The following is a 144,179-nucleotide window of genomic DNA, read 5'->3' on the forward strand; positions in this document are numbered from 1 at the left end:
TTTAGATTTTCCAATTTTGTGGAATACAGGTTTTTGAAGTATGACCTGATGATTCTCTGGATTTCCTTGTTTGTCTGTTGTTATGCCTCTTTTTAGTTTCTCATTTTGTTAATTTGGATATTCTCTCTCTGCCTTTTGGTTAGTTTGGATAAGGGTTTGTCTATCTTGTTGATTTTCTCAAAGAACCAACTCTTTGTTTCATTGATTCTTTGTCATGTTCTCTTTGTTTATATCTTATTGATTTCAGCCCTTAGTTTGATTATTTCCTGGTTTCTACTCGACCTTGGTGAGTTTGCTTCTTCTTTTTTTTTTCTATATCTTTCAGGTATGCTGTTAAGTTGCTAGTGTGATATTTCTCAAACTTTTTATGTAGTCATTGAGAGCTATGAACTTTCCTCTTAGTACTGCTTTCATAGTGTCCCATAAGTTTGGGTATGTTGTACATTCATTTTCATTGAATTCTAAGAAGTCTTTAATTTCTTTATTTCTTCCTTGACCCAGTGGTGACTCAGTTGAACATTATTCAGTTTCCATGAGTTTGTAGGCTTCCTGTAATTTATGTTGTTGTTGAATTCTAACTTTAAGCCATGGTGGTCTGATAAAATACAGGAGGTTATTCCAATTTTTTGTATCTGTTGATATTTGCTTTGTGATTGAGTGCAAAAAAACTGGTCAGTTTTAGAGAAAGTTTCATGAAATGCTGAGAAGAAGGTATATTCTTTTGTTTTGGGGTGAAATGTTCTGTAGATGCCTATTAAGTTCATTTGAGTCATAACATCTGTGAGTTCCCTTATTTCTCTGTTAAGTTTCTGTCTGGCAGACCTGTCCATTGGTGAGAGTAGGGTGTTAAAGTCTCCCAGTGCTAGTGTGTGGAGTTTGATGTGTGATTTAAGCTTTGGTAATATTTCTTTTACAAATGTGGGTGCCCTTGTATTTAGGGCATAAATGTTTGGAATTTAGATTTCATGTTGATGGATTTTTTCCTGTGATGAATATATAATGTCCTTCTTAATCTCCTTTGATTAATTTTTGTTTGATGTCTATTTTGTTGGATATTAGGATAACTATACCAGCTTGTTTCTTAGGTCCATTTGATCAGAAAGTCTTTTCCCAACCCTTTACTCTGAGGTAGTGTCTGTCTTTGAAGCTGAGATATGTTTCTTGTATGCAACAGAAGGATGGATCCTGTTTTCATATCCATTCTGTTAGCCTGAGTCTTTTTATAGGCGAATTGAGTCCATTGATATTAATGGATATTAATGACTAGTGAATGTTAACTCATGTTTTTTTGTTGTTGTTGTTGGTAGTGTTATGTGTTTCCCTTCTTTGGTATTTGCTGCTGTGGGGTTATCTATTGCCTGTGTTTTTGTCAGTGCATCTAACTTCCTTATGTTGGATTTTTCCTTCTAGTGCTTTCTGTAGGGCTGGATTTGTGGTTAGGTATTGTTTTAGTCTTGATTTTTCATGGAATTTCTTGTTTGCACCATCTATGATGATTGAGAGTTTTGCTGGGTGTACTAGTCTAGGCATGCATCCATGGTCTCTTTGTGTTTGTGTAACATTTGTCCAAGACTTTCTGGCTTTCAGAGTGTCCATTCAGAAGTCAGGTGTTATTCTGATGGGTCTTCCTTTATATGTTATTTGGCATTTGACCTTTGCAGCTCTTAATATTCTTTCTTTAATCTGTATGTTTAGTGGTTTGATTATTGTGTGGAGATGAGACTTTTGTGAGGGTCCAGTCTATCTTGTTCTGTCAGCTTCTTATATCTTCATAGGCATTTCCTTGTTTAGGTTGGGGAATTTTTCTTCTATGATTTTGTTCAATATATTTTCTGTACCTTTGTGCTGGTATTCTTCTCCTTCTTCTATCCCTATTAGGTTTTTTTTTGCAGCCTCTACAGCTGGGGTCTCACTGTCTTTGATACCTGGGGGAAGGAGTAGAGTAGATGCAGAGTCAATGACACAGACTCCAGGATGTTTGCAAGCAATCTCTCATTTATTAAACAAAGGGCTCAGGTTTAAACATGTGGTTTTTTGGTGGGCTTTGTTCCTAGCTGCTGTGGTGTTTATTGGTCTGCTCTAGGCTGCACATCATCATCTTTTGGTTTAGAGCTTATGAGTCAGGTTTCATCTGACCAGAGTGCTCTCTGCGCATGTCACAGCTCATCGTTTGCTTAAGGCATGGCCCAGTGCTTCGGCCTTACCTGCCTCAAAGTTTCGTCTTCTCATGGTGTCCCAGATTTCCTGGAAACTTTGTGTTATGACTTTGTTGGTTTTAATGTTTTCTTTGACTGACAAATCTATTTCCTCTATCATATCTTCAATGCCAGAGATTCTTTCTTCCATCTCTTGCATTCTGTTGGTTATTCTCACCTTTGTAGTTCCTGTTCGTTTACTCAGATTTCCATTTCCAGCATTCCCTTGGTTTGTGTCTTCTTCATTGCCTCTATTTCAGTTTTCAAGTCTTAAACTGTTTCCTTCACTTGTTTGATTGCTTTTTCTTGGTTTTCTTGACTTTCTTCAAGGGATTTATTGATCTCTTCCAATTTTTTGTTCATCTTTTCTTCAATTTCTTTAAGGGAATTTTTCATTTTCTTTTTAAAGACCTCTATCACTTTCATGAAGTCATTTTTAAGGTCATTTTCTTCCACTTCTTCTACTTTGGGATGTTCAGGTCTTGCTGTAGTAGAACTGCTAGGTTCTGGTGGTGCCATATTGCTCTTACGTTGTTGAATATATTCTTGCACTGGCATCTACCCATCTCTTCCTCCAATCAGTGCAAATGATGTCTGTGTCTCAGGGAGCTACTCTTGATCCAATCAGCACTGGAGGTGCTTGTGTCTCAGGGAGCTGCTGGGGGTCTTGGGGAGGGGATGAATGGTTTTGAGGAACAGAGTCAGACTTGTAGATTACAGGGCTCAATGGGGTGATTGTGGAAAGGTCTGCCCACAGGAGTCTTGCCTATTGGCCTGCAACTGGGGCTACAATGGGTGGGGATATGGGGGCATGCGTTGTGCGGCAGGACCTAAGAACTTGAGGCTAGGATGACTGGCTAGGGAAACAGTAACTCACATATTGGTCCAATCAGAGCTGGCAGAGTCTGTGTCTCAGGGAGCAGCTGCAGTCTGGGGGGATGGGTGTGTTTCGGGGGTATGGAGTGGGGTATGTAGATTACAGGATCAGATGGGAAGTTTGTCAAGCCTGCCTGCAGGAATCTTGTCATCTGGCCTGTGTGGAAGTAACTGTCTTTTTAAATAAGAAACACAGAGCCAGTTGCAGAGATAAAAAGCCCAAGAGGTCAGAGCAATAGCTAAGAGCTAAAAACCTTACCCTTCACTGCCACTGCTGTCCTCCTCAGCCAGAGCCCTACTTCCTGTATGTTTGTCCTTTTTATTGACTTTCTATTCTGCCTTCTCATTGGTTGTAAACCCAACCCCATGACCTCCTCGTCACTGCCCATCTATACAGACCTCCAGATCTTCTCTGGTTGGTATTAAGATTAAAGGTGTGTGTCTCCATGCTGGTGGTATCCTTGAACATACAGAGATCTGCCTGTCATGTGATTGGGATTAAGGGCATGTGCTACCACTGCCAGACTTCTGCTATGGCTTGCTATTAGCTCTGACCCCCAGGCAACTTTATTTATTAACATACAAATAAAATCACATTTCGGTACAAATAAAATATCACCATATTTCCCCTTTTCTATTTTAATAAAAAGAAAAAAGGAAAGTTGTGACTAATATGAGAAAAACTGTATACAAAAGTACAATAACTATAAGCATTAAATACCTAAACAATGTCTAGTCCATTTGTATTTGACAAATTCAGAGAAAATAATTCCATTATCTATCCTATTTTGGTAAGTCCAAAATATACCTAATTCACTTTCTATCCTAATTAATCTTCAACTATAACTAACTAACCTTCAACTATAACTAACTAATCTTCAACTCCCTCAGAGACCCAAGAAGGAAATAATATTACCTAACAAAAATAAAAACAGGAAGTGCATGCAAGCAACTTCCAAATAAAATGTGAGTTGATAGAAACAGCCAGCTGCCTGGACAGTCACCCAAGTTTTCTCCATAGCATTGGGGCATCATCTTCAGCCCATAGGCTTAGCATATCTGACAGACTCATTTGTGAAGTAGGATGTACACAAGGTCAACAGTTCGACCTCACATTGGGTGAGAGCAGTTCATGTACCAGAAACACCTGAATTCCACTAGTGTCATGTCATGATTCAGGATTTTAAATTCTGGAAATTGTTGATTGCTGTGGGATGGTCTGTATGTCAAATGTGTTGATGATTGGTCAGTGATTGAGAATAAAGCTGGGAAGTAGAAGGCTGAGTCAGAGATACTGCCAGCCGCCACCAGGACAAGCAGCATGTGAAGATACCGGTAAGCCACGAGCCATGTGGCAAGGTATAGATTTATAGAAATGGATTAATTTAAGCTGTAAGAACAGTTAGCAAGAAGCCTGCCACAGGCATACAATTTGTAACCAATATAAGTCTCTGTGTTTACTTGGTCGGTCTGAGCGGCTGTGGGACTGGCAGGTGGGAGAGATTTGTCTTGACTGTGGGCCAGCCAGAAAAACTCTAGCTACAGTTGATGTTTTTTTTTTTTTTTTTTTTTTTTTTTTTTTTTTTTTTTTAATTCAGCTGTTCATTCTTCTTGGCTATGTGTGTGTGGCTTCATCTCGGCATCCCATTCTTCTCCATATCCCTCTATTAAATGCCAGTCTACTATTGAGAGGTGTGAGCTTAGTTACTCCTCAAGAACAACTGTTTCAGCTGCTGTTCCATAGCACATTAGAAGCCATCGGCCCACTGCCTGTTCATCTGCCTTCAACGAAAAGGACACTGTACCTTTTCTAGATTGCAAAGGCCACTTCAGGGATGGTGTCATATTGTCCAGGCCTCAGAAGATGCCTGTTGTTAAAGCCACAACCACACTTGTCTTGGCAAGAATCGGTAGTCCTTTGTTTCATGTCCTGTCTGTCCTGTTTGTCAGCAGTTGATTCGAGGATACTTTGTTGTTCAGTGGCTAACTTTTGCCACAATGAAAGTTAACTCCATATGCAGTTTCTTCAATACCCATATTTTCTCTGAAGTAGATTGGTACTGCCAGGAGTGAACATGTCTCATAGTCATAAAAAAAAAGAAAAATTTTCTAAGTTATTAAAACATTTTAAATGCCATACTCTGTCTCTGAATATAGATCTCTGAAGGGTTTGAAGATAACCTGTCTATCTAAAATATATCTGCTTTATCTTGAAACACACCTAATATGACTACAAGTTCTATTATAATGTCTAACTACTAACTTTCATTTCTTTATATCCTAATAGTTGGTAATAATAACATTCGAGGATCAGCAAATTGCATTACATTGTTAAATGAATGGTATAAGTATAATATCTTGAACAAGATTAGAAATATAAGTATGGCATCTTCTAACAACATCAATCTCAATATATATAATTTGTATACAATATAAAAAAATCCAATCCAACATAAAGTATTTAAAACTAGTAATTGTTTTTTTTCTTTTTTTAAACAAGAACCTTAAATCTAATCTCTTTTGCTTAGCCCTTTTCCTAACCCTTAACAAACAACTTATAACCAACCCTCCTAAGCAATGAAAATTATCCCAGACCCAAAACCCATTAAAAGACCAAAAAAACTACCCACTGCATACTACCTCTTTGGGAATGTAGGGGTCGTATTCTTAAAATTGCTTCCTGCTGGGTATGGGCGAAGGTATCTTTATTCTGAAAAGAAAAATTTTAGGTTAATTGTTGAATTCTAAGAAAGGTATCTATATCCTTCATTGTTCAGTTTGAGCATAATGCTAAAATTCAGAGTTTATCTCAAGTCCTTATTCAAGTAGTCTTTGAGACTGGATCATCTCAGCTAGCCCTCTCAAAATTGCTCTGAGCACCTTGTAGTCCAAAGCTGATCTGTAGTTGATGTTTGTCAGCTTAGCGGTATTATTATTGTCCACGTGGAATTGTTGTTGTTGTGAGGCCCCATCTTCTTCCTGGAGACTCCAGTTGATGTTAGGCCTGGCCGTGAATTTCTGCAGAAAACTGATAAGAGTCTCGAACACAAAGACATTTATAGGCAGCTAGTTGAAGCCTTTTTTCTAGAATTAGTTAGTACTCTATAATGACCATTAATACCTTAACAAAGTTTAAAATGTATATATATATATATATATATATATATATATATATATATATATATATATATATCTTGTAAATTTTGATATAAAATTCATACTTTAAGAAAAGTTTAAAGAATCAGAATAGAATCAAAGAATTGAGATTAGTAATAGAATAGTCCCTTAATTAATTTGGCTTTTCTCCTGTCCCATAGCAGAAGATGGCTCTTTTCTTCTGGCATGATACAGGGAGTTTGCATTTTCCTTTTAACAACATGCTTGAGTTTAAAGAAGGAGAGAGCCACTCTCCAACTCCAAAGTAAGCTTTAAATTTTAATTGAACTGGGACTATTAGAAGACCAATAGTGTTAAATTTTTTAGAGAAGAACAGAAACAAACATTTAGGAAGACTTACAAAAATTTTTAGATGATATACCCATAGGCCATTTCACTCTGTTTCCTGGGATAGATGATTTGTCCTTTGTCTTCAGTTGTCTCATTTCTCCAGTGTTCTTCAGATTCCTTAGCCTTCATTCTCCTAAAAGACAAAAACAAAAACCTTTCCCCAAGACTAATTTTGGGGAGTTTCCCTTCCGGCAAGTTATTATCTGATTAAATGAAAAGGCATGTGTTACTGGTATAAGTTAGTTTAAATTGGATGGTCATGCTGGTTAATGAACTATCACCTCCTCTAATTAAGAGGTCTCTCTTGTTCTAATTGAACCTTTATCAATTTTGATGGTATCCACAGCTTATCTTCTCCTATAGAAACAAAAGCAAAACCTTGTCCCCAACGTAACACATATTCTGGTTTCCATTCTGAGGTCAGCACATCCTTGAAGTATATAGGCTGATTTAATTCTGTAGTTTTTTTCTATTATCCAATGTTTCTGTGCAGCTGCTGTTATTAGCACTGAGAAAATTCAAATTTAATAGAGCATTATTCAGTCTATTTCTGGTGGTTTTTGTTACCCCTTTCTGTTTATTTAGCATATCCTTTAGAGTTCTGTTTGATCTTTCTATAACTACTTGACCTGTAGGATTATGTGGTATACCTATAATATGCTTTATATTGTAATAAGCATAAAACTGTTTCATTTTAACAGAGACATATGCTGGAGCATTGTCAGTTTTGATTTGTGCAGGTATACCCATGATGGCCATAACTTCTAGCAAATGAGTGATTACAGAATCAGCTTTTTCAGAACTCAAAGCAGTCACCCATTGAAATCGTGAATAAGTATCAATGGTATGATGTACATATTTCAATTTTCCAAATTCTGCAAAGTGAAACATGTCCATCTGCCAGATTTCATTCCTCTGAGTACCCTTTCAGTTACATCCTACTGGTAATAGCATTTGATTGTAGAAGGAACAAGCAGGACATTTCTTTACTATTTCCTTAGCTTGTTGTCAGGTTATGGAAAAAATCCTTTTTTAAATCTTTACTATTGAAATGATGTTTTTTATGAAATTCTGAGTCCTCCAGCACATTTCCTATCAATAATTCATCAATCTCATCATTACCTTGTGCTAGAGGACCTGGCGGAGCAGTATGAGGTCGGATGTGAGTTATATATAAAGGATGACCTGATTGTATCTTGTAACTGAATAAATAGTGAAGTTAATTCTGAAGCATCAGGGATAAATTCTGCAGTCTCAATATGTAATACCACTCTTTCAGCACACTGAGAGTCAGTTACTATGTTGAGAGATTCTGAAAAATCCATTAATACCAACAGAATAGCATACAATTCTGATTTTTGAACTGAATTATAAGGACTTTGAACCACTTTACTTAAATTTTCTGATTTGTAACCTGCCTTTCCTTGTTTGTTGGCATCTGTATAAAATGTATGAACTCCAGATATGGGTTTTTCCTGTACAATTCGAGGCAAGATCCAATCAGCTCTCTTTATAAGATTAATTCTATCGCTTTTGGGATATTTGCTGTTAATTTCTCCCAAAAAATTACTGCAAGCTCTTTGCTAAGGTTCACTTTCTGTCCATAATTTTTCAATGTCCTCTTTAGTTAAAGGTATGACAATTTCTGCTGAGTCTATTCCTGCTAATTGACGAAGTCTCAATTTTCCTTTCCAAATCAAGTCAGAGATTTTTTTCCACATAAGTTTTTAATTTTTTATTTGGTTTATTTGGTAAAAATATCCATTCCAATATAATATCTTCCCTCTGCATTAATATTCCTGTAGGAGAATGCCTAGAAGGTAAAATAACCAAAATGCAATCCAGCTTTGGATCAATAGAATCCACGTGTCCTTCATGTACTTTCTTTTCTACCAAGGCCAATTCTTTCTCAGCTTCAGGTGATAATTCTCTTGGACTATTTAAGTCCTTGTCACCTTCTAAGGTTTTGAACAAATTATTCCATTCATCATTTTTTAACCCAGACAATAGTTCATAGATAAGAAATGTTTCCAAATAATCTTTGAAAGTCATTAAGAATCTGTAGTCGATCTCTCGTAATTTGTACCTTTTGGGGTCTAATTTTTTGTAGTTCTATTTTATATCCTAAATAATTAATAGAATCCCTCTTTGTATCTTTTCAGGAGCAATTTATAATCCTCAGCAAGGCAAAATTTTCTTTACTTCTTCGAACAGTCTTTCTAAAGTATCTGCATTTGAGTCAGCTAGTAAAATATCATCCATATAATGATAAATTATAGATTTAGGAAATTTTTTACATATCACTTCCAATGGCTGTTGTACAAAATATTGGCACAGAGTTGGGCTATTCAACATTCTCTGTGGGAAGACTCTCCATTGAAGTCTTTTAACCGGTTGAGAATTATTGTAAGTAGGTACTGTGAAAGCGAATTTTTCTCTGTCTTTTTCTTGTAAGGGTACTGAAAAGAAACAGTCTTTTAAATCAATAACTATGAGAGGCCATCCTTTAGGTAACAGAGTACGCAAAGGAATTCCAGATTGTAGAGAGCCCATTGACTGAATTACTTTGTTATTGCTCTAAGGTCTGTTACCATTCTCTATTTACCAGATTTCTTTTTAATAACAAATACAGGAGAATTCCAAGGGCTGGTTGATTCTGCAATATGCTGAGCATTTAACTGTTCTTCTCCCAGCTCTTCTAAAGCCTGAAGTTTCTCTGTTGTTAAAGGCCATTGCTGTACCCATACAGGCTTGTCTGTTAACCATTTTAAAGGTAGAGCTGTTGGTGTCTTTGGAAGATCATCAGTTGTTGTGCCCTGTTCTTGTATAATATGGATGGCTGGTGACCACTCATTAGAATAATATCTTCTAATATTTCTCTCAGAAATGTGCTAGTTTATGATTTGTTTCTGAGGTTAGAGGGATGTTAATATGAGTATTCCATTGTTGCAACAGGTCTCAACCCCACAGGTTCATAGCTATGTTAGCCACATATGGTTTTAATTTTCCTCTCTGTCCTTCTGGACCTATATATTTGAGCCATCTTGCACTCTGTTTCACATGAAATAATGTTCCAATTCCTAACAGTTGAATGTTTACCTCCTGAAGAGGCCAAGTTGGATGCCAAAATTCTGGTGCAATTATGGTAATGTCAGCACCTGTGTCTACCAGACCAGACAACAAAACACCATTTATTCTTATTGTTAATTTTGGTCTTTGTTCATTAATAGAAGTTTGCTAAAAAAAATTCTTTATGTTTTCTCCTGAATTTTCTATTCTCTCTGTTTCATAATCCCCACCAGAATGATTTATTCCAATAGGCATTTGGTAATTTAATTGCTCTGAGTAGGGGTTTCCTCTATGACTGCAGGAAAGGTCTGAACTGGATTTGCTGTGGGGGCCTGCCTGAGGCCCCTCTGGGATTTTCCCCAAGACCGAGGCAAAGGATTACCTTGCCTGTCCCTTGTTGATCTACATTTGTTGGTCCAGTATTTTCCCTTACCACACCTTCTGCATACTCTAGAAGGAAGGGGCATTCTATTGCCATTGTTCCTTGAAGAAACATTGTTTCTAGGCATGCCCTGTTTACAGTCCCTTTTCAAATGTCCTTGCTTTCCACATCCAAAACATCTGACATTCCTCAAACCTCTTGAAATTGCTTCTCCTATCCACATAGCATCTTGGTCATGAGCCTCAACATTAACCGTATCTCTAATTCTTCCAAGGCAGCAGATCTTGCCTTTAATGGCCTGATTATTTTCTTACATGCTGCATTTGCATTCTCAAAAGCCAAAGATTTGATTTTTATCTGACTAGCTTCTGAATTCGGGACCATTCTCTTTACTGCTGAAAGTCTTTGTAAGAAATCTGGGAAAGATTCTTTTGGGCCCTGTATAACCTTTGTAAATGACTCAGTTTCCTTTCCTGGTTCCTCAACTCTGTCCCATGCATTCAAGGCTGCCATTCGACATAGAATTAGAGTTTGGGTATCATATAAACATTGTGTTTGTATTGCAGCATATTGGCCTTCTCCAACAAGCTGATCCTGGCAGACTTGTATACTTTTACCCCTACATTGTTTTGCTATGTTTTTAGCTTCCTCTTTGAACCACATTTGCCACTGCAGCTGTTGTCAGGGTTCCAGAACAGCATGTGCCATCTCCCGCCAGTTGTGTGGTATAATCCTATTATAAGTTGACCAGGAGTTTAACATTTGCTTTACATATGGGGAATGCATGCCATAAGATACTATTGCCTCCTTAAACCTTCATAAATCTAACATTTCAGTTGGAGTCCAAAAATTTTGTGCATTCTCTTGACCAGGTAGCTGCTGTATGGTTACCGGATAAATTAAGGGTGATTGTTTGAAAATAGGCTTTCTTTCTGTAACTGTATAACCCACTCTTGAAACAACTTCACTGTTAATTTCTTCTGTCTGAATCTGAATTTCTCTATAATTCATTTTAACAGGTTTAACATGTTTTTCTAAAACTTTTATCCTGGCACTTAAATTGACTATCTTTTTAAATAGTAAAATAAGGATAAGAAAAGTAATAATGTGCATAATTCAATCAACATTAATCTTCTCATATAGTTATTCCATTGTCAGACTGCCTAAAATTTCAAACAAAGCCCAATTTTCTCCAATGTACACATAAAACCCATTTTTTTAAATGTGGAAAAAAATTTCTCTTTTAAATAGTTTCCTTTAAACTATCTGATATCTTAATTGACTTACCAAGTCTGCGTAGAACAGTAGAAATCTGAGGGAATTTCAAAACAGCTACCTAGTGTGCAAGGTGTGAATCTGAAGAGAGAGAAAGAGAGAGAGAGAGAGACAGAGAGAGAGAGAGAGAGAGAGAGAGAGAGAGAGGGAGGGAGAGAGAGAGAGAGAGAGAGAGAGAGAGAGAGAGAGAGAGAGGGAGAAAGAGAGAGAGCAAGAAAGTGTAGTCACAAGTTCTGGCTAAAAGCTTAAATCCGGCCACATGTTCCCGCTTGAGCCAAGTCAAGCCTTGGCTCGGCTTCCTTAAGTTCTAACCACCTGCATTGGTGTTTCAGCCAAAGGCAGCTCTATTCACAGTTGCATGTAGCTACTGCAATTAGTGGTAGCTCCGTCAGGGCAGGCCTGAGTTGTTTGTAGCACCAGCTTTTTATGCAAGTAATGCCAGCTACAGTAACTGCTTGTAGCTAAGGTCGGTTGGGCCTGAGTCCTAAGCCGAGCTAGGGAGCCAGGCCTGAGCTAGGCAGCAAGCCCCCCCGCCCCCAGGCAGGAAACCAGACCTACCACCAAGCCAAGTGGTTTTTAATGAATTCTTGCCATGTGGGCACCAAATGTAGAAGTAACCATCTTTTTAAACAAGAAACACAGAGCTGATTCCAGAGTTAAAAAGCCCAAGAGGTCAGAGCAATAGCTAAGAGCTGAAAACCTTACCCTTTACTGCCGCTGCTGTCCTCCTCAGCCGGAGCCCTACTTCCTGTGTGTTTGTCCTTTTTATTGACTTTCTATTCTGCCTTCTCATTGGTTGTAAACCCAACTACATGACCTCCTCATCACTGCCCATCTATACAGACCTCCAGGTCTTCTGTGGTTGATATTGAGATTAAAGGTTCTCAGGTAAACTGCTTTAGTTCCTGTTTCCTCACACCTTATATACAGCCTTATATACCTTTCTCTACCCAACCATGTCACTTCCTGGGATTAAAGGCGTGTGTGCTTCTCAGTACTGGGATTAAAGGTGTGTGCCACCACTGCCTGGTTCTGTTTCTAGTGTGACCTTGAACTCATGCAGATCCAGAAAGATCTCTGCCTCCCAAGTGATAGGATTAAGGGTGTGTGCCACCACTCTCTGGCCTCTATGTCTAATCTAGTGGCTAGCTCTGTCCTCTGATCCTCTAGCAAGCTTTATTGGGGTACACAATATATCACCACAGACTATTTTGAATAATTTTATGCTAATAACATTTTAAAATTTTGAGAATATGAGCTGTTTCCTACAATATTACAATTTACCAAAACTATCAAAAGAAAAACATAGAATGAATAGGCTGATATATATTAAAGCAATTGAATCTGTAATTTATAACTTTCCCAAACAATGATTCCAGGCCCAGATGATTCCACTCAAGAATTAGCACCATATTATTCAAATAAAATTAAACAAAGTAAAATAAAATTGAAAAGAATGAAAAACTTCCCAATTCATTTGATCAACTCAAACAATGTAGGAATAAAGGAATGTTAAAAGATTATCTTTCAGAAACCCAGTTGCAAAGATCCCTCCCTCAAATTTACTAAACAGAATTCAATGACATTAAGATGCATAAAATATCATGGAATTTATTTCTCTCTAGGATGAAGGGTTGATTTTATATTCTGAAAGAATTCAATTTCAGAAATTAGCCAAACAGTAATGAACCAAAAATAATTCATAGCAATTCAAAACATAAGAGAAATTTATTCAATAAAATAAAATTCTCTGCTGGTGACACAGCTTATTGTGAAAGGCTCTTGCTGCCACACCTTGGGACTTGAGCTTAATCCCCAGGAGCCACAACAGCAGGACAGAACTGACTCCAGCTAGTTATTCTCTGACCTTAACATATACACACCACTTCTTAAATACATAAATAAATGTAAAAAAAAAAAAACAAGACAAAACAAAAGTCTATATTCATTCATGACAAGTCTCTTAACTTGCCTAGAACTAGGCCTAGTCACTCATGCCTGTATGCATGCGTTCAGAAGGTTGGGGCAGGAGCATTATCAGGCTTGCTTAACCTACATTGTGAGTTCTAGGTCAACCTGGGCTACAGAGGGAGACCCTGTCTCAAGCAAGCAAGCAAACAAACACATGAAAAGCCTCTTTGATAGAAATAAATGGGAGCTGGCAATAATACAAAATTCTACTTCTTAAGAATTTTTGGCAATTTCTTGGTATTAATGACCCCTAAATCTGACTGAGGCAAATGGGTCCATGGTATGTGACCATGCACTGGGGCATAAGTAACCTACCAAGGTTACTACCTGGCCACGTCCCCAAGGAAGAATGAAAATAAAAAAGACAGCATGAAGTTGGGAAGGAGATGAACTGGAGGCACCAGAGGGAGTTTTGGGGAGGTAGTGGTGGATGGATATTGAAATGAAAATTTTAAGGAATAAAAAAGCCACAACATGACCCATAACAGAATAAAAAAGGAATTTTTTATTTTAAAATTTTAATTCATTTTATATTTGTGGGGTAAGGTATTGTCTACAGAGACAGATGAGCCCATAGAGACCAGAGGAGGACTGTTCACAAGGGTCCTCTGCAAGAGCAACACTTGCTTTCGCCAACAGAGTCATCTCTCCAGGCCCCACAAAGTGAGTTTGTAGAAAAAAAAAAATGTCTTCTTTCTCTTCACCGTCTCTTGTAAGCAAACACTCATGTTTATTTTCTCCTTTGCTGAGCCTTTGATCGTACATATGTTCTGCTCAGTCCAATCCAGACAGGTTTCTCCAAAGAAACCCTGTTGGGATATGCTTGGGACCGTCATCAAAACTGAATCCCAGTTTCCAGTTCATTGGACAAAAATTAAACCGGTACAGCAACAGAGTAGAGTATACCAGAGTCTAGCGCTCCTCCTCAGCCAACCTGCCGTTCAACTCATTTACAGCTGTATTAAAGCCGGAACCACCATGCTGTCTTTCCCCACATTCACAGTAAATGCTCCACACATTCCATATAGTTTACCCAGGTGTCATTGGCAACAACACTGGCTGCTGCTTCTGAGAGACACATGTCGGTCACAGCTGCCCAGGTCCTAGGAATTCTTCAGGCGTTTGAGAGGGGACTCCAGGAGAGGGCAGTTAGCAGAAGCCAAGGAGCGGTATACTTCAGCCACTAAGTTGGGATATGAGCCCACCATTGCCTTCCAGCCTGAGGTCTCAGAGACCTCAGAGGCATGAGCTGTAATGAAATCCAGTGCCTGGGTTTTCAGCTGCCCTGCGCTGTGGAAGTCAGCCAGGAAGAGAGTGTGGGCAGCTTTCTCCACAGAGAGGTCCCTGCAGAGGGCATCCTCACACATGACCTTCAAACGCTCCAGGCCATACCTGTCAGCAGCTGCCAGCATAGCAGCTGCCACGCTGTCCAGGTCTGGTGCTGTTCCGGTGTAAATGAAGTCCATCATTGCCTTGAAGACTCGTGGCTCCACGTCATGGATCTCAAGGCGGTTCCTTTTGCTCTCCTCCATGTCATGTTCAAACATGGCTCTGAAAACTGGAGAGCGAGCTGCTAAAATGGCCTTGTGAGCCCGGAATTCCTGGCCACCTACCAACAGGCAGCAGTCTGTGAAGCCGGAATTCTTCCGCAGCTCTCCTAGCTCATCTGCCAGTGTGCACTTGGGAACCTGAATCCCTGCCTTCCTGTTCTGGTCAGAGATGCTAAAGGAGTCCTGGGCCATGCTCACCTTGCAGTGGAGGGTGAACTTGTCATCTGGGAGAAGCCAGTCGGCATGGGACAAGAGGAAATCTCTACGAATGAAGTTTTTGAATCCCCAGCTGTAGTATGGCACAAACACAAAGGCTTTTGGGCTCTTCATACTTCGTGTTTCCTCTCCTTCGGCGGTTTCGATCCAGAACTGGAACTTTGCCCAAACATGATTCTTTGGACAGCTGAGCAACATCAGGTAAACTGACAGGTGAGTTGTCCTTTCTTCATTGATCTCGTCCCGGTCTATTTTCAAACACCATTTCTCATTGGCTCCTATTGAGAAAGTTGGGCTTCTAATGTGTCCCCGCATTCCCTCCAGAATAAAACTGAAGTTGCTGATGGTCCACTTGTAGGAGAAATTCTGGACGCTGATCTGCGTGTAGTCCCATCTCTGGGCTATCCCATCCCCTGACATTTCTTCTGGAGGTAGTTTGAAGGTTAAACTGGATCCAAAATTAAGAACCAGGGATTATTTTCTCTTCACCTCATCCAGAAAGTTGGATGGGTCGGCTGGTCTTCAGTATATGCTGGAATTCTGAGATGTTCTCTAATGCCAGTGAAGGAATGGACTTGCGGCAAGGTGAGGGCAAGCAGGCAAAGATCGACGGCTTCCTTCTTCCATGTCTTCTTATAGGGCTTCCAGCAGAAGGCGTGGCTCAATTTAGGGTGTGTCTTCCAGCCTCAAGATCTGGATTAAAGGCGTGTGTCTTTAGGTCTTGAGATCCTGCTTAAATGTTTGTGTCTTTTTAACCTCCAAAGACTATACTTGAAGTGAATCTACCTACTTAAGAAAAACATGTCTCACAATTGTGCCCTCCATTTTAGGACTGTAGTTAATCCACGTCTAGTTAAGTTGGGAACCAAGAACAACCATGACAAGTTTATTTTGCTTACTGTGCTTCATCTTCCACAAAGTAAGGGGTGGTGACCATTCCTACACAGCTGTGATTTAATCTTCTCGGGGTTTTACACTAATCCCTCCCAGAAACATGATCCAGGAAGAGGTGTTTTCCTTACCTTGTCAGATCTCAGCATTCACAACATGGAGGTCAGGGTGGAAAAATTCATATATGGTGGGCAAGAAGCAGAGCCAGGCAGGAACCTCTGAAAGTAGCTGTCTTCTTTCCTGCCTTTTATTCCATCCAGACTCATAGTCTCCAATATGACTCCATCAACTTTCATTGGTCGTCTTGCCCCTCCCCCTCAGATAATCCTCCTTGGAAACATTCTTCCAGATCCACTTAAGGACCTGCTATGAGAAGGTCCTAAGGGCTTCAGTTTCTCAATACCTCATAGTATTCATCCTTCCCTGGTGAGTTCTGTCCTCTTTAATGTTTGAACATGGATTTAAGCCATTAGAAAGTCTTTATTAGCTCTCTGGCAAGTACCTGGGGTGCTCCAGATTCCAGTGCAGCAACTAGCCTTTCTCAGGGTGAGCTTTTAAGCACAAAAGCCATATTCTGGATTGACACACTTCAGTTAAAAAGAACAGTTAGCCAGAAGTGGCAGGAAAGAAGCCAAAATGTTAGTATATTTTGAGAAAAGTTTGAACATTTAGAGATATTCCCAGAACTATGGACTTTGGTAGATTAAGCCTTTGTTTTAGTTGTGGTAAGGATTGCTGTTTTTTTACACAAGTACTGGGTTTTACACATAGAATGGTGTTTTCATCATGCAGTTACACAGGTGGGTCTGTGTACCATGAGTCTATGATGTAGACAGAAGCCAGAAGAGGCTGTTGGTTCTCTGGATAACTGGAGTTACCGAATGTTATTACGGTGATATTTTATTTGTATGTTAATAAATAAAGCATACCTGGAGATCAAGGGGAAAAGGCCAGCCATTTTTAAGTAAACATAGAAGTCAGGGAGAGGTAGTACACACCCTTAATCTGATCATGCGGCAGGCAGGGTCTCTGTGTGTTCAAGGACACACTAGGGAACAGTCAAGCATGGTAACACACACCTTTAATCCCAGTAACAACCATAGAGACCTGGAGGTCTGTCTAGACTGGCAAAGACAAGGAAGTGAGGTAGGTGGGCTAAAAGCCAATGAGAGGGCAGAACAGCAGGTCAATAAAGGCATGGGTAGACAGGAAGTAACTCACTTTTGGTAGCTGCAGAGCTGGAGGGCTAAGATTGGTGGCTATCACTATTTCCCTGATTTCTAAGTCTTTCACCCTTATATTTGGCTCTGTGTTTTTTATTTAATAAGACCACATAGAAATTTGGCTACAGTTGTCAACTGCTGTGTGAATGCATTGAATTGGATGCCAGTCTTCTGGAAAGGTATCCAGCACCTTTTACTGCTGAACCATTTCTACATCCCATCACAGTTACTTTCTTGAAGATGACGGAGGAGCTCTGAAAGACTAGTTTGTTCTCTAAAGCTTTGGCATTCTGAAATATTTTAGCAAGTATTCAAGAGGTAATCATGATTTCATTCATAGGTCTTTTTAAAAATTAATTAATTCATTTATATTTATTTTACATACCAACCACAGTTTCCTCTTCCTCCTCTTCTCCCGTTCCCTCCTCACAACTCCATTCTACCCACCTCATCCACTCCTCAGAAAGGGTAAGTTCTTCTATGGGAGTCAACAGAGCATGATATATCAAGTTGAGGCAGGACCAAGCTCCTACCCCCTGCATCGAGGTTTACCACCATAGGGAGTAGGTTCCAAAAGTCAGCTCATGTGCTGGAGACAGGTCCTTGTCCCACTGCTAGGAGCCCCACAAACAAACTAAGATACACAACTGTAACCCACATTCAGAGGACCTAGATCAATCCCATGTATGCTCCCTAGAGTTGGTCTAGAGTCCTGAGCTCCCATGAACTAGGGCCAACTGTCTTTGTGGGTTTCCCCCTCCCTCATGATCTCGACTGCCCTTGCTTATATAATCTCTCCTCCTTCTCTTCAGCTGGATTCCCAGAGTGCCAGGCCTTGGACCTCTACATCTGCTTCCATCAGTCATTGGACAAAGGTTCTATGGTGACAATTTGGGTAGTCATCTATCTGACTACAGGAGAAGACCAGTTCAGGCACTCTCTCTACTATAGCCAGGAGTCCTAGCTGGCATCATCTTCATAGATTCCCAGGAGCCTCCCCAGTACCAGACCTCTCTCCAATCCCATTCTGGCTCTCTCTATCAAGACATCTCCCTTGTCACTCGCCTTCTCTGTCCCTCCCCCAACTTGACCATCTGGATCTCCTCCCCTACACCTCCTCCCTCAGTTAACCCAGAAGATCTCACCTATTTCCCTTTCCCACGGTGATCCATGCATGCCTCTTAGGGTCCTCCATGTTATCCCTAGGGCTGTGGATTGTGGCCTGGTTATCCTTTGTTTTACATCTACTCTCCACTAAAGAGTGAGTACATACCCTGTTTGTCCTTCTGAGTCTGTGTCACCTCACGCAAGATGACTTTTTTTTAGTTCCATCCATTTACCTACATATTTCACAATGTCATTGTTTTTGTTTTTTGTTTTTTGTTTTATCACTAATACTCCATTGTGTAAATATACCACATTCCCTTTATTTGTTCTTTGGTTGAGGGGCATCTAGGTTGTTTCCAGGTTCTAACTATTATAAATAATGCTGCTATGAACACAGTTGAGCAAGTGTCCTTGTGGTATGATTGAGCATCCATTCATTATATGCCCAAGAGTGGTATTACTGGATCTTGAGGTAGATTGATTCCCAATTTTCTGATTAACTGCTATACTGATTTCCAAAGTGGCTGTACAAGTTTGCACTCCCACCAACAGTGAAGGGGTGTTCCCCTTGCTCTGCATCCTCTCCAACATAAGCTGTCATCAGGGTTTTTGATCATAGCCATTCTGACAGGTATAAGATGGAATCTCACTGTCATTTTGATTTGAATTTCCCTGATGGCTAAGGATGTTGAGCAGTTCCTTAAGTGTCTTTTGACCATTTGAGATTCTTCTATTGAGAATTCTCTTTTTAGATCTATACCCCATTTTTAAATTGGATTATTTGGTATTTTGATGTCTAGTTTCTTGAGTTCTTTATATATTTTGAAGATTATTCCTCTGTCAGATATGGAGTTGGTAAAAATCTTTTTTCTTTCTGTAGTCTGTCTTCTTGTCTTATTGACAATGTCCTTTGACTTACAGAAGTTTTTCAGTTTCAGGAGGTAACATTCATTAATTGTCAATTTCAGTGTCTATGCTACCAGTATTATATTCAGGAAGTAGTTTCCTATGCCAATGAGTTCAAGGCTACTTCCCACTTTCTCTGCTATCATATTTGGTGTAACTGGATTTATGTTTAGATCTTTGATCCACTTGGAGTTGAGTTTTGTGCATGGCAATAGATATGGATCTATTTGCAATCTTCTACATGTTGACATCCAGTTATGCCATAGGTCTCCATAGGTCTATGGATTTATGTCAGGGTCTTCTATTCAATTCCATTGATTCACATGTCTGTTTTTATGGCAACATCAAGCTGTTTTTATTACTGTAGCTCTATAGTAGAGCTTGCTGTCAGGGATGGTGATGCCGCTGGAAGTTCCTTTATTGTACAAGATTGTTTTAGTTATCATGGGTTTTTGTTTTTCCATATGAAATTGAGTATTGTTCTCTTGAGGTCTGTGAAGAATTGTGTTGGGATTTTGATGGGAATTGCATTGAATCTGTAGATTGCATTGGTAAGATTGCCATTTTTACTATGTTGGTTCTACCTATCCAAGAACACAGGAGATCTTTCCATTTTCTAATATCTTCTTCAATTTCTTTCTTCAAAAACTTAAAGTTCTTGTCATACAACTCTTTCACTTGTTTGGTTAGAGTTACCCCAAGATATTTTATCTTATTAGTGGCTGTTGTAAAGAGTATTGTTTCTCTGATTTCTTTCTCAGCCCATTTATCATTTGTATATAAAAGGGATACTGACTTTTTTTGAGTTAATCTTGTATCCTGCCACGTTACTGAAGGTGTTTATTAGCTGTAGGGTCACTATCATATCATTTGCAAATATCAAAAGTTTAACGTCTTCTTTTCCAATTTGTATCCCCTTTGTTTCCTTTTATTGTCTTATTGCTCTATCTAGACGTTGGAGTATGATGTTGAACAGATAGGAAGGGAGTGGACAGCCTTGTCTTGTTCCTGATTTTAGTGGAATCTCTTTGAGTTTCTCTCCATTTAATTTGATATTGGTTGTTGGCTTGCTATATATTGCTTTTTTAATGTTTAGGTGTGTTCCTTGCATTCCTGATGTCTCCAAGACCTTTATCATGAAGGGGTGTTGGATTTTGTCAAAGGCTTTTTCGGCACCTAATTAGATGATCATGTGGGATTTTTCTTTCACTTTGTTTATATGGTGGATTACATTGACAGATTTTCATTTGTTGAACCATCACTGCATCTATTGGATGAAGCCTGTTTGATCATGGTGGATATTTTTTATGTGTTTTTGGATTCAGTTTGCCAGTATTTTATTGAGTACTTTTGTATCTATGTTCATAAAGGAGATTGGTCTGTGATTCTCTTTCTTAGTGTGTCTTTGTATAGTTTGGGTAACTGTAGCCTCATAAAAAGAGTTTGACAATGTTCCTTCTGTTTTTATTGTGTGGAACAATTTGAGGAGTATTGGTTTTAGCTCTTCTTTCAAATTCTTGTAGAATTCTGCACTGAACCATCTGGCCCTGAGCTTTTTTTACATCAGGAGATGTTTAATGACTGCTTCTATTTCCTTAGGGTTTATAGGTCTGTTTAAACTTCTTATCTGGTCTTGATTTAATTTTGGTATGAGGTACCTAATTTAGAAAGATATTCATTTATTTTAGATTTTCCAATTTTTATGGAGGTTTTTGAAATATGACCTAGTGATTCTCTGGATTTCCTCAGTGTCTGTTGTTATGTCTCCCTTTTCATTTCTGATTTTATTAATTTGGATATTATATCTCTGCCTTTTGGTTAGTTTGGATAAGGGTTTTCCTATCTTGTTAATTTTCTTAAAGAACCAACTCTTCATTTCAGTGATTCTTTGTATTGTTCTCTTTGTTTTTCTATTTTATTGATTTTGGCCTTCAGTATGGTTATTTCCTGTCATGTACTCCTCCTGGGTGAGTTTGCTTCTTTTTTTTCTAGAGCTTTCAGGTGTGCTGTTAAGTTGCTAGTATGAGATTTCTCCAAATTCTTTATAGGCACTTAGTGCTATGAACTTTCCTCTTATCACTGCTTTCATGGTGTCCCATAAGTTTGGGTATATTGTGCATTCATTTTCATTGAATTCTTGGAAGTTTAATTTCTTCCTTGACCCAGTGGTGATTCAGTTGAGCATTACTCTGCTGTGGGATGTATGGCAAATGTGTTGCTGATTAATCAATAAAACACTGATTGGCCGTTGGCTAGGCAGGAAGTATAGGCGGGGCAAGGAGGAGAATAAAGCTGGGAAGTGGAAGGCTGAGTCAGAGAGACACTGCCAGCCGCCACCATGACAAGCTGCATGTGAAGATCCTGGTAAGCCACGAGCCATGTGGCAAGGTATAGATTAATGGAAATGTATTAATTTAAGCTGTAAGAACAGTTAGCAAGAAGCCTGCCACAGCCATACAGTTTGTAACCAATCTAAGTCTCTGTGTTTACTTGGTCGGGTTTGAGCAGCTGTGGGACTGGCAGGTGAGAGAGATTTGTCCTGATTGTGGGCCAGGCAGGAAAACTCAAGCTACATTACTCAGTTTCCATGACTTTGTATGCTTTCTGTAATGTGTGTTGTTGTTGAATTCTAACTTTAAGGCATGGTGATCAGATAAGATACAGGGGATTATTCCAATTTTTTTTTTTATCTGTTGAGATTTGCTTTGTGGCTGAGTATGTGATCAATTTCAGAAAAGGTTCCATGAGGTTCTGAGAAAGTATATTCTTTTTTGTTTGGGTGAAATGTTTTATAGGTGTCTCTTAAGTCCATTTGAGTCATAACATCTGTTAGTTCCTTTATTTCTCTGTTAAGTTTCTGTCTGGCAGACCTGTCCATTGCTGAGAGTGGGGTGTTGAAGTCTCCTACTATTGGTGTGTGAAGTTGGATGTGTGATTTAAGCTTTAGTAAAGTTTCTTTTACAAATGTGAGTGCCCTTGTATTTGGGGCATATGTTCAGAATTGAGACTTCATCTTGATGGATTTTTCCTGTGATGAATATGAAATGTCCTTCTCCTTCTATATTGATTAATCTTAGTTTGAGGTATATTTTGTTAGACATTAGGATAGCTATACCAGCTTGTTTCTTAGGTCCATTTGATTGGAAAATCTTTTCTCAACCCTTTACTCTGAGGTAATGTCTGTCTTTGAAGTTGAGGTGTGTTTCTTGTACGCAGCAGAAGACTGGATCCTGTTTTTGTTGTTGTTGTTGTTGTTGTTGTTTTATCCATTCTGTTAGCCGTGTCTCTTTATAGACAATTGAGTCCACTGATATTAAGATATTAATGACCAGTGATTGTTACTTCCTGTTATTTTTTGGTTTTGATGTTGGTCATGGTAGTGTGTGTATTTCTTTTCTTTGGGATTTACTGTTGTAAGATTATTGCCTTTTTTATTTTTTGTGGGTACAACTAACTTCTTTGGGTTGGAGTTTTTCTTCTAGCACTTTCTGTGTGGCTGGATTAGTGGATAGATATTGTTTAAATCTGGTTTTGTCATGGAATATCTTGTTTTCTCCATCTAAGTGATTGAAAGTTTTGCTGGGTATAGTAGTCTGGGCTGGCATCCGTGTTCTCTTAGTGTCTGCAGAACTTCTGTTCAGGAACTCCTGACTTTCAGAATTTCCATTGAGAAGTCGAGTGTATTCTGATGCGTCTGCCTTTATATGTTACTTGGCCTTTTTCCTTTTGCAGCTTTTACTATTCTTTCTCTATTCTGTTTTTTTTTTATGTTTTAATTAACATGTGGTGAGGAAACATTTTTTGGGGGGTCCAGTCTATTTGGTGTTTTGTAAGCTGCTGTGGGATGTTGTTCTATAAGCTTTGAATATGTGTTGCTCTGATTGGTTGATAAATAAAATGCTGATTGGCCAGTAGCCAGGCAGGAAGTGTAGGCAGGGTGGGCAGAAGAGGAGAATTCTGGGAAGAAGAAGAGCAGAGTCAGGAGTTGCCAGCCAAACATAGAGGAAGCAAGATGACAATGCAGAACTAAGAAAAGGTACCAAGCCATGTGGCTTAACATAGATAAGAACTATGGGTTAATTTAAGTGTAAGAGCTAGTCAGTAAAAAGTCTGAGCTAATGGCCAAGCGATTAAAATTAATATAACCTTCTTAGTGATTATTCTATAAGCAGGCCACAGGACTGCAGGGGCTTGGCGGGACCTGAGAAACCTTCCTACTACAGTAAGCTTCTTGCATCTTCATAGGCATGCTCTTTTTAGGTTGGGAAAATTTTCTTTGATGATTTTGTGGGATATATTTTCCGTGCCTTTGAGCTGTAATTCTTCTCCTTCTTTTATTCCTATTATTCTTAGGTTTTGTCTTTTCATGGTATCATCGATTTTATTGATGTATTATGTTAAGAATTTGTTAGATTCAACTTTTTTTTGACCGATGAATCTATTTCCTCTATTGTGTCTTCAATGCCCGAGAGTCTGTCTTCCATCTCTTGAATTCTGTTGGTTATGCTTACATCTGTAGTTTTTGTTCTTTTACCCAGATTTTCCATTTCCAGAATTTTCTTGGTTTGTATTTTTTTTTTGTTGTCTATTTAATTTTCAAATCTTAACCAGTTTGTTCACCTGTTTGATTGTTTTTTTTCTTGGCTTTCTTTAAGGGATTTATTGATTTGTTTTCCAATTTTTTTGTTTGTCATTTCCTTGATTTCTTTAAGGGATTTTTTTTTCATTTCTTCTTTAAGGATCTCTATCATCTTCATAAAGTTATTTTAAAGTTTATTTTCTTCTGCTTCATCTGCTTTGGGATGTTCAGGTTTTGCTGTTGTAGAAGCACTAGGTTCTGATCATGCCGCTCTTTATGTTGCTGAATTTATTCTTACACTGTCGTTTACCCATCTGGGTTTAGAACAATTATAGGAACAGGTGTTGAATCTTGTGATGTCTTTGTTGGACTTTTGTTTCTTTATTGTCTGTTTCCTTAATGTCTTTTGGTCTAAACGTCCTAGCGTTCTGGTGATTGGCTGGTAGTCAGGTCAAATAGGGTTGTCTCAGCTGAGGTTTGTGTGCCTAGATCCAGCAGATTGCCCAGTTCTTCTGGATGGTGTGGGCTTTATTTGTACCTATGGGGTCTGTTCTTCCAACTGGTGTGGCTTTTGCCTGTGCCTGTTCTTCCAGCTGGGTGGTGCTTGCGCCTATAGTATCTGCTGATGTTGCTGGAGAGGGCTGCTCATGGGGAAGCTCCTCTTCTTCTAATTGGTACAAGTGGTGATTGTGTCTAGGAGCTCTCTTCTTCCAGTTGGTGCAGGGGGTGCTTGTGCTTATTAGAGCTGTGGATTTTGCAGGGGATGGTTGGCCAGGGGGAGGATAATGGGTTCCATGGGTTTGGGGGACAGAGGGGTCTTGTAGGTTACAGGGTCCAACGGGTGGCAGCAGTGGTGGAGAGGCCTGCCCTCAGAACTCTTACCTGCTGGCTCAAAAAAAGAAATTCTAGTTAATGATAACATCTACAATGACTTAAAATACCCAGTGATAAACATAAAGACATAAATGTTCTATTTATTGAAAACTATAAATTACTGAGAGAAATTAATCCTTAATGGAAGCTGGAGAGATGGCTCAGTCATTATGAGTGATTACTGTTATAATTTAAAAGTGGCAAGAAGGAGTTATACCATACAACAGGGCTCATGTTGGAAGTTTATTGGGGGAAGGGCAGAGAAGGGGGCAGAGAAGGGGCAGAGACCTTAACTCTCCCTGGGGATGAGAAAGAAGGAAGAGATAGAGACCAGGAGGTGGATAAGGTCCACCTTTTATAAGAGAAAGTAGTAAATGTGAACAGTGGGTACTCTTAGTGGCTGCAGCTGAGGACGTTTCCTATTAGGACCCTAAGGACAGGCCAGTAAAGATGCCTGAATGCAAACAATTACCTCTCTTGTGAGGGACCAAAGTTCAGTCCCTAGCATCCACTTCTGCTTGCAGTATGGTAGAGGTGTGGTTTTGTGGAGTAGGTATGGCCTTGTAGGAGGGCATGTGTCATGGTACGGGTGGGCTTTGTGGTTTCCTTTGCTCAAGCTAGGCCCAGTGAAATAGACTACTTCCTCTTACCTGTGGATCAAGATGTAGAATTCTAAGCTCCTTCTCCAGCACCATGTTTACCTTACCTACATGCCTCCATGTCTCACCATAATGATAATGAACTAAATCTCTGAAAGTGTAAGCCAGTCAATGAAATGTTTCCCTTTATTAGAGTTGCTGTGGTCAAGGTGTCTCTTCACAGCAATAGAAACCTTAACTAAGACAGATGTTGGTACCAGGGTCTGAGGTATTACGATAGGCTTGACCATGTTTTTATTTTAGAGGAATTTGAACTTTAGCACTTTGGGTTAGGGAAGCGGTGGGATGCTTTAAGCACTGCTTAATGGGCCGGACTAGCATGGAAGGTTTGAACCGCCAGTGGCTGACTCAACAGGTTTCAGAGGGGAAGAACGTTAGTTTGTTGCCTATCATTCTTATGATATTTTGGTGAAGAATGTGGATACTTTTTGCCTTTGTCTGAGGAGTCTGCCTGAGGATGAAGTGAAGAGATTTAGGTTAATTCTATTGGCAGAGAAAATCTCAAAACAGCCTAGTTTAGACCCTGTTTGTGTGTGGTTATTAGTGTTAACTCTAATGAAGATATATAATGAAAAGGAGCAAGCTGATAAAGGAAAGATACAAAGTGTCCAATTTGAGGAGGAAATGGGCACCAGGAAATGAAATGGAGCTAAATCCTGTGTTCAAGAAAATAAACAGATTAAGAAATGGAATGAAGGGAGTGGTGACCTCAGGGCAAGATTCCCTGCAGCTAAGCTTCTAACTTGTGAAATGAATTAAAGAAATCCTTAGAGCCAGGTGTGGTGGTGTGTGGGATGACTCATCCCTAACAGGTTTGTGGGCCATCCGGCCCAAACAAGTAAAAAAGATACTTTCTGAGAGCCAGCCTGGGTCTGCCTGGTAGTCTTAGCAACAGCAGCAGCTGAAACATGATATGAAGATGACCTGGACTAATGAGAGGCAGCCATGTCATGCCAGCAGATGCATCTTCATCAGACCTCCCCCCAGGGTGGGGTGGAGGGTATATAAGGCTTGCCTCTTCCTGAATAAACTGAGCTTGTTGTTTTGACATTCTCCAGGAGTCTGTGTGGTTTGACTCTGCTCCTACTTGGCCCCTGCGCCCAAAGGGAACAACAGCAAAGGACCCTACTACAGTGGTGAGTGCCTTTAATCCGAGCCCTGGGAAGGCAGAGGCTGTCAGATCTCTAAGTTTGAAGCCAGTCTGGTCTACAGAGTGAGTTCCAGAACATCAAAGCTTAGACAGTGAAGGAAACCATGGAAAACAGAAAACTGGTGAAGATGTAATTGAACAAGTGGGCAATGTTTCAGCACCAGCAAGCAGCAAAACTTGTCAGCTTCAGTCACATGGTTTTGGCTTTAGAGTAAAGGCTAGAAGAAAGTGGTTATGGAATCGTCCTCTGAAAGACCAGGCATGTGTCAGAGTTGTCCCTGAATGTAGGCCTAGAGAGACCATTGTGTAAAGTTGTAAAGGAGAAGCCTGGATTGCCTTGGAAACCTCAAGATATTGGAGATGCCTGAGCAGTGAGATACCTGCCAAGAAGAGCTGCTAACAGGGAGTGTAGAACCAGCTCAAAGAAAGACATGTGCTGCAGTCAACAAAGCTGAAAGAAGTTGGAGATCTGAAAAGTGTTTTGACATCAGACATGGTAATGCAGAATTTGTAGTCTGCCCAGCTGTCTTTCAATCTTGCTTTGGTCCAGTATTTTCTCATTCTCCCTGCGTTTTGAGATGGTAATGTACATCGTGTGCCATTATATGTTGGGAGTCTGTGATCTACTTTTTCATTTTGATTTTACAAGAGATTACAGTTGAGACTGTATAAATCTCAGAAGAGACTTCGAAATTTAGACTGTAAAGAGGTTTGAGACTGTTATAGACTATGGGGACTTTTGAGGTTGGACTGAATGCATTTTTTTGCATTTTGATATGGTGACAAGCCTTTGTGGGGCAGAGAGTGGAATGTTGTGATTTGAAAGAAAACGCTACCCAAAGGGAGTGGCACTATTAGGAGGTCTGGTTTTGTGGAGTAGGTGTGGCCTTGTAGGAGGGCATGTGTCATGGTAGGGGTGGGCTTTGACGTTTCCTTTGCTCAAGATAGGCCCCATGAGACAGACTACTTCCTACTACCTGTGGATCAAGATGTAGAACTGTCAGCTCCTTCTCCAGCACCATGTCTGCCTGCATGCATCCATGTCCCACCATAATGATAATGGACTAAACCTCTGAAACTCTAAGGCATGTAATGAAATGTTTTCCTTTATTAGGGTTGCTGTGGTCAAGGTGTCTCTTCACAGCAATAGAAACCCTAAGACAAACAAACACCTGTAGTAACTCCAGCTCCAAGGAAGCTAATATCTTCTTTTGACTTCCACAAACACTGATGTGCACAGGTACATTCTAGTATACACACATCTGTGCATAAATAAAAAATGAAAAAATAAACTTTGAAAAACTATTTTTTTGTTGTTTTGATTTTTGAGACAGGGTATCTCAGTATGTATGTAGTCCTGGCTCTTCTGGAGCTCATGATGTAGACCAGGCTCGCCTTGAACTTACAGATCTATCTGCCTCTGCCTTCCAAGTGCTGAGATTAAAGGTGTGTGCCACCACTGCCTATCAAAAAACTATTTTTTTTAAAAAGAAATTAATCCTAAACAAGTGGATTATTCAAGTTCTTAGAAAAATTACAACAAAGAAATTGAATTTTCTCCAAATTTTCCAATAGCTTCATTATAGTCCTAATACCATTTTTAAAAGTGTTTGTGGGTGTTAACAGCTATTTAAAAATGTGTATGGTAATCAAGTGCAGGAATGGCCTGGTCAGTCTGAATGAAAGCATTAAGTGTGATAATTTATTTAGCAGATACATGCACCTATTATGAAATTACAATAATTGCTACAGTGACAATTGAAGAAATGCAAGCAAACCAGTGAAGAGAGTGGAGAGGTCATGTGCTGAAGGGCAATTCCGCAAGCAGTACTCAAAATGTGACTTTGTCGGCAGATACTGTGGGATTGCAGGGCCACCTAGGAAATGGCTGGATAGTGGGCCCTGACGGAGCAGCAACATGAAGGATGAGTCTCACAACCACAGCATTGGGTGAAGGATAGCAGAAATAAAATAGTATATGTCTTCAGATTATCTCTAACAAGTGGGAGTCCAACTCAAGCTGTGGCAGTGAGAGCCCACTGTGTTAGAGAGGCTGAAGCCTTCTCTGGGCTGCCCAGTGATGGCAACGTACATGTTCACTTTGTGTGAATTCAGAGGTTTACTTCATTTTTTTTGAAGTGTGATATTGCTGCAGAATACTTTCTTAGGGTGGAGACTACTTTTGTTTTGACGTCAGGGAAATTTGCTTTGTAATCCTGGAAATAGTGTTGTCAGACACTCTGAACATTCTTCAAAGGGAAGAACCACTGGCCTCAGTTTAATCTCCTCTAAGGACTGTGGAAGGCCTTTCCAGCTCTCCCCTGCTGAAGCAGGCTGCCTGTAATGTCAGGACATGTATTTTGAATCTATGCAAGAGGTTCTTTCCTGCTGTGCTTAATTTCTGAGTCCAATGCTGTCGAAAAAACAGATGCAATGTGCCACCCCATGCAAAGAGCAAGTGTGGTTTCCATCCGTGCAGTCCCTCCTGTAAATTGGTCCTGCTTTTCCTACTCAGGCAGACGAGCTACACATTTCTAAATGGTTTTATTTTAAGCCGCTAATAGAAAATGAAGTTACTTTCAAAATTAACTAATATTTTGCATATTGGGCCAAAAGTATCCAGGTGAAACAAACAAAAAAATTCCAGTATTTAATTCCAGCTTGTGCTAAAAGGAATATTTATTAAACTGATAATGTTAAAGGCCTTGTGATATTTCAGTTTTGACTCCCATTTTAAACCACCTTGATGATTATAATCATAATTTAAAGGGAAATGTCAAATCTTTTAGAAGTTTCTAATAATTTACATAAATAAAAATGAGAACATTCCATGCATCTGAAAAATACTAATTTGTTCAGAGAACAAGATAAATATCAGGTTTTCCTTTCATTGATTATGTAGCCATCAGAACTGTGACATGACCTACCTCTATAACAAACAAATAAATTGAAGAACAGATTATTAAATAGATAGGCCTTAGGTAATCATGATTAAATTGGGGATGTGACCTGCCTTGTAAAACAGGCCATTAAGGTTTGGAGCAAAGTTTTACATAATTAAGAAGCTCTCAGACAAAAGCTTCTACTTCCTGTTTGCAACAATCAAATGTCGAGTCTACCTCTGACTTTTTGTTACCATAAGAGAAAATACATTTTCTTTATATCATAACTGGCATGTATAAGTCCATAGTTTAGGATGTAGAAAATAAATTACTATTTGAATACTTAAAAGCCTGTGTGGCTTTGGGTAAACTTACCTTTCTTGTCATGATTCTTCCCTCCCCATCTCCATTTTCATAACTTCAGAAACTCAGGTAGAGGATCCGGAGCTTTCTTCCTGCTGCAGCAGCCTGATAAGGGAAGGCAGAAAGCTCAGGACTTCCTTTGGTAAACAGTGATGCGAGAAGCAAGAAAAGAGCATGAGCAGGGGTCAGTTAGGGGATGCTCGCACTACACTGATTCTTACGAAGATGTCTTCTGGTGAAGGAGAACCACCATCCCAGTGTAGAACCCAGTAGCTGATGGGATGCCTCCGGAGGAACAGTACCTGCTGGAGCTGTTGCACACTGAGATTTCCCAAGTCAGCTGGACAGCATACTCCTCTGGGAACCCAGCTGGGCATCCACCCGATGGAAAGCAACAGCATTTCTCCAGTCACACTTTATTTAGCAACTGACTCTAAGGAGGAGTTCTGTTTCACATCTGCATACTTGAGACTCCCTTCGCAGACTATCCTGTTCTCTTTCCCTTGCATTAGCTTTCTCGTTGGTTTTACTTCTCTTTCCAAAATATACCTCTATATTCCCCACAGCGTAAACAGCACTGTTGTCCAGGACAAAGGGCTCCCTTTTCACCTACAGCTCTAATTTCCCTGCATTTTGGTGTTCTGTTTGCAGTGACGTATTAGAAAGCTGTGAAGAATGACGTCAAGCATGTGCCACTTCTAGCTACCAGGGTGTGGGTCTCAGATCCATCACTTCTCTATCACACTCTTTATCAGGCTGTCTCCATTCTGTTTCTTCTCTCTGGTTTTATTCTTGCTACTCATTCTGGAAGCCTGTCAGCATTTCAAAGCCTTTCCCTGTAATTCTACGATTCCAACCCACCCTCTAGGTAGGGTAATCTTTTGATCCTTTTGTCTTTAAAATCCTCACCCGTCTCTGTGTAAGTCCAAACTAACTCATATGGCCCTCCAATTGTGTGGTTTGAATCAGCATCTACTTAACTTTCTAGTGCATCACTTGCTCATGTCTCCCTCCAAGTCCACGGCCTGTGGTTCTCAGCAGCCTCCGGAGCCATCACATCAGCAGTTGTTTGAAGTGAGCTCTTCTTGTGTCTTCCTTGCTTGGCTGTTTAAAATCCCCTTTCCCATTCGAACACGCACATCACCCCCTCTGTGAAGTGACCCATCTCCTCTCCTTTTCTGCTTCCTCACTGTGTCCTTTGGGATTAGGCCCTTTCTGAACCCTCTTGCATCACTCTTATTTTTGCCCGTCCTGATCACACTGTGTAAAGTTACAGTGACATGCTCCGAGGTGACTATTCCAGTGAGTTTGTAAAGCACTGGGAAATATGCATCTTTATTGAAAGTGAACTACTTACGATTTCTCTTTGAATCATTTAACCCCTGAGTTTCATCATTTTAGTCCTTGTCCTCAATGCTGGATTTACTTCCTTATTTGATGTGTTTGTTGGGGAATGTTTCCCACAAGATCACTGACAAAGAAAATATGATAATTATTTCAAGGTATTTCTTGTTTTGAAAATATCTTAATTCCACATTCACAGTAAGCACCATTTTTTTTAGTATAGATTTCTGGTTTGAAAATTGCCAGCTCTCTGAATTCTGGAGGAATATAGCAAGTTTTAAACTAAAAGTTATTTAGTTTGTATTGGTTAGTTCTGATCAACTTGACAAGAACCTAGACATATCTGGGAGGAGGAAATCTCAATTGAATTACCTCCATCATATTATCCTGTGAGCATGCTTGTTGGGCATTTTCTTGATATTAATCAATTGATGTGGGAGGACACAGCTCATGTGGGATGTGCTACTGCAGGGTAGCTGGTACTGGGTGTACAAGAAAGCCAAAGCAAGCCAGGGGGAGCAAGTCAGTAAGCAACATTCCTCCCTGGCTCCTCTTTGAGTTCCAGCCTGCTTCCCTCTGTGATTTGCTGTGATTGAGACATACATGTAAACTAAATAAACCCTTCCCCATGAAGATGACTTTGGCTAGTGTCTTCTCACAACAACAGAAACCTACCTAGGATATACTTAAACATATTAGTGCTGTAAGTCACAATCAGCCCTGAATTATAAAACAAAAAAAAACCTTTAAACTCTAGACTCCTGTAACTAATACAATTTCAAGTGAAACGTAACAGTTCATGGACAGGGATTAAATGGCAAGAACTACAGGAGACCCAATCTATAACTTAGAAGAAAAATGACCATTTAACTGTGGCTATTGTGCTTTTAGTTCAAGCATAATTTTCACTTTAGAGTTAATTACATGGTTTTGTTTTGGCTTGAAAACTATTTCTAAGATTAGCATTTTATTACTTAAAATTGACATATGGCCAAATTGACTCTGCCTATACAAACATGGTTCTGAGCTTAACCAGTTTCTCATAAGTTCTGCCACAATCAGAATAAACAATAGTCTCATCACTGGAGAAATCTTCCATGTACTTTGTCTTCATAGTCACACCTACCTTCTCGGGCCCTAACCTTTGGCAATTACCGATCTCCTCTCTGCTCCATACTTTCAGCTTTTTGGGAAGATTGTAAAAAATGAATCACGTAATAGCATACCACTGAAATTTTCCCCTAAGCATGTCTTTGACATTCATCCATATTGCTATGGTTTTCCAGGGTTCATTGCTTAGTAGTCTTTCACTGTTTGAAGGTAATATCATTTGTTTATCTGTTTATTGTTGGCAGACATTTGAGTTGTTTCCAGATTTGGGCAATTCAGTGTAGACTTACTGTAGACATTAATGTGTGTGGTGTTGTTCTGTTTTTAAGGCATGAGTTCTCAGTTCATCAAGTGAACTCTAGAAGTGGGGCTCTTGGGCCATGCGGACAGTGCCAGTGCGTGCTTGGCCTTAGAGAAGGCTGCTAAGTTCTTCTCACTGCAGAGGGTGGAAGCTCGACTGGTTCTATCAATACATCAGCACTGTATGTTACCAGGTGCTTAACATTTAGACCTTTTATGAAATATATTGATGTGTAAATGTGACTTTAATTTTCACTTCCTTAATAATCTTTAGCATCTTTTTGTTGTTACTTATCATCTAGAGATAATTTGGATGAAGTATCGCTTGAAATATTTTGCTCATTTAAATTTTTTTAATTTAATTTTATTTTTTGATCCTTCTTCAGTTGCATTGTATTTTAGAGTTCTTCAGGAATAGATTCTTGGTTGTATTTTGGGATGTTTGTTCATGGTATGTAGCTTCTTTTTTTACTTTATTGACTTTTTTTTTTTTTTTTAGTTTTTCCGAGACAGGGTTTCTCTGCATAGCTTTGCGCATTTCTTGGATCTCGCTCAGTAGACCAGGCTGGACTTGAACTCACAGAGCTCTGCGTGACTCTGCCTCCCGAGTGCTGGGATTAAAGGCGTGTCCCACCACCGCCCCGGCCGACTTTTTTTTTTTTAACAGAACAAAATTTTTAGTTTTAATGAGGTTTCTTTCATCTCTTTTTCCTTTAATGAATTGAGCTTTTGGATCAGGTTTACTGCTTCCTTTCTCCTGTCAGATCACTCTGGTTGTAATTTTACATTATTTTCTGAAGTTTTTAGCTTGTATCTTATATTTAGATTGTTGATTCACTTTGAAAACAGTGTGAATAACTTGAGGGGTTCGGGGTTCTCTTTTGTTTTGCTTTGTTTTGAAGATAATGGTGTTTCATTGCTCTGTAGTAGTTTTGGATAGATTAGTTTTATTTATTGAATTATCTTTGCACACCCACCTATGTCAATAGTCATATTGTGTAGTCTGTTTCCTGAGTCACTATACCTCTGTAGGTCTCTCCCCCCCCCCGTTCTGTGTGTGTGTGTGTGTGTGTGTGTGTGTGTGTGTGCGTATCCCTTCACCCAAATCAGTGTCTCTATCGCTACAACTTTACAGAAAACCTTAAAATGGAGCTTTGTAATTTTTCCATATTTTCAAAATTTTCTTGATCCTTTGTTTTATCCATTTTATAAAATCAGCTGTGGTTTAAATTAATGTTGAGTTCAGTCTACCATTTGGGGAAAATTTGTGACTTTACTTTAAGTCTTCTAATCCACAAAGATGGTACATTCTGCCATCTATTCCTAAAAATTTTCAGCAACATTTAAAATTATTCAGCATTTGGATTTTTCACATCTTGTCATATTTGTAACAGGTGTATGAGTTTTCTTTTGTGGATGTAACAAAGTGCTCTGTATTTAGTGGCATAAAACAACTCAAATTTATTTTCTTATAATACAATATGTTGGAAATATAGCAGAGATCTCAGATGAAGTCAAGGTGTCAACAAGAATATGATATGTTTTGGGGCTCTATGGGATAATCCATCAATTTCTTTGTTTTCCAGCTCACAGTTGCTCTCCTCTTTTCCTGGTCTCTGGTCTGTCCTTTGTGAGCTGTAAGAGCAACGCTCTCTGTGACTTTCCTGCAGTTCTCTGTCCCTGTCTGTGTTGATTTCTTTTTTAAAAGGTTCTATGATTACTTCTGCCCATTCAGATGATCCAAGACAATATCTGAAATGAATGATAAGTGGTGCTGGTGGAGGTGCTGGTTATCATGCAAAAGGTCATCTTGAGTCATGAGCCATGGCTGCCTAGTAGCAGAGAACTTTATTAGGAGGAAGAGGGGTGGGGGAGGGGTACAAGAGAACCAGGCCTTGGAGAGGAGCATGTGCTGTGAGAGGGAAAGATGGTGGGGAAGAGAGAGAGAGAGCAGAACAGAGAGAGAGAGAGAGAGAGAGAGAGAGAGAGAGAGAGAGAGTGAGTTCTGAGTCATGGCTCTTTAAGGCACAGATGGGCTTAAAGAGCCACGCCACATGTGCACAGATTGTGGGACCACATTGCAATGTATGTGATCACCAACACACCCTGATGACCTAAGATGCAAGACCCTTTGCTTAACTCCTGAACTGCACATGTGTGGTCGTGCAGCTGGAGTAAGGGCAGAATTCTAACAATATCTCTATTTCAACATCAGTTAACAAGCAATCTTAATTGCCCTTTGCCATGTATCAAAAAGTTCTTGTAGGTTCTGGGGTTTAGAATGTTGTGAACATCCTTGCATGACTAGTATTCTGCCTGTCACACTTTGTAGCTTTGAACACATTGTAATAGAATTGTTACTAATTTTAGTTTTCCTCCTGGCTAGTACTTTGAAATATAGAAATTTAATTGATTCTTTCATGCTGACTTTGGATGCTCTGATCTTGCAAAACTTATTAGTACCAAGGGTTTTTTTTATTTACTTGTATATTATTTAAAATAATAAACAATCGTATTGTCAGTGAGAAGGACCAATCTCATTTCTTTATGATCTGTGTGCTTTTTATTTTTTATTTTATTTTTGCCTGGTTATATTGGATGATACCTGTAATGTAATGCAATTTCAATTAAGAGTGAGAAGAGTAAATGTCTTTGCCTCATTTTAGTATTAAGGGAAAGCTAGTCATTATTTCACCTCTAAGTTTGGTATTAATGATGACTTTATTTGTAGATACCTTTTGTTAGGCTAAGGAGGCTATCCTCTGTTCATAAGTGGTTCTACATTGCCAAGAATACATGTCAAACTTATTGTCAAATTCATTTTCAGAATATTTTCTTAAAATTTCCTCTTCATGTTTTAGATTTTATATAAAATTTATATAATTTTTTATATTTTATATTTATATAAAATCTCTATAAAAATTACTTTAGGCACTTTCTTTAACAACTCTTTTCTGTCATTTTGCAGCATTTTTAAAGCTTTCTTCCATATGAAGATGCTGTTATTTCACTGTTTTTCCTAAATGAAAGTTTCACGGGATCTACAGTTTATTATGTACATTTATTTTTTTAACATTTTAAATGCTGCTCTGTTGCTTACTGGTTTTTGTGGATTATTGTGGTGATATTTTATTTGTGCTGAAATGTGGTGATATTTTATTTGTATGTTAATAAATAAAACTTGCCTGGTGATCAGTGGGAAAAAGGCCAGCCATTTTAAGTAAAGAAGAAGTCAGGCAGCACATGCCCTTAATCCCTTAGCAGGCAGGATCTCTGTGTGTTCAAGGCCATACTAGGGAACAGAGCCAAGTATGGTGACACACGCCTTTAATCCCAATACGAACCATAGAGACCTGGAGATCTATACAGACAGACAGAAAGTGAGAGCTGTATAGGAAGAGGAAGTGAGGTAGCTGGGCTAAGATAGCCAATGAGAGGGCAGAACAGCAAGGCAATAAAGGCGTGGATAGACAGGAAGTAACTCACATTTGGGAGATTCAGAGCTAGTGAGGTAAGGTTGGCTGGTGGCTCTGCCTATTTCCCTGATCTAAGGCTTTCACTGCTATATGTTTTTTATTTAATAAGACCATTTAGAAATTTGTCTACAGATTATTATGAGAAACTGGTCATTATTAATGGGTCAGTTTTCTATTGCTACTTTCAAGACTCTTGCTCCTTAGTTTTCAATAAGTTTTCTTTTCTTTCTTTCTTTTTTTTTTTTTTTTTTTTTTATTTTCAAGACAGGGTTTCTTGGTGTAGCTTTGGAGCCTGTCCTGGAACTCACTCTGGACCAAGCTGGCCTTGAACTCACAGAGATCATTGCCTCTGCCTCCCAGTGCTGGGATTAAAGGTGTGTGCCACCACTGCCTAGCTTTCAATCAGTTTTCTTAACTGTGTCTTGAAATATGCATACTTGGTTTTGTTTTGCTGTTTTTAGACAGGATCTCATTCTGTAGACAAGGGTGGCCTTGAACTCATAGTGATACTCTGGCCAAACATTAGAAGTATAGGCATAACTGTTATTTCTAAGAACAGTGGGTTGGCTTTCAACATTGTGCCTGCCAGTATATCTACAAAATGACCCATAAGTACCCACATGAACCCCAATTGTCACCCATAATTTTGATCACCTCTCCTTTCTTGAAAAAAACAGAGGTATTATTTGAAAGCTAGGATTTACATTGTGCTGTAGATTATCCTTCCAAGAACTATTAAATGTTTAAATTAGGTATCACTTGATACCTCATTTAATACTCAAATATCCATTTTGCATATATTTTTGTTTTGAATGTTTTGAGATGTATTTAACATAGCAATAAACATTGTAGAGTTGAGCCACAAGTCTCTGAGTGCTGTGGATATCACTCTGTATAAATAAAATGCTGATTGGCCAGTAGCTAGGCAGGAAGTATAGGCAGGACAAGCAGAGAAGAGAATTCTGGGAAACAGGAAGGCTGGGGGAGAGAGAGACCCTGCCATGACAAGCAACATGTAAAGATGCTGGTAAGCCACGATCCACATGGCAAAGTATAGACTAAGAAAAATGGGCTAAATATAAGAGTAAGAGCTAGACAATGATAGGCCTGAGCCAATGGCCAAGCAGTTTAAATAATGTAAGAGTCTGTATGTTTATTTTATAAGTGGGCTCTGGGACTGGTGGGACTTGGCGGGAGCTGGAGAGAAATTCTCCAGCTACATCTGGGTCTCTAATTTCTGAAACTATTTTTCTATTACTCAGGTTGGGTAATTTCTCCCAATCTGTGTACATGTATGTAGAACTTTCCCTGGTTGCTTCTATCATGCTGTTGAACTTTCCCTGTTTACCTTCATTGTGTTGTTTAGTTCATCTGTGGAAGATTTGATTTCAATTGTTTCAATTTTCACTCTTGTGTTGATTACACATTAAAGAAACCATAGAGGGGCACTGAAATGCATTGATGTCTCATTAAGAAATGAACAATGAAAACAAAAATACTAAAGACTTCCTCTTGGAGTAGTTTATTAAGCATAGACCCAAATTTGAATTTGCGTCTTCTCTCCCTGTGTCTTCCATCTGTCCGTAATTTGTGGTCTGTGGCTTCTTGTGTGTGTGTGTGTATGTGTGTGTGTGTGTGTGTGTATGTGTGTGTGTGTGTGTGTGTGTGTGTGTGTGTGTGTGTTATCTATCCCTGTTGCCTGTCTCTTGTGTCTGTTAATAACAAAGGGCTTTGCTCTGTATTTATTGAACAGCACAGAAAACATGGTATGGGAAAGGAATGAGAAATCTCTTTTTATAGAAATCTTTAACAGAGTTTTACAAGGGAGAAGGTTACTTCACAGACATAGAAGAGCCCTCAAAAACACAATCATATGTAACTGACCCTTGACCTATATTCATGTGTCTTTAGACACTTCTTTCAACCTGTTGGCTGCCTTCAGCAAATAATTACCCCCAACACACACATATACATATATTATGCTGGGTCAGGCATGGAAGGGCATGTAGTTGAAGATTAAAGTGAAGCCTTTAGCTTAGGTTGTGAAAGCTGATTACACGGGCAATCAAAAGCATACTAAGGTTGGCTACCCCAGTAATCAGATCGGAGAATACCCTAACTGTCATCATAGAGCCTTCATCCAGTAACTGATGGAAGCAGATGCAGAGATCCACAGCCAAACACCAGGCCGAGCTCTAGGAGTCCAGTCGAAGAGAGAGAAGAGGGATTCTATGAATAAGGGACATCAAGATCATGATGGGGAAACCTACAGAGACAACTGAACCAAACTAGTGGGAACTCATGAACTTTAGACCAACAGCTGTGGAACCTGCATGGGACTGGACTAGGCCCTCTGCATAATCGAGACAGTTGTGTAGCTTGGTCTGTTTAAGGGGCCCCTGGCAGTGAGATCAGGATCTATCCCTGGTGCATGAGCTGACGTTTTGGAGCTCATTACCTATAGTGGGACACCTTGCACAGTCTTGATGCAGGGGGAGGGGCTTGGACTTGCCTCTACTGAATGTACCAGGCTCTGCTGACTCCCCATGGGAGGCCATACCTTGTCAGAGGAGGGAATGGGGGGTGGGTTGGTGGGGAGGTTGGAGGGGTAGAGGAAGGAAGAGAGGAGGCTCTGTGGTTGGTATATAAAATGAATAAAAAAAACTCCTTAATAAACAAAACAACAACAACAAAAGAGGCAAGTTAAACAGTCTGAGTACACAGTAGGATAACAGATTGATTGACTACATGTTTATAAATGGTCTCAGGGCATATTATTAACTAGGTTCAAGGTTTGGCAAAAGTTCAGTCTCCTCAAAAGTAAGAAATATGTTAAGAAAAAATGAATTACTAGCCATCCTAAGGATTCTATTATTCAAATAGTTCTATTTCATTTATTCAGGTTTTTATCTTCCTGTGTTTTAAGAGCCCTTGACATTGTTTCTAAGAACTTGATTATTATGGTTACTAAAGCACATTGATAATTCCAATATAAGATTTTTTTTTTTTTTTTTGGTGAGGTTACTCTGGCTCATTTCCTTATGAGATGTTTCCGGTTTTTCACCTGCTGAGTATCTTAGCTCATCATCACTATGCTATGGGACTTCGGAGTATTCTGTCACCTAAGCATCATGTTATTTAGATTGTGATTATTTCTCATGACTGTTGTTTTAATAGGCAATTAACTCTGTTAGGTACTGCCTATTAGTTTTGTGTGTGTGTGTGTGTGTGTGTGTGTGTGTGTGTGTGTGTGTGTGTGAGTTCTGGCATTAAAACATTTGCAGTGATATTCTTACATGTGAATGACCTAGTGTTTGGTCTAAAGGTCAGTTCTGCTCTCCAAGGTCTTGCTTTTCAACCTTTCCAACCCTTTCCAATCATAAGAAGCTCATCCTGTCTTTCTGGGCAAAAGATGGAGGTTTGGTTCCAGGATTCTACCATGTTTCCTTCCTGTAGGGAGAAGAAGAGAGAGGGTGGAGAATGGAAGAGAGAGAGAGACAGAATGTACACCATGGCTATTGTCCCTGTGTTCTTAGTGTCATAGGTCCTCTGAAATGGAGGAGCTTTCACTGGTGCCTGAGATATCTTCCAGGTTGTCAGGGCTCTCTCCACTACTGCCATTAAGGGAAGGACAGAAGATAGAGAAAATAATCAGCACAAAATAAAAGCATGAGGTTGTCCTCACTCTTTTCACTCTTGAGATTTTCATTTTTATTTTATGTGTGCAGGTGTTTTTCCTGGGTGTATGTCTGCACACCATGTGCATACAGCACCCAAGGACATGAGAAAAGGGCACCACATCCTCCGGAACTGGAGTTACAGATGGCTGTGAACTGCTATGTGGGTGCTGGGAACTGAACTCTGGTATTCTGGAAGAGCAGTCAGTGCTCTTATTCACTATGCCATCTATCCAGCACCATGCTTTCGATAAGTGTTCATTTTTCAATGTTCATAACCAGAGTAAAGAATTTCTTCAGGATGTTGCCCTTTCTGTCTGTCTGGAGCACAACAGCAGATACCAGGCTATGTTTGCCTTCAGACCTAAGAAGGGAAACATATCTGTTAACATAGCTTGTCTACTGGTTGTATTTTTCATTTTTCTTTTTAAAATGACATTTATTTATTTTGTGTGTATGTATACCTGTATATTCATATCATGATGGACTTACGGAAATTGGATGACAACTTGAAGATTGATCTCTCCCTCTACCATGTGAGTTCCAGGTATCGAACTCAGACTCTCGGGGCTTAGCAGCATATGCCCTTCCCCACTGAACCACCTGCCCATCCCTCTGCTGTGTCCCTTAGGTGTATTAACCCATGCTATACCTTCTTAGCCTGTTTTCAGTAGCTCACAGCCTGTGGGGGTGCTCAGAATTTACTGTACCTAGTGTAAATTCCATGCATTTTTGACAAAAGAACATTTGTGGTGAATTTATTTATCTATTTATTACAGTTCACCTTCCATTTCTTTATTTTTAGCAATAAACTTTACGGTACAGATGTCAGTTTATCAATAGCTTTACATGGCAGTCAGCCCTGAAAATGCACAGATTTACCTAGTAAGTACAAGGCTCTGGGTTCAGTCCCTACTGCTGAAAAAAAAAAAAAAAGCATCTATGTTATGTCATTATGCACATGTTACAGATGTAAATATATCAATTAAGTGATGAAGCAAAACAAATTCCTCACTCCGTGCGATTCCATAGCACGGAGCTTATCTTATCAGGACCTTCATGGAAAGAGCTATGCTGTTTTGAAGTAACCAAAGGCGATTCTTTACGATTTTCATCTTTCAGAACCTTTGTGGTTTTAGAATGAGCTATCCCAACTGTGTTTGGAAGACAATGCATATTGCAAACAGCAGTACACTGTAATCCGCAGCACAGGACTGCTGCTGTTGTTTCAGGGAGTGAAATGAGGATGTGCTTATCAGACTGCCAGAACTTTGAAGAAAGTTAAAAAGCCCGGCAGCATCCCACCCCCTGCCCAAACAGCGTGCTGGTGGACTCAGAAAACAACTTTGCTATTTGAACAGCGGCTTGTATGCCTCTCAGTCACCCATGGCAAGTGCTCATCATTATTTTAAAAGCTAGAGATGCTGGGGGTGGGGGTGGGGGAGAGTAAAATATCTGCTTCAAGCATTTTTTTTCCAAAAATAAAAAGAGAAAAGAAGGGAAGACACAAAAAATAATATTCCAGTGCGTTCTGCACTCTGGAGTTCAACGCTTCACAATCGCCTTAATTGTTCATCAGCCTCACAAAGAAATGCCTTTTATTTTCTCCAGGCACTTAGAGATGACTAAGTGTCACTTAGTCAATTGCCAGAACAAAGAAGTCAATTTATGGATCACATTTTCTCTGTTTCGTTATTCTTAAAAATAATTCACTTTATTGGTTTAGCGTTCTGGAAAGGTGAGGGATTGACAGGCCTGGAGTACAGAAATATCATCCCAAAGATTTAGGTTGCACACACACATTTCCACTTAAAACAAGAGGTGAAAAGGTAACTCTTACCATTTTCTCTAGGTGGAGAACTACTCTGAAAGTGAAGCAGTACTCCGAACTCCCAACTTTATCCAGGCATATTACTCTCACTTAAGGTCACATGCCCATATTTTCTTTCCACACTAGTCCTGCTGATCAGTTAAGCTACTGTTCCATCACACCTTTATAGGTATGTAAAGTAGTAGTTTAGCATTACAGCATAAAAAAAAACTTAAAGAAGAATGTTAGTAGTTTGTCTTTAACTATAAACAATGTCATCATTGGAAAAAGTTAGAAAATATACAAAAATAAGGTAAAATTTAAGTTACCTACAACTTTACAGAACTACAGAACGATATAGTATCTTTTCTTTGGTGTCACCAGGATTTTTATGTATGTGACTGTATTTATCTAAACAAATTATAGCCCCATTAACATTGGATAGCATTATTTGCATACAAGCACTTACAGGGCTCATCAAAGAGATTTCTAAAATGAGTTTTTAATTTTTCAATTATTTTCCACACATGGATATACCTTGTTTACAAAACCAGTGCAATCCTATTGGACAATTAAATTATTTACAATGGTGTGGTTATTGCAATAGCCCTGGAATGAGCCACCCTGAGTTTTCTATGCATCTCTGGTTATTCCTTAGGGATAATTTCTTGTGATGAGCTTATTTTACTTAAAAGTATGAAGGCAAATCACTGTTCCCAAATTTCCTAACCTACTATCCTCTTAAGGGAGGCTTGCCTATTTTGTATTGATTATTGAGTTTGTTTTGTTTTTGTTTTTTGTGTTTTTTTTAAAAGATAGATTGTCATGTAGTCTTTGCAGTCCTGAAATTCATTATACAGACCAGATTAGCCTAAAATTTACAGAGATATGACTGTTCCTGCCTCCCAGGATTGGATGATTACAACATTTTGAATGGTGAAAATCTTAGCTTAAAAATCAATGATCATGGATGCCTTAAAGGCCAGCTGTTTAATTTTTCTATAAGATTCTATACAAATTGATTTCACCATTGAAGAATGTGTTTCTTTATCATTATTAATTTTTGTAATTTTACCTTTCCTTTATATATTAGTAAATCCATTAAATAGCGTCGTTTCTCCAATCGTCCTAATGGAAGCACATTGCTTGAAACAGTGAATTCATATAGACACATGTTTCCTTCTCCTCTACAAAAGTGAACTCACCATAGAGTGTGTGGTGATGCTCATTATCAAAGCAAACATGAACCGTACCTTTCAAACTGAGGACTCTGAGGAATCTGGTGAAACGTGGAGAAATTTGGAGAGAAGAGACACAGCCCTTCTGTTCTCATCCGGAGTGATGTGGAACTAAAACTGCTGCTGAGTGCATTCTCTGGCCACAAGCAGAATCATCTCATTGTATTCCATCTATTCTTCATTTTTAATGCGGGAGGCTTTTCTGTATGCAGAGCGAGCGCTGACGTGGGCACAGCCACAAACTGTGATTAGGAAAGCTGCTTGTTTAGCACTTTCAAAGGGAACCAACATGGCAATCAAACATGGAGCGAACAGATGGAAAACTTATTTTAGGACACACAGCAATAACAGAGAAATTAGAGAGCAATTAAAATAGGAAAAATCAGTTTGGCTAAAATTGAATGCACAGTTATTTCAGCTCAGTTCTTAATTACGTTTCTTCTTAATCCAAGGTTTGAAATCAGAAGAATAAAATGTGAGCATTCTCTCAGCAAGAAAGGCATGACTCAGAGTGACATGTAGTGATGCTAGAAACAGTCTTGAAGACCTGAAGGATTATTCAATACTAGCACTTAGTTTTCCATGATCAAATCACTGGGATTATTACTTAGATTATTGGTAGAGATTAGCTGCAAGCGTAACTTGTTATTTATCCTTGAACCTTAAAAAGTTAGCTACTTTTAAAATTAAAATCTGCTTGACTCTTTAAGTTTAATCATTCTTGTATATGAATTCCTCAGACATCTTTTACCTTCTATATCAGGACAAATTTAGATGGTCTTGGGAAGCGAAGCCCCCATGAGTCATTGCTTCAGGATTTGAGGGGAAGATACCAATGCACAGTATCATCTCAAACACTGAATAAATAATGCACACAAAATATCTGCACAGGAATAGCTCTAACTGTGAATGAAGTGTGGGGTCAGGTAGAGGTATATTTCGATTCCCGAATCCTTGTGCTTGTAGTGCTGAATTATGATGCAGAAGTCTGGAGATGTGCCCTGAGCAGAAGGGGCCAATGGAAGAATGGTGCTTTGCCAGTGTTAGAGTGCCTGAACTCAGTTGTTTCCCCCAAGGCTCATGCGCAAAGAATTCATCAAGGAGGTGTTCCCAGGTAAAACCAAAAAGAAGAGAAGCAAGATAGGCAAGAGGCTGAAGCTGATCTAGTTTAACCATAAGCCCCAGGACAAATGGCTTCACCATCATCCAAAGAGGGTTCTGGAGAATCAGTTTTCCTCTTTTATCCCAGTGTGGGATGTGGGACTGCACCTTCAGGGAAGCTGTGGTTTGCTTAAATCAAGATGTCAACAAATGCCTCAATGGCCTCTTGAAGGACTGATGACATATTAATTACTTCTGATGTTCAGATAATTTTTCTGAATTGAAGTTGTACACATTGAGAAAGTCTAGTCCATTGATATATTTTGTAAACCAAAGAGATGAAAGGAGCCAGTCTTCCATGGACTGAGTCATATGGAGAGGGGGTGCATAAGTAAATCCTGCTGTATTACAATGTTATTTTTTCCAAGGGGCCAAAGAGAACAGCACCAAGGTGAATTTTTGCATTTGTCCATTGGATATTTTAGTTTGGCGGTTTAGTCTGTTTTAAAATAATTTTTTTTTTTAAATTTAGATTTGGGGATGGAGAGATGGCTTAGCAATTAAGAGTATATACTACTCTTGCAGAAAACCTGATTTTAGTTTCCAACAGAGGTCAAGTGGCTCCCAACCACCTGTAATGCCACGTCCCAGTGATCTTTCTGGACTCTGAGGGCACTGCACTCACATGTGTCAGTGCTCTCACAGAGACACACACAGTCACATGAATAGAAATAAAAACAAAATCTTAAATAATGTTTAGATGTACAGAAAAGTGTGAAGACCATACTGAGACTTCCCACACATCCTGCACTTAATTTCCTTGTTACTAAAATTTTATATTACAGTAATTTAGGAGAATTCATCATTCATAAGAATCCTGCATGTTCTCTCTTGCGATGGCTGTTCTTGGTTGTTAACTTGACTACATCTGTAATGAACTACAGTCCATAAGTGGGGGAGCATACTTGTGAGAGATATTTTGCTTGGTTTGGAGAAGGTGAATCCTCTTCTAGTTCAGACGTTTGAAGTAGGAAAGCACATGTCCTTGATCCAGATCTTGAGGCAGGATGACAGATGTCTTTAATTCAAATCTTCAGCTGGGAAGACACTCTTCAGCTGGGAAGACACTCTTCATCTGGGCCACACCTTCTGCTGGAAGCCTATACAAGGACATGGAAGAAGGAAGCTGTCGCTCTTTGCCTGCTTGCTCTTGATTTGCTAGCAAGTCCATTTCTTTACTGGCATTAGAGCTACTTCTTCGGGACTCTAGCATCTACTGAAGACCAGCTGAGATATCCAGCCTTGTGGTCTGAGCAGCTTCTGGATTCTTGGACTTTCCATTTGTATCCTGCCGTGGTGAGATTAGTTGGACCATAGCCTGAAAGTGATTCTGATAAATCCCCTTTCCATGTATGTTCATTCTGTAAGTTCTAGAATAGAACCCTAATAAATACATCTCTCATATGTGGACCCTAGTTTCAAATCTTTAATTTCATATGTCGAACTTGGAGCACTTGTAGAAACCGGGAGACAAGACAGAAACCATTAAAGGGGAAGGAACGTCTAGTAGAACACAGGTGGTATGAGATGTGGAGGGAGAATACTGAGGGTTCAAGTAATAACGGGAGTAGGAATGCAGAGCAGAGGGGAGGGTGGGTAGAGCAAGCTGTGGGGTTGCGGGGGTTAATCAAAGTGAAAGATACAGGAGAAAACCATAGAGAAACCCACCCCTTTGTAATTCCATTAAAAATAAGAGTTAAAAATTAGTTAGATGGGCGATATCCTACATCACGGATAATGCTGTTCCCAGGAGGTATTGTTCATCAGACAGAAATCTCAAAGCCCACCCCTAATGACATACTCCCTCCAGCAAGGCCACAGCTACTAAACCTCCCTAAATAGCACCAACAAACTGAGTATTAAAATGCCAGAGAATATAGGGTACATTTTGTTCAAAGCACTAAAGATATCTTTTATGAGTTGTCAGTCAGAGAGGCCTCAGAAACCCTGAAACAATTTTGGCTATTGTCATTTCTCTTGGTTGCCCATCAGAACTAGATAATAAAAGCCTATTTCTAAAGATAATGCATGCCTTTATTATAAGATATAGAAAAAGAAAGCTGGAAATGCCTTCATTTTGGCTAACTTTCATAGTACTAGAAGGTAATATGAAGTCTACTGTGGCAGATAAGGCATAAATGCTATTATTTAACTTTGACCCTTATGAACTACAATACCACCCTACCAGGAAAGATATTCTCACTGGTACAATGTTGGCATGACCATTATCAGGGTAACTAACTGCTCTTTAACTGGGCTTGAAGCCTGCTCTGCAAAAAGGAATACATTCCCACTACTAGAAACTCAGTTTAAGAAAAAAAAACAAAACTGTGTGTAGGGAATTCATAGACCCTAGATGGGAGATCCACTACTTTTGTTCAGTTGAATCGACATAGCACCAATCTGCCTTATTTATGTCTATACCCATAGACAATATTATTTTCACCACTAATCATAGGAGCTTCTTTTGGCAGTGAATGGTAGTGAATACAGAGACTCATGGCTGCTCAGTTTGGTGAGAATAAATGGCAGTTTTGAGCACAGCCCCAAACTGGACACTAACATTATCTCTTCTAAAGCTCAGAGAACACTATATTGGGGAACTGAAAGCATGTGAGAGCTGGGAGGAAGGAGCGGAATAGGAAATGCTATTTTCAAGGTACGAGAGTCATTGTAAACATATCTCATAACAGGTTCAGTTGCCTGTAGTGAGTATTCACAAGATAACCTGTCATTAGCCAATCATGGATCAGTGTTGGGTCATGAGGACCTACTCCAGCTCCCTGCTGAACTGTTAGCAACTGATGGACAGTCATTGCCTTCGCTGTACCAAATAGTGAGTCCACCAGGCTCCACAGAATAGTTCTAAACCTGAGACCACACAGATGGTATTGTTTTAAATCAGGGGATCATAGAGCAAAACAACAAAAAAGCATGAATCTGGGAAAGAGACCTGTAGGGAAGGAATGGGTTTAACAGGAGCTGGTGTGAGATAAGAGGGCCAGGGTGTGAGGAAACAGAATACACTCTAAGCTTATACAACTAAAAATCTGAATTGGAAAATTATAAAAGATTGCATTTGACATGAATGCATATAGGGAATTTTTGAGATTTTCAGCATGGAAGAAATTGCCTGTGGCATGAATGTAAGACAAGAGAGTATAGGTCAAAACATTAGGAAAATCCAATACACAGTGAGGACACAGAAAAGAAGAGGCTAAAAACTAAATATAGAGAGAATGGTTAAAAATGTTGAAGAAAACAAGGACATCACAGTGTTAAAAAAGCAAATGTGTCAAATGTAAGTAGAGAAGTCAAGGTTATCAAATACTACAGAAAAATCACACAACGCAAGGTCCAGTGGATTTAAAACAGAAAGACCACTCTATACAGGCAACAAAGCAGAAAACTCACCAAATGGTGGGTGAATTTTGTATTTTTAAAGAAGGTACTTTTTTAATATAAATAAAGACAGTGAACTACTTTTCTAAAAATTTCTTATGCTAGTTTTCAATGAAAATAAGACAAAATCACATTTACTTGATTTCAATTACATTTTTGTTTATTTACATTATTGGGCATGTATGTATTTGTGGTGGGGCCCACGTGTCACAAGCAGGAGTGGAGGTCAAAGGAAGTCAATTATTACCGTCCACCATGAGGGTCTTGGAGGTGAACTTAGGTCATCAGGTTTGGAGACAAGTGCCTGTAGTTGCTTGCCACATCCCCACCCCCAAACTGCTTAAGAAAGGAGTGTATGCTCCCACGTTTCACATTTCTAGTTGTTGTATCCTGTCCTAGTCTGTGCTAGGGGACAGATAAAAATGCAAGACTCTATTAACCATTGTTGATTATATCTGAGTAAATGCTTGAAAACATATGATCCTATCAGAGTTTTCCAAGTCCCCTGCATAATTTTATGTCAACACAACACAAATCATTTCAGAAGAGAAACTCTCAATTCAGAGATGTCTTCAGAAGTTTGGTCTGTAGGCAAGTCTGTATAGTGTGTTTTCTTAATTAGTGCTTAGTGTGAAGAGCCTAGTCCATTGTGGGTAGTTTCACTGCTGGATTGGTGGTACTGGGTTCTTTTAAGAAAAGCAGGCTGTGGTATGATTGAGCATCTTTTGGGTATACCGTGTTCATAGCACCATTATTTGTAATAGTCAGAACCTGGAAACAACCTAGATGACCCTCAACCAAAGAATGGATAAGGAAAATGTGGTACATTTACACAATGGAGTATTACTCAGCTGTGAAAAACAATGACATCATGAAATTTGCAGGCAAATGGATGGTACTGGAAAGAATCATTCTGAGTGAGGTAGCCCAGACACAGAAAGACAAACACAGTATGTGTTCATTCTTAAATGATTATTAGATGCAAAGCAAAGGATGACCAGGCTACAACCCACAACCCCAGAGAAGCTAGGTAAAAAGAAGAACCCTAAGAGGAACACACATGGAGGGCCCCAGGAAGGGAAAATAGTTAAGATCTCCTGGGTAAACTGGGAGGAGTGGGTAGAAGAGAAGGGATGGAGGTGGGAACAGGAAGGAATGAGATGGCTGAGTGGAGGGAGGGACTGAGAGGAAGAGAAAAGAAAGAGATATCTTGGTAGAGGGAATAGGGAGTTAGGGAGAAACCTGGTGCCAGGGAAATCCCCAGGAATCCACAAGGATGACACCAACTAAGACTCCTAGCAATAATGGAGAGGGTGCCTGAAACTACCTTCCCCTATAATCAGATTAATGAGTACCATAATTGTCATAGAACCTACATCCCGTAACTGATGGAAGCAGATGCAGTGACCCACAACCAAGCACTGGCCTGAGCTTCTAGATTTCAACTGAAGAGAGATCACAGAAGCCAAGTGAGGTCAAGATCATGATGGGAAAAACCAGAGAGACAGCTGACCCAAGCTGGTGGAAACTCATGGACTCTGGCCTGTCAGCTGGGGAGCATGCATAGGACCGAACTAGGCCCTCTGAATGTGGGTGACAGTTATGTGGCTAGATATGTTTGGGGAGCTCCTGGCAATGGGACCCGGACTTATCCTGGGTGCATGAAATGGCTTTTTGGAACACACTCCCCAGGATGGAATACTTTGCTCAACTTTGACACAGGGGGGAAGGGCTTGGTCCTGCCTCAACTTAGTATGCCAGACTTTGTTGACTCCCCAATGGAGGCCTTACCCTCTCTGAGGAGTGGATGGGGGGAGTGGGATTGGGGGGTGGGGAGTGGGATTGGGGAAGGTGGGGGGCGGGAGGAGAGGGAGGGGAAACTGGGGTTGGTATGTAAAATGAAAATAAAACCTTTTCTTGTAAATAAATAATAAATAAATAGAGAAATAAATAAACCAATGGTATTTTCTCTAGTGAAAAAAAAAAGCAGGCTGAACAAGGCATGGGAGCAAGCCAGTGAGCAGCACCCCTCAAGAGCCTCAGCATCAGCTCCTGCCTCCAGGTTCCTGCCTTGAGTTCCTGTCCTGGCTTCCATGGATGATGGACTACAAGCTGTAAGATGGAATAAACCCTTTCTTCCCCCCAGTTGTTTTTGATTATTGTGTTTTAACACAGCCATGGAAACCCTAAGACAGGCATTTCTTCAGTTAGGATTGGTGAAGTAGAGGGGAATATCTCTATGAATAATAATAAATACATGTAAAGACCATTTTCTATCAGATAGTGTTCGTAACAGTCTGGAAGTCATGTAGGCTACAAGTGACAATTTGTTCCCACCTTTCCCTCTTTCATTTCATTCCCTCTCCCTATCTATGTCATGCGGCATTACACTACCCAGAGCTTTCTTAATTTTTATGGGCACATTTTGGCCACAGAATTTCTGGTTACTATTTGAAAATTTTTGTTTTGCTTTTCATAACTTCCAGTTCTTAACTAATACTTACAAACCATGCTTTTGATTCCAAGAACACAGTAAGCACACTTGTTCTACAGACTGTGCCTGGGAATTCCTTTAACCTGTGGGACTGCTTTTCTGTTGTGGTAATTATCAATGTCTTCTCTCCTTTTCTTCGGCTGTGTTCAGGACATTGCCTTTTACAATTATTTGTAGAAATCATTTGAATCTTAATCCAGTTGTCTACCCTCAAGGGTAATTGTATGTTGTTCTTGCCCAGCATATTTATGCATAGGCAAAACAAGTTTCCTTAAGTGAGTTTCCAACTCTGGACTGTTCCACAACCCAGCTGATTTCCAGCATGACTATGTCATTTCCTTCAGATGTTGGGTCACTTTCTGTCTATCTGAGTGTACACTTCTGAGGTCTGAGGCTGCTCTCTGTCTATCTGAGTATATACTTCTGAGGTCTGAGGCTGGGACACTTCACCTAACACCTGAGTGTACACTTCTGGGGTCTGAGGTTACTCTCTGTCTATCTGAGTGTACACTTCTGGGGTCTGAGGCTGGGACACTTCACCTAACACCTGAGTGTACACTTCTGGGGTCTGAGGTTACTCTCTGTCTATCTGAGTGTACACTTCTGGGGTCTGAGGCTGGGACACTTTACCTAACATCTGAGTGTACACGTCTGAGGTCTGAGGCTGCTCTCTGTCTATCTGAGTGCACACTTCTGGGGTCTGAGGCTGGGACACTTGACCTGACAAGAACTCTGCCTTGTTGAGCTCTCGACTGCAGTTCTGTTGCTCCGGATCAAATGGATTTTTGAGGTATTTTTCACTTTCCTCATCTTCCTTCTAGATCTGAAATCTCTGCAGAAATAGAACCAACAGTGAAAGGCACCATATTTCATCTTCTAAAACATATTGCCTACACGTTATACAGTGCATTTAGTTCTAAGGAGCAGCACAACTAACAGAGACTAGCTCTTCTTATTCACGTGCATCTGCTCTTTGAACAGAACATCAGACAAAATCAACCACATTATTTCTGTAGTTATTTATATCTCACTCTTTTCTTTTCATATAAATAAGAATCATTGATTCTGCACAAGTTAAATTTGTATGGGCTGCAACTCCATTACTATCTGATTTTTCTTTTGAGGGCTTCTTTTTTATAGTTTCTAATGCATATTAATTGTGCACATTAATAGATTTCACAGTGCCATTTCCATACATACATACATTGCTGCCTTGCTCATACTCACCCTCTCTGTGACCCTCCTTTATCCTTCTGTCTCCCTACTTTCTCTCCATCACCCTTATTTTACCCTAGCAGTTTATCTAGTATTTTCAGCGGGGACTTTTTATTTCTATCTCTAGAATCCACATAGGAACAAAAACATGTGCTGCTTCTTTTTTCTGTGTCTGGCTTATTTCTCTTCAAGCTGACCATTTTGAGAGCATGAGTTATTTTTAAATGTCTTTTAAAATTCCAGGTGAACACGTACTTGAGAAATCTTTTTATGCTAGCTGTTAGGCTTATTGCCATTTTGCTGAAAGTATAATCTGCATAGCCAGATTATTTTGTTGCTGTTAGAACTGCTGAAGTTATTTTGAAACCAAATGGCTAATTTTTTAATGTTTTGCCTGTGACTGAAAGTCTTATTTTATGTTGTTGGCAGGAAGATCTCCATAAAACATTTAAAGATTAAAACCAGTAATTTTCAGAGATAATGATAAGGATGAAGGCGTTTATAGTGGTTAAGAGTGTGGAATGTACAGATATAATACCTGAAGTAGAAACCTCAGTCCCTGAGTAGTCTTCTTTGAGCACCTACTCTTTTTTTATAAAGCAAAGACAGTAACTTTGCCTACCATGTGCGACTATGGAGATTACCTGGTGCGTTCAGACATGGAACATGAAAAGTATATTATTACAATATAGTAAATGTATTTCAAGACAAGGGGGATTAAAAGGAAAAATAAAGGGTACTGATAGACAGTACAAATTGCCAAGAACTCTTTTCAAAATGCAAATACTGTAGGAACAAACACTAGAGACATGTAAAGCTAAATCCAACAGATAATTCATATGAGGAGATTAGCAAACACAGATAACCCTCCCCAGATACATTGAACTCCACCTTTTATAAACATTAAATGTATTTTATTTTCTCCTTTAATTCATGTTTTGTTTAAAAATTCTCCTGATTTATTCCAAAGCCAATCTACAGGTCTCTTTGTGACATCACAGGATGAATACTTGCTGCATTAAAAGCAGGCTTTGGAAGGCAAGGCTTCAGAGCTAGAGATCTCTTCATAAACTTCAGAGCTTTCTAACACCCGATGGCAGGTTTACTTCACATGTTTGCAGAGGACACACAAGTTCATATTTGCTAAATAGAATGGTTCTGGCTGTGTGAGAGAAAAACATCTTGTAACAGGATAAATAAAATTCCCTGTTCTTCATTTGGATGAGTTTTAAGAGGAAAAGAGAGAAATAGAGGGAGACAGTCCATCGGGGGGACCTGTGTTCTTTAATAGGAGGACACTCCAGCTGGAGGACCTGTGTTCTTTAATAGAGACATCTAGAGTGTCTGCTGGGAAGCAAGGATATGTCAGCTAGAGAGCATTTCTAGAGCACAGCCTTGTAGGACTTCAGAAAGGTGCTGCCTGGGAGGGCCCTCAGGGAATCCTCACTTCTTCAAGTCAGACACTGAAGGCAGGACTTGAAAGCAGTATTTTTGGAGCTCATGTTAGGATTTGTATATTTGGAATTCCTGATGTTTTAAATCTGTAGGATGTTTTACTAAAGCCCCAGGGTTGCCTCATCACAGGGAAGGACTGAAGACACTGTTCCTACGAGATGGAGGAGGTGAAAAAGGCCCCCAGAGATAGCTGAAGTGAACTGGGTCACTCAGAATCAGGTATTAAATCTGTTTTAACTATCATTTTAGAAATGAGCCAGCTATCTAGTGATCAAAAAATTTTAAAGAAAAATCATAACTGTTGTAAGGATAAGCACTCCTCCCCTCTACCACCTGGAGAGTGTAAAAAGTTTCTTCCTTTGCGTAAAATAGTCAAATACCCAGTTCCTCAGTTGAGCAGACAGGATGCTATTTAAAATTTAAAGAGATAATAGTTATGCAAACTTACAGAATGTAAGCTGAATATTAACTTTGGACAACTGTCTTAAAGGGGATTATGAGAGGGTAGATACAAAGGAGAGTGTACAGTTTTCCCCAGACTGATCAGTGTCTAAAATAATTGTGTGCCTGTTATATGGGTATGCATTTTAGGAAAAGTCTGTAAACTAATTTTTTTTACTTAATGGGTATGAGATTTTGTAAAAAGGACCAGAGAAACAATTGTAGGTCTGAATTATTTGTAAATTTGTGACATCTCATACATTTGAGTACACATGCGCACGCGCGTGCGCGCACACACGCGCGCGCACACACACATACTCACTATTTATACCAGACATGGTAAACCAGGAGAAGAGGTCATTAGCTTACTGACATATTGGATGACCTCCTATGAGCTGGAGTGAGCTCTTCTTAACTTTTGGTGGTGAATATTCAAACAGTTGGAGACTCAAGGGCTTTCTATTTCTATTATCAGAATACTATCAATAGCAGACAGAATGGCATTTGTAATCACAGGAGAGGGAAAAAAAGGTAATCTAGAATCCAGTTTTGTAAGAAGAGGAGAATGAACAAGCGATCTCTATGTAATGTGCAGACGTGAAAAATAGCATAGATCCAAAGATTAAAAAATGTTCAGAGTTAAAAAGAAAAAAAAAAGCCAGGTGATGGTGGTGCACACCTTTAATTCCAGTACTCGGGAGGCAGAGCCAGGTGGATCTCTGTGAGTTTGAGGCCAGCCTGGTCTACAGAGCAAGATCCAAAACTACACAGAGAAACACTGTCTGGAAAAAACAAAAAAAAAAAAAAAAAAGTCAGAATTTCAATGTAACAAAATAGGAACATTAAATATCATAAAAATGAGAAGATTCAGTGTAACGTTTTTATTGTTACACAGGGTTACATAAGCCCATTTTATGCCAGTATATAATGCATTTTGAGCATATTGCCCAATACCCTACTACCCTCTCCCTTCACAGACCTCCTCATCTGTTCCCGTTAGTCCCCTTTGTTCCTCAGACAATTTGTTATCTGCTTTCGTGTCATCAGTACATATAATTTCATGTATCCATAAAAAATCTACCACTCACAAATGAGAGAAAACATGCAATATTCATCTTTTTGATATTGACTTAATTCACTTCAATCGACATATACAGTTACAGTCACTTTATTGCAAATGACATAACTTGATTCTCCTTTATGGTTGTAAAAAATTCATTATGTACAAAACCACATTTTCTTCATTCTTTTCCCTGTTATGGGACACTGATATTGGTTTCATAGCCTAGCTATTGTACATAGTACTACAATAAGTACTGATGCATTGGAAGCAATTAAGCCGGTTTGATATTAAATGCTTTGTTCTGATGAAGATAGAGGTTAAAAATATCAAACAAACAGTTTTACTGAAGAATGGAATGATCTAAGCCTAAACATCCATGGTTATTCTTATGGGCAAAGCTTGCTACAGATCAAACAAGAAAAGTTATTACTTAAGGTCAGTTGAAACCCAAGGAAACAGCTCATTAGTTATTGCAATTGAGGCTTACAGAGTGCTCTCCACACTATAACTTTCTTCTGACTGGATGGGAAGACTACGGTAAATGTTTCCATGGGTTCCTCTGGCTCTGATCTTGTTTTTGAGCTTTGTCCACCAGAAAGAGAGGAGAAGATGGACGTCCAGGGTGTTTCACAAGAATTTTCTTTCTTGCTTCTACTTTGGAGGAAAGCTAAAGGACTGTGATCCTTGATAAACACTACCAGGAAATTTAAATGTTTGAAAGTAAACCAGGAAGCAAATTCAAAAGAACCCAGGGACTTTCTGCTTGGAGCTCTTAATAAAATGGATATTGGTAACAGCTAATATGGTACCTACTGAGGTGTGTGTGTGTGTGTGTGTGTGTGTGTGTGTGTGTGTGTGTGCACATGCGTGTGTATGCATATACTGTGTGTGTATTTTAATTCCCTATAAGTAAATAATCAGTAAAATACTAGTGAAGGTATTTATTGATTTTTCCATTAAAGATATTGATACTATTTATTACATATTTATAATATGTCATAAAAATGTTTGGCATCAGCAGAATTATCAAAAGGACCATTTTAAAATATCAAAACAACTAGTAGTAGCATACCTTCTGAGCAGATTATTATTCATTCTGGATTACTTGTGCAATGCATTCATAAACATGAACCCATCAGACAAAACATACAGGACTCTAAATATTCCATATATTTGTATGTGTGTGCTCTGTGCATGTGCGTGTGTGCATGTGTGTGTGTGTGTGTGTGTGTGTGTGTGTGTGTGTGTGTATGTTGAAAGGTATCATATGAGGGAAGAGGACAGTTTAAGTCAGACGGTGATGTCATCCACGAAACCAGAGCATGTAATACATGAGCCATGAAAGCTGAGGGAGGACTACGTGGAGGGACAGAGGCCAGTGAGAGGGATACTAGGGGACTGGAGAGAGCATTGAAAGAGGAGACCAATAAAAACAAAGAACACTGGTGTATGTCTGTGAAAGGGTCACGTGAAAACTCTTACTTTGTGTGACAACTTAAAATTGAATTAAAAGTATGAGTCAGACTCATTGTATGTTGGAAAGAGTTTCAAAATTTAGGACTACTCCATATTTCCCAGCACTCATTCAAATATTATCATCCTAGACAGACAAAGTAAAAAAGGGATGAAGAGAGAGGCTCTGTTGGAGGAAGAGCCTGGAACACATTGTAAGGGACGTTCTTTGCCTGACTCCAAGGGGCTTGTTACTCTGTGAGAATTTCAACTCAGAACATGTGACACAGTTTCTAATTTTTCCAAGAGAAACAGAAAATTATATGTGTGTCTGTACAATCCTATGCTAAATATTAGTAATTAACATTAATCACAGATAAAATAAGTTTTTATTTAAGAAAACAGACTAAAAATTTCACTTAACCAATTGATTGATGGATATTTGGTTCTCTCTCAATATTCATTCACCATTTTATTGATTACATAAAGCATGATCAGTTGACTTCATAAGAGTTTCTTAGACTTCTAATAGAAATGGGACATATGCTCAACTTTATCTCTTTATTAAATCCTAATAAGAATGTAGTAATATCTCTTTAGGATTTTGTCAAGTTCACACAATAAAAGAAACTGAATAGGTTATGAATCTTGAAATTATGAATCCATAATTCAAGCAGTTAACATGGTCTCAGAAGCACTGATTTGTTTCATCTGGAGTAGGATATTTTGATATTTTTCAGAACTCATGCCCCTGACTAAGCTGCTCTTGTCTTGCACAGATATGAGATAAGAGATCCGAGAGAGCCATGGCCTAGGGCAGTTTGGATTTGGCTTATAAATATTTTAAAATTGTCAGAAATACCCCAGAGTTGTACAAGGGCCAGAGTTTAAGAGATGCAACCCAAGGAAAGGGAAGAAAAATCCCACTAATGATATCAGGAATTGGACAAAGGATGACATTAATGATATCCACTTACATTTCCCTCTGGCATTTCATTGAGGAAAGGATTGCATGCGTGTGTGTGTGTGTGTGTGTGTGTGTGTGTGTGTGTGTGTGTCTTAGGCATATTTTCTTTGAATATTGAAATGTCTTTCTCAAGGAAGCCTTAGCTTTGCTGTAACCTAGAGCATCGGCAAGCTTAATTAGACAATGGGTAGCCTTGATAGAAATGCGTTTAGATTTTAATTTGAATGCCAGAAATTTTTGATGTTTAAAAATTGATCCTTTTCAAAAAGGAACAATTTTGAAGAGATAAGGAAGCTTAATAAATGTCAACTATTTGCATATTAGCTTATCATTGTTTCCTAGAAGTTTTTAATTTAAGATTCTTTAATTAAAACCTTTAAGGAATGACCAATCTATCTTCTGTATTATATATTAAGTCAATTAAAAATGAATTGTGTGATAAGGAAAGGAGATTTACTACTTGTAATCCGTTAATTTTACTGTGCATTTTATAATGGATATATATGGATATAATAATTAACAAAGGAATAACCAGTAGGCAATAATAGAAATACAGTTCCTAAAATTTTACCAAGTTCATTATTAATTCTGGATATGACAGTTTCATTGTTTTAAGACCATTCTGGAACAGAGCAAAAGACAGTCTTAAAGGAACATAAATTCCAATGAACAAATATATTTTATGAAAAATATGTGTCTATGAACATAAATATACACCATGAAAATTATTCTTGTGAAAATCCAATGAGCAACCCTAAAACAAAAGTCATCTGCAGCAGTGAGAGTTGTAATTAGGCAAAAAGAAGTACAACAAAGAAATCTTTTCAAAAAGTCTTCTAGGTTAAGAGTGTCCAGGTTGGGGGCGGTCCTTATAGTGTTCCTAAGTATAGCAACTATAGACGCAGGAGTTGCCTTAAATAGTTTTATCTCAAAAGTATCTGGAAATTCATTAGGTCACTGGGGCGGGGTGGGCGGGGGAGAACAAAGTAATTGTGGCATGACTATTCGAGAATTACTAATCAAATAATAAATGCTCTTTGGTAGGTGGGGACTGCAATGGGAAGCATCACAAACCTTTCTCTGTCCTGCTGGTCAGCTCCCAAATAATGGCATGGAGACTTATATTAATTATGAAAGCTCCACCTTTAGATTAGGCTTGTCTCAATTAGTTCTTATAACTTAAATTAACCCATTTATTTTAATCTACATTCTGTCACGTGGCTCATTACCTCATCTCTCCGTACTGCCAATACTGCTTCCTCCACACCTGGCTGGCGACTCAGCCCTTCCTTCTTCTCAGAGTCCTCTCGGAATCTGGAAGTCCCACTTAACCTTTTTCTGCCTAGCTATTGGCCATTCGGCTCTTTATTAAACCAATCAGAAGGGGTCTTGGCAAAGACACATCTTCACAGTGTAAACAAATATTCTGCAACACATCACCTTCTTATTGCTTAAGTTTCAAAATTATGCACTTGAAAATGACAAGCAAAAAGCTTTTTAGATATATGTCACCATTTTTAGCTACTTCCACTTTAACTCAATAAAGAGAAGTGTAGTGGGTAGCTGTTCCAGATTTGACCTGGAAGCCGTACCCCCAGTGAGACTTCCAGTAACTTCCATGCCTACCTATGGCCTGCCCCTGAGGCGGGGCCTGAGACAGGAGCCCTTAAGACCAAAGATCCAGATGTGCCAGCTCTCTTGGTTCCTGGTAATCCTGGATGTTGGATGGTAGACTGAGTGGAACACTGCTGGACTGCACTTCACCTCTCCCAGATCCTGTAACTTATCCCTTTACTTGTAAGTAAGACCCCCAAATAAACCTCCCTTTTTAACTATGTGGAGTTGCCTTAATACTTCCACCAACAGAGAAGGTGAAGAAGATCCTTGGTATTGTAAATGATTTTTTTTGACAAACTTGCATTGTGTAATTTAGATATTTTAAATATTTTAATATTTATTTTAATTATGTATATACATATGTACCTGTGTGTTGGGGTAGGTATGAATGTGAATGCAGTTGCATGTGGGTGCCAGTGGAGGGTGTCAGACCTCCTGGAGCCAGAATCAGTTGTAGATAGCTGTGAGCACCCTAACATTGGTGTTGGGTGTCAAACTTCAGTCTCTACAAGGGCAGTAAATGTTCTTAAGTGCTGAGCAAATCTTTCTGTAGCCCTGCATATAAATTATATAAAACCAGTCACCTCAATGCATGTAATCAGTTCTCAGACAGCTTTGAAGATTCACATTTTAGGCTGTTTTATTAGCATATATTTGTTTTATAAACAAATTTAATGGATATCATTATTATACTTTTGTCCAGATAGATTATATACTTCGGCCATATTCATTCCATATTACCCTCTTGTCTTTCCCTGCCTCCTCTTGCAAGTTTCTTTTTTTCCCCAAATAGTCCCCCTCCATTTTCATATCATTCATACATTTATACACATATACATGTATATATATATATATATATATATATATATATATATATATGTACACACATACATGTTCATATACATACACTCTTAAATATCATTTTATGCACACACATATGATTTACTGTTTTTTGTCATTGGGACATTGCAACTTTTTAGCATATATTTCAGAGAATATTGTTGCATTTGAGTTTCAAAATGAAAATTGTTGGAATTTAAGGTGCTGCTCCAGAATCTTTTTGGCCAAATTTCACAGTATTTCATTGAGCACACAATTGTCTATCTCTAATGCTGCAGATACTTGTAAACACTGGGCTCAACATTATCCCGGAGGTCTTATTTCCTAGTACTAGATTTTTGCATAGAAGGATCAAACATGAAAGGATTGAACATAGGGACACAGTGGTCTTGTGTTTAGTTATTATATTGAATCATATTTTTACTGTAATTGTGTTTTCTTTGCTCTCCTAAGCTTCAAGAATCTGCTCAGATAAATGATTGTGGGATAAACAAAGCTGATAAACACACATGACGCTGTCTTTTGACATTAAGGTAATTATAGAGCATTATATGGTAGGAATAGCCAGTGGTTCTAAAGTAATATGATTAAATAAGACACTTTAAGAGTGTAATTCACCTAGTCTTTAATATTTCACTATTTTCTCTTTGTTGCTTCAAAGCTACGAATTTCAAGATTTATTTGTAATTGTTCTCTATATTTTCTGCTGTACACAGTATTTGTGGGCTATGGCAACCAATCCCCTTGGGCTTTCTTTTACTTTAATTTGCATAAACACGGGCAGCATATGAATATTCAGTAAGTGGCTTTGCATTAAGTAAGTGCCCTTAATCAGCTTTTCAGTTCAGTTTTATTGGTTGCATGCACAGTCAGTTATTTCATCCAGAAAATCTGAAAGCCCTACAAACTAACCAGGTAAGGATTGTAATTCCTTGATGCATTTAATGAAAGAACATTATCATTTGATTACATAGGTTCTGGAGAATGCTAAAAGCATGGTGGTCCCCTCCTCCCCTGTGTGTTTTTTTCCTTTCCCTTGGTGGTCAGGTGGATGCATGATTCTCTAATTTGCATAAACATCAGTTCTATGAATAATTCATCAGGGTTATTTTAAACACTAGGCTTCTACTTTGGATGGCACTAGGATACTCCATTTGATTGGCTGGATGCTGTTTTCATCACCAGCAGAATTCCTATAACATGAAAGCACCTAAAAAAGCTGAGTTAAATATACAGTATTTGTTTTTTGAAAAATGCCCCTTATCTTTTCAAAGCAAATTGTACCGCTCCCCCCTCCTCTTCCATTAGAGCTTCAAGCTTTTCATGATAAATACATTACAAGCTCAAATGTGGCTGTTTATAGACTTGACCGGAGTCTGTGATTTCTGGAGAATGGGGTAGCAGCTGTAGTCTTCTGAACATGCATAAACATGAGCGACATGTAAATAAGAAACTGTCACATGCATGCATATGGAGCTCTGAACAGCTCCATTGCTAGGATCCATCTATTTTCTTTATCAAAATCTCCTCTTTGAATGATAACTCTGAGACTGTTTCATCTATTTAAAAATGTCACAAGCAATTATGGTAAAATATATGCATATAATGACCATATATGACCTGACAAATTATTTCTTGTTGAATATATTATTTATAGATTCCTCTAATCCCACCTGCAGATTTTTAAAATTGCTAGATTTTTGCAATACAATAGTGACACAAGAAGTGTTAATCAAAAATGACCAGGATAATTAATTTAGATATTAGGGTGTAATTCACTCCCATAATTTACTAAAAATAAATCATGCTTGTGGAGATGGGAAATATGGGTTCAAGCAATTCTTTGTTAGTCACTTGAACATTTCCTGTTTGCTTTTCTGATCTCAGAGTCCTCACTTGCTAAGATTCTCATTGTAAACATATGTGATTCTGAAACATTGCAGATATTATATTGCAGAATATTGTAAGTTGAATTTAAGTTCTAGCATATTCCATTTTCATTTTTCTATTCTACGGTGTAATATAGCTCAAATTAATATTTTGAGCAGTATATTAAGAATATGTGTAATCATTGTGTGTAATCAACTATGAAATAGTTTACAGTCACCATACTTCCTACACATTGCATGTGTGAAAGTATCAAAAGCGTCTTCAGGAATGAACAAAGTAAGCTGAAATTCTCTCAGCACTTACATTGTTCATATGAAAATTTTAATGTTTCCTGGAAATCAATGCTGAATTTAAATGCTCTTCATGGATTTTAGTAATTTGCAAACATGTGAGTTACAACTGGTTCTGAATGCGGAGATAAATCAGCTTTCTGTGTATCTAAGACAAACCTGTGACAGTTCCTGTTCTCTGTATGGATTACTCTGTAGTTGAGGGAGACTCCTTTTGTTTTTCTTTTTTCTCTATTCCTTTAATTTTTGCTATATTTTTGCAGTCGGTATTTATAATAGACACATATGACATAATATTCCCTCATCCACAAAAACATATCTGAACATATTTGACATTTTATTTCGTTATCTGCTGCTAATGATTAACAAAAAGTGAGGAATTAAAAAACTAGTAAATTTCTCTCAGAATTCCACATGAACATACCAGCAGTTGTGTGTTAGATGTAATTATGAGTGGTAATTTAAATCTCGCATCTGCAGTGTGCTATGTTTAATTAAATTTTGCAAGATTCAGTAAGGATGCTATTTAGTTACCAACCACTAAATGTTTACAACTGTAATAAGTGCTACACAATCTTTACCATACTATATGGAGACTGCAGATTTGAACCCATTTAACCAAAGAAAATTATTCAAATTATATTCATTTTATTTAATACTTTTCAAATAAAGCTGCTTAAATATATATGTAATCAATATTTGTTCCTTTCATTTGGTTTAAAATAGTCCAAATTACTTTCCAAAACCAAAAATGAGTAATCAAATTATAACTTCTCAAGACAGTCCTGTCTGTGGATCTATCACCTCATTTTTAATTCTATTTTGGGTATACAATTTTTCCCCCCCGGAGCTGAGGACCTAACCCAGGGCCTTGCGCTTGGTAGGCAAGTGCTCTACCACTGAGCTAAATCCCCAAACCCCAAAATTTTTAAATGGAAAATTTTTATCCAGTTTTTTTTAAGTGGACAGTTGTGGAATGTACAGTTTAATGTGATGCACGAAGTTCTTTATGCTGTTTGTGCTCAGAGTTATTCATGGCAATTACTGAAACTTCTTTAAAGAAAATGTGTGTCAAATGAAGTTGAAAACTAAAGATTTAGTAAATTGCCGTAGAATTTACATTCTGTTTTGGTAAAAGATTCTTCCTAGGTAGGAATTATCTTGCCAACCTCCATTTTATTTAACAACATTTGTTTAACTTTCGGGTAGAAATCATTATACAAGTAGAAGTTAAATCGCAATGCATTACATTGCTAAAGGGGAAATGATTTGCATTTTCTGATTTCATGTAGTTTTTTTATACTTCAAAATGTTTTAAACACCGAGGTATATATGTATTTTTATTTTACTTAGTTCTTTATTAAAATATATTTGGTGACTAAAATTTACATGTGTACTATTATGTATAATGCATATGTATTATTATATATGTAATATTTTAAACTAATCCTTGTTTTTATCTTCTGATTATATTTTTTTAATGATGAAGGATTTAGTAAATAAGGCTGTGAACTTATCATTACTAAATCACTAATTTTAAAGAAAATTACAACTAGTCTGTCTTTGTGTAGAATAAAAACTAAATCCGCCTGCATGAAGTAAAGCCTTAAGCACTAGGAACACTTGTGGTAGCATCACATAGTACCCTTAGCAAATCTGTAGAAAACACTGACTGTTCTCAATGACAATAGGCTGTCCTCACAAGTTTTTAATCTGGCTGGTGTTGCATGATTGACTTGAACACTTCCATACACAAATGCCTGCCCAGTGTCACCAATCACAGAAGAACCCAATTCTTCACATGGCAAATTTACTTGAAACTTTCTTTTAATTTTCCTGAACTATATTTAAATTGAGATGAACAAATTGTCTGGCTGGACAGCCTTGTGAATGGATTAACTGATATGTTCATTTGTGAGTGGACTGTTATGTTCATTTCCACAGAGAAGGATGAGGAAGGCGAGGAGAAGAGGGTTTATTTTCAACTACCTTTTTCTGACTGGAGTTTCATTCTACTTGATAAACTCTATTCCTTAGAACCATATGCTCATTTTTTACGTGGAATAAAGTTCTGTAAAATTAGGTAACTTGAATTTTCTTATGTATTTAGATAATTTATATTTTTTCTAGGAAATTATTTTTTTAATTTACATTTTCATATAGCATAAATAAAGTTATTGTAATTTTCTTATAATTAAAAATAATATACCTGATACATTCCTTTGTCATGTTGTATTTTATTTATTTGTCATATCATCATCATCATCATCATCATCATCATCATTGCATGTCCGGGAAGAGTTTTGTGTTGCCAGTCTTCTCAAAGGATCACTTTAGGGTTTTACACAGTATCTGTACTGTTTCTTTATTCTTGGCTTTTGACGTTTTTGTTTATAAAACTATTCTGTACTCAATGTCCTTAGAGGATATCTTTGAACTCTTCTAGCCCTAAAGTTCTATTCTTGTATGGAAAGTGATTCTATTGTAGACATCAAGAAAAACAAAGTTCAAAAACAAAGTGAAGTGGAAACTTAACCACTAAACGTTGATTTTATTTGTGTAGAAATTGTCCTTTGTGGTAATGATTCACAACTCAAAATTCCCATTATTATGAGTAGCTTCTGGACTTTGGAGACAGCCATACTTGTCAATTTCTAATTGCAGAGTGCTTTTTCAAAGAAAGACCATTTATTTTGATGGAACTCCAATAACCTGTAGTGTTCTTTGAAACAAGATGTCCTTACAATTAGAGGCATGGTGTGGATACTTTAGAAAATCTTGATGAAAAGTTCACATACGGCATGAAATTGTTTTATTCTCATAAAAGAAATCTGGTGGAGTGGAGGAGAGAGAGAAGAGCGGAAGACTTTGTGCTTGCAAATCAAGCATTCTAATACTGAGGGACAGGATGGGAACCTCCAGCTGGTAGAGACGAGACGTTACTGTTCTTTTGTCCTTCCTCCCTCCCTCCCTCCCTCCCTCCCTCCCTCCCTCCCTCCCTCCCTTCTTTCCTGCTTGCCTGCCTGCCTGCCTGCTGTTTGGAAGGAGTATGGTGGAAGATCCACTTCAACTCCTCTCCCTTATCTCTTTCTCTAAACCAGCCCCTTCAAAAGCCCGCCAAACACAGCTCTTCTCCCAGAGAGGTTCAAGACCACTCCCACAGAGTATATAAGCGGTATCCCAGAAAAACAGACTTGTGGTTGTTCTGGTCTCTTCCCCTTCTCTCTGTGGGCGGTGTAATTGCCTGGGACCTCTTTACCCATTAAACCTGGGCTTTTCCTGATTTGGTCTGGGGGGAGAAGGGGGAAGGCCTTCAGGAGGCCTAAAACTTATCACCTGCCTTACTGTGTTCCTGTCTGCCTTCCTGCCTGCCTGTATTCCTGCCTTCCTGCCTGCCTGTATTCCTGCCTTCCTGTATTCCTGCCTTCCTGCCTGCCTGTATTCCTGCCTTCCTGCCTTCCTTCTTGCCTGTCTTCCTGCCTGCCTGTATTCCTGCCTTCCTTCTTGCCTGTCTTCCTGCCTGCCTGTATTCCTGTCTTCCTGCCTGCCTGTATTCCTGCCTTCCTGCCTGCCTGTATTCCTGCCTTCCTTAATACTTGACATTTATGAGTGGACCACTCATGTTAAAACTACATCAAAATCAGACAAACTAATGGAAGAATGTGTCAGAATTCTAGCTAATTTTTTTAGAATGATTTTAGTAAAATGAGATTCCTGCTGTATTTTAAAATCATGTTGAGTTAAATTGTTGGCTAATTAATGAATATACACAGTGTCACAGACAGAATTCCAAGCTGTGTCGAGAATAAGCTTTTGCTCCTTGATTATTTGCTTGCTTGCATTTTCCTGGGGCTGAATGGTTGTGCACATTAGCATTCACAGTTCTCTTAGCCTGCTAACTTGTATGACCTAACCAAATGTGCCACTGACATTACACAATAGAACTACTAGATTAATGCAAATATTCTTAAAGCTAGAACGTTTTGAGGAACATATATTATTAAAATTATTGTCTAGAGGAACATAATAACATTGACTGACATCTGTAACAGAATTTCTTCACCAGCTACAGTCCCCTTACACTTTTGATTCACAGTATACTGACTTAGCATACTAATAAACTTTCTGATTCATTTATTTAAAGTTTAATATAAATTTTCAAAGAAGAAAGTAATTGTTTAAATGCTAGTATGTGATATTCATGTTTCAAGACACAGAAAATAATTGTAAACAAATCACACATGCTGAAAATACTTTTCTATACCTGATTATTTTTATTCCAATGTGATCAATTTCACATTTTCTTTTTAGCTGGTTTCAAGAGTAATTTTCTACTTATTCTAAGGTCTGTAAATTGTTTAGTTCACTATCCAGTTCCCAGACACTGTATCAAAATGTGTCTGAGCTTGCACCTATATTTTCACATGAAATTAGACCATTAAACCGAACTCCAATAACCAGTCTTATGATTCTTTTTCTATGAGACTATCCAAATTCCTTTGCCACCAATTTTGAACTCTTCTGGTTACAGTGAGAAAAATTTTGCCTACCAACAGACTATTTTAATAAGTCTTATAATATACTCTGGAGAGGATTTGATTTCACTAGGAAAGAGAATATTGTCTCAATAATGGTTGCTTCTTGATGTGTTTGAGACAACAAATTATATTTTAAAGTAGTAATATCGAGATTTTTTGAGGGGCTTTACTTATAATTAACTTACAACACATTTGTGCAATCTGATGGGAATTTTACCTTATAGTGGATTCGAGTTCCGTGATAAAAGAGGCTGGGGATAGACTCAAATCACAGAACAGGTCTTACAATCATATAAATATTTTTCCTGAAAAAGAGTTATTTTTTATTTATACAATACAGTATTATATTACTAGTATTTGTATTTCATAAATCAAACACCCAATGTCTTTTATCTTTCTGTTCCTTTTGTGAGAAATGAAACATAATAATTTTTTGTAAGTACTGAGGCTTACACGAACCAGTCTGTTAAGGGACAGGCACTATAAAAATTAGTTTGCTTAGAAATACATTTTTTATGTGTCAAAATTTTTAGACTTTATTTCTTTGTATTATCAGAGGCAAAGAAGAATTTTAAACATTCATGTACATCTTCTTTTTACTCTCCACCAGAAATGCTAATCCTTGTTTACTGTATCATAATTTCATTGATGTGGATTGTAATATTGTGAACAATAGATGTAGGCATAAATAAATAGGAAGCAATAACAGGTGATGATTCTTTTAACATAAAATAATTCAAGGAAATGCCCAGAGCGGGGAATGGGGTGAAAGAGAACTAAAGAAAAAGAGAGAAGACTTGATTCCAAAAATACCCAAAAAATTAAATCAAAATTGTTTAAGAACCTCAATTTAAGACCCCAAACTGTAGTACTACAAGGAAATGGTATACCTAGGTGTACGGACATATACCTGTAATCCTAGTATTTGGGAGGCTGAGGCAGGATGAAGACAGGTTGGCAGCCAGTCTGGACTATATAGTGAAAACCTGTCGCAAGAAATCACAGCTCAAAAGTCTCATGACAGAATATTTAATGACAGTTTTTCAGGCATGGCCTCCACAGCCCAGGGAGCAAAAGCAAACACGAATGAGTAGGGTGACAGAAAGCTGAAGGGCCTCTTCTCTATTCCTCAAAGGACACACCAAGGATGGAAAAAAAAACATGAATGTGAGAAAATATTTACAAATCCCACATCTGGTAGGAGTCTGTGTAGAGAACATATAGAGGGCTGCTACAGCCCAATAACAACAAAAACAGTTACAAATAGGCGTTTCCCTAAATATTATATATCCATATCCAACAAGCACACAGATGCTCAGTGGTACTTCTTATTTAAGAAATGCACATCTAACTCATACCCACTGGAGATCAGAAAAGCAGAAAGTGGACATTGCTTTTTACGGAACAACCAGAATCTCCATGACCCTGACTGTTACTAAAATGATCATTTCTGTTATCAAAAAAATTTCACTCCACATCACACCTTTGAACTCCCCTGACCACTTACATACTTTCTATGATCATAAAAACAGATTAGCTAAAATATTCCATAAGCTTTGGCATGCTCATGTTGCTTCGGTTGCATGGGACAATTAATGCTGAACACTTATTGAAGCTGAACTATATCTGACATAATGCCAACAATTTAGGTGAATCATTTCATTTAATCACATGGAGAGAGAGAGGAGAGAGAGAGAGAGAGAGAGAGAGAGTACTTAAATATCACCCACTTACTCAAGGCTACACAGCTAGTAAGTTGAGGTTTGGGTTGGTCTAGTCCTAAGTCTGATACATATGTGGATACCTCATGTTAATACCGACAGCTCTTGCAGTGTTAATACAGTCTTGTTACATAGCCCAGGCTGGTCTGGAACTTGTTGTGATCCTCATGTCTTAGCCTCCTAAGCGAGAGGACTACAGACTAAAGCCACCAGGCCTGTATGAATGCAGCTATCTTTTCTAGTTGTTTGTTTTGTGACAGGCTTTCTCTGTGTAACCATCCTGGCTGCCCTGGAACTCACTCTGAAGACCAGGCTGGCCTCGAACTAAGAGATCCACCTGCCTCTGCCTCCCAAGTGCTGGGATTAAAGGCTTGTGCCACCGCCACCTATTCACGTTGCATTTTCAAAAGTAAATTAAATATGTGTATAGACATTGGGTTCTTATTGTATAATAAACACTAGGCAAGTGTTTCACATGTCTCATATGTTTTCTGCTCAAAACTTGAAATAAAATTAGGTGATTCCTGTGATAATCATGATATCCAGGATTCTGAACTCTAAATTCACTTCTAGTTAGGATAATCCATATGCATTCATCAAAGATAGATAATTTGTTTTAAATTGTCATAAACATGTTCCTTTTTCTTTTAAATGGACTGAGTCACCATTTCTTGCTAGATTTATCCATTCACTAATCAAATATTGAGCAAGGTTCTGCTAGGTTCCATGCACTACTTCATATATAAGGGTTGAGCTGTGGATTTGAGTACTCATTTGCATCTTTGGAACCAACTCACATATCTCATTGAAAATATATTAAAGGTGTAGACAATGCCTGTACAATAACTTTTACCTGTCAAATAGACTTATTCAAAATTTCAGAATCAACAATGAATCGGACCTGAAAATATATTTCAATCTACAAACGAGCAGATTTTTCCAATTTCTTCAATTATTTGTAACCTAATTTTTTTTATTGTTTTTTGAGACAGGGTTTCTCTGTGTAGCTTTGGCACCTTTCCTGGAACTCACTATGTAGCCCAAGTTGGCCTCGAACTCAGAGAGATCCACTTGCCTCTGCCTCCTGAGTGCTGGGATTAAAGGCGTGCGCCACCACCACCCGGCTATAACCTTAATATTTTCAGTAGGAAAAATGCTGAGACTTTATTTAAAAGAGAGAACTTGGTCCTTTCATTACCTAGTACACCTCACAGCAAATTCTGAGATGCCATAAGTGACTATATCACCTATCTTCTATTAATTTGGTTTCGGTAGTCATCTCTCACATTCCTTTGAGCCATGTAACTATCTCTACTCTGGACGCCTATGCCACATGTTCATGCAGGATATACATATATTTTCTATTTATGTTCCCGCTTTCCTATATTTTTTTCACTTACTAATTTTTTTGCTCAGTTTCTACAACATTTTTCTGGCTTCTGAATTTATGAAATGATGAGATACAAATTCATTATATGTGTGCAATCTGTGGGTATCGTGTTATAACATTGAACTATTGCAAATTTTGTTTTCAGGTCTTAAAATCCACCAATACACACATATACTAGCTATCTATTCTTAGATTACATGAAAACAATTTAAAATACATAAATTCTAAAGAGTACAGAGAAACCCTCTTCAAATTTCAAGTGTTATACATATTCCAATTGTCAGTAGATAATTTAGGAACAAAATGGAAGAGAAGCAAGATTAGTTTTCAAGACATCTGTTTGTAGACAGACTTTTCTTTCCTGCCCACCAGTTCCCAAATAATTGACATGGAGACTTAATTATAAATGCTTGTTCGATAACTCAGGCTTATTACTAACTAGCTCTTACAACTTAAAGTAACCCATTTCTGTTTTCTATGTATTGCCATGTAGCTCATGCCTTTACTTGTCCTCCAGCATGTCTTGCTTCCTCTGCACCTGCTGGCGACACCTCATGACTCCTCAGACTCCACCCTTCTTTTTGCAGCATCCCCCCAGCTGGCTCTCCCACCCAATCTCTTCCTGCCCAGCTATAGGTCTGTCAACTCTTTATTAACCAATGAGAGCAATACACATTTATACTGTACAAAGATTGTTCCACAGCATTTGTTTACTTACTTTTCCTTTAATCTTTGGCTATGAAAGTAATAAAATCAATATTATTCAGCAATTGTTTCTTTAAAGCTAAGCTCCTGGTGAATATCAGTCAGCTTTCCATTACTTTCACAAAACACTTGTGTTGATCAGTTTAAGGAGAGGGATGGTTTGTTTGGGCTAATGGTTTCAGTCCATAGCTGCCCGGCCTATTACTTCGTGCCTGTGACAGTACATCAGGCTGGAACCATGAGTCAGAGAGTACATTTACCTAACATAAACTGGGAAACAGCAACAGCAAAAAGACAGAAGGAGGCCAGAGTTCTAGTGTCTACTTCAGGGGCATTTTCCCGAAGGCTCAGTTTCCTTCCATCAGGATCTAGAACCCACAGAAGTCAAGCTTTTAATACTTGGGATTTTGATGGGCATTAAAGTGTAAAATATAGAGGAGTTGGAACAGGTAGGAAATTGGGAGCCACAACCTTTGAATGAAAGGGACAGAATTGTTCCTTTTCTATCAAAATCACTATATCTAAAAGTAGAACTTATAAAACTTCTCCGGGTAGTAGCTTACATACAAAGTTGGAAACCATATCCCATTGGCATGACAGCATTTGCCTCTATATATCCATGGGGAAGTAGCAACAAAAGGTTCTTGCTTCATATAATTACAATTGGTAAACATTTTGATCTGTTAATAAAAAATTTGAGTAATACTTATTAGCCTAATGATCTTCACAGGAGCAAGTAGAAATTTCATATAATTTGGAGTAGATCGACCAGTAAGTAACATAGATGAGGCTCACAGAGTGATACTACCAGATGACTGAGGGGAATGGTGCACGCCAGAAGACTGTCACACATTCTACCTAGGTAAATGTTAATTAAATATCACAGCAATTGCTACACCTGTCATTGATTTATGAATTTGTTTGGTGCTAAATAAATTATCAAAATCTAAGCATTATGACAAGTGTTCCGGATGTAACAGTGACAGAAATGAATATAATCTGTTTTTCATAGAAGTTCCACTTTAGTAATTTCTGCATTTTTTTTGTAGTTTGTGAATATTTGTGTGGGTATACTCAGTCTCCCCTTACCCCTTTGAGTAAGGGGACAGCTCAGTGGTGTTAGGTGTTGAAGTGCTGTATGGTGATATTTTATTTGTGCTGAAATGTGATTTTATTTGTCTGTTAATAAATAAAGTTGCCTGGAGATCAGAGGTCATGGCCATTAAGCAGAAGTCTGGCAGTGGTAGCACACGCCCTTAATCCAATCACATGGCAGGCAGGGTCTCTGTGTGGTCAAGGACACAGCCAAGCAAGGTGACCAGAAATTTTTTTTTAATTTATTTATTATGTACACAGAAGAGGGTGCCAGATCTCGTTACAGATGGTTGTAAGCCACCATGTGGGTGCTGGGAATTAAACTTAGGACCTCTGGAAGAGCAGTCAGTGCTCTTAACCTCTGAGCCATCTCTCTAGCCTGTGACCTGAAATTTTAATCCCAGTACCAACTATAGAGACCTGGAGGTCTGTATAGACAGGCAGTGACGAGGAAGTCGTGTGGTTGGGTTTAGAGCCAATGAGAAGGGCAGAACAGAAAAGCAATAAAAAGACAGTCACACAGGAGAAGGTCTTTCTCTATCAGGGGAAGGATGGCAGCGAGTGGTAAGCTAAAGGGAGTCGTGGCTCTGGCTCTGATCTCTCAGGCTTTAACTCTGTATTTGGCTCTGTGTTTCTTATTTACTAAGACAGTTTAGAATTCCATCTACAGTGCTGAGACAAAACTGCTTCCTATCCTCCCTCTTGCATGGAGTTACCACATAAAATACAGACAGCAGACAGTGGATGAGGTTTCCACAAAGTCCTCTAGCCACAGGGCGCATTCTTCTGCTCTAGCCACTTCCTCCCTCCGGTGCCCAGAACTGTGTCTGATGGTTAAGGCTGAAGCAGCCATTCGGAAAATCATGAGACCACTTGAAGTTCGAAACGAAGTTCTGAAAATTTGAAGCAGAAAGATTAAAGGAGTCTGATTCTCTGGTAATATTTCAGAGTGACCTTATAAGCTTAAGAAATTTTGTCAAAGCAAGTGAAAGGCACCGACAGGCCAGCCTGTCAGGTCCTCACAGTCAGGGCTGACTGAAGGCATTCACAGGCCCTCCCGGTTCCACGGGTAAGTGACATTATGATGAGCAAATATATGGCGTAAAAATGGGAGAGAAAGAGAATTGGGACAGTTTATTTGCTGTGGAAGGAGGCAGAACTAAAGAAGCAAAGGTGATAAGGAAAAGCCTGAGGTGAGTGGTCTGCTTGCCACCGGGGCTAGGCTGGTATCTGGGTTGAGGCTGTTAATGTCTGGGTCTGTGGTCCTACGGCAGCCAGGGTCTGTGTTGATGATGTCCATGGCTTCAGTAACCACTGAAGGGTGTTCGGATGTCCAGGGTCTCAGCCGATACCTGAGGCCAGGTGAATGTCTGAGGGTCATGCTGCAGCTGGGGCCATACAGATCTGGGTGGCCTGCACTTCCACAATGTACCATGGTGCCATCTGGGCCAGGCTGCAGTTAGGGCCATGTCTGGGTCCATGGCACTACAGCAGCCAGGATTTGTGTTGATGTCCATGACTCCTGATACCATCGAAGGCCATGCTAATGTCAGGGGTCTGGGCCTCCATCTGGGGCTGTGTTGGTGTCTGAGGGCCACACTGTTGCTGGGGCCATGGTGACATCCAAGTCCAGGCTGCTGTGGAGGTCCATGTCTAGGTTCATGGTCCTACCATAGCCGGTGTCCATGTTGATGTCCATGGCCCATGTTGCTGCCAAAAGCCACACAGATGCCCAGAGTCCAGGCTGTAACCTGTGACCATGTTGGTGTCCAAAGGCTGTGCTTCTATTGGGGCCATACTGATATGAGTGGGCTGTGTGGCCACCAAGGACCATGGTGACATTCAGGCCTGAGTTACTGCCTACAGCCTTGTGTGGGTCCGTGGCCTTGCAGCAACCAGGGTCTGAGTTGATGTCCATGGCTCCTGTTACCAGTGAGGACTGTGCAGATGCCCGGGGTCTGGTCAGCCACCTGAGACCTTGTTGGTGTCCTAGAGCCACGCTGCAGATCTGGGTGGCCTATGCTGCCATCAGGGCCATGGTGATGTCTGGGCCTGAGCTGCTGCTGAGGGCCATGTCTGGGTCCATGGTCCTGCTGCAGCTGGAGTCTGTGCTGATATCCATGGCCCATGTTACCACAGGGGGTCATAGGAACATGTGTGTTGAAATTCAAGTGCCATGCTGAGCTGGTCCCACCCTTCACAGGCCCTCGGATAGCTGGTCCTGACCCTCACTGAATACTGCAGCAGGAAATCTGACCCTTTCCTCTCATGGGAGAGCTGGACCCATCCCTCGCTATGGCCATGGGAGAGCTGGCTCTGCTCCTTGCTTGAAGGGGGCGGTCCTAGTGGCCTGGACTGACCAGCTAAGCTATCACCCAGACCCACATCCTGGGCCTTAGGTTGTCCCACCCTAACATCTATCTCATCCATGACCTGCTGGAGTGCATGAAGGGACTGGTCCTGTGGAAGAATAGCAAGAGGATCCCCATGACTCGGGGCAATAGCAGAATATTAGAGAGGAGTTTTGGTGGGGGTCTACTGATGATGGTGTGCCAGAGGCCTTGAACCAGACCAATGACCCATTGCAATGAACGTTGTGGGTGGGGCTGATTGGACAAAAGGGTATTCGGCGACACACAGTAGCTCCCAATGTTGTAGAACAAATGAAGAGGTGTTGGAGAAACGGGAAAGAAGGAGGAGTGAGGTGTTTGTTTGTTTGTTTTGTTTTTAATTAATTTGGGGTGGCAGTTGAGGGGATGCTGCAGGGGTAAGGGGCGAATATGGAAGGATTGGGAGTTGAATGGGATTGGGGTGCATGACGTGAAATTTCCAAAGAATCAATAAAGGATTATGTTATATATACATACATATATATACATATAAACTTTGTCTCTCGATCTCTTCTGCATGAAGAATAAAACCACTTGCTCATCTCACTGAAGCCCTTATTTGTAAATTATTAAGGTTTTTATAATCTTGACAGGCATTTACATTCATAAGAAAAAGATATAACTTCTAATACAAATGTAAATTTATGTACATATATTATGTTCAAATATATACTTGCTGCTTTTCAACTGAATCACCCATATATAGCCCTACTACTCTAGTTTTACAAAGATCTCTATTGAAGGACTATTTTCAGAAATTTTAAAACACTGTACCTAAAAGCTCTATTGCTGAAGAGAATATTCATGTATCTCATAGAACACGATGAAGTCAACCTGGTGCCTACCCAGAGGCTTCACTCCCACTGACAAACCATTGTGGTACTGGCATTCTGCACACTACCAAAGGAGATGGGTAGTCATTAACCCAACTGTAAACCCTGTGACCTACAACAGTGACCGTCCTGTGAGATATGCTGGATCAATAGTGGCATAAATGTTGTGGGAGTAACCAAGTGATCTTTGATCACATTTATCACCCCTCCTTGAGATAGACCCATGCCTAAGACTGCTAGAGTGGCCAAAAACCTGACACTGAATAAGCCATGGGGCCTAGGGGAAAACCAAGTCCTATTGCTCTTCTGAAAGAACATAGCAGCAGTATGACTCCTAATAACATTCTGGAACACCAATAGATCAGTGTCTGGAACACCAATAGATCGGTGTCTGGCTCAGCTATCATCAGAGAGGCTTCTTGTAGTACATGGAAGCTGACACAGAGACTAACCATTGAACAGTATACAGCAAATGAGAGACTTCGTAGTACTCAGTCTTGGGGACTGTGAGTCTATGCTGAAGAGGAGACAGAAATATTTTAAGAGCTTGAGGCAACAGATGACACCAAGAAGCAGTGTCTTCCAGATACAACAGGACTGACGCACACGTGAACTCACAGAGATTGTGGCAGCGTGCCTAGGAACTGTACAGGTCCAAGGCTGATGGGGTCCCAATGATGAGAGGGAGGTGTGGACACAAGCTCCTACCCTTAATCAAGAAGCTAAGTGCAAATAGAAATCAGCTTGCAAGGGAAAAATTAGTTTTCTATACAGAAGTTTCACTGGGTCTATTAACCATACTTCAGGTGAGCTCTGTAGTGGTATTTGCTCTGCCCACGACCTTGGGCTATTCAGCCCAAAGGAGGCAGTGCTTCCTGCCATTGTACATGATTTTGTATAAGGAGATGGAGAAGGGTCACATGTCCTTTCTCCCTGCTCCTGCCTGAGGGGTGAATTCACTCCCAGTCAGATCAGAGGACAACTTCAGCTGTTTACTCCATTCTGTATTCATCAGTGTATTTCCTCAATTTATATCTTAATAAATTTTGTTACCCATTTAATAGACTTACATGGATTGATCATAATAGAGGTTACACACTTAGCAGTATTTAGCTAACACAAAACAAACTCATTGGCATTTTTGTAGACTTTTTGTCTCATTTTGTTTTGGGCATTTTTTTGTCTTACTGGTCTTTTGTTTGTATATTATAGTTTCTGATTTAATGCTTTTGTGGGGGTTTATGTTTGTGCTCCTTGGTTTTGTTTGTTTGAAGAGAGAGAAAGAAAGGGTGTGGAGTGAGATGAGTGGGGGGGGTGGGGAGGAGCTGCAAGGAGCTGGGGGAGGGAGAAAGCATGATCAGAATATTTTGTATGAAAACGTTTCTTCAATTAAAAAAAGCTGTAGCTAATGAAAAATGCTGGTTGACTATTCTATGCAGTTTTTGAAACCAGTGACCATCCCAGAGCCCCCTTCTCAATGAACTACCATGTATGATGTTGTGGTGATATTGTGTTTCCCAAAATATTGTGCACCCTAATAAACTTATCTAGGGTCAGAGAACAGAACAGCCACTAGATATAGAGGCCAGAAAATGGTGGCACACACCCCTTTAATCCTAGCATTCCAGAGGCAGAGATCTGCCTGGATCTCTGTGAGTTCAAGGCCACACTGGAAACAGCCAGGCATGGTAACAAGAGCTTTTAATCTCAGGAAGTGATGGCAGAAAGCAGAAAGGTATTTAAGGCGTGAGGACCAGGAACTAGAGCTGGTTAAGCTTTTAGGTTTTTGAGCAGCACAGTTCAGCTGAGAGGCTCAGGAAACAGGATCAGCTGAGGAATTGGCAAGGTGAGATGGCTGTGGCTTTCTCTGCTTCTCTGATCTTCCAGCATTCACCCCAATACCTGGCAGCGGGTTTGTTTTATTAATAAGAACTTTTAAGATTCATGCTACACGATGTAGTTCCTTCTGTCGGCTTCATGTTCTGCTTCACTACCTTGTAGTCTTTTCCTACATCCTCTATATAACAAAATCCATTGTTCAATTAAGTGACTTTAATAAGTTCCATTGTTCATAAGTATCTCCTGTCTTCAGTACAATTACCCTGCAGGTAAAAATAGCATCTTCTCTTGTTTTCTAAGTCACCATGTTCTGACTAAGTTAAGATACTCAATAAGCCATTCATTAACCAAGTAATTAAATGATCCAGGCATCCCTGCTCAGAAATTAAAAAATGATGTTGCAATTTATATGAGACTATTCATAATTTTTGAAGAGTTTCTCTTCTATGCTAAATATATTCCTTGACAACATGTAAGAGTTCGATCACTTGTTGCAATTTACATGAGCATTTTTAAGCATGCAATTAAGCGTGATTTCAGTGATTTCCTTGGTAGCACATGCTTTCATCTAACAAATCCATCTCGAACTCCCTGTGTACCAGATTCTAATCTAATCTGGAGGTAAAAAAACAGAGCAGCTGAAACAGGAGCATGTAAGCAAATGATCACACTGCAAAGAGCTCACGTTGTTATCTAGAAAGTGGGCTCAACACAAGTGTGCAAATTAATGTAATTCTTGAGAAAGGAATGAAATGTTCTCAGGAAAAATTAAGACAGGATGAGAGGAGAGAGGGTGACTGGGATAAGGGCCATTTATGACCAGTGTGAAATGTCCTCCATAGCCTTGCAGGTCTGAGCATATAGTCCCTAGCTGAGGGACTGATACAGGAAGTGTATCACTTGGGGCAGGACTGAGGCATAGTAGCCCAGTCTTACTTGTTCTCTCTGTGTGTCCTAAGTGTGGATGAATGGTGACCAATCAGTCTCCCACTCCTGCCAAATCTTCCCTGCCCGCTGCCATACCTTCTCTGCCGTGGTGTACTGTAATCTTCGGAGACTGTAAACCAAAATAAGTCCTTCCTCTGTTAAGGTGTTTTGGTTAGTGTTCTTCTTCATTATTATTATTATTATTACATCAACAGAAAAGTAATTAATGGGGGTTATCAATATGAGATGAAAGCAAGAATTTTATTTTACTTTAAGGGAAATGCAAGCTTCTGGGAGGTCTAATCAGGACAATATATTCTCATATTGTCAGATCAAGTTCTTCTTCCAGCTACTGGATAAATGTCAAGGTATTTGAAAGACTTGGTAGGAAAAGGGAGAGAGATGATGTATGTTAGGTGTAGAAATAAGCATCAGTGAGAAGTGAAAAGGAACAAATTCAGAAAATATTTAGTATATAGAACTGGCAAGGCACATGGATGTAGTGGAAGTTGTGAGTAGTGTTTAGTTTAGGAGGTGTGCTGTCTAGGTTTCTGTAAACTTGACACAGACTAGAGTCATTTGAGAAGAGGGAACCTTAATTAAGAGACTGCTTCCTTCAGATTTCCTGGAGGTGAGTCTGTGGAGGCACTTCCTTGATTAAGTTGTGTTGTGTGAGGGCCCAGCCTGCTATGGAGAGTACCAACTCCGGGAGAGTAGTACAGAATGGTATAAAAAAGCTGATTGAGCAAGCCATGGGAAACAAGCCAGCAGGCATCTTTCTTCCATGGTCTCTGCCTCCGCCCCTGCTGTATATAGCTCCTGCCCTTGCTTCCCTTAATAGTGGATTGCAACTGAGACATGCAAGCCAAATAAACCCTATCCTCCCCAAGTTGCTTTTGGTCATGGTATTTTAAGTGGTTTAAATGCAAATTGCCCCGATAGGCTCACATACCGAATGCTTGGTCTCTAGTTGGTGGAATTGTTTGGTAAGGATCTGGAGATGTAGCCCTGCTGGTGGAGATGTGTCGCTGGGAGCCTACTCTGAGATTTCAAAAGTACATACCATTTTTTCCTTTTTTTTTTTTGTGGGGAAAGGGTCTCAGTATGGAGCTCTGGCTGTCCTGGAACTCACTATGTAGACAAGGTTGGTCTTGAAAACATAAACACAGGTATCCACCTTTTTTTGCCTCTTGAGTGTAGTGATTAAAGACATGCACCACCACAGCCAGCTGCTCATGCCAGGTGTGTTAGCTCCCTCACACTCTGCCTGGTGGTTTTCCTCTCAACATGTAAACTCTCTGCTGCTGCTCCAGCACCATGCCGGCCTGCCTGCTGCTATGCTCCCCGCCATGATAATCATGGAGTCACCTCCTGAAACCAAAAGTAAGCCCCCAAATTAAATGTTTTCTTTTCTAAGTTTCCTTGGTTATGGTATGTCTTCACAGCAATAGAAAAGTAACTGAAATTATGTTTGTCATATTGCTAGAAAGCAAACAAGGACTGGGGGTAGAGAGCACTGTTTACCTCAGTCAATCTATAGAACTGGTGGAATCTCAGAGTAACCCTTTGACATATGGAGATATCAAATAGCATGCTCTCATTGAAGCCTGTGAAACCATGACTGTCTTGAAGGCAGTTGGTCTTCCACCTGAAGACCTGTCAGGGGATAAAAGAGTCATAGGACCCTTCTGTGAAGGCAGCGAATAATAATAATAATAATAACTAGTGAATGATAATGCTTGTAAGTGGATAAACAGGAGACAGAGACAGAAGAAACAAATAACATCCTTACGAAGATCATTATTTTGCAAACAACGTAAGAGAGACTTCCTCATTTTAAAATTTTGAGTGTCTGTCTTTATCCCACCTCAGACTTTCACTATGTCCTCCGGCAACTGACAATTTTAATTATAACAAGAAAACAACAACAACAACAAAAAACCCAAATTTAAAAATTTATTACACTTGATAGGTAAAATTGAAAGTATTCTCTTAGAGTATGATGCTAGCTATATCTTATTTGAATTATCAGGAACCATCACACATGTAGACATTGCAGAGAAAGAAATCCGTACCAGAAAATTGACAGCTTTGTGACTGGCTTGAAAGGTAGAAGTAAGATATATTTTTTAAAACACCAGAAAGTGGAGTGAAGCTTCCCAGATGCGGAAACTCGGTGATTAAGCATGCTGTCGATAGCTTCTGACAGTAAGCATGGGATGACAGCTTGGGCATCAGTTGCACAGACATTATTGTGCCAGACAGATAAACACACACTGTCCAATTTCCCCATCAAGTTCGATGAGTTTGCCCAGCCCTTCCATAATCACCAAGATGAGGGCTTTAATGGTATTTATTGTTAATTTAACTGGGAACATCTACCTAGCTGATTTTATAGTGAGAGATAAATCAGTGTGTGATATAGACATTGAAACTGTGGAAGTTAAGATATTAGCTTTGCGTTGTGTAAACTTCTTAGCTTGGTTTTTTTGTATGATAGGGCTGAAATATTCTTTGCAACATTAGAAATTAACAACCTGAAAGGGAACTAATGAATGAAATAACAGAGATTACTTGGGAACACTCAAGTTTTTATTCCCTGTTCCAACCACAATTATCTGTGTGGGAAGCCTCTCCAGATAAAGCATTTTCAAATAGCATCATCTGAGATTAGGCTCCAACCTCTTAACTTGAGCAAGGTTTGTCGGGGAGAACAGGGTAACAGCTGTAACCAGTGGTTGTCAGTCAGGTCCTGTGTCTTAAGATCACTGAGTGTTTGAGCAGCTCTGACACACACTTATCGCTGTTCTTCATATCTCAAGGTGTAGAAACCGAAGATCAATAGAATCTGGGACAAATAAGGCCACAGGGGGAATGGGAACTCAGACTCATCCTGTTCCATGCTGTTCCCATGCTCTCCTCCCAGCGGTAGCGGGAGGCTGGGTCTCTCCCACTAGTTAGGGAAAACGGCCACACAGCCGGAACAATTCAGTGTACCGGAGAAACATCTACTTATTAAGAAATTTAAGCAAAATGAACTTTCTCAGGTGTTTGGGGATCTCTCCTATTTGTAAGAATCATATGAATATAAGACAGCATTTTAAATTAATCACAAAATTAATAATTAGGAATAAAATTTTATCGTGCAATCCAATTTATAAAAGGGGAGTTGGGGGAGGAACATATAATTACATATTAACATGTTCTATAATAGCAATTGTGAATGACATTAAGGACAGATGAGCAATGATAAGACACTGACCCCCTCCCCTGTGAGCAGAATCACCACAGTTGAAGCTGTGAGGTCTAAAGCCTGGGCTCTACTGCGAACACCACCTTCCTCCATACTGGACTTGTGCGCTTCTCAGTCAACAAAAGAACTTCCCTCTTCTCTTTCAAACTTTCTTTCTTTTCTTTTCTTTCCTTTTTTTTTGAGTGAATGTATGTGGGATCATTTTATTTAAGACTTTTTTTATTCATTTTATGTACCAACCACAGATTCCCTTCTCATCCCTCCTCCTGCTACCACCCAGCTTTCTCCACCAACCCACTCCCATCCCCTTCTCCAAAAGGGTAAGGGCTCCAAAAGGGAGTCAGCAAAGCCTGGTACATTCAGTTGAGGCAAGACCAAATTCCTCCCCCCTGCATCTAGACTGAGCAAGGTGTCCCACTATAGGTAATGGGCTCCAGAGAGCCAGCTCATGCACCAGGGATAGATCCTGATCCCAGGGCCAGGGGTCCCTCAAACAGACCAAGCTACCCAACTGTCTCCCATATACAGAGGGTCTAGTCTGGTCCCATACAATTTCCACAGTTGTTGGTCTAAAGTTCATGAGTTCCTATGAGCTTGGGTCAGTTGTCTCTGTAGATTTCCTCATCATGATCTTGATGCCCCTTGCTCACAGAAACCCTCTTCTCTCTCTTAGACTGAACTCCTGGAGCTCGGCCTGGTGCTTGGTTGTGGATCTCTATATCTGGTTCTGTTAGTTACTGGATGAAGGCTCTATGATGACAGTTAGGGTATTCACTAATCTGATTACTGGGTTAGGCCAGTTCAGGCACCGTCTCCACTATTGCTAGTAGTCTAATCTGGGGTCATCCTTGGGGATTCCTGGGAATTTCCCTGTGGAGGCCCACAGAGGTATCCTAGTAAAGATCTGAGATGCTTTACCGAGTAGGGCTGCATTAGAGGGTGGCTTAACCACGTGTGTGGTTACCAGGTGTTTGCAAGGGTCTGCACTTGGCTGTGCTAGAGGGAGGTCTTTTGCTTTACCCCTTGGCATATAAAAAGCCCTTTTGAAGTGACAGAAGGGGCCAGTGGATATTGATACAGGCCTTCCCAAGGCTATCCTGTGTTTCTGTTTCTCTCCCCTCTATCTTTCTATCTAAGTATTTCTCACTCCTCTCTCCTCAAGAGTAGCCTGGGGAAAAAGTGGGAGTGGGCCTCCCACAGAGAAATGGGTAGGGCTCACACATTTCCCTAGCACCAAGTTTCTCCCTAACCCCATAATGTCTTCTTCTATCAAGATATCTCTTTCATTGCTCTCCCACTCCATCCCTCCCTCAACTTGACCATCCCATTCATGTTCTCATCCCCTACCCCTCCCCTCTACTGCCCCCAATTCCCAGTTTACTCATGGAGATCTCATCTGTTTCCCCTTCCCAAGGTGATCCATGTGTCTCTCTTAGGGTCCTCCTTGTTTCCTAGCTTCTCTGGAGCTGTGAGTTGTTGTCTGATTATCCTTTGCTTACATCTAGTATCCTTTTATGAGTACATACCATGTTCGTCTTTCTCAAAAGAGGCACAGTCTCTACAATACATCATGACAAGAGGAACTTCTGTCAGCTCATGAAAGCTGAAACAAAATTGTGTTGATCAGGCTAGTGACTAAGGAATTTTCAAAGTTTTGAAACCTCGTGGGACACTAATGATTGTAAGGTTGGGGTTACGGTTAGGGTTAGGGTTAGGGGTTAGAGATGGGCTAGGGTTAGGGTTAGAGCTAATGTTAGGGGTTAGGATTAGTTTTGGGGTTAGGGTCAGGGTTAGGGCTAGGCCTAGTGTTAGTGGTATAGGATTAGTTTTGGGGTTAGTGTTAGGTCCAGGCTTAGTGTTTGTGCTAGCATTAGGGCTACGGTGATGGTTAAGGTTAGGGCTAGAAAAGGTCTTCAATCTGAGAGTTGAGTTGGGAAGACATTGACAGAGTTGGTCGAAGGATACTTGGGAGGATAGAGGAAGTAAACAAAATTTGAAGCATTTTAACTAAAATGTACTAAGATACTTTAAATTAAATCATTTTGTTACTTGTACTAATACATCAAATGGAACACAGTGTTGCCCTCCTGGAGCACCATGGTTTTATCATATAGAACTTCTCAACCAACCATTACATAGACTCATGCTAATTGGATTTCCTTGTTCCTGAAAATTTGTCTTTTTTTCTTAATTATTTTCCTTTTGACCTTCACATACATAATCTTTAGCAGTAATTTGTAACCTATGAAGGGACACTCTCCCACTTGAGTATGTGGCTCTGAAAGACCTGCCCTTCTTGCCAGTTCCATCTACCTAGCTAAAACCTTTAGATTATATTCCTAACATAGCCAGCTAAGTCTGTTTCTTTATTTGTCCACTTCCTTCTCTTGAGGTTGACTACCAAGGACAAGCAATATGTGGTGACATATAGATTAACAGAAATGGGCTGAGTTTAAGTGTAAGAGCTAGTCAGTGGTAGGCCTGAGCTAATGGCCAAGCAGTTGTAATTAATATAAGCCTCTGTGTGATTATTTTATAAAAGACTGCAGGACTGTGGGTGAGAGATTTATCCTAATTGCGGGCCAGGAGAAACAGAAAAACTTCTAGCTACAGGCAGTGGTGCTGCACACCTTTAATCCTAGCACTTGGGAGGCAGAGCCAGGAGGATCTCTGAGTTCGAGGCCAGCCTGGTCTACAGAGCAAGATCCAGGACAGGTACCAAAACTACACAGAGAAACCCTGTCTGAGAAAAAAAAAAGAAAGAAAGAAAAGGAAAAACATTTCAATAGCAAAATAGGAGGCTATATAAATCATAATAACCCATGGCTTTTCTATATATCTATAACAAAAAATTTGAGAAAGAAATCATGAAATCTATCTTTTCAACACTCCTCCCAATCACCTAGGAATAAATGTAACTAAAAAATGAAGATGCCTATAATTTAAATTACAAAGTACTGAATGAAGACATTGAAGAAGACATTGGAAGGTAGTATGTGTTAAGGGCTGGGCTGATCCAAGACTTTCCCTGACCTGAGGCCTGGATGTGTGGATAAGCCCCATATTTCCTCTCTAAAGCCAGGAATATGCTTGACAGAGTCAGGAATGGCCTGGGCCAGGACTCTTGGGGGAGCTATAGTTTCAGATCCTGAGAATGGAACTCTTCTGACCATACAAGGCCATGGCTGTCAGTCCCAAGGCTGCCATGTGCTTGGTCTATAATGTTCTTGAGATGCTGTGTTCCCCTTGTGCAACACAACCTTATTAACTTCATCTGATTGTAAGATTTCTGCTGAATTCATCTCATTTTCCCATGGAAGGAATATATTAGATGTAATACTTTTTAATAAGCTTGCTTAATAGAAGACATAGCTTGTGTAAAACCTCCTGAGTCACCTGTTCTGTTCTTTCTCCTTTATCTCTGACGCTCTGGAATTTACTTCTCAGGACCCTGTCACTGAAGAATGACCTGCTGGTCCAGGTCAAGATTTCATGGGCTGGAAGAATTAATACTTACAAAATGCCAACACTACCTAAAGCAACCTACAGACTCAATTTATCCACATCAAAATACCAGTAATATTTTTCACAGATGCAGAAAATATTATCCTAAAATTTCATAAAGAAACACAAGACTCCCAATAGTTAACTCATTCTTGACTAAAAGGGAAAAGTTGGAGACATCATAATACCTCAATGAAGTCAGATTACAAAACAGCTTAATATTGGGATAAAAGAGGCACCTGAATCAGAACAGAAAGCTCAGAAATAAACCCACACATCTACAGCCAAATAATTCTTGACACAGGTGGCCCAAACACAGCATTGGAGCAAGGGCAACCTCTTCTGCTAGTAATGTTAGAAAAACTGGATGTCCCATGCAGAAGGCAGAAACTCGGCACCTTATTTCTCACCTCATTCTAAAACTAAGTCAATGTGGGTCAGAGATCTTAATGCAGTACCTACAACTCTGAAGTTACTGTAGGGAAGCAATACCTCTCAGGAAATAGAGCAAAGTTAACAAAGTGGGACCACATTAAACTAAAGAGCTTCTGAACAAGAAAGGAAATAATCAGGAGAATAGGGAGTCAACCCACAGATTAGTGGCAAATATTTGCCAGATATTCAACAGAACATGATACCCTGAGAACAAAAGGAACACTGAGTACTTAACAGCATAGTAAGTAACCCAATTAAAATATAGGTGAGTTATCTGAATATGTATTTCTCAAAATAATAATTATAAATAGCTGATAAATGAATGAAACATGTATATATCATTAGTCAGCATGGTCATATTATTAAAACTACAAATAAATACTATCTTTCCCCCAATTAGAATGACTACTACCAAAAAATGAATAAATAAATTTTTAAAGTATGCTGACAAAGATATGAAGTGAAAGGAATCACACACTGTTGGTTTGGAATATAAATTAGTGCAGGCTGTGAAAAGCATTATGCAGATCCCTTGAAAAGCTAAAAATAGATAAGATCTAGTGATGCCACTTTTGGTTTTATATGCAAAGGAAATGAAGTCAGAACACAAAAGAGATATCTGCATGCTTGTGTTTATGTATCATTTATTGTTGCCACTAAGGTGAAAAACAAACCAGCCTAAGTGTCCACTAACAATAAAATGGACAAAGGAAATATGGCATACAATCACAATGGAATATTATTCAGATATAATGAGGATGAAATACTGTCATTTGTAGCAAAATGGATAGAACTAGAGGACATTATGTTAAGTGAAATAGCCAGACACAAGGAGATAAGTATCATTTTTTCTCTCATGTGGAAACAACAAAAGCCATTCTAAAGTACTAGTATCATTACTAGGGACTGAAAGGGTGGTGGGGGAGGGACAGATGGGGAGAAAAGAATGGATGCATATGATTTGTATGTACTGCATGCATGTATGGAAGGATTACAGTGTTCCTATTTCTTTGCAAAAATCATTACATGTCAATAAAATGTTTTAAACTGTGATACCCCCACATGATATAATACTGTGCATCAAAAAGATGTAATAAGTTATTGATAGACTTAATGTGGACACATCTCACAGTTATTATTCTGAGTAAAATAATTTCATACTACGTTAATTAATTTATCTAAAATTCAAAAACAACCTATACTAATGTCAGGGACAGGATGAAGACTGACAGTGGCCTGGGAAACTGGATGTGGTGCTGCTGGGTGTCGGGAAAGAAAGAGTCATCAAAGCCAAGAGAAAGTTTGAAGAGTCGTCTACATCTTCATTATCTACACAATTGTTTTCACAGTCAAAATTATCTTCCAAAATTTGCATCACAAACTTATCTAATATCTTATTGTTTAACAGTTTCCTTGGAGATTGAAGAAGATCGAAACATGCTCTCCCGCAGGAAGCTCCTTAAAAAGGAAGGTAAACAATTTAAAAAGCTTCAGGAAGTTCCTGAAACTGACCAGAGTCTCTAGGCCGCGCCCTGCCAGAGTAAACTGTAAACGCTGAGAGCGAAGTGGAGCGGAGCTGCCAAGAGTCAGACAAGCCAAGCTACAACGAACACTCTAGGAGGATAAAGAAGACTCTGAGATCAGAACTGCTGCCCGGAAGAGGTTTAGACCAACTGAGGCACCTGGAAAGGGCACTCTGCAGCCTGTAGCGCTGCCTGCAGGCTGTGTAGTTGCTCCTCTCAAAGCTTTGTGGGGTGGAAGCCATGCTGGGTGGGCTTTAGTGACGCAGCTGTCTTTGAGTCATTTCTGCTCCAGTAAGTGACCTCTCACCCATGTTTCCGTAAGTAACCCCAATAAAACTCATTGGTTCACCAAGTTGGACTTTGGCAGTGCGTGTACTTTGGTCTGGTCTGTTATGAGCTGCCTATCTGGTGTGAGTAGAAGTGTATGTTGAGTCTTCCCAAGAAATGTTTTGTTACACAATATATGTACACATTATTTTATGTACTAAATTTGTCCTAGAAATATTTTAAAATACAGTAAACAAAGAAGTTGCCTGTATCTTAAAATTTTTTTTCTACTAAATTTAGAATCATAATTCTATTCAAGAAGTTTGCTTATCATTTTGTTGATGCATTCACTTGTTTAAAATGACGCAAAAGGCTACACAGTAGTCAGTGAACATGTGACACCCTTCTGGCAACCTCCATTCTGTCTCCAATGACAAATTTCTAGCTACAGAATTCATGAGTATTTTCAAGGAGCTGATCTTGTTGATATCAAAATGAAAAAATTCATGCATAATGTGCACCCGTTTTTCCTATGGCTAACACAGAGAACCAGTGCCAAGCTTCATTTTGGTTCCAACTCTACCCAAGCACAAAGTGAATTTTTATAATGGAAGCTAACCTTTGCAATGAAATCAGAATCGGCTACTCTGCACTCCTATTTATAATGAAATGATACACAAGTCCCGATCATGTATCATAGAGTGATAGTAATAGTCATTCTGGATAGTCATCTCTTCCTGGGAATAATGGAATTATACTCCAGAAAATGTCTTTATTTCATGCTCCTCGGCCATGCTCACAATTACAGTGCTTTAGTGTGGAAAAGCGTTTTACTCACTCGCTCTCTTCCCTTCTTATGGTAGTAGCTTCAATATTAATGTGGACCTTTCCATCTACTGTAAAAAGTAAACACAAAACAAAACACAGAACTACAACAAACGCTTTGTGTCAGTTTGTATTTCTAATATTCCTTGTCATTTCAGGGTTACCTTATATATCAATGTTAATCACATGCAATGATACTGGTGTTAGATTATATGGGGAAAGGAGCCGCAGGGTGCTTACTACTACTATTCAGCTGTGGTTCCTCTGTGCATTCTCAGCACCCTTTTCTTCCAGTCATTTACTATTTTCAGACAGGTACACAGTAGGGAGCTTCATATCTTCACAATACTTCAATATCTCATAGAAACTGTATGATACAGGTGGGACTGAACATTCAGATCCTGTCAGTGAGCGAGTGTGTTACCCCCAGGTATAAAAAGAAGCATCTCAGGTCGGTTGATAACCACTTAAACGACTCTGGGTGCCCTCCAAGAACCTCGCCATCCAATAACTTACTTAAGAAAGGCAAACGTATTCTAAAGATTTAAAGCACAAACTCAAGGGTAGTCAGAGCAGGCTCCATGGTGGTGGAGTGTAAGCAGAGCAGGTACCTCATGCCCTGTGCTTAAAGGGGCTTGCATTTGAATTAATGCTCTGGTGTCTTCAAAATATTAAAAATATTTGAACAAAGGGTTCCACATTTTCCTTTTAGATTAGGTCTTACAAATAATACAGGAAGTATTAGTTATAGATTAGATCATTTATAAATTATATGGCATTCTGATAATATACTTTATTATTCATGGAGATAATTATTGTACTTGTATCATAGGATTACACTTAAGAGCATGCAAGAGAAAAGACTTAGCTTAATAACCAGCAGATTATGAATACTGAATAACCTAAATTCGTTGTGTAATATTCCCCAACCAAAGATTAAATGTAAAGATGCATTCTTTCATATTTTTCTCCTCTTCCATATTAGCCACAGCTAAGTTTGGTTTATTCTTTCATTCTTTTTACTGTACTTATCAATAGTCACATAAAATACTGGATGTGTTTTTAGATAAAGGTGTGATCATATTATACATACAATTCTGAATTGTACATCTTTAAAATGATTTTATGAGCTATCTCATTTAATTCATGAAAGGATTTATGAAATAAGATGCAGTTTTAGCTCCTATTTTCCAGTAGAGACAATAGTTTCAGAGAGTGTTTGAATTCATTTGGATTTGAATAAGGACCCATCTTTCTAATTCCAAACTGTTTTAGCACAATAAAGATGTAATGCTACTGTGTAGGTATAAGCAAGGATGAGTTGATGAATTTGAGAAACTTGGGAAGCAATTAAAGACACGCAAGTAATGAAAAGGTCAGGAAAGCTCAGTTTTCACTGGACTGAATTGTTTGTAGAGAGGAGGACATGGGGGAGGAATGGAGTGGGTAAGTACCAGAAGGAGTAGACAGAAGAAGGTGTAGTGGAGATGATTGCATTTATGTATGAAATTCTTAAAGAAAAAAACAAATACTTCAAGGAGGATGTATATTGTTGGGCAAAGATGAACTACACCTCAATAATCGTTAGCAAAGCAGTTAACTTTAATCAAAATTCAGCTTCTTTACACTCTCATTGAGTAAATGAATGGAAGGCATTGTTGTGAGGATTTAGGCATGTAATAAACATTATTGGAATGATTCATAAAATATATTAAGAAGTCAAGAGATTTCAGGTGTCGTTTATTGACGTTCTTATAATAGTCTACCATATGAATAGCACTCTTTGAATCCTAATTGAAGTTTTAGTTGCTGTAAACCTTTTAAGACAAAGATTAAATAATTGTATTTTTATGTTAAAGGTGCTGGAAATAATTTGTGCATAAACATATGTTGTATTCCTAAGGAAAAAATCCACAGAAATTAATTTAATGGATCAAGGAGTTTACAGAATTTTAAAATACTCGATTCAACATGAATATTTTTCCCTTCAAATAGTTTTCAAAAGGTTTAATTTACAACAGTTCACGATTTGTCCCCATAACCTTTACTCGTGGCATATAGTCATTAAAATGCAGTTAATAATTTGATTCGGTATTGTAGAAATTACATGTGCTAGTCAAAAATCAAAAACTCCAATCCCAAAGCATCTTATTTTGGGGATTTTGTAGTTATAGGCCAGACATACAGGGCCACTAACGCCTCCAAATATTTACATGTGAGCTCCCTTCTTGAGCATAGCTCTCATCTGGATTTGCCATCTTCACTTGGCAGTAATAAATGTGTTTCTACAGTTTGTTATTTATATTTAATGCTTTAACATGCAGACATCCTTATTGAGTCATTTTAATACTTATTTGGAGGTATCTGTGTTTGTGTGTGTGGTTTATGTCCGTGTGAATTAATGTATGGAAGTCAGGGGTAGTCATTAGATATCTTCTATTGCTACCTGCCTTTATTTCTGAGACAGAATTTCTCAGTGAACCTGCACATTTCTCTTTCCTGGCTGCCCAGCAAGCCTCTGGGGCCCACCTATCTCTGCTTACATGTCTCCCAGTCTTGGGATCAAAGATGCCCACTGCCACACCTACTTTATAATGTGTGTACTGGGGGGCGGGGGTTGAGATGGTCCATTTTTCTTGGACAGCAGACACGTTACCCAAAACACTATCTTCCTAGCTCCTCTTTTCATGCCTTCTGATGACATTGTAATGTAATTGCTTCCCATTGAAATGTTTGAAATTTGATGCGTTCAAAAACAGTACGATGCAAAGAAGCTGTCGTGAGCTCCAGAAAAGTGGCTCCCACACGACAGTGTGTACATGTTTGTTTATAGTCTGTGTGCACAGCTTTACATTTGGGCTAAGACATTCCCTTGACATGCAAGTACTGAATTACTGAGTTTTGGTTTGATAATGTTAATGTCATTGTACATTTGCAAGTATTCACATACAGTCCTATGAGATTACCATGTCTTTTCCTAAAGTCTTACTAGTTATGTGTCTCTTGAATGTCTGACATCTGATGTATATGTTAAAAGACATCCATCTCATTCTGTATGATCTTCAAATTGCCTTCTCATTTTAAAAATCTTTTTCCCAACCAATCAGTTACAAGGCGCTGCTGTCCTACACTGAGGAGAGTATAGGGTTCCCATGCAAACTCAGTGTTCCCAGTCTCTTAAATACTTACCTATATCGTTTGTCTGCAATTTACTCTTTAAACCAGTAGAATGTATTCCATTCTCTGCCTTACTATTGGTTAAAAACAAATGATACCTTTTCTAACTTTTAATAGTGTACGTCTAACCCCAATTTTTTTCATATGAATTTTAAAGTGTGTTTGGATCTGTTAAAAATAGCCACTTGCTAACCCTGTGTCAGCATAGGGTTCTATATTTTTAAAAGTTGAGCTACTAGCAGTTCACTGTAAGGCTCTGCTGGGATACGAACCCAGGATCTCCTGTTTACTAGACAGGTGCTTTAACAGCTAAGCCACAGAGCCCTTAGTGTTTTCTGTTTTCAATTAAAATATTGCTTAATGTCTACTTGAACCAGTTTCCCCTTTGCTGAAGAGATATGCACACATTGTGTTTATTAGTCAAATCAATTTTATCTTAGAGTGACTTAATATTTATAACAATGTTCTTCCAGAATAATTGCAGTGTGCATTCACAGACTGGGCCTTCACAGTTGCAGGAATACCTTTTTATCGAAAACCAGTAATGGCTCCACTTTTTTGCATATTCGGCCCCAAAGAAAATGTTGCAGTTAAATTTTATCCGCCAAATGATGAATGATCTCTCATCAGGTTTTTCATTTCAATTCATTGTATATGAGAGAAGAGTAGGGAATTATTTATCTTTAGCTTGAAACAAACTTTAATCCTTTCTAGATTTCTACCCTCAAGCAGGTTGGTCTTGGCATCTTAGCTTATTCATGGGAAAATGTGGGTATAATTTCTATTCTATTGATCAATATAGAATGAGATGCATTTGAGATCTTAAAACCTACAAAACCATGAAGTAAAAAAAAAAAAAGAGACAGAAAAAAAATATCAAACCAAAACAAAAAGTATGGAGTCCTTTTATTGTTGGCCAGCTACTCCTGAGCATGAGGCCAGCCCTCGAGTGTGGTTGATACACCCAGAGTCACTCTATTGGAGAAGATGACTGATTTCTTCCTTTCCCAGTGGGGATCAATTGTAAATAGCTTATTGGGTAGAGGTAAGACTTTGTGTCCACTTCTTCTCCTTGCTGGAATTTTGTCTGGTTTGAATTTGTGTTTGTTTTTATTTTCATTTTTGTTGTTGTTGTTGTTGTTTTGTCTTGAGGGGGAAGGACAGGGACAAGGAAGAGAGAGGGAGAGTGAGATGTGGGAGAAGAAAGAGGGAGAGCAAGGGAGGGAGAGAGCGTTAAGTAGGATGGGTAAGGAGGTGGCCAGATCTAGGAGGAGTTGGGGAGGGGAAAGAATATGACCAAAATGTATTATATGAAAAATGCATTTTTAAAATAAAATTTTAGAATACACAAAGTATTGGGGGCTGGAGAGATGGTTTACAGGTTAAGAATGCCTACAGAGAACCCAGGTTCCATTCCCAATACTCACACCAGGCAGCTCACACATGTCTGTAATTTCTGTTCCAAGGGCACCTCATGTATACAGTGCACATAAAATTACACAGGCATATATACATACACATAAACAAAATAAATAAATATTTAAAAAAACCATGAAGCATTAAGGCAACAAACTCATCTTAATAAAAGTTACTGTTTAACTGGAGACAGGGTTGCATTTGCTGTTTTCTATATCTACATAGTCACATTTTCTGGAAGAGAATTTGATATGACACAGATATGTCTTGGGTATTGTCCAAGAAGATTTAGTTTTACTGGAGAAGCAAAAAGGATCTCATTATGAGTTAGTCCCATGACATGGACTCAGAATGCTTTTAAACACAGGTACCTTCCAGTGTTTGAATAGGGTGATAGGGGATAAAATTCATAACTTGAACTGATGTGACCCAAAGTTGAGCCTGGAGAATAGAAAATGAGATGAAGTTGTACTAAGGAAACAAAATCCTGGTTTTAGTTGTATGAAAAAGGAAAATCTTTTATTATTTTATTATAGAAAAGGAATGTTGAAATATATTACAAGTTGTCAAATTTTTACATGTCAAAGTCAAGCATTGTCAAGAAGTCTGAGTATGAGTGAGCACAAAATGGAAGCATATTCAGCAGGATTCAGTGTAGAGCTCCATTTCATTCCCTTGAAACACATATATCCTGTGGATACAGCACATTATGCCAGCCAGAATTATATGTAGAAATTGCAATTAATAGGTCTCTACTCTAAAATTGCTAGTATATGTGTATTGTATATGCTGTGTCATGGAATTGCCACACCAACTGACAGGAGGAGAACATTTTCTATGACATGATATTTACTACCATGGGTGTGTTTACAAAGTGCATTCTTTAAATAGGTCCTAAGTATAGATATATATTGCTTTTCAAAAAAATATGGGTTATTTTAGTCATGAGGAGGTGAGTGATTGAAAGAACTAGTATCTTGTGGATTTCTCTTTGCATTACTCACCTATAGCAGTACATGGCTGCCACAGCACTGAGCAGTTTTACTCTGGATTGGCTCCCACATTGTTGTCAATGTGTGCATTAACCGTGTTAATGTCGTAAGGAGGAGTCAATATTTCAAATTGTGTGCAAGTTAGAGTCAATACAACTAGACTTGGAAACTAATTCTGTGTTTTATGCACTGTAAAAGTTATTTGTCCCTTATAAGTATAAACTTTTACTTTTATTCTTTTGAAACAAGAGTAACACTACAAACAGGTGTGAAAATGGTATCGACTAAATATAATATGTAAGTACCAGACAATAATAACAGTGGTGTGATGAAGTATGAAACTATGGTAGAGTTTAGTTGATGTCTAAACTTCACAACAACAAATAACAGTTCACATTTACATTGAAACTCTCTTTTCTTTGTTATTCATTTCTGCTATGAAATGCAAGTCTAGTTCTGTCTGGTTTGAAGCTCTATATCCTGTATGCACTTCCTGCACAGAGTAGGCATGGTTTTTATTCTGAGTGGATGGACAGGTTCTTTCTTCAACTTTGAATGGGTAGCTTCTGAAATGCAAAATAAAAAAGACACATAGTTCTATAAGTTACTAGGTAATTACAAGTCTAAATCCAAGAACAGGAGAGAATCCTTAAGGCTCAATTTATTTAAGAGAATATTGAAATGTAGTTTCATACAACTGATATGACTATGAGCAACAAGAAGATATCTGAGATGTTCATTTTCTGTCTTAAGTCTCCTCAAAAGACATTTGTGATCTGTTCTGCCGCCAGAAACCAGGTTGATGTTAGTGTTCATGGTCTAAGCAGTCTCCAGCTGCTATGGGTAGGGAGGCATCTTTTTTAGTGGTACCAATGACTTCAGACTCATAACTGAGAATGAGAGACATTGAAGGCTTCTGTGCCACCACCACTTCCACCTCCAAAAGAGGAGGGGAAAAAGAAAGAAACATCCCAGGCAGGATGCTACTGAAGAGAGTCCTTAAAAATTGTGATAAAGATGCTGAAGTATGGCTCTTCACAGTTGATGGCTTCTGGCTCAGGGTGGGGGTGGGACTCGGTTCTTTTCAAGAGGCTGGATTTTAGGAGTTTGATCATGCTTCAATGAGTACATGGGCAACACAAATTGGACTTGGTAGATTTTTTTCTTTTTCTTTCTTTCTTTCTTTTTTTTTTTTTTTTGAGGGGAGTGGCACAAGGATGGGAGGTTGGACCTGGGAAGAATGGGAAGTGGGTGTGATCAAGGGTGAATTGTATAAAATTCCCAAGCAATTAATAAAAACATTATGTTGGGTGTGTGTGAGAATTTTAATAGTGGATAGGAGAGAGACACCTATTCTGAGGGAACCTTCAAATCACAACTACATGTTGAATTATCAAAATGCTTGGAACCAGAAATGAGCACTTCAGAGTCGGGGGATGGACCAACATCCAAAGTTCATGTTCATTTTTGTTTCACATAAGCCTTGCATTCACAGCCTTCAGGAACTTACCCACTATGTTAAGTGCACTGTGCTCTGCCATAAGAGGTTAAGAGTGGAATACTCTGCCTGTGACATTGTATTAGCATTCACAGAGCTTCAGGCCTTAGCTTTGGGATTTTAGATTTTTAGATTATACATTTTTAGTATCTACTGGGTTGCTTTTCACTCTACCAGAAATATCTCTAGTGGATGCTGTTATACTGCAACCAAACTGACAAGATCAGTCTCTTCTCTCACTCAGGGAATGACACTAGATAGGTTTTTTTTTTTCAGTCCTTTTAATTGGTACAAACAGCACTATACAGAGAGGAAACAATAAAAGAAGTTTACTTAATTGTTGTGAATGATGCTAAACAATTGTTTGTTAATACAAGAAATCTGAAAGTATCATGAAGTCTCTGGACCCTCCATTTGGACTGAGCACAAGAAAACTCCTTCCACAAAACAAGAGAGAAGGTATAACGTCTATCTATCTATCTATCTATCTATCTATCTATCTATCTGTCTGTCTGTCTGTCTATCTATCTATCTATCTATCTATCTATCTATCTATCTATCTATCTATCTATCATCTAAATATAAATAGATACAGTGTATGTGTGTATACATATTATGTGGAGGCCAAAGGTCAATCTTCTATCATACTCCTTTCTCACTCTTTCTCTTTTTCTTTCTCCTTCATTCTTTCCTTCCTTCATTCATTCCTCCCTTCCCACCTGCTCCTTCTCCTCCTTTTTCTTCTTGAGACTAGGTCTCACTCTGGCTGGCTTAAGACTCGCAAAGATCAGTCTCCCTCTGTCCTCCAGAGTTGAGATTTAAGGTGGGTGCTACCATGTCCTCTTTTCCATCTTATAAGATGAGGTAAGGTCTCTATTGAACCTGGATTTCTCTAACTCAGCTAAACTCTCAGTGTCTATTACCCAGTCTGGGGTTACAGACAGGTACCAATGAGCTTAGGTTCCAAATTCAGGCCCCCATTCTTACACAGCCGTCACTTTACCCACTGAACCTTCTCGGGGGAAATGGCTCATCTTTAGTCATTAATGAAAAACTCCTTTAAAGGCTGCTGTTAAAATTATCTGTGAACTTTTCAGATTATAAAGACTTTTCATCTCTAAAAATAAAGTGGATAGCACTTTGGAATAGGGAGAAACAGTCTGTGACTTCACCTCCATGAACAAAGCCATTTGCTTCTAATGAACAACCATGGTGGCAGAAATTTGCATTTTGTTACTTTTATTTTTTTCTTTAATGCTGGATGTCTTTTTCATGGAAACAACTGCTAAAATATAATCTGTTTTATAAATTTTTGAATCTTATGAATTATGAAGTATTATTTTTAGAATTATTTTAAATTGTAAAGTCTTATAAACATTAGTTTTTTTATTCCTTTCCAGGATGTACAAACTTCAACATTTCCAAGCATTATTATTAATAACATAAATTATCTAAAAGTATAGTTAAACAAATCTGGAGTCACCTCACATTCAACCCCCTCATGGTCTTTATTCTATGTAACAGAAAATAATTGGTTTATTTATTCTTCTAGTCCTCAACTCTAAGTTATCTTAATAATAAGGTTATCAGGGTTCTATTTGATAAATGAAGGCCCAAACTCCAATTTTATTACTTAAGTAAAAAGCACCACAATCTTTGCTGTTTTTAAGGAAACACACAGTAGGTTCTCATGAGTATCTGTATGGATTTGCTGGAGCTCCATTACATTCCTTGCCCTTAGTGTTTGTAGATGGAACAACCTGTGGAAACTGAGATCACCAGAGATGGAGAGCCTGTGGTTCCTCCGCCACGTCACATATAAAGCAAATACATCAGATGTGTTTGTGAGCAATATTTTTCTCAGGTGTCCTAAGACGTCTTGGCCTATGAAAATATTTCACGAATGCACAGACACTCCCCACTTGAAGATTCCTTGTCAGGTAACCTGCTATTTGTCTTTGGCTCAGGATTCAGCATTGATGCTACAGGAAAGCCCACTGCTTTCTGGTATACTTTTTCTTGTGCTCACACATTACTTTCAGTTTTTCAAAGAGCTTTTGCACACACACAAAGGAATTTCTTTCCTGTGTAACTAATGTTGCTGCTTGTATACAGATTAGAAAGGAAGGACATTGAAGTAACAAATGATAGAAAAATCATGTGAGTCCAGAATCTTTTGGACAGAATCAAATAACTGTTGTATCAGTCCTCCATATATGAAATGTTTTATACTGTATTTCAAAGCTGACTTCTATCATTTGAAAACTTTCAGATATCTTGATTATTTGCACTAGTGAGGCACTAAGATGCTTTGCCTGACTTTCCAGCTTACTTACAGTGATACCTCTATGCCCTTGGGGTAATAATCTTTGTTTTTATTTTTGTCTTTTAGAAGACTTTGTTTTTCAGGAACAAGCAGCATATGGATCTTATTTATATCTTTCCTTCTGTAATATGTAATGGTGAAATCACTAAAATATACTAGTAGCCAGTAGTGATAGTGATTAACTCAGTTCCTTTTCAAGGTGGCCAGTATATCTTGAAACCACTTAACTATCATAACAATCCTAGAGGCAAGCTCTACTCCTGTGTCATTCTATAGATGAGGAAGCAGAAGTACAACACTGCTCTTCATACCCAGCATCAAATGGAAAAACATAATATGTGTTTTGACTATAAGCTTTTTTAATAGAGACCCACGCTTTTCCAAATGTCAGCTTTCTTCAAACAGTGAAATTACTAAGATTGTGAGTCCAACATTCAAGCAAACTAAGACTGTCTTATTCATAAAACAAACTGGAAGCATGGTCTCATGGAGCTGGGAGGGTCAATTTAATAATCTTAATCTGTGTAACTGGATTTATGGTGAGGTCTTTGATCCACTTGGACTTGAGTTTTGTGCATGGTGATGGATATGGATCTATTTGCAGTCTTCTACATGTTGACATCCAGTTATGCCAGCACCATTTGTTGAAGATGCTTACTTGTTTCCATTGTACAATTTTGGCTTCTTTGTAAAATATCAGGTGTTCATAGGTGTGTGGATTAATGTTAGGGTCTTCAATTTGATCCCATTGGTCCACATGTCAGTTTCTATGCCAGTACCAAGCTGTTTTTATTACTATAGCTCTATAGTAGAGCTTGAAATAAGTGATCGTGAAGACTTCAGAGGATGCTTTATTATACAGGATTCTTTTAGCTATCCTGGGTGTTTTGTTTTTCCATATGAAGTTGAGTATTGTTCTTTCCAAGTCTGAAAAAAATGTGTTGGGATTCTGATGGGGATTGCATTGAATCTGGATATTGCTTTTGGTAAGATTGCCATTTTTACTATTGTTAGAAGAGAAATTAGGAAGTAGTCTTGACTGCATTGGCATAAGAGACCACTTCATAAATATAACACCAGTAGCACAGACACTGAGAGCAACAATTAATAAATGGGACCTCTTGAAACTGAGAAGCTTTTGTAGGGCAAAGGACACGGTCAATAAGCCTACAGAATAAGAAAAGGTCTTCACAACCCTACATCTGACAAAGGGCTGATCTCCAAAATATATAAAGAACTCAAGAAACTAGATATCACAATACCTAACAATCCAATTAAAAAAATGGGCTACAGAGCTAAACAGAATTCTCAACAGAAGAGTCTCAAATGGCCAAAAGACATTTAAGGAATTGCTCAAAACATCCTTAGCCATCAGGGAAATGCAAATCAAAACTACTCTGAGATACTATCTTACAAATGTCAGAATGGCTAAGATCAAAAACACTGAAGACAGTTTATTTTGGAGAGGATGTGGAGCTAGGGGAACACTCTTTCACTGTTGGTGGGAGTGCAAACTTGTACAGCCACTTTGGAAATCAGTATGATGGTTTTTCGGAAAATTGGGAATCAATCTTCCTCAAGACCCAGCTATACCGCTCTTGGACAAATACCCAAGGAATACTCAATCATACCACAAGGACACATGCTCAACTATGTTAGTAGCAGCATTATTCATAGTAGCCAGAACCTGAAAACAACCCAGATGCCCGTCAACTGAAGAATGGATAAATAAAATATGGTGTATATATATATACACAATGGAATACTACTCAGCAGAGAAAAACAGTGACATCATGAAATTTGCAGGAAAATGGATGGATCTAGGAAATATCATTCTGAGTGAGGTAACCCAGACTCAGAAGGACAAACATGGTATGTAATCACTCTTAAGTGGATACTAGATGTAAAGCAAAGGATAACCAGACTGCAACCCACTGCTCCAGGGAGGCTAGTTAGCAGGGAGGACTCTAGGAAGGATACATGGATTGCCTAGCGGAGGAGAAATAGATGAGATCTACATGAGCAAACTGGGGGTGGGGGAGTAATAGAAGGCAAGGGATAGGGGATGAGAACAGGAGGTTCAAGCTCGAACAGGGACAGAGTGGGAGAGCAAGGAAAGAGATTCTATGATAAATGAAGACATCATGGGAATAAGGAGAAATAGAGTGCTAGGGAAGTTCCCTGGAATCTACAAGGATGACCCCACCTTAGACTACTGGCAATAGTCAAGACGGTGCCTGAACTGGCCTACTCCAGTGATCAGATGGTGGAATACCCTAACTGTCATCATAGAACCCTCATCCACTGACTAATGGAAGCAGATCCAGAGATCCATGGCCAGACTCCACACTGAGCTCCAGGAGTCCAATCAATGAGAGAGAGGAGAGATTCTATGAGCAAGGGATCAGTTGAGATCATGATGGGAAAATACACAGAGACGACCAGCCAAACTAGTGGAAATGCATGAACTGTGGACCAATAGCTGAGGAGCCCTCATGGTACTGGACTAGTCCCTCTGGATAGGTGAGACAGTTGTTTAGTTTGAACTGTTTAGGGATCCCCCAGGCAGTGGGATTGGGACTGTCCCTGGTGCATGAGCCATCCTTTTGGAGCCTAGTGCCTATGGTGGGACAGTTTGTGCAACCTTAGTGCAAGGAGGAGGGTCTTGGACCTGCCTCAACTGAGGGTACCAAGCTCTGCTGACTCCCCATGAGAGACCTTGCCTTGTAGGAGGTGGGAATATAGTTTCATCTGTGAGAATTAAACTAATAAACATGTAAGAACCTAATAATACCAGGCTCAATTTAGATTATTAATAAACATTCTAATTCTTTCAATCTTGCTGACTGAATATATAAATCATATTCTTGTTCTTGACCTATTCTGTGAATTTACATGTAACTCATTGTAATTTTAATCATCTTTGCACTTAACATAGATATGCTTATATGCAACATTTCATAATTGGATTAAATTAATTTCATAGTTTTATCATTAGTTGCAAATCTGTCTTTAATACTATAATTTTTCTCTGAGTCAACAGCAATACAACTTCTTTGCAATTTACTTAAAAAAACTTACTTTGTCCCTGTTCAATATATTCCTATTTATCTATGTTAGAGATGATGTCACATGGAAGTCTGAATATATTTCAGTTTTTGTTGAAAATTTCTTCTGCTGTAGTAGCTAGAAAATGTGGAGTTTTTATTTTTGTTTGAATGTCCTGTACAATGTATTTAAACCAAACTCATCCCCTCTCTCAACTTCTTGTAGATCCATCCCCCTTTACCTACCCAACTTCATGTCCTTAAAAAAAAACATCAACTACAGTTTGTGCTGTCCACATTCTTTTGGATATGTAGCCTTTCACTGGAGCATTGTGGGTCTATCAAGGGCCACATCCTCTAAGAAATTGACTCTCTCTTTCCCAGTAGGTATCAGTTGCCAGTAGTTCCTCAGGAAGTTGTATGACATAATGCTCACTTCTCTCCATGTTTGGATTTTGTCTGGTTTGGACTTGTGCATGCTGTCACAACTGCTCTGAGTTTATATATCAACTGTCTTACTGTATTGAGGCTTTTGTACTCAATCCTCCTCTTCTTCCAAAAAAAATTCTGAGTCTTGGTTGGACAGGGATGTGACATAGATGTCATATTTAAGACTGAATTTTTCCCAGTCTCTGTTCTCTGAACCTTGACCAATTGGGGGTCTCTATGTTAATCACTGTCCACTGCAAGAAGAAATTTCTCTAAAATTGGTAGGAGGCTAAGCCTCATAGAATGTCAGTATCACTGTCTGTAAACATTCTAAGAATGCTTCTCTAATACTTAAGTTAATAAAACGCAATTAGAGAGAAATGGAAAATTCACCAGATATTTAGTTTCAAAAGAATATGAATTTACAAATTTACAAATATGATTTCCCATACTGGTTTATTGATTAATTGCTTCTGCATCTTTGTAATATGGTAACTTTCACCAAGAGGGCAGCAATAGGTTGATAGTGAGTTCCTAATAATTGTAAAAGAATAAAATAAGCTATGGATAATATTAGCAAATTGTCATTATTATTTCCAAAAAATAAAATAAGCCATAGATAAGATTAATAAATTATTTTCAGTAATTATTTTAATAGCTACATGTAGTCCTTTGAATATAATATGCACCTTCACTTAAGAGCTAAATAAACTTAATGACAAGTTTGTACAAATTTACCACATAATCCAATCTATATTTGACTCATTTTTTTCTCCTTTTTTAAAATTTATTTAAATTTTTTTTCCATTTTACATACCAACCACAGTTCCCCCTCCCTCTCCTTTTCCCACTGTCCCCCCAACCCCCCATCCACTCCTCAGAGAGTATAAGGCCTCCCTTGAGGAGTCAACAAAGTCTGGCATACCAAGTTTAGGCAGGCCCAAGCCCCCCTCCCCCTGTATCAAGGCTGAGCAAGATATCCCACCATAGGGAATGGGTTCCAACAAAAGTCAGTTCATGCACCAGGGATAAATCCTGGTTCCACTGCCAGGGGCCCCACAAACATATCAATCCACACAACTGTCACCCACATTCAGAGGGCTTACTTCGGTCCCATGCAGGTTCCCCAGCTGTCAGACCAGAGTCTGTGAGGTCCCACTAGCTTGGGTCAGCTGTCTCTATGGTTTTTCCCATCATGATCTCATATACCCCTTGCTCATATAATCCCTCCTCCCTATCTTCAACTGGACTCCAGGAGCTCAGCCAAGTGTTTAGCTATAGATCTCTGTATTGGCTTCCATCAGTTACCGGATGAAGGTTCTATGATGACAATTAGGGTAGTTACCAATCTGATTACAGGAAAAGGCCAGTTCAGACACCCTCTCTGCTATTGCTAGGTGTCTTAGCTGGGGTCATCCTTGTGGGTTCCTGGAACTTTCCCTAGCTCCAGGTTTCTCCCTAACCCCATAATGGCTCCCTTAAGATATCTTTTTCATTGCTCTCTGTAGCCAGAAGATTTCCTGCATCCTGGCCTGCCAGGACAAATCTCTCCCACTCGCGTCCCCCAAGTAAACACAAGGAGGCTTATATTAATTATAACTGCATGGCCATGGCTCAAGCTTTTTGCTAGCTAGCTCATATATCTTAAATTATCCCATAACTATGAATTTATGTATTGCCACATATTCCATGGCTTTACCTGTGTCCTATTACATGTTGCTCCTTGCACAGCTAGCTGGTGTCTCCTCACCTTTTTCCTGTCTCTCTCTTTGAATTTCCTGCCTGCCTCTAAGCTAGCTACCTTGCCATAGGCTAAATAGCTTTATTTATCAACCAGTCACAGCAACACATATTCCCAGCATACAGAAAGACATTCCCCCATCACTTCCCCTTTTCTGTCTAAACAAAAGGAAGGTTTTAACTTTAACCTATTAAAATTGCATAATAACAAAACAGTTGTCAAGCAAGAATTATAGTTACAATATCTAGTCTATTTGTATTTAGCAAAATTAAAGAAGATATCCTATCTATCCTATATTTGTGAGTCTAAGATTTCATATCTACCTTATCTCTTTTCATAACCAAGGAAAACCATAATTAGAACTATCTAGTCTTCAACTACATCAAAGACCTCAGAAGGATATAATATTACCTAAGTAAACAAGAAATGTACTGTAAGCAACTTTCAAAAATATAGAATGACAGAGACAGCTGCCTGCCTGGACAGTCATCCAAAATTCTTCTGCATCATTGGGGCATCCATCTTTAGCACATAGGCCTAAAGTCTCTCAGTCACTTTTCTCTGTGTCCTGTAGAATGTCTAGCAGTTTCTTCTGCAAAGCAGGAACCTGAAGGACCATCTCGCCTTGCAAAGTTCAGTGGTCACCTTCCTATGGGTCCTGCATGTCCAGTTGGTACAACATTTTGTCAAGCAGTCCAGGCAAGAACAATTTCTTGCCCAAATGGCTATTTTTGCCAAGAAGAAGATAAACTCCATATGGAGTATCTTCGACGCCCATCTTTCTCTTTGAAGTAAATTGGTGCTTCAAAGCACAGTATCTCATTGTTCAGAAAGTCTAAGTTTTAAAACATTTTAAATGCCATATTCTGTGGGCCTTTGAAGTGTTTGAAGATTACCTACCTAATTGAATGATATCTATGTATACCTAGAAAACTTAGCATGACTATAAGTGACTATCATAGAAGACTAATTATTAATCTGTATTTCTTAATTATCCTTTACAATTTAAATGAGCTGCACAAACATAATACCTTAAACAAGAGTAGAAATATACATACAATATAACAAAATTAACTTTCAATTTGTATCAATAAACTACATAGCAATGTAAAACATTTCAAATAAGTTGTTGCTCTTTAAAAGTAGGTTCAATAATCTATCCTTTCATCCTATCATATATTTCTATATCATATCCTCCTTTCTTTTTTAGAAAGAGATTGACTATGACCAATAACAATTTGTAACCCACAACCTAAACAAAGGCAAACATCCATAATCCATTCTTGGGGAATTTGGGCGTAGTTTTTTAGGCTACTTCTTGCTGATAAAGGGTACTGGTAATCTTATGGAAACACAAAGAAAATTTTAGGATTATGGTCAAGTCCTGACAGGAGTAGTCTGTGAGGCTGTATTCTCTGAGCCAGTTGCCTTGAAGCTGATTTTGAATGTTGGATGATCTGGACCAAGGTATCATCAGAGACCTTTCAGGGAGTCTTGGCTGGTCAAACCATATTAACCTGGAAGCAATCCACAGGTTCTTATCTTCTGTGGAAATAAAAGCAGAACCTCTTTTCCAAAGACATAAATTTTGAAATCAAGATACCTTTAAAATATACATATTGATTTAACTCAGTAGCTTTTACAATCAAATGTCTCTCTACTGTTAAAAATCCTAAAGATAACACAATCCAGATTCTCTGTGTAATATCCATCTTTATGTGGTTTATTTTTTATACTACCTTTACTGTCTCTTTAAAGACTTTATTTTTTAAAACTATTTCTTTATATAACCGTCTATATTTATTTTCATCTCTCTTCCAAGCCTACGTACATTTTTACACACATTGTAAACTATTTAAAGTCTTGTTTCATCTGAATCCATCTTATTGTGAATCGATTGCTTTAAACTGCAGCATTACTAGGACTGAACCGGCAGCTTTGGCTGCTGGCTCCACCCACCTCTGCTTCCCAATATGACGGAGGTAATTCACCTCCAGCTCTGGGCCATGTGTACCACCAACTCTCAGAAGCAGTGGATCTATGCTTCTATCAAAGCAGCATGTAGCCTAGAAACCTCTTTTTTTTTTCTTTCCTGTACTAACAAAAGCTACATCTGTCACAATGCAGGGCACTGTGCAGCTTGGAGATGCCACTGTGTACCGTGGTAGAAATTCGCCATGCTGCACTTAAGCCCACACACTGCTGTGAACCCACCATACTGTAGCTCACAGCTTGCCTGAGAGATACAACTAGGAAGCTGTCTTTAGCTCCATTTTAGAATCTTTTATTTTTAAAGCTTTCTCAGGTTTAGGTTGAAACTCTTGCCCCACATTTTGGCATCATTTGTAGCCAGAAGATTTCCTGTGTCCCGGCCTGCTGGTAGTTGGAACAAATCTCTCCCACTCGCATCCCCCAAGTAAACACACAGAGGCTTATATTAATTATAACTGCTCAGCCATTAGCTCAGGCCTACCACTGACCAGCTCTTACACTTAAACTCAGCCCGTTTCTTTTAATCTATATGTTGCCACATGTTCCACAGCTTTACCTGTGTGCCTTTACATGCTGCTCCCTGGACGGTGGGCTGGTGTCTCCTGACTCAGCCCTTCCTCTTCCCAGAATTGTCTTTGTCTCTTTATCCTGCCTATACTTCCTGCCTGGCTACTGGCCAATCAGCTTTTTATTTATCAACCAATCAGAGCAACACATGTTCACAGCATACAGATCGACATCACCCATCATTTCCCCTTTTCTTTCTACATGTCAGCATCCAGTTATGCCAGCATCATTTGTTGAAGATGCTTTCTTTTTTCCATTGTACAGTTTTGTCTAAAATCAGGTGTTCATACCTGTGCAGATTAATGTCAGGGTCTTCACTTTGGTTCTATTGATCCACGTGTCTATTTTTATGCCAAAACCAAGCTATTTTTATTACTGTAGCTCTATAGTAGAGCTTGAAATCAGGGATGGTGATGCCTCTGGAAGTCCCTTTATTATACAGGATTGCTTTGGCTATCCTGGGTTTTTTGTTTTCCCATATAAAGTTGAGTATTGTTCTTTCAAGGTCTGTGAAGAATTGTATCAGGATTTTGATGGGGATTGCATTGAACCTGTAGATTGCTTTTGGTAAGATTGTCATTTCTGCTATGTTGATCCTACCTATCCAAGAGTGTGGGAGATCTTTCCATTTTCTGATATTTTTTTTCGATTTCTTTCTTCAAAAACCTAAAATTCTTGTCATATATGTCTTCCACTTGTTTGGTTAGAGTTGCCCCAAGATATTATCTTATTTGTGGCTATTGTAAAGAGTGTTGTTTCTCTGATTTCTTTCTCAGCTCATTTATCATTTGTATAGCAGAGGGCTACTATTTTTTTTAAGTTAATCTTGTATCTAGCAACATTACTTTGTTTCTATTTTATTTATTTCAGCCTGTTAGTAAATTGATGGCTGAAACTGCAAGGAGACAGTTTATCCCTGGAGAGCGAGGTATTCTGGACACCTCCAGCTATTCAGAACAAGAGCTCTGCCCTGAAGGTGTCCCAGACACCTGGAGCTGTTTAGCACAGCTCTAGTGGCTGGGACTGCAAAGAAACAGCCCAATCTTGGAAAGGAAATTTTCCTGACTTCTCAGGAGAGTCAGGCCTGGAACTGCTTCAGCAAGGAAGGGTATCCTGACTCTTCAGGAAAGTCAAGATATACCTGGTGTGATGGGGGATGGTCTCCCCGCAGGACACAGCAATCCTGCTCCTCTCCTGGAGAGCCACAATCTCTGACTCAGTGTTATCAGCTCTCTCTTGCTCAGTCCACTATGGGACATCCCAGCAAGATTCTTCTGTTCAGCTCCCCCTTGCTCAATCCACTATGGGATGTCCCAGCAAGGTTCTTCTGTGCACCAGTGAATGAAGGTTTATTTGGGAAGGAGAAGTCCAGGAGAGTAGCTGCCTCTACCAGGGTAGAGAGAACAACTCATAACTGACCCGGCAGGGTGGTTTATACAGGATGTCTAGGGGGTGGAGTCCACTGTGATTGGTTAGTTTTTTTCTTCCCAGGGATTGGCCAGTTTTGTGGACAAGGGGCAGAGATGGCCCTGATTTCAGAGCCAAACTATGTTTCTTTCACTGGCCTTTCTTGGCTTGTTGAAACTACCTCTAAGGTCAGGGCACATTTCTTTCACTGACTCTGATTCTAGGTGCCAAGAGTGTTATTTTGGTGCTAATTTCAGAGTCAGGGCATATTTCCTGGGTTCTGGGTTTGGGGATAAAGTGTTCATTTCTCTGACTCAGGTCCCAAACACAGGCTGTGTTTCTTTCCCTGGTCCTGGGCCCTAGGGCCAGGATTCTGCTGTCCTGCTCTGTGATTGGTTGGTTTCACAAGTCAGTTGGACAGGGGCAGAGATGGCTCTGATCTGAGCTAAACTGTGTTACTCTCACTGGTCTTATCTGAGCCATCCTTCCCTAACTCTGGGCTCCAGGGTCGGGGTGAGTTTCTTTAGCCAGCCCCTTTTCCCTACACAGCCCTCCATTTGATTATTTCCTGTTTTCTACTCCTCCTGGGTGAATTTGCTTCTTTTTGTTCTAGAGCTTTCAGGTGTGCTGTTAAGTCGCTAGTGTGAGATTTCTCCAAATCCTTTGTAAGTACTCACTGTTATGAACTTTCTCTTAGATCTGCTTTCATGGTGTCCCATAAGTTTGGGTACATTGCACATTCATTTTCATTGAATTCTAGGAAGTCTTTAATTTCTTTATTTCTTCCTTGACCCAGTGGTGATTCAGTTGTTTCCATGAGTTTGTAGGCTTTCTGCAATTTGTGTTGTTGTTGAATTCTAACTTTAGGCCATGGTGATCCAATAAGATACAGGGGGTTATTTTAATTTTTTGTATCTGTTGAGGTTTGCTTTGTGACTGAGTATGTGGTCAGTTCTAGAGGAGGTTCCATGAAGTGCTGAGAAGAACGTATATTCTTTTGTGTTTGGGTGAAATGTTTTATAGATGTCTGTTAAGTCCATTTGAGTCATAACTTCTGTAAGACCCCTTATTTCTCTGTTAAGTTTTTGTCTGGAAGACCTGTCTAGTGGTGAGAATTGGATGTTGAAGTCTTCCACTATTAGTGTGTGGGGTTGATGTGTGATTTAAGTTTTAGCAATGTTTCTTTTACAAATGTGGGCACTCTTGTATTTGGGGCATAGATGTTCAGAATTGAGACTTCATCTTGATGAATTTTTCTGTGGTGAATATGAAATGTTCTTCCTTTTGAATAATTTTAGTTTGAAGTCTATTTTGTTAGATATTAAGATAGCTACATCAGCTTGTTTCTTAGGTCCATTTGAATGGAAAATCTTTTCCCAACTCTTTACTCTGAGGCAATGACTGTCTTTGAGGTTGAGGTGTGTATTTTGTATGTAGCAGAAGGATGGATCCTGTTTTCATATCCATTCTGTTAGCCTGTGTCTTTTATAAGTGAATTGAGTTCATTGATATTAAGAGATATTAATGATCAGTGATTGATGATTCCTGTTATTTTTGGTTTTGTTGTTGTTGTTGGTAGTGTGTATGTGTTTCCCTTCTTTGGGATTTGCTGCTGTGAGGTTATCTGTTGCTCATGTTTTCATGGATTCAGTTAACTTCCTTGGGTTGGAGTTTTCCTTCTAGTACTTTCTATAGGGCTGGATTTGTGGATAGGTATTGTTTAAATCTGGTTTTGTCATAGAATATCTTGTTTCCTCCATCTCAATGATTTAAAGCTTTGCTGGGTAGGGTAGTCTGGGTTGACATCCCTGGTGTCTTAGTGTCTGCAAAATGTCTGTCCAGGACCTTTTGGCTTTCAGAGTCTCCATTGAGAAATCAGGTGGTATTCTTATGGGTCTGCCTTTATGTGTTTCTTGGCTTTTTTCCTTTGCAGCTCTTAATATTCTTTCTTTACTCTGTATGTTTAGTGTTTTGATTATTATGTGGTGAGGGGACTTTGGTGGGGGGGAGGTTCAGTCTATTTAGTGTTCTGTAAGCTTCTTGTACCTTTGTAGGCATGTCCTTCTTTAGTTTGGAAAAGTTTTCTTCAATAATTTTGTGAAATATATTTTCTGTGCCTTTGAGCTGTAATTCTTCTCCTTCTTCTATCCCTATTATTCTTAGATTGGTCTTTTCATATTCCAGATTTTCTTGATGTTTTGTGTTAAGAATTTGTTGAATTTAACATTTTCTTTAACCAAAGAATCTATTTTCTCTGTCATATTTTCAACACCTGAGATTCTCTCTTCCATCTCTTGTATTCTGTTGGTTATGCTTGCATCTGTAGTTCCTGTTTGTTTACTCAGATTTTCCATTTCCAGTATTCCCTCAGCTTGTGTTTTCTTTATGGCCTTTATTTCAATTTTCAAGTCTTGAACTGTTTCCTTCACCTGTTTGATTGTTTTTTCTTGGCTTTCTTGACTTTAAGGGATTTAATGATTTTTTTTTTCCAATTTTTTGTTTGCCTTTTCCTCTATTTTTTAAGGGAATTTTTCATTTCCTCTTTAAGGGCCTGTATCTTCTCCATAAAGTTATTTTCTTCTGCTTCATCTGCATTGGAATCCTCAGGCCTTGCTGTTGTAGAACCACTAGGTTCTGGTGATGCCATATTGCTTCTTATGTTGTTGAATGTATTCGTACACTGTGGTCTATGCCTCTTCCTGGTGCAGGTGGAGCCTGTGCATCAAGGGATTGCTGATGCCTGGAGGGATGGGGGATGGTTGCAGGGGGAGGAGGATGCTGACCAATTGCTGGGGCTTGGATGGATGGGGAAAGGGTATGGAATGTGTCCCCTACCCCCGTGCCTAGGGCCTAGAGAGTGGGGCTGTCCAGCCGGGAGCTCAGACACTCACTTCTTCCTCCAATCCATATTTGACTCTTAAAAAGAAGATATTCAACATGTATTTTGTGTTTGTTTAACATCAGTCACTGTGTGTCTTTTTTTTCTCCCACTGTGACCAGGAGTCTCAACCGTCCTTTTCCCATCATATGCAAAGACTATTACTCATTCTTATCAGAAATATTGACTTACTGTGATGGTGTTTATCAGCAGAATGACAAAAAGGTGAAAATCAAAGCTCAAAGGGTAGCAATCCAGGGGAGAAGAAAATCAGAATGGAAGTAGTTTAGAAATCCTTTTCACCATACAGAGCGATCTAATAATACTGCTTTCTGCTTCAGAGTTCATTCCCACTGTCCTCTCCAATATAAATCCTGACCTGAGGCAGAGTGCAGAGTGATCTGTTTGAGTTCTCTACTACTTGGTGCCACACTTCTTGTACAGCTGCCCAGGCAGCAGTTTAAAGAGACCAGGCTTCCAACTGGAATGGCACGTAGATTGCTTCAAATCCTAATTCTCATTTTGCTCCCCATCCTGTTTAGCCAGGCTTCTCTCCCGTTGTCTGCTACATTTCAGAGCAGACCTTCAGCTTTTTCAGCCTTTGTCATGCCCTTCTGCACCCCGTTATAGTTTCTGTGTGTTTGTAGCACAGCGTCACACATTAACATTGAAATGGCATGGAGAAATCCTTTCTTTCAGAAAGTAGGTATCAAAGCAGACATTCTTAGTTAAGTATCAAAGTGTCATTTAATTATTCTTGTCATTTCATTGTACTTTTTCTTCTTACTATGATGACTAGTAGAATACTTTCTACAAACTAACATGCTCTTCGCCTAGACTGTGCCCTTGGCTTGCCCGTGCATGTCTTCCCTTCTCGGTTATACTTCTTTCCTATGTAGCATTTTATTCCACATCAAAATAAACCTCTCTTGCACAGAATGCATGGGAGTGAGATGTGGTCAGCCTCCAGATCACCACTGGAGGAAAGAGACTAAGCATTCTTTCTCAAATCAGAGAACCCCAGGAGCTATCTAGTACCCTTTAAGCTGTTAGAAAAAGGGCCATTTATCATGTAGAAACAGACTTTGGAGCTTGGTTTTGAAGGCCACTTTCTCTGCCTTACTTTCCTGAATCATCTTCTTCACTGTGAGAATATGCCATGTCTGCTTTTGAAGTGTTTCTGGTGCAAAAGCCTGCAGCATGAAATGTTTCCTTCCATGGAAGATGTGAAATATAGTTTAAAAAAAAGTATTATGATTAGCGTTAAGGATATTAGGTATTAAATGACTTTTTCTTCTTTTAAAATTACTTCCCAGTCACATAACCATTAGACACATTGATTTCAATTGAAAAAAAAATTGTTCTAACAGGCAAACAACTACTTTCAAAATTAATAATTTATTTTATTCATTCCATTTAAAGGTTCAGAATTTAGTGCTTTAAAGTGGTGCTGTTTGTAGCTGGTATTTCAGTGGAATTGAATTCCTTCCCTTGATATTCTCTCTCATAGTACTGACAATCAGGAGTTTGTATATCAAGACAAGGAAGAGGAAACATTTTATTATCAAATGTCTGAAAAACCTTCATTCTGGCTGGAGTTTGTAAAATTCTATGTAGCATTAGAGAAAAGACCGTTAGAAGGTCAAGGTTCCGAGCAAAACTGCCTAAGGACTGCCCATTTGTCCACAAGGTGGTTATTTTAGTTTTCTGTGAGCTGAATTCCTTATCTACTAAATGCCCTCAGTTTTTGTTTGTAAAATACAGAAAAGTCCTTGAGAAAATGCATTATGCGTTACCGTGCAAAGTGGGCTTATCATTGAGAAGAGCGTGTTAAAGGGCTCATCTTCCGTCTTTTGTGCTCATAAAACCAATCCATGTTCCTGAAAATGTATGTGATGCTGGGGCTGTAAAGAAGGATGTGCGGCACACCAACTGTTTTACTAAGTAAATGTGTGCCGAAGTTCAGCTGCTGAGGAAGAAGTGTGAGACTCTTACCTGATGAATCTGTGGAGATAAATCGATCCATAACCAAAGAAAGCGATTTTTCAGATGAAGAAACAAAAACATGTTAGAGGGTCATACTTCCATTTACCAAAACTGAGGCGAAGCTCAGTATTTCACAGGAAGGTTGGGGGGGGGGGGGACACAAAAGCAAGAATGTGAATTTGTTTTACAAATTTGTCTGATGTTTATATGCATAATGAATGACCCACCTAACAGATCTATTTTCACACATAACTACAAAGGTTGGTAACTGTTTGCATAAGTGGGCAGAATAATTCCAGCAGAGTAAACATTAGGTAAGTGAGGTAGAGATTGGATCATAAGAAGAGGTTGGGAAATTGAAGTTATGATAGGTAAAATCACTTATATTAGTCACCAAGGCCAAGTATAATGACACATATATGCATGAAGAAACCATGATGAAACTCATGCTTTTCTATTCAAACTTAAATATGTGTGTGTGTGTGTGTGTGTGTGTGTGTGTGTGTGTGTGTGTGTGTGTGTTAGGTAAGGATAAATCAGCCTGAGCATCAATTATCTATATAGTTATACTAACAGAGAAGAGAATGGGTGTAGATTTTCTGCCTGACAAGTGTTCTCACTGTTTATGTTTCCAATGGCCGAGTAAGTTTCTAGGGTATGAAAATTGTGGTATAAATTTATGTAAATGGCACAGCATAGCAATGTACAGTATTCCACAAAATATTATATAAACAACAAACATTATTACTGTACACAGGAAGAAGAAAAAGATGATGTTGAAAATACGATATCAAGCCTGGTAATGATGGCACACACCTTTAACCCCAGCAGTCAGGAGGCAGAGGCAGGTGGATCTCTGTGAGTTCCAGGCCAGCCTGGTCTACAGAGCAAGTTTCAGGACAGCCAAGGCTACACAGAGAAACCCTGTCTCAAAAAATCAAAAAGAGAAAGTAAAAAAGGAAGATATCAAAACTAGTTAATAAGACTTTGATATATGAGAATTATTAAGAAAATATCACTACTGGAAAAAGTATGAATTCTGACAGTACAGCTCAGCATGTCTGTATTAACCAAGAGTTCTAAATCTAGAGTACAACACACTATGAGGCATATGTCCAAGGAACAAGACTATACAAAGGAAAAAGACCATTATCCATGACAAAACTCAAAATGATAATAAATGCACATGTATGTTTGATACCATAGTAAACCTGGACTGTAAATCCTATAGGAATTTAAAAGTTTATTCCAAATTAACGTGAAACAAAAGTGTTGTTGACCTATTTTACATTTAATTGGTTTGAAAGCAATGTACTATGATGGAATGTTAATTGCAGTGTCCAAAACACTACTTGTTTTTGTGCTTCAGGTTTCTGTTTTCAAGTTGTGAACAACTTCAACGAGAGCAAACAAGGATCACTGACAGTGTAGTCTGTTTAGAATTTCAACTATCCTATCAGCCATCATTTCACTCTAAGTACTTTACCTTTGTATCTATTAAAGGAAAATCTGCCAGATCAAAGATAGCATGTCAGGTGTTCTATAATTAAATGTCAATAATAATTGATTGGTTGGTTAAAATCATATTGCCGATAAAAACAAATTATAATTTTTTGATTGATAACAATAAAATTGGATGAGAGTACTATAAATGTTGATTTCTTTCAGAATGTAAAATGGAGTATCTGTTTTATTCACATCATTTGACATAGTAACTCTATTTCTCTATTGCAAGGTAAAAATACCTATTATTAAAATATATCTCATTCAACTTTATCAATACAAAGTAATATTTATTATATGCAACTAAAATTTTCAAATAGAAAACTGATTAAGGAAATATTATAGAATATATATTCTACATATATTTAGAATATACATATGTGTATATAAGTCTTTATTATATGTATATACAGTTTATACATATTGTATACATATACATATATAATAAAGGAATGATAAAACTATGAATACAAATTATTGTTACCTCAAGTAAGGGAAGGCAAATTTAGGAGACAGAAATTGATGTCTCCAGTATTAAATGGCTAACTTTGTGAGGGGATAGTCGAGAATTGCAAGGCATTTTAGATTTACAAATACAAAAAAAAAAAAAAAAACAACCAAACAAGCAAACAAAAAAAAAACCCTTAAGGTCTTGAATGAATGATAAGTGAGATTTGTTCTGAACCAAACATTTTGATTCCTATATTTATTCCTAAAGGCCAAGGGGAAGAAAAATACGATACATTTTAAAAATGTAAAAATATTTTTTAAACTCACTTGTAACAGACTAGATTTTAATAGACATTTGTTATATTACTGTTAAATGTTCCTGTTTTTCCCACTTTAAGTTTTTCTAGATCATATTTACTTACTGAGAACAAATGCTTAGAACTGATTAAATACTGGTATCTAGAACAGTGGTCTGTACATCAATGAACTTTTATAAACATAAAGAAAATAAACTAAACACACTAAAGTTGAGGAGCCTTTCAGAAAGCTCTTGACCCGTCTTCACGGCTGGAAGGCATATGTGAAGCCAAGATCAACCTCGAGTTGCATGGCCACTGGTAAGAGCCCAGGCCAGATAGTGACGAAACTTATGTTTCCTAGTAGAGAAGCTGTTTGGCATTGACCCAAACAAGTGAAACAGTTAGGTTTCAAACAGGAAAGGCAAAAGGCAAATGACCAAATGCTTTGCTGATCTGTTATTTCTGCCAAAGCTGCACAGAGGAAGTATAGATTAACACACTCGGCACCGACATGCAGTCAATGAGTTGAGCCAGTACAAACTGGGCATGATTCACCACAGAAACAAATTGATTAGACACTGGGATGACATCATTGCATGCTCAGCTGTCAACACTCTAGGAAGCTCAAATAGAATTAGAAAAGCATTTGACCAAACTATGTTTTATTAAATATTTGGCCAAAAATCTTTAATCTACTAAAATTGTAGAACATTTTCTACCACCTTTTTAGCTTCAAACATTAGGCATAACATCATTAGAAACGTACAAACGGCAAATTCTATTAAGCTTGAAGGATATAAGCTGAATCAGGTAAGCAATACACTTTACAGAATGGTAGCGTATATATTTTTCCATAATCCAGTGTTTCCGTTCTAGCACATCATCTGTTATCCATACAGTGTATTTGTTCTAGTTTTGTCTGACCAGTAATTGAAAAGAAATCTTGTCAGCAGTAATTTAGCAGAGTCCACTGTTTCAGGAAGATCAACTAAATTTTTCCCCAAATGGAGATAGGATCTCAAATATAGTCTCCATGCTGGGTTTGAGCTTGCAATCCTGCTGCCTCAGAATCCCAGGTGCTAAGATTACAGGCATGTACCACCACGTCCAGCTTCCCTCTGCCTTATTTCTTTATTGAAAAAAAATGGGAAATATTTGAGTGGTTATTTATAATTTCTTATGAATCATTTTATAATCAAAAGATTTGGGTTTAGTTTTCTTGAGTACTATTTTTTTAAGGCTCTGCTTGTCAACAGTAGACACAAAACCTTTGTGGCAAGATGAAACACAACCCAAGGCTTGAAACGGAAATTGGTGAGTTTAAATCTTCACATTAGAAAAGTCACATAAATTCTCTGAACTTCATTTTTCTAACATGTGATTAGAAAGAAAAAGGCAGCCGATCACACTCATGGGGTTCTTTTGAAAACAAATAAATGTCTAATTCAAATAAGTAAAACTTTCTATTCTTTTTTTTTATATTAAGATAATGAACTTGAAACTAAAATCACCTTCCAAACCAACTTATATCACTTCGTTTACTTAGAAACACTAAATAAACTACTCATTTGAGCTTAGGCATTGAGCTGGGACACAGTGAATGTTTTCTTCCAACAGTCAAACCAGCTGTATCTAGGTGTCTGTATGCACAGACTTAAATATATGCAGAACATTGTGGGCTTGAGGAGACACTGTGTTGTAAAGGAAAAAAGAAACAAGACATAGGGAATTCTGACATAGGATCACATTTCTGTAAATCATGTTTTAAAATATGTATACTTTTTTAAAAAAAACTTTAAAATACTCAACTAATTTGTCCTTATATAAAATAATAGATAAGTGGAAAGCACACATACACAGAAAAAGTTCTCATACACTTACCACATATAGCACTATTGGCCATATTTCTAATATAACTACTACCACCATTTTATAAAGTATATTTCTAGGTTATTCCCAGTGATATAAATGAAATAAATATATATATCTTTAAAGCAGGATCAGAGCAGATATTATTTTTGTTTTTATTTTATATAATTACCTTCATCATTGAGTTATATGTCATTAGCATATTGAGACAAGGACCAATCGAGTAAACCCATGATTTTAATGACTGGATAGGTCCCAAATCACAGTTCAGTGTAGATATTCTTTCAGAAAGAGTCATTAGGTAGTTTTGTCATGTGATTGCCATAGGGATACTTAACAAACTAAGACAGCTACATGGCTAGCTGATGTAACTGTGTGAGACCACTGATGCAAAGGCAATAGATATATCATTGGCTGAAAAATCATTCTGTGAGACATGAATATGTGGTTTCATGTTTATTCCTGGGTTTTCAGATATTGTAAATGATATTGCAACGTTCATTCATAGTTTCATCTTTAGGAATCCATATGATAAATGGGGAACATTCCTGCTACTTGTAAACAACGTTTAGTCTCAACCATGCTGAGCATTTTTCTTCTTTAACTCTATTTGTTTCTTTATGTGTTGTGTTTCTGTGTGTATGAGTGCCCCTTTAATGTCAGAAAAGAGTGTCAGATAGCTTGAAGGTGGAGTTACAAGGATTTTGTTTTCAACATGGGTACTGAGAACCGAACTTCATTCTTCTGATAGAGCAGTAAGCACTCTTACCTAACTAACCCCTAAACCATCTCTCTAGCTTCTCTTAAACTCTTTGATGAGAGCACAGATGATAGGCTTGTGACTATGATTACTAGTAAAGTGAAATGTTTTTATCATATTTTACAGCTTATTTTCGTAAAATACTGCTTCTTATTTTTATAAGTTGCTTATTCATATCCCATACCTATAATGACTGTCTTTATGGCTGTTCTATTGCTGTGAAGAGATAACATGACCAAGACCAAGGGAACTCTTGTAAGAGAAACCATTTAACTGGGGGCTTGCTTACCGTTTCAGAGGTTTAGTCCACAATCATCATGGTAAGGAGCATGGGAGCATGGACAGTACTAAAGAGTTAACTGGAAGCTAACATCCTGATCTCCTTTTTTCAAAACTGTGCTGTGCTTAAATATGGCTAAAGTAAAATTATCTGGACCAGACTCTAGAAGTCCTGGTGGTCCAGCATCGGCTACAATAAAATTGGGCTGAGCCGAGTTTCATTCTTGTCTCTTTGTGGATCATTTTCCCCCCTGCCTGCTGTGAAGCCTGCAGGGGAGTCAACACCATATATGGCCTTTAAGGAAGAAGATGGACCTTTTAACTTATTTTTTGACAACATGCATGTTGTTAACCTACTCCACTGGCTCACCAGATCCTTTGTTCAGTTAGATGAAACCTCCTGCCCCGGCCCACCACTCACGAGAGTTTCCAATTTAATCAAAGGAGGGAGGTTCAATCTCATACCCCTCTACCTGGCCCTATATCTGAGGAAAACTCCTTGGCTGATCAAGTTGCCTCAACAGGAATTTTTTAAATTTATTAATTCTATGTGTCTTTTACATCATATATCTTGATCTCATTCATTTCCCTGCCCCTTTGCATCCACCCTCAGTCCCTGCATACCCTCCAAATAAAACAAAATTTAAAAGAAAAAATAAAATAAAAAAGGGAGAAACTTAAAAATCAGGTCATGGAAGCTGCAGTGTGACACAGCGAGTCATGCCGTGAACCCCTTTGCCTGTATATTTTTACTTGCAAGAGTTCATTGCAGAGAGTCATTGGTCTGGTTCAGGCCTCTGGTTTCTACTACCCTATTGATGCTGGGCGCTTGTTAGGGCTACTCCTTGACATCCTGTTGTTGCCCTGTGTTGTGGAGATCCTGCAGCTTTGGGTCTACATGTCAGGTCCCTTCACCTGCTCCAGCAGATCATAGATGGGGTGGATGATGGGGTAGACCAAGTTATAATCTTGGGTCTGGGCCTGGGCAGCTGTAGGGTTGGTCCCCAGGTGTGAAATGGGGACAACACTCCCATGTTTACAACTTCAGGGATGGCTCACCCACATCTGCACTAACAGGGTTGGCTCTATTGTGCTGCCCTGGCTTTCCTGAGTATTGCAGCGGGTGAAGGTCAGGGGTAGCACTTCTGCTCTTTTGACCACAGGGCCAGGTCTCCCACCTGCCCCAGATGTTGATGGGTGTGGGGGAGGAAGGCAACTTTCCCCCACCCATGCTGCCACAAAACAAATAGTTAATGGGGACAGTTCTCCCATGCTCACAATTTCGGGGCTGGCTCACCCACACCTCCACTCACAGGGTTGGTTCTATTGTACTGCCCTGGTGAGATGCAGGGTCTGCTCTTCCAAGTGTTGCAGCCGGTGGGGGTTGGGGATGGCTTTCCCACACTTAGGACCACAGAGCCAGCTCTAGCACTTTCCTCTGGCATTGATAGGGGTCAGGAAGGGCCTCATTCTCCACCCATGCCACCACCAGACAGATGAGAGATGGGGACAGCTCTCCCATGCTCGCAACGTTCAGGGCTGGCTGGCTAACCCACACCTCCACTAACAGGTTTGGCTCTATTGTACTGCCCTGGCATGGTGCAGGGCCTGCTCTCCCAGGCCTCAAAGGGAATTTTTATAGTCACCTTTAAACAAGCAAAGACTTTTCACTCACACACCCATGTTAACCTTAGAGGATAACAATCCCGATTCCCCTATATTCCATTTAATCAGCTACACTGGATCATAAAAACTTGCAGCTCATGTGCCTCACGAATTACCACCCCTGCAATATGACAAATGGGAGTTAACTCCCAAGGCCTCAAGGTCAATGCCCTCTGGCAGATTGATGTCACCCATGTACCACAATTTGGCTGACAAAAATGTTTTTGTTACAATGGACACTTAATCCCACTTCATATGAGCCATAGCCCGAACTGGAGAAATCTCTAAGAAACTTATTTCTCACATGTCCTCCTCATTCTCCATCATGGGCCTGCCATAACAAATCAAGACTGATAATGGCCCCCCCTCCACCAGCATTCATTTTGAAGCCTTCTGCTCAATATAGGAAGTTACTCACCATAATCTCCAGGGACAAGGTAAATTTAAAAGGCACACCAAAGCCTCAAAACCCAGCTGAAAAGGCAAAAGGCAACCTCTTATCCCCTAATGTTCAGTTGGCAATGGGCCCTAACAACACTCAACATTCTTAATGTATATAAAAACACAAATGTGCCCCCATTATCCTTCGTTGGCATACACCACAATCGACTCCCGAACACACACTTGGTGAGATGGCAGGCCCCCCAAGGTGGGATCTCAAAGGAACCTGCCCCCCTCCACATAATGGGAAGGGGTTCTGCTTGTCTTTCCACAGGATCAGCCTTGGCCTATCTGAATACCCACACGAAATGTCCAATACCTCCCCGCCAACCAAGAAGATGACTGGCCTATCACTGACAGGAAAGCCGAGGAGGAGACACCTGCAACTTGAGGAGCAAGATCACCTGGAAGGGCATTCATGACGTGGTGGTGACCACACAACACATGTGCCCTCCTCAAGTCTCTCTCTCTCTCTGTTATTTTAATGGCAGTTTTTGTTATACTACAGGCCCATCCTGCCACCGCTCAACCCTCTAATTTTCTTCCTGTCACCTGATGTTCAGCTGGAACCTTCAACTCACTCCTGCTTGATCCACAATGTCCCACTCTGGTTTGATATTTTATTTGTGCTTTAGCAAATAAAACTTGCCTGGGGATCAGAGGAAAAAGCCAGCCACTATATTAAACATAGAAGTCAGGCAGTGGTAGCACATGCCTTTAGTCCTAGCATTCCAGAGGCAGAGATTCATCCGGATCTCTGTGAGTTCAAGGGCACACTGGGAACAGAACCAGGTGTGGTGGCACATGCCTTTAATCCCAGCACTAGTTAACCATAGAGGTCTGGAGGTCTATACAAACAGACAGGAGGTGATGTAGCTGGGCACAGAGAGGAAGTGATGTAGCTGGGTGGAGAGAGAAAGTAAGATGTCAGGGCACAGAAAGGTATATAGGCGTGAGTATACAGGAAGTAGCTCTCTCTTGGGCTGAGGATTTCCTAGGGGTAAGAACTTGTGGCTAGCTTATTCTATTCCTCTGATCTTTCAGCTTTCACCCTAATATCTGGCTCTGGGTTTTCTATTAATAAGACTGTTTAGCAATTAGTTTTACACCATTCTTCTATTTCCAAATCCCACCTTCTCAGAGAATCTCCAACAAAGAAAAGACACCAAAAAGCTCACTTCTGCATTCTTGGTGGCCGTGGTAGCTCTTCCCCTGAAGTTGCTAGTAGCCCAAGACCCCACATAAGGTGGTCAGCTTTTGACCACACTTGGGCACAAACCCAGCTTGTGGAGGACATGTCATTACCCCTTGTCTACAGGCTATATAAGCTCCCTGCTTCAGTTCAGGTGTGTGACTTCTCTCACCCCAATCTCTGGGGCTGGAGGGCTCACCCGGGAGTTGCTTTGCTCAAATATACCTGTTCTTTCACTTTTTCAATTCAGCTCGATCTGGCATACTAGGTCAGCAGAAAAACCTATTATTTTGTTACAGAAAACCTATTACCCACCACTGGCACTTTTCAGTTCAGGAAACCTGAACTGGCAAGAACCAGGTCAGTAGGCAGACTGCCTTAACCAAGGATGCCAAAGCTCTATTTCTATTTCTGTCCATCCTAACTCCACCTCTGTGTCCCCCAACCCCTTTCTCTGCTTCTCCTAATGACAAGGACTGCAAAGGAGAAGTGGGCTGCCTCACAAATCAAGATCATTACCCTTGTTATTGGTCCTATAAAATTGAGCTCAGCTCTCACAGAAATAGCCTATTTCAGAACCTAAGTAACTGCCTCACCAATCTATTAGATGACCCCTGGGATGAAAGATGGAGAACATGGGAGAACTATATCCCAGCAGTTATTCTGCACATCCCTCTGCTGATATTTATATCTTTCGCCAGCTGATGCAAGCCTCCCAGTCCATGCTAACACACAAAATTGTTCTTGAACAGGAGACACAACTGAGAAGAAATACTCAGTCCACCCTGTCCTGGCTATAATACATTGAATGTGCCACTGACCTGCTGCCCCTCATATCCCACCCCAATGCCTCTTGATGTTTCTTTTGTGCCTCTTTTCTGTGTCCCCTACTGATGCTACCTTGCGCAGTTCCTCCTCAGACCTGGTTCTCTTCTTTAGTCAACTCTTAAGGGGTCTCCCTGTTTGAGGGCCCTCTACGTCTATGCCTTGTGGGGACCACGGGAATATCCCATACCCACTGTATGATGAACATCTGTTATCAGCCTCAGATGTGTCAACCCTTCCCTGTTCCTCTGGTACAGAGGGACGATAAGCCCCTTCACCAACTCAACCTTTAAAGATTGTTATGTTCTGGTTATAACTATTTCCCAGGTATATCTATAGGAAGAAGATGAGGTGATGCTTCTACTCCACAACTCTACAAAACAAACAAGAGAGATTTTTATCCATCTGTTGGTCAGACTTGGACTCATCCTCTCACTTCAAGCAGGGGGAATAGCAGGAGCTGTGTTGGTATAGACCCACCACCTAGCTTGGGACTTCAAGGACAAATTAAATCAAGCCACGGCTACCACCACAGATAGTCTAGGTGCCCTCCAATGACAAATGGCCACCCTTGCCTGAGTGACATTACAAAACAGAAGGGCTCTGGACCTCTTGACAGCAGAACAGGGTGGGACTTGTGTCATCCTGGGGAGGAATGTTGTTTCTATGTAAATGAATCAGGATTGGTTTAACAAAATATTAAGACCCTCCTCAACCTCTACAACAATTTGAGGTCCCAATACACCTTCAATGACCCTGTCCCCTGGTACTCCAACCCCCTCAGTGCCTGGCTTTTATCCTTGATGGCCCTGTTTGCAGCCGTTGGAGTCCTCCTTCTTCTTACCCCATGCCTTGTGCAGTTTCCTCAAAAAAACAAGTTCCTAGTATAGCCAGTCACCACCAACCATGGTCTAGTACAATATCAAACTATTCCCCAAGACTATACCAACACATTTGATGAGATGGCCCCATTATAAAAAACAAAGGGAGAAGTGGGTTCCTCTCGAAAATTATTAAAGACCAGCCTTAGTAATCTTCTTCCCTGGGGCCCGGAAGAGAAGCTACAAATGGCACAAATCATTTTCAGGAAAAGAATCTAAGTACACCAAGCTCTTAGTCCATCTGCTTTATTCTTCTGGGATAAAATCCTGTCTACACAGCTTCAGTTCTGTTCTCGTGCCTAGCTCTTTTCCCCATTTTGCTCTTCCTCATCTTCCATCTCATCCTCAAGTTCTCTAGTCAAAATCCTCCTCTAAGTCTCCTTATACCTCTCAGTTCTCTCCAAGTCTCTGAAGTATTCATTTATAAACCCAAGCAATAGCAATCCTCTGGCAGAGCAAGGTCACTAGGCTTGAATTCTTACAGGGTCATAAAGGCAGATATGAGTTTTCCTCAGGCAGTGACCATCAGGGTTTCTTTCAGAACCCAAAAGGGGAGTGATAAAGGAGGAGGTCAACTGAGAGCTAATGATCAGTTAGTATATCAAAAAAGGGGGATTTATGTGCTCGATCTACATTCCTAGAAGTAGTTAGGTAAGATGTTAAAGTCTATACTGTTAATATAAATACCACTAAGGCTGTATAAGAAAGAAGGGTCTCGGCTTAAATTGCACAAGAAATAAAGCTATCTGCCTGACCTAAGAGACAGGCATTGTTTCCCATAGGGTGTTACCTTAGTTCAGGAGATCATTTGACCTTGGATGCTTGATAGATATTTTAGATAAATACACTGTTAGGAGTTCTTGGAATCACGTATAGATACAAAAGCTAAAAATATCACCAAGACTTCTTAAGCCATGGCTTGACCTTCAGGAAGGTCCTTGACCTTTCCAAGTAGTAGCTTTTGTCACAGTAGCTGGATTCCATGACATTTTCCTGCAGCCTGCAGCAGGTTCCCAAGTCAGCCGAGGGACAGTAGAACATTGCCCATACCTTGGACATCTCTAGAGAGTATGGCAGGAGTGGGGCCACCCCCTACCCAAATTCTGTTTGAGCCTACTCAACTCCATAGAGACAAAGGTCCCATGGAACTAGCTTCTCATAAACCATGCGACCAGCAGTCTGCTGATCTGCCTGATATGCTTCAAAGAGCCCCTGTCCCTGCTGTAGTACATCCTCCCTTAACCCCACCCCAGCTATGTGTGCTAGCCTCACCATATCAATTAATGAGCTGTCATCTGAAACAGTCTCCTGGGTTGTTCATACCCGCTGTCCTCACTGCCACCTGAGACCCTGCTCCCCAGCTCCTCTGCATCCTGGGACCTCCAGTGCGCAGTGGCAGATTGCAATCGGAGAACCCACATAAAATGAATGAATGAATGAATGAATGAATGAATAAACAAATAAAATTTTGAAGCAAGATGAGACCCCCCCCCCCAAAAAAAATCTCCAAATGCCATCAAGTTTGTTTAGGTTGGCATGGGGACTGCCCTGAAGTGTGATGGATATACCCAGTGAGATCGAATTGGAGAAAACTTACATTTCCCTGGATAGCAGATATCAGTTGTAGACAGCTTCTCAGTTTGGGGTGAGAGCCATGACCACTTCTCCCTCTCAGCACTGGGGACCCCATCTGGCTTGAACCTGTGCAGGCCCTGTGTCTGCTGCCACAGTCTCTGTGAGTTCAGGTGAGCCTCAGTCCTGTTGTGTCTGAAGCTACTGCTTCCTGGGGTAATCCATCCCTTCTGGCTCTTACAACCTTTTGTGCCTTCTCATCACACAGATCCCTGAGCCCTGAGGGGAGGGCCTTGATGAAGCCATCCTGTTTGGGACTGAGCATTCTTGATTGGTCATCGGACACAGCCTGCCAGTTTCTATTTCTTAGTTTCTTCCTCATCTATTTCAAGTCTTGGCTCGGGCATCCATGGATCTAAGAGACCTAACTGGCCTGCTGTCAGAAGCAGCTCTCTTTCCTTTATCTGATGTGGTTTTTCTTCATGGTATTCCTCACCATCTGATTTACTTATTTATTTCTCTTTCTCCACTTCCTCCCATTTCTTCTCCTCTCTCCCTTTCCTCTCCCTGACCACGCCCTCTTCCCCCTCCTCCACCTCTTCCCTTTCCCATTTTTTCATCACTTCTATTACACCCGGGAACCATGAGCACACGAAATTTCTTTTGAACAATATTTTAGTTATTGTTGTGTTATAACAACAAAACACCTGAAGTGGATGACATGAGGGAGGAGAGATTCATCTGGGCTCAGGGTTCCAGAGACTCCAGATTACAGCCACTTTGACCCTGGTGCTTGAGTGGAACATCATAAAGTCTAGTATATGGCAGAGGAGATTCGTTACCTCATATCAGACAGAAGCAGAGGGAGGACAGGCAGGAGCCAGGGACAAGACAAGGTCCTCTCTCTCTCTCTCTCTCTCTCTCTCTCTCTCTCTCTCTCTCTCTCTCTCTTGGTTTTTTTTTTTTTTTTTTTTTTTTTGAGACAGGGTTTCTCTGTGTAGCTTCACGCCTTTCCTGGAACTCACTCTGTAGACCAGGCTGACCTCAAAATCACAGAGATCCACCTGCCTCTGCCTCCCAATTACTGGGATTAAAGATGTGCGCCGCCACCCAGCCAAGGTCCTATCTCTTAAAGTTTCTAAAACCATCCAGAAGAGTACCATCAGTGGAGGATGGTGCATTAAATAAATGAGCTCATGGACACAGGTCCTACTCAAATTGAAACACCTCTGAAGCCTTAGAGCTCAAAATAGTGCCTGGCACTTACTACATATGCAATAGTATTTGACACACATTGAATGAGTCAATGTATATACTAAGGTAAAAATACACCATAGGTTATCTCCATCATTGTTGGCATTCTAGTCAGTAATACTTCCAATTTTGAACAACTTCACAAGGTTTGATTTACCAATTTTGAACAACTTCACAAGGTTTGATTTAATTATCAGTGTTGAGAATTATCAAATGTTGAGAATATAAACATTTAAAAGGAAAGAACTGGTGGGATAGAAATGGGAAGGTAAGCACTGTGGAGCTGTTGCTACAAGATTCTCCTCCCTTCGGGTTTGAGTCCCAGCTCCGCTGCTTCCTAGCTAAATGGCCTTGGCATGCGTATACTCACCCACACATCACAAACACAGTATATTTTGTTGAAAGGAGATAAGACAATTGAGGCCACTGCTGGACATATGCATAAGTATCTTATTTCTCCACTTGTGGACTTCGTACGAATGTTTTCTGCCCTTATGTTTGCAAGTTATGTTTTATTTCTCTCAATTTTATATTCTGCAAAAAAGAAACAAAGTTAAAGGCAAAAGAGAAAAATTCAGCACAGGATCCTTGGAAAGCATTAAGTTCTGAAGCAAGTTTCTTGTACCCAGAGTAAAGCTAAGGCTGTCTAGAGGATCAGCCACCCAATTGGAAAGTGAATCCAGCTGTACAAACACTTAGTTTGGAAAACATTGAGTTAATAAAAAACAGAAACAAACAAAAAAAACTTGGGTCCTTAAATGTTTGCCTTCCTTGAGTAAATCTAATTTAAACTCTGCCCTTGCCTTTTTAGTATTTTTATTAAGAACATAAATCCAGTGATTTTTTTCTCAAAATATTAGTATATTTTCTCCTCTCTCTCTCTCTCTCTCTCTCTCTCTCTCTCTCTCTCTCTCTCTCTCTCTCTCTCTCTCTCTCTCCTCTCTTTCTTTCTTTTTTTTCAGGACAGGGTTTCTCTGTGTAGTCTTGGCTGTCCTGGAACTGACTCTGTAGACCAGGCTGGCCTCAGATTCACAGAGTTCTGCCTGCCTCTGCCTCCTGAGTGCTGGGATTAAAGGCATGGGCCATCACCACCCAGTGTGTACATTTTCTACATTACATTTGGTACGAGCACTGGATGGTAATATTGATGTAATAACTGGTATCACAACTATTTCTGTCACCTATATGTGAAGTGTGTATTGTTCTATTTGATTGTGATCATCACACAATTACTAAGTCTATCAGTCTCTAGTAATTCCCTGAAGAGACAAGAGCAGCACTCAGCAAACATTTGTGTGTGCTTGAGTGCATGTGCATGCCTGTGTATACGTGCATGTGTGTATTTGTGTGTGTGTGTGTGTGTGTGTGTGTAAACAACAATGAAGCAGGATTACTTGGAATGTCATCTCTCTTTCAAATACTGTTTTTTTTTGTTATAATCTGTTTCTTAAAAGTAAATTTCAATAAGGAAAAGATTACCACTTCCTATGTAAATTACTTGACGTGATTTCTTGAATATAATGAACACCTAACTAAAGGTGATTTCTTGTCTGCCATGACCCCAGGCATATTTATTAGTTGTTCACTATCTAAATGTCTCCTCCTGAAATTCAAGAGCAATCAAGACTTGGTATTCAATTTAACTGAGCAAAATATTTATTTTTAAGGACAGAACATACAAGAATGATATGCCATGATTTTCCCTCCACTCTGCCCTGAGGTTTACTTTATTGTCAGTGCAAGTCGTACAAACAGGAAATGACATCTAATGGAATGCTCCAACTGTAGTGAGCTGGCTAGGAGATCAAGCAGGAAGCTGCAACTCTGATACCTCTTTGGGCAGGAAGAGTCAGTAAGAAAGTTATGTTCTCAGCTGAACCCAGGGTGATAGGCAGAGTTTGCAAAGGGAGACGGGAAGAAGGGTGATGGAAAATCTTGGTCAGGATACATTTGCAAATCCTCTATTAACTGGATATGGACCTTAGATATGTTTCTGATTTTCGTTTCTCCAGAATATCTTCAAATGTGACTCCAGTCCTTTGCAAACAAACGTCAGGCATTAAGTTTGAGGCAAACATTTTGTCAAATTTCATATGTTTTTCTTCTTTTTTTCGGTATTGAAGGATTTGATTTTTTTTGAGGAGAGGTAGTAAATATGGAAAAAATAAAACATATATCCAATATTTATTATAATAGAGGCTAGAATTTTCTATTTTGTCACTTACACTCTAGAGAAAAATACGGTGTTCTACTCTTATACTTCCTATTATTTTCTTTTTTGTAAAAAAAATTAACATGAAAAACTCCTTTAAATCATCATATTTTTGTAAAGTATAATTGAAATTAACTAAATGAAAAAAACTAATTGTTTTCGGCATTTGAAAATGTTTGTGCTTTTTCTGAAAATGGAATTAAGTGCTCTCAGCACCACCAGAGAATCATCCCTGCACGTCACAGTGTAGGAAGCAGTAGATGAAGGGAGTGGATGTTGGGGCTTTCTGGATCCCCAGCTTTATTTTATTTTAATATGTGTCATCTTGTAAAAATTCTCTATCTTAACTTTAAAGGAAAGGTATTGGTGGAAGATTTAGAGTGAGTTGGGGAAAAAGAATGAGAGAGGCATAGGAATTGGGAGAAATTTATGGCTGAAACTGATTCTGAGTGAAAATTTAGAGTACATGGCTAGCATGTTCGGTGCTTCCTTTCTTCCAGGGAGGAAATGACACTTTAGATTCCCAGGGATGCTGGAACCACATGCAAAAAAGGATGGGCAAATTTGTCATTCAGGATTTATGAAGGATATTTTTTCTTCTCACTGACTAAAAAGAACAAATCAAACACTAGGTTTCCAATTCTGAAAATTAGTAGACTCTGGAGAGCCAATTAAACATTATTCCCCTATCTCAACTCTGTTTTAACATCCTTCTTTATTGCATACTGTTTCTTTCGCTCACAAGGCAGGTAGATGGTGTTATCAGGCTAATTTGGGGACAGTTATCATTATAATGTAATTTTTTGCAATTATGTGGAAGACCAGGTGGCAAGACAGCATGGCTTTGCATTGCCAAGGTGCAAAACAAATTCAGTGTTCAATCAACCTGAGAGAGAAAGGACAATTCTCATTTGCATAAACATGTAGCCACGGGAACGAGATGCACAGAGGTATAAGGGGAAAGAGACCTATTTTACATGATGTGCATAGAATATTTGACAGTTTAGATTGGAGGCGTCATTGATGTGGGTTGGAATGGTACGGTTGGTTGCCATGGATATGGTTTTCCCTACTGGCAGTGCAGAGATTGGCAGGGATGGATGCTGAAAAAAAAAAAAGAAAGAAAGAAAGAAAAAAAAGCCTAAACCACTGCAACACTCTGGCAGAGCCTCCTTCTTCTCTTTTGTTGAAAAGCTATGTATCGTTTCTGCACTAATGACAGCTCATCAAGTATGCAGTGTAATCGAGAAACCCTGATATTTCTGTAATAAATCATTCATGTACAATATATATGCATTTATACATTCTATGCACATATATATGTGGCGATCTACATGTATATATTTGGAATAACATGTATGCAGATTAATAAAAGATTAGATTCAGGAGAAAAACATTTACTCTTTTCTACTTAATATAAATTTGGTAAATCCTTATATATCAGGATTTTTAAATAAGATAAACAATATGTAGACGAACTGAATTATTATTTTAATGAGGGGAAGAGGATTGCACAGTATGCTTTTGTGGACGAAACAAACGATGAAAGGCAGAAGGAGTGGCTGGTCCTGGAGCCCCAGCTCTGATTATTTGACCCTTCTATTCACTATATGGCTGCGTTATGACTAGGAAAATGGTGTTCATCCATGAGAAAACAAGGCCATTTTTATTTTCTTTGTAGGACTTAGTACAACATTTACCATAGCATAAAGCCAAACAGACTATTTATGCTGCATTTCAGAACAACTGAAGGTACTTAGATTTCTTTTTATAAAAGCTCACTCATTCATTATCCTGCTTTCATACACTTACTGAGAATCCTGCCTTTATTAAAGATTGCAGGGATGTCCTTTGTCTTTAAGAATTCATTCACTAACATATTATGTGAGAAGGGGCTGAAGGTACTCAGACTGCCTGGTCCTGCAGGGTGAGAACTGAAGGCCTTTGTCTGTGCTAATGGGCAGCTTTGCATACAGCCTTGTATTCTGGTGCCCAAGTTCTTCTGACCTTGTGCATTTCCCCTTAGCATCTTCTAGCCTGTGAAGGAATGTTGAGTGGCCTGGCACTTTTGTAAGTGGACTGTCTGTGAGATAACTGGAAACTGAGGAACGAGGAGCGAGCAGCAGCTGCTGTGCAAACAGCATCCCTTCTGAAGCATGCCTTCTGCATGTAACAATTACCTTTCCTGTTCACAGAGCCAAATTATGACAAATAATTATAAACAACTCATATCAGTTTGTGCATATTTAGGCTAATATGTAGCTGAAAGAGTAGTTAAGAGAGCGCCATGTCAATCTGTCAGGAAGGCCTTTTACACAGAAAGAAGATGGCCATGCACTGACCGAAGCAGGGAGATCACATATTCCAAGCTAGACTAACTATAGAGTAACACTGTGTCCTAACAGGAAGAAAAAAGCAGAATGAAGAAATTCTGCATCAATAAGTAGTTTTCCTTTACTGAGTACTTTTTGTTAAATATTTATTTTTTTATTGATAAAGCTATGAAAAGCACTCATTACTTTTGTTCATCTTCCTTATAATAAAAGGCATACTCGTGGGTCCACTCCTGTTAACAACCCATGTTCCTACAACTCAGAGTCCTATGAGTTCTCTTAAATCTTCCTCACAACTCACTGTACGCATCATCAGCATCATTTCCATGATAAACTAGTCAGTGACCTGGTCTTCAGGTGAGAGACCAGCTGCAGTCCCACTGTGTTTATTGATGCACTCTCGCTGTTTCTGAGTTCGCTTCTGTCTGTGCCCCTTGACGTGGTGGGTTCTTGTTTACTACTCAGAGTCACTTGTTTCTGTTCCTGCATGGTAGGTAGCAATAATATTTGCTGAGAACGAGTAAGGGAGAATGAAAGGCTTTGACTTTGTGTTTCATCACTTTTCAAGTTTTTAAGGATGAAATAAGAACTTTAAATTTACCCAGATATGTGAGTTTATTCTCTAAGTCAAACCTGTAAATAATGAGATTCAGTACAAACTCAGAAGTATTTAATGAGCACAAATCTTAACGCAGAAGCCAAGATATGTACAAGGTCAGTGAGCTGTCCCATCTGTCCCAGGTCCCTGTCCCTGGATAGGCATTCTTTTTATATATATTTTATTGTGATTTGAAATTTTTTTTAGCATCTATTAGTTTTTTTTTTCTTTTTTTGAGACAAGGTGCCTTTAACTTAAAACTTGCATCTTCCTGCCTGCCTTAGCCTCCCAAGTATGAGAACTGCGTATGGGCGCCCCTGATGCCACACCCCTGTGTTATCTTCTAGTTTTCTTCTTCACATTTCTGCTTCTAGTGTATGTCGAGGTCCTAGCAATGAAGAAGAGTTAAGCAATGATTGGAGCATGTTTGCCATTGCCTACCCCTCTGGAGACAGAGGCAAGATTTGAGCATTCTCCTTTGTCTTGTACTAAACAAAGAGGTGCTGGAGTACTAAGTACCTCATACAAAATGACAGAAATGGTCACGAGGAGCCAGGATATATTGTGCATAGAAACAGAAGGTGTATCAACTGCCTTTCCATTTTGAAGGTAAAAAATGCTCGTCCATCATTAAAAATCAGTTTTTAGTTCTAAGGAAATAAAGAAGTAAGAGTGTGGTTATTTTATGAGCAGAGACCTGATTATTTCATGCTGTGAGTGCGATTCTTCAGTGGTCAGAAGGAGAGTTCTGGAGAGGTCTACTTTTCTTGGGCAAGTGTACACTTGCCTTAATCTCACTCATAAACCAGGAGACAGTCACATGCACTGGGTTTTAAATGTGTTCATTTCAAATCAAGCAGGAGGCCTGACTCACACACACAAGTCTCAAGATTAGCATCTCTACATCTTTATTGCTGGACATGTAGATTGGTTCAGTTTCAGACACTGCGATGATTTCAGTATTATGTCTCTTTTAAGGATTTGTTTGTTTTTGCTGATTTTCATATCTTTGGAATTTTAGTTTAGTGACCTAATAAAATACAAATTTATACCGCATCACCTTCCCGCATGACAAGAGATATTCTCCTTTCTTGAAATACAGACACTGTTCCTTCTTTGAAAGGGGAAGAAGGCAGCAGGCTGTCGTGTGTTGTGATTAAAACAGAGAAAGCCAGAGTTCACTTCCTAGGTCTGTTGTTAGAGACGGACGATTCTCTTCCTGCGTCATTTTTCTCACTTGCAGAATTATGTGCTTTGATCTTCATCTGCACACCTGGACTCAGAGGGACACCGGAAACAAGGCTTTCAAACTGTCACCAGCTACAGCCTGGGGCTTTCCTTTGTGAGCTTTGGCTTCAGGCTCTGGAGTGGTGGGACATGTGCTCCACTGTTCACAGTGGCACTCCTCTCCCAGCACAGGCACGGCAAGCCAGTGGTTAAAGGCCACCGTGGCTGGAAGTTGCTGTCTTAGACTGGATGGAATCAGTGCATGGTTCTGAGAACTAATGATACGCTCTAGTCAACCTGTTGCAGTAGTTTTATCACTCCCATCTTAGGGTTTCACTAAGATGCACTGCCTTCTATTCCTCAACTCTCCCATCACATAAAGTTAAAGATCCTTTTGTCTTCTGTTTAAGCCATTCCTTTCTTGAGATGCCTGAGCATTGGTATAAGGAAATGTGGGAAGCATTTGCAATTTGAAAGGAACTGCAATTCCCAATGAAGACCTCCTGTCTTTATAATGGCTTTTCTTCCTTCTGGTAACATTTCATTGACAGCAACTTTCTAGACAGTGAACTTGTCACCTAATTTCTATAATTAAAATGACCCCATATCCTTGCTATCAGATTTGCTTCCTATTAGGTTACTTCTAGGAGAAAGAAAGAAAGAAAGAAAGAAAGAAAGAAAGAAAGAAAGAAAGAAAGAAAGAAAGAAAGAAAGAAAGAAAAACAACTTTACATTAAAGAATTACTAAACAGTGTCTTCTTTTGTTTTTTTATCTGGCAAAAATAACAAACTTTTTTTTCAGGGCTAACCTCAAATTCTTATTTCTCTGGTCTTGGAAATTCCACATGCCATTTTCTCACTGTATCTTTGTTCCACATCACCCATGATGACATCAAACCATGTGCCAATATGAACTTACCCTTATCCAGTCTGCTCTATAAGATGATGCCCTTCACCATTCAAATTAAACCTGAACCCTGGGTCACTGCTCCTAAGCTGCTATTCATCAATTTTTTCATGTTGTCATGTAACCATGCCGTGGCTTTTTCTAATGTCCTTATCTCTATCATTAATTTTGCCTTCTGATGTAGTGGTACTGAATGATATGATTTACAACTTAATAAAATGAGTTTTTAAAACATTAGATAAACTAGTAAATCAATTTGTATAAGAGTCAGCAGTCTGGCATTCTGAAGGTAGACTTAATTTACCTCCTTGCCTGATTTCATCTCAGGTGAACTGAATGGCGCGGAGGATGCGGTGCAGGGAACAGCACAGTCATGCATAATACATAGCAGTTGAATTCAATTTGGATGGTTCTCCTAATGGTGTCCAGGAGAGGACAGGATGGGAGTTGAAACCTTGATAGGTGTGTTCAGGCTTTGACTTTGAAATCTGTTTCCTACTCTTTTCGACCTTTCTGCCTAAGAACAAAACGTATCTCTAGGGACACAAATTCTGTAGGGAAAGGTGACTTTTTCTTGTTTTTTTGTAATACACAAATTTTTTTTAAAATGTACTCAGATAAACTAATACAATTAAATTAACATAATAAAGGATATTAGTACATAATTTTATCTGTTTCCTGTCCTTGGGTGGGTACTTAACCAAATCCCCTGAGGCATTTGTTCATAACAACCTAAGTTACTGTCTTCTGGGTAGACATGGTTATGTGCTTTTCCTGCTCATTTATCTGTTCATTTAAGGTCCTGAGATACTTCCATACTTCCTTAAATAAATCAGTTTGACTCTAGGAATCTATGACTGCATAGTGGTAGACTCCGAGATAACAAATAAAATACAATCTATTGAGAGTCACATTTTTCTCTGGGAATGTGACAGATCTGTCTATTTTCTTAAGACCTGTTGCTTGTGTCTGGATGGTCTCATCACCAGGCAACCAGGAGGCACAGCACTAAGAGGTTTTTCTTGTTGTTTGGAGACAGGAAGGTGTTGCTGTTGTCTGGTTAACTTAGCTGTGTTGCTCAGGATTGCTTCAAGCACTTAGACTCAAGTGGTCCTCCTGCCTCAGCATTCTGAGTAATATGGACTATATTGCAACTATAGACACAAGCAGCAGACTCCACGAAGGAAATTTTAAGTAGCTTAAACGTCGTGGTGGGGTGTGTCTCTCACCAGCTCCCCCCCCCCATTTACCACCCCATACTGCACACATGAAATGTTAAGTGGAATTTCCAAAATTATAAAGGTATGTTTTTTCTTTTCTTAATTTTGAATATCTATGCAAAAACCCTAAATTCAGGTAGGCAGTCATTATTTGGGTAAAAATGAAGAGGAACAACAAATAGCTGCACATTAAACACGAGCGTGTGACCGGTATGCTTTAGTGAAAGCACCGGAAGCGGCCCTTGTAAGGGCGGCATGCTAGGAAGGCACAGTCCACAGAGCTGGGCAGCTGCTGGCACTCCTCTGAGGGGTTTGGATACTTTATAAATCAACAGTTTCAACATTTCTTGCATGGTCAAAACCAAACGATTGGTGAGCCTTGTTAAGAACCTCATTGGTGATGGCGTAAATAAGATAGGACCAAATTAATGGTCAGTCTGCATTTGGACTTTTTTTCGCATACTGGCTTCTGGGATTTGAAAGGGCAATATCTGGCATAGATAATACAGATTTTTTTTAAATTTTTGAAACATTCAAATCTCAGTGTCACCATAATAATTATATCCATGAAATATTTGTATTAATCATTCGTGGAAACAAAGGTATATTTGATGTAGGGGAAGTTTGAGTGAATGTAAACTGATTATCTCATCAGATTATCACATAACAAAACAACTCAATATCATTAAAATGTGAAGAACTTAATTTTTGGCTGAGTCAGCATTCAGGATGATATTGTCCACTGTCTCCAGCAACGTTCTAAATGGTGTGTCACATAAGACTGTACAAGGCGTGATTCACAGAGCCGAGTACAATAGCCCAGCTAGGAGGCAAGCAACAGACAGAACAACAATTAATACAGAAGAACTTAAGTTCGTGAAAAACTTACGTAGTGCAGACTAAAGACACCCTACTTTACTCTGTTCACTCTGAAGGACATGATGTGGCACTCAGAAGGAGGACAATCTAAACAGCGCTGAAACTGGGGTCAGATTAAACTGTCTGAACACACGTTTCCCAAGGTATTAACCACAGAGAAGGCGATATGCTTTTTCCTCTTAGGACAAGACACTGTGCCTGATGTCATGTCTCCTGTTCCTAGTATTCAGACATTTTAACATACTGAAAGTTCTAAGGAGTCAGGTAGGAAATTACATAATTTTTTGTTCAGTGGTTGATTTTACATATTTAATTAAACATAAGTCGTTTATTGTTTCTTAGAAATTGTATTTTTTTCCATTTGGAAAACTCTGGATTTAAAAGAAAACATAAATCATAGGATTACTATGAAATAGCAACTGAGGCTAAATGAGCTAAGAATGGGCCTGTTTTGGGAAATATACATTTCTGAATGACAACCAAAAATGTAGTTGGCCCATCTCACTTGTCTATGCATGGCTTTTAGTAATGACTGTCTCCTTAGGCATTTCACCCACCCTGATAATTTTATTATTCTTTTTATAAAATCACAACAGACATATATAAGGGAAGAAATTATTATAAATATATAACTATTAATAATATCTTCAGGAAATAAATGCACATCCTTCAGCAGCATATAATCTGCTAATCCCCCTGCACTAACGCAGTTCTGATTTTGAATTTGTCCTTGAGAGCTCAGTGCTTATTGTGAGAAGAATTTTATGCAAAATCAATGGTATAAACTGAGGCATTTTTGTCTAGGCCCACTCTGTCTTTTTCAGGATAAATTGTATTTTCTAAAGGCTTACTTTTAGGCAACAAACAATCGCAAGCATGCTTATTTATAGCACGTTGTCCATGTCCAACATCAAATATTTCATGAATAGATGTATTTCAATTATTTCATGATAGAGCTATCAGGATGGTAACTAAGATAACTTTGCACTACTTTCTGTAATGCAGAGTCTCACAGAGTCTACACTCTTTGCTTAGAGTAATTTTGAAACTTCATCATTACCTACTTAGGACCATAATGGTAAAGAGAGGGCTTAAGGGTAAATGTTCAAATAGAATGAAATTTATAAAAGTTTTTATTACCACTTTGCTGCTGTCCTCTATCGTCAACGTTCACCAAGAGGAGAACTCAAACTTTCCTGGGTTTTCACCCATGATATTTTTGTTAAATTTTGCTAAAAGGCATGTTCTGATGCAGAAGTTTGGGGATTAGCATCAAATTCTACATTTCCGATAAGAGCAATTATCAAGAGTGCACAGTCCAGTTTTGCCAGTCCTGAGAGCTCACTATTTTTTAACTCACTGTGGTGTCTGGTACAAGGATAAGAGATTTCTGTCAAGAATGTCTTATTCTGCAGGCTGTCCTCATCTCTAAACACAGCTAGAGGGGCATTTGTTTGAAAAAGTGGTTTTTGTGTTTGCTTATTTTTCTTTTTTTTTTTTCAGATAAGTTGCAGATAATTTCAAGTTTTTGAAAAAGAGCAAGAAGTTATTCGTAGCAAACCTATAATTAGGGCTGTCGACTGAAAGCGAGTCTTGGATTGACATATTGCCCGGGTTTGAGCCACACTGCCTAAAGCAAGTAGACCCTAGCATAGTTGGAGCTGAGAGTTTCCATAGCTGCTTAGTCTTTAAATCACTGAATGTGAGAAAGCCACTCGTGGGAATGGCCAGAGTGTAGCAGGGGCACTCTTCAGGGAATGACCACTTCATTTTGCTACTAATGAGGCGGCAATGCCAAGCTACTGTGGATTTTACCCAAGGTGCCATGTAGGCACTTTTTAATGAAGTCTGAGACATATTTTGCATGCCTTTACCCAGCAGCCTAACCATGCTTCAAAGTTTCCATCTTTTGATTGATCTCACTCATCTTGTTTGGGGGCGCGGGTGTAGAGGTGGGGGGAAACTTCAGTAGCTGGTTGGAGGCAGATCCTACAGAAAGCAATAAACTTCAGAATTAAATAAGAATCTAATTTGTGCGGGCTAACTCTTTTTGATAGTGTTAATTTTTCCATTCTATATATACAGTTCCATGACTGTACCTTCCTTTGCGACAGACCACTCATTAGCTGTAGCCCACAGCAGTTAATTTTCTGCCTCTCTCTCGCAGCCTTTCACTTTATTTGTTTAGCTGACAGGCTTTTGAAGCAAGTCTGCTAAAGCCTGCAAGAATTCCTGGCTTTTCTCCCCTTTCATTCTTGTTATTATTAGGAATATGGACAAGATGCTAGTGTATGTATTCCATCTGAAAATTGTGCAGGATTTTCTATCTCATGGGAAAGAATCAAATTGCTTCTTAATCGTCCAGGACTCAATTCTGTAACTATTCATAGGCAAAATTCTTGTTAGTGCCAAGGGGAGTTTTGCCCTCATTTAAGGTTACAGGATCAAGTGGTGAAAGTATTTATAGCCACTCATTCTCTCCAGGAAAATAAGTTCAAATTGATATGTGAAAACGGCTAAATACGCTGCAGATGCCTGCCTGTTTGCTTAAACAGTTTCTCCTAAAATAATTCAGTGAAAAGATTCACAGAGAAGGAAAAGGAAAAGCAACTGGGAACGAGTTCTTTACCTCACAGCCATTTCCTTCCCCACTTGGCCTAATAAAATGGACATTTCACTTGCAGGACACAACTAAATATAAAAAGTTCCGGATTCCTCAGCCAAAGGAAGAGGTCATAGTCTAGTGATTTCTCTTTCCTAAGCCTCATGGGAAAGCAGGAAATGTTACTAGCCTTTTGAAGGTCAACCACAATCAAACGGACCTAGTTTGAAATCTGTTTCCTTAACCTTATCAATACTCTGATCCCTCTGTGTCGATTCAGGCTCTCTCAGCGTGTTTTCCCTTTCCCCCATTTGCCCTCCACAATGCCTGTAAAACAGTAGAAACATCAGAACTCTATTCCAATTTCACAACTATCCCTCTGTGAAAAGTGCTTTTAAATTTCTCATTTATAACTGAGTGAAGTGAATTAGTTATTCTTGAGTTTCTTCTTGATGAAAATTCCCAAGATGCACAAGGCTCTAAATTTTATATAAATATTTGACTTTATCTACATAATAGTGAAACTGTAAAGATTAGAGCCAATCAATACTTTTTCATTTTTTTATACAACTTGCTTATTTCCCCAGTTAAATAACTATTTCAGTTCCAAGAAGAAAGACTTTGTATTAGACTGTTGGCTTTGTAGAGTGATGTTGGTAAGTGACTTTCTTAAGTCAGAAAGTTGTAGTTGACTTATCGGTAAAACAGAGACATTGGTCTCTATATTAAAGTATTGCTAAAACATTAAAGTAAGACTTCCTATGTAACATCCAAAGAAATGGTAGCTGTGTGAGTTGTATTGAGCTCTGTAAATGCAGACAGCAGTGGAGAACATTAACATGATTTGAGTCTTGGTAGACTTGGGTACTCTCTTGCTCTCTATCAACACTCTGTCCTTATTGTTCAAGAATACATTGCTGGGTTTTTGCCACCTAATGTACAAATATCCTTTCCTAAAAAGGTTTTAATAAGCCTGATAGTTTTCAGAAGTTTATTACAAGAGTTCTTGCTTATCTTTGACTTGGCTAATAACTAGTCAAACTTTTCTTCTGGTGTCGGTATTAGATGTACTTAGAATTAATTTAGATTCTTTTCAAGGACAAACAAATTGATCTACATGGAGAACTAGACCCTTCAATTTTATTACACAAAATCTATTAAAATGATGAAATATGACTTTTGTGTTAATATTCAAATCTACTTCTTAGTAATTTGACTAAGGAAGGAAAACAACAAGAAATGAATTTTAAAAGGCGTCAAAGGAGTAATAATTATTTACACACAGAAATTTCCCTTGGGTTAAGACTACTATGTGCTCTTTTCCAATTCAAAATGTGTCTGCAATAAATAAACCTAACTGATTTCTTTTGTTTCAACATTTTTTTCATCACAATTTACATTTTCAAGTTCAAACTATTTTCCTCCTAAGTAGCCACTAGGGTCCGATCTTCAGGAGGCCATGGGATCCCTTCCATCACAGGAGAGCCTGACAGGAAAGACAACTGTATGTGCTAGTATTGACCACCTGAGTTTCGGTTTCCACTGCCAAATCTCGTTAATGAGTTATGGCTTATGCTTCACGTGCATTCCGTCAATACTGACGGTTACTCAGAAACACCTATGTTGCTGTAGCTGAATTTTACACACACAAAGATGACATGGTCCATATAGCACTGAAAATATTACAATTAATTTTACATTTGAGAACACCAAACTATCAATGATAAATTAATGTCCAAGTATATTTGCTAAGATAAATCTCTCCCCAGAAAGGATGCTGTGAAATTCAAAACAATTTTAGAAAAAAAAAATACTGTTATCAATGAACTTTTCAGGTGTATATGAACAAGAGTATTGGCACATGATGTTAGAATAAAGATGTAAGATTTAAAATTAAGTATATTATATGATCAATTGATGTACATATTCCTAAAGGCATCTTGAACTATCATTACATTTTATTACTGTTGATTTTATCTTAAATAAGGATTGCAAATCAAGATGCTTTCAGGGACCCAGCAAGCATCATAACTATGGGGTCAGAAACTCAAAAGCTGAGAGGTGTAGGATCCTGACTTACAGAACAGCATGTGCTTTATCTAAAACCCTTCACTAACAATAAAAAAAATAATCAAATTAAACATAGAGAAAACACTGAATTCTCCTAAGTCACTGGGTATGTCAGGTTCACACAGTGATTTGGAGCTGAGTTTCTGTTTTCTTTGGGAGATAGTCATAGAAACAAAATGCACAGGAAAGTTATCTGAGAAGTGAGGATGGACTAGGACAGAGTAGACAGTGACTTAAATTCACTTGGATGTCGTGAGTCTCCCAGGGGAGAGCTATGCCACTTTTTTTAACAAAGGAAAAGGAATTTGGGACACTGGTGGTCAGGTCTTGATCTTTGGCCCTGGTAATGAAAATCCCAACAATGAAGTCTCCTGGGAGAAAGATACCACCTTCAAAAGAACATGCCTTTTGTTTATTTCTTGTTGTCCTGTTTGGTTTTGTTTCACATTGTATTTTGTCACCAAAGATATAACTGAAACAAATTATGGAAGATAAATTGAGTCATCACTCTGCACAAGGAGCTGGTCAAAGCAGATAGATGGTCAAAATGTGTTCTTGCTTATATGGTCTCACCAGCATACCCATTCATTTTGACTTCACCAACAAAGTTATTTTCCTAATTGCTAATTGCTCATCGTCCTGACCCCCATAGCATCATCTTTATCAGCTCAGGATATTCCCAGTCATGTTCTTCATCGGTCTCATCTGCAGTCTCCTTTCCATTTGTACTTTTCTTTGTTCGTTTGTTTCACTGATTTTTATGTGGCTACATTTTAGTTGGATGAGATTCTAAAAACATGAGGTCAGTAAATCTGAGCCAAGAGCTTTGAGGTCATCTGGAGATGTGGCTTCAGATCCTGGCTTGCCTTTCTCTAGCTGAGGGAACCTTAAGAGACTTACTTGAACACTCTAGAGTTGTAATCTCTTGATCTGCAAAATGCCCTTGAACACAATTCTCTTTGGGTATTGAGATTCCACTAAGACCTGAAAAAACTGTGGCCTGTAGAGTAGTGAGACCACCCACATATGTACACAGGCCTTTGCACACTCCTTCCGCCAACTACTAACAATAATCACAATGGTCTTTAATACTTTCACCATAATCTCTTTGATTACTGGAATCAATCTAACTGTTCTCTCTGGTCAGAAATAAAAACCTTTGTTTTTTACTAGTTTAATACTACTAACAAATAGTATTTTTGTGGGGCTACATGAGCTACAAAAGTGGTGCCCAGAGGAAGTTAGCTCAAGTTGTTTATGCTGAGATAAGATACCTTTCTCAAGAGATGATGTCAGTGCATAAACAGCTCCTAAACAAGAAAATGAGTATAGAGTGACCTTTAAAACGATTGGTTGGTTCCTTCACCCCCTCCTAGGGTTCTGAGGATTTTGCTATAAAAGAAGCTTACTGCCTAACAATAAATGAGTTCTTGCTTGACTTGACTCCCCGCTGCTGCCTGCTGCCTGCTGCATCTGATTGTCTCTGGGTAAGAGGAAGGCTGGGAAACGAGCAAGCAGCACACTTACCTTTCCTTGGTTCCAGGCCACCTCTTCAGAGGTGACCTAAGTTCCCAGTGGGGCAAAACCCCACAGTATTTAAGTCAATGACCCACAGGAATTTGAGAAATCAACAGCTAGCCAAGAACATGAATAACATTTCTTAAGAATGTGAAAACTAAGTCAGGCATGGTGGTACACACCTTTAATCCTGGCACTCAGAAGTCAGAGGCAGGTGGATCTCTGTGAGTTTGAAGCCAACCTGGTCTACAGAGTGAGCTCCAGGACAGCCAAGGCTACACAGAGAAACCCTGTCTCAAAAACCAAAATGGAACAAAAGATGGGACGACTATACATGATCTGTTCAATACTTCTTGGTAGTGAGTAAGCAATGCTACACTAATGCTTTCCTGAAGGAAGGCAAAGGAGGGTCTGGCTACAGCTTAGAGAAGGGAGGCCAGAACTTTTTAATGAGGGAGTCTTTCCAAGATAGGCTTGGCAACTAACTGTAAGGTTGCCGTTGGTCACCAACCACAGAGCTGGACCTAAAATACGATTAAGACATTTAATTGTAATCAGTGATCATCACAGTATTAAATTTCATGATCAGAATAGACCTTTGCTGTCTCAGTCAAGTGAGTAAATCCTGGCAAATTACCAAAATCCGAACTTAATAAAATTATATTAGTCACCTTGCAAGGTGTCATCTCAGAGTTACACTGAGATCAAAGCCCCAATCTGAATGCATCAAACCAATTGCAAGACGCAAGCAGCTGTGAGTCACCAAGAAGTGATGGAGATAAGACTCTATGGAACTTGGCTGCTAAAGGAGAAAAGGATTTTTGCCTTTTATACGTCAAGACTCGGGGGCATATTCTTCTTGTGTAGTAACTGGTCTCCCAGACTCTGGTCTATGTTTGGTGCTTGTACACAATCATCAATAGACAGTAGTGACAACCCAGCAAATGTGTTAGGCTACAGTTTAAGCACAATCTTTGAGAACACTGATCAGGTAACCAAGGTGAAGTAAAATAATAATAATAATAATAGCAATAATGGCCCTGTCACTAGCTGGCTGCAGCACTCAGGACAGTGCCCATGCACCTCACCAGGGCAATATACTAGCTGGCCCTGGTGGCACAGGTGTGGGTGAGCCAGCTCTACGGACATGTAAGAGCTGGCCCCACCTTTTACCTGGGCAGTGTGGAAGAGCTGGCCCTGGTGGCATGGGCACAGGAGAATGGACACACTGACCAACTCAGCTGTCACTCAGGACCAGATCTAGGGCTTTGAGTTGGCCCACCCCAACATCTACCCCAACCATGACCCGCTGGAGTACATGAAGACGCTGGCCCTGCAGAACCAGAGCTGTAGGGTCTCCACGGTAGGTGGCCACGCCCGACTGTCTGCGAGGAGTCTGACTGTGGCTCCAGTGTTGACAGTGCAGCAGAAGGACAGACTCCTTGAAGCAGACCAACAACTCACTGCAATGAACATCTGCAAGCAAAGCTGTTTGGGCAAAAGGGTAGACTGGGTGACACACTGCAGCTTCCACTGCAAGACGTTGTTTGTTTGTTGTTTTTCTGTAATTTGGGTTTTTATTTTTTACTATTTTTATTATTTGTTTTATTCTGTGGGGGAGGTTACAAGGGCAGAAGGCAGATAAGGAGGGATAAGGAGATGAGGGGGATTGGGGTGCATAATATGAAATTTGCAAAGAATCAGTACAAATATAATAATAGTAGTAGTAGCAATACATTAATTCAAGAGGTATCAAAAATTACCTGGCCTCATACTCATAACTGAAATGTTAAAAATTGTTATCTAGTTGATAGCAAAGGATAGCTTTAAGGGCATAAATTGCCTCATATATGATGCATCCTGTAAACCACTATACAAATCAAACATTTATTAAACACTTACTATTATAAGCACACAATGTAACAAGCACTTTTGGGGCTCCTTGGATAAATCAGAAAGGAGAAAAGGAATGTGTTCTTGAGGCTGTAAAAATGACTCAGTGGTTAAGCAAACATACATTCTTGCACAGCACCCAGATTCGGTTCCCAGAACACACTCCTGGAACCTACCAAAACTGTAACTCCAGTTCGAAAAGGTCTGACGTCGTCTGACCCCTCCTGGTTCCTGTGCCCACGTTACACATGTAGTTGCATGCAGGGACACACACATACACATAAAATAAAATAATAAAAACTAAGTCTAAAGCAGTGTTTAAATTAAACAAACAAACGTGCCGTGTTCTTACGGAAACTCTCCTCTCAGCTGGGGAGATGACAACAAGCAACAGACAGCAAAAGGAAAGTCAGTGTAAATGCCCCACCACATGCTAAAAGGGACAGAGGTAATAAAAAAAAAAAAAAGGAGGGCTGTGTGAAACTGCCGGAACAGGAAGAGCACTGAAAAGTTAACCAGGGATGCCAGGTTAGGGTTGGTCTCTTTGTGAGGGGTGATTCTTGAATGATGACTGAGAGGCCACAAAAATACCCCAAGGAGAGTACTGCAGAACTAAGGAACAGTTCTAAGACAGAAACACACAACAGAGCCTTAGACACAGGAGTTCCACGCTTTGGTTGTTATTTTAAAAACTTTTAAAACTGTTGCTCTAAAAATATAGTGAAATGGCAATGACTACACAAAAGGGAACCAGGCAGAAGACGCTTATTGTAATTTTACAGAGAACTGTAACTTGGTCCATAATAACAGCAATACAGGTAATTAACTATTTTCTAGGTGTATCAGATAGTACAGTCAACAGGATTTTTCTGGTGTGTTGAATAAGGAAGGTGAAAAACAAAAGAGAACCCAAGATGGCTTGATGGTTTAAGGGCTTGATTTATTGAGAAAGGGTGTGGATTTGGGTCATGGAAGGCTGAGTTTGCATGTACTAAATTTAAGCTCTCTACTATACCTCCAACTAGAAATGCTGAATAGGCAATTAACTATGTGTCTAGGAATTTAAACTTAGAGGACCGACATATCAATAGCACTTAAATGCATGAGACTAGAAAAGATAGATCTCATGGACTTAAATAAGAAACTGACCCATGGATGGTACTGATAGTTGTTTGCTGGAGTTGCTGAGGAGCCAACAGAAATATGAAGAAAGAAAAAACCACTGACATAAAAGAAAATCAGTAAATGGTTGCATTCCAGAAGTCAAAGAAGAACAAGCTTAAAAACATCTTGTTAAATATTAATAATAAAATAAGAATCAAAAATGGCTAGTGGAGCCCAGTCATCATCTGAGAGACTTCCTGTGGCAGCTGATAGGAACAGAAGCAGAGACCTACAGTCAAACATTAGTTGGAGCTCAGAGAACCCAGACGAAGAGAGGGAGGAAGGATTGTAGGAGCCAGAGGGGTCAAGGACACCAGGAGAACACAACACACAGAATCAGCATAGCAAGGCTCATAGGGGCTCACAGAGACTGAAGCTGCAATCACTGAGCTGGCATGGGTCTGCATTAGGTCCTCTGCAAATAGCTGTGGTTGTTTAGCTTGTTGTTCTTGTAGGACTCCTAATGGGGGGGTAAGTGTTGTAGAATATTTTTTTAAGATGTGTTACATTTGTTTATGCTCTGGAACATTTGTTTAATGATGCAAAGATGTATTGCATTCTTTTATGTTGCATTTGTTTAACTCTCTGAAGCTGTGTTACTGTGCCTGTCTAAAACACCTGATTGGTCTAATAAAGAGCTGAATGGCCAATAGGGAGGCAGGAGAAAGGATAGGCATGGCTGGGAGGATGAGAGAAAAATAGGAGAAATCTGAGAAGAAAAAAAGGAAGGAGTGAGAGAAGGAAGAGGATAAAAGGGGCCAGCCACACAGCCATACAGCCAGCCATGGAGTAAGAGTGAAAGTGAAATATACAGAAGTAGGAAAAGGAAAAACCCAAGGCAAAAGGTAGATGGGCTATTTAGGTTAAGAAAAGCTGGCAAGAAACAAGCCAAGCTAAAGTTGGACATTTATAATTAAGAATAAGGCTTCATGTGTGTTTTATTTGGGAGCTGGGTGGCAGACCCCCCAGAAGAGTAAAGAACAAAAAAACCAACAACATTTTAGTGTTCCAATGTGGGCCCGTAGAAAGCTGAACAACAAGTGAGGGTGTCTATGACTTTTGCCTGCTTGTGGGACCCTGTTATTCTTACTGGGTTGCCTTGTCCAGCCTTGATATGAGGGTTTGCGCCTAGTCTTGTTGCATCTTGCTATCCCATGTTTCAATTGATATCCCTGGGAGGCCTGTTCTATTTTGAAGGGAAACAGAGGAGGGGTGAATCCAGGTGGGAGAGAAATGGGGGAACTGAGAGGAGTAGAGGGAGGGGAGGATATAGTCAGGATGTATTGTATGAGAGAAAAATAAATAAAAAGAAAAAACTGGCTAGTTGATTTAGTAACAAGGTGATCATGGCAAGTAACAGAGTAATCTGTAGGGTCAATGAAAGATCAAGACAGTGACTTACCCCAGGCCCCAAAATATAAAAACTATAGAGGAAAAAAAAGAATCAAATAGCAAGGAAACCCAGTGACTACCAGAGAGACACTGGCAGGAAGCATCCTGTAGCTGAAGTTTTCCTGTGTTCCGCCCAGTCCGCAGCTGCTCAGACCCAAGTAAACACCCAAGTAAATTAATTAATTATATTAATTAAAATTACTCGGCCACTAGCTCAGGCCTACCACTGACTAGCTCTTACACTTAAACTCAGCCCATTTCTGTTAATCTATATGTCACCACATTTTTTTTTTGTGGCTTTACCTGTGTGCCATTACATGTTGTTCCATGGATGGAGGGCTGGCATCTCCCCACTCAGCCTTCTTACTCAGTTCTGCTTTTCTTTCCCAGAATTCTCCTTGTCTGTTTATTCCACCTATACTTCCTGCCTGGCTACTGGCCAATCAGAGTTCTATTAATCAATCAGAGCAACATATTCACAGCATACAGAACATCCCACAGCAGCATCCCTATCAGGAAGAGTCAGGCTTCTATCACAGTAAGAAGGTGAAAAGAGTACTTAGAGAGAGGACTGAAGATCTAGAGATTGAGTGTCTAGGCCTCCTTTGTTCCCTAAGGATGGTCACAGTTCAAAGTCATAAACCATATCTTGACAAGTTCATACATCTGTAGGTCAAGTTCTGACTTCTAAGTGTCATTAGAATCTACAATCCCCTTTTCAACCCTGAGAATTATGGAACCTGGAAGAAGCATACCCATTGCCCGCCTTTGGAAATATCTTTTTATGATTTGAATATAGTTTGAGTATGGCCCTCCAAGGTTCCTGTGATAGAAGGTTGTTCCCTGCTGTGACAATATTGAAAGGCAATTGAACCTTTAAGATGTAGGTCTTAGTGGGAGGTAGTTGGACAAGGCAACATTGTTTTGTATGGGGTTTATGGTAGTATCAAGGAGTGAATTAATTCTTGAAAGAGTAGGTGTGTGCAGAGCAGAGCTAGCTTCTGAAGTCATCTATTTCTTCTGCTGCTCTACCATGCTATGATAGGATGCACAGTGCCAAAGTGGGTGTGAAGTTCTTGGACCTTCAAAATGATATGCCGAATAAAACTCTTCTTGAGTAATACCTTGCATCTAGTATTATATAACAAAGTTTTCTCTGGTGATAAGACAAAAATTCCCATAAGCATTGTAACTCTTCATTATTCTCTATAATGGAACTGAGGATTTCTTAGGAAATGACACATAATTCCAAATGTTTGTGAGCTATTAACAAGAACTGAAGACCTTAGAGAAAGACTAGCCTCAAAAAGGTTTTATTTGTGGAAGACATTTCTTCAAGGAATAAATTAGGGAGGTACCCACAGGAGAAATCAATATATGTCAAATTACCTATGCTCACAAGCCACTTTTCACTCAGCCTCACAATGTCAGTGCAGGAGAATTAACATCTCCAGCATAAACAGATAATCTACTTGACTATTGGTTCTCAGATGTCTATCAAGCTTGATTCCATTGTAGAAATTTTCATGATTGTTTTCTGTGTACATTTGAATGTTT

General features: G+C 39.2%; 1 protein-coding gene and 1 non-coding gene across 2 annotated transcripts; both read right to left on the reverse strand.

Moving 5' to 3' along the window:
• Window positions 1-14,378: 14,378 nt before the first annotated feature.
• Window positions 14,379-72,283, reverse strand: LOC131921575 (speckle-type POZ protein-like). Its single transcript, XM_059276307.1, has 4 exons — window positions 71,978-72,283; window positions 71,718-71,818; window positions 71,082-71,258; window positions 14,379-15,489 (listed from the first exon to the last, which is right to left on the reverse strand). Exons 1-4 carry the CDS (start codon window positions 72,281-72,283, stop codon window positions 14,379-14,381), a joined length of 1,695 nt encoding a protein of 564 aa, XP_059132290.1.
• Window positions 72,284-89,589: 17,306 nt separating this feature from the next.
• On the reverse strand, window positions 89,590-89,662 carry Trnat-agu (transfer RNA threonine (anticodon AGU)). Its single transcript has one exon. It is a non-coding gene; the product is annotated as a tRNA-Thr (tRNA).
• Between the last annotated feature and the right edge of the window lie 54,517 nt (window positions 89,663-144,179).

Source organism: Peromyscus eremicus, chromosome 11 (genome assembly GCF_949786415.1).
Source record: "Peromyscus eremicus chromosome 11, PerEre_H2_v1, whole genome shotgun sequence".
NCBI classification, from domain to species: domain Eukaryota; kingdom Metazoa; phylum Chordata; class Mammalia; order Rodentia; family Cricetidae; genus Peromyscus; species Peromyscus eremicus.

Bases quoted from the DNA above. Each gene is read 5' to 3' on its own strand.
- LOC131921575 (XM_059276307.1), bottom strand. From the start codon at position 72,283: ATGGACATCAACTCAGACCCTGGTTGCTGCAAGGCCACGGACCCACAC. The intron at 71,259-71,717 runs GTATCGGCTGAG...TCAAATTTTCAG, and splicing joins AGACATTCACCTGGCCTCAG to AACTTCGTTTCGAACTTCAA. The intron at 15,490-71,081 runs GTAACTCCATGC...TTTTGGATCCAG, and splicing joins TGCTGTCTGTATTTTATGTG to TTTAACCTTCAAACTACCTC.